This window comes from Xiphias gladius, chromosome 10 (assembly GCF_016859285.1).
Source record: "Xiphias gladius isolate SHS-SW01 ecotype Sanya breed wild chromosome 10, ASM1685928v1, whole genome shotgun sequence".
Classification (NCBI taxonomy): Eukaryota; Metazoa; Chordata; class Actinopteri; order Istiophoriformes; family Xiphiidae; genus Xiphias; species Xiphias gladius.
In genome coordinates, this window is record NC_053409.1 from 7,775,309 (window position 1) to 7,919,487 (window position 144,179).

General features: G+C 38.7%; 1 long non-coding RNA gene across 1 annotated transcript; it reads right to left on the reverse strand.

The window, feature by feature from the left end:
• Positions 1–24,189: 24,189 nt before the first annotated feature.
• Positions 24,190–85,025, reverse strand: LOC120795667. The gene is made up of 3 exons (XR_005708268.1): positions 84,802–85,025; positions 26,055–26,144; positions 24,190–25,703 (listed from the first exon to the last, which is right to left on the reverse strand). It is a non-coding gene; the product is annotated as an uncharacterized LOC120795667 (long non-coding RNA).
• Positions 85,026–144,179: the final 59,154 nt, after the last annotated feature.

The window sequence follows — 144,179 nt, forward strand, 5'->3', positions numbered from 1 at the left end:
CTGGCGACCATAGTCAAATGTATTCACATATTTAAAGACAATGTCAGACTCAAAATCTCTCAAATCTAACCAGCGATGACATGTATAGCCACATGTCAGCATTCAACCGCTGGCTGTCGAGTTGGTGTCCAGAAAATTATCTGGGCTGATTAGTAGAGATGGTGTATATCCTATGTTGGATGGAGCAGTTCCCATATCTAGAAATCGGACTGAGTTTATTTGTAGACCAAAACCATGACAACCCTGAGTTGAGAAAAGGAGGCAGAGCTGCAGTCCTTCAGGCTTCACTGTGCTTCCATTAGAACAGTTACCCACCCCAAAAACCCATAAAGGCTGTGTCTGCCCCTGGATCACTTAATATTAATTAAATATAAGTAAACAGAAGAGAGTTATACGTAAAAACCTTAAATTTAACACCACCGCCGCAATAGTACGACAAAATAGGAGCATTAAACGTGGACTCTTAAAAATGAGATATCTGTCATCGAAAGCTGTCATCTTGATTTATTTTTTTCTTACTGAAACCTGGCTGTGTCATGAAAAATATGTTGGCCTAAATGAATCAACTCCCCCAGGCATATTAATTCTCACATTCCTTTAGGCATCAGCCAAGGAGGTGGAGTTACAGCCGTTTTCGGCTCAAGCCTATTAATCAACCCTAAACCTCAATCATAAATCATTTGAAAGCCTTGTTCATAGTCTTTCACACCCACCCTGGAAAACACTACGGACATTTCTTTCTGTTGCAGTGTATCCTGCTCCTAGCCCGTACTCTGAACTTTTATCTGAAGTCTCAGTTTTTATTAGGTTTAGTCCTTAGTACAGATAAAGTAATTATAGTAAGTGATTTTAATATTCATGGGGACATTGATAATTATAGCCCTAGCAGTATATTTATCTCATTATTAGACTCAATCGGCTTCTCTCAGAGTGTAAATAAACCCAAACACTGTTTTAATCACACCCTCAACCTTGTTCTGGGATATGGCATCGAAATTGAACATTTAATAGTTTTTCCACGGAATCCTCCTTCATCGGACCATTATTTATTTACTTTTAAAATCCTATTACTGGACTATACACCATTAGGCACTTAATTTCATGCCATGTCTCAATATAACAGAAGAGTCTTGTGCTAACTTTAGTCCCTACCAAATTGATCATCTTGTTGATAGTGCTGCAGTCTCACTGTGAGTGAGACTCAACTCTATTGCCCCTCTAAAAAAGAAAATAATAAAACAAAGGAGGTTAGCTCCTTGGTATAACTTCCAAACATGTGAATTAAAGCAAATATTGCAAAAACGTGAACGGAATGGTGTCCCAGCAATCTGGAAGAATCTTGCTTAGTCTGGCAAGATACTCTTAAACGTATAGGAAGGCCCCTTGTAATGCCAGGGCATACTTTAACTCATCTTTAATAGTGGAAAATAAAAACAGCCCTAGGTTTCTTTTCAGCGCTGTAGCCAGGCTGACATAGATTCTTAGCTCTATTGATCCATGTATTCCTATAGATCCCAGTAGTAAGAATTACATTAGCTTTTTAATGATAAAATTCTAATAATTAGAGACAAAACTCATCACCTCCTACCCTCAAACACAGGAAGCTTAGAAACAGCTGTAAAACCTGTTATATAATTAGATTGTTTTTCTCCCTTTGACCCTCACCAACTAACTGCAACAATTTCTTCATCCAAACCATTAACCTGTCTCTTAGACCCCATCCCACCTAGGCTGCTTAAGAAAGCTTTACCCTTAGTTAGCACTTAGTAGATATGATCAATTTGTCTGTATTAACAGGCTATGTATCGTAGTCTTTTAAAGTTGCCGTAATTAAAGCTCTTCTTAAAAAGCCTATTCTTAATCCAGGTGTTTTAAGCAACTATAGACTTCTATATCAAACCTTCCCTTTCTCTCTAAGATCCTTGAGAAAGCAGTCGCCAAACAGTTGCATGACTTTCTAAATAATAGTTTTTTTGAGGATTTTCAGTCAGGATTAGGAGTATATCGTAGCACACAGACAGCACTGCTGAAAGTTACAAATGACCTTCTAATTGCATTTGAAAAAGGACTTGTCTCTGTACTTGTCTTTTTAGGTCTTAGTGCTGACCATCACATCCTATTACAGAAACTGGAACATTTAACACGCAGTAGAGGAACCGCACTAAGCTGCTTAAAGTCCTATTTATCGTATTGATATCAGTTTGTACATGTTAACGTTGAATCCTCTACCGACGTAAAAGTTTGTCACAGAGTTCCACAAGGTTCTCTGCTTGGAACAATCCTATTCACCTTATATATGCTTCCTTTCGGCAATATTATAAGGAAACACTCCATCAACTTTCATTGTTATGCAGACAATACCCAACTGTACTTCACTGAAGCCTGGTGAAAACAATCAGTTGGCTGAACCTCAAGCCTGGCTTAAGGACATAAACACCTGGATGAGCTGCGGTTTTCTGCTGTTGAATTTAGACAAAACTTAGGTTATTATACTCGGTCCACAACACCTCAGAAACACATTATCTAATGATATAGTTACTCTAGATGGCATTGCCCTGGCCTCCAGCACCGCCTTTAGGAATCTTGGAGTTAACCTTGATCAGGATATTGATCAGGATATGTCTTTATTAAAAAACAAAAAACAACTACCTTTCATCACTTTCACACTGCAAAAAAATCAAAACATCCTGTCTCAAAAAGATGCAGTAAAACTAGTCCATGCTTTTGTTACTTCCAAGCTGGATAATTGGAATTCCTTATTATCAGGCTGCCCCAACAAGTCTCTAAAAACTCTCCAGCTGATCAATTGATTGATAAAGCTTATGGTTAGGGCCGGCTTAGGCTTGCCTTGAACCATCTCCTAGTTATGCTGTTATAGGGCTAGTCTCTCGGGGACTTCCATGATGACGCGCCAGTTCTCTCTCCTCCTCTCCCTCTCCATCTGTACTCATTCATATCCCATCAATGTTGTTACTTACTTGGCTTTTTCTCTCTCTCATATATTTGTGCTTTCCTGTCTCTCTCCTCTCTCCTCCTATCAATTTCTGTAGGTATTTCTGACCCTGGTACTTTCTGCCCCCTTACTGCCCCCATGATCCTGTTTAACATGCACTGCTACAATTATTATTATTATTATTATTATACATCTCTATGTGGAACCTGCATTGTGCTATTTTCTCTTTACTCCTATGGTCTAGACCTGCTCTGTATGAAAAGTGACCTGAGATAACTTCTGTTATGATTTGGGGCAATATAAGTAAAAATGACTCGACTGGACCTTTCAACCTATATTAATATTTCTCTGCTGTAAAATGACTGTATTCTCATCATTAGGTCTGTCACCAGTATTTTACACAGTTAAAGGGTGTAGTTAATATGTAGCATTCAGAGCAAAGTTAGAATAATGAGTGAGTGAGGGCCCCCTGAGTGTGGCCAGAATTTGGTGATTATTCTGAATTTTACATGTAAACATATGTTGATTTTTTTTTAAACTGTTATCTGTCTCTGTATACCAGCATGATATATTTTTTTACAATTTATTTGAAATATACCTTTCAATGAGCAAAACAACGTCCAGTCACTCTTGTGATTACTTGTCACTTTATTTTAGTTTTGTAATATACACTGATCAGCCACAACCAGTTTTAATGCTTTTGCTGAATGGCTTGTATATAAATATATATAGTATAAACACTGGTAACGGGTTTTAATGTAGTGGCTTTTTAACAGTGTGTTAAAAAATCTAAAGAAAGAAAGAAAGAAAAATGCTTCTATAACTATGCTATAGAGACTGGTGGAAATATTACCCTGCAGGGTTGACCACGGTTGACCAAGAATTTATCCTTCAGGTAATCCAAGAAAGCAAAAGTACGAGGGATTACAGTCAGGGGATCTGGGAGCCCAAGTTTTTCATCCCCACCATCCTTTCCACTTGGAAATGACACTGTGATGTCCAGAAAGATAAGTAATACCATGAAGTGCTCAGTGACATTCCTGTGATGTCAGACCTTTTGGACATCTTGGCTGGTTGGTCACTAAAGACTTTTTTCTGTGGCAGAGACAAGTCAGAGAGTCTGAAGGTTGACAGAAATTGAATGATAGGTAAATGGATCGCTATACCTGTCTGTCTAGCTGTCTCTCTGGTCATCCTATAGGCCTTGATAGGCCTGGATTGACATGAATCAGAGAAGCTACAGTGGATGAAATGATGGAAGCAGATTGAGGGAAAGCTGCAGTGTCTGATGGATAGAGCCAATACAGACGGTTCTCCACGCAGATAGAATGATTGAAAAACAGAGGGGGCGGGAAGGGATGGGGATTGATGGAGGATGATCGATGAATAGGATGTTGACCAGAGCTCTGTTCAGCTGAGAAAAAATAGTCATGAAGCTGTTCTAAAATGAACCATTCCTTTGTCTGTATCTATCATCCATCAGTCGTATCCGTAACAACATAATTCAGCTACTCCTGAACTAAAAAGTTGTCAAATGTAGATTGGAATAGCTATTATACAGGTCATTCTTGAATTTATTTGACAGCATGGTGCAATGGCTGTCAAAATGAGAGCATCATAGCAAAAACTAGTTTATTCTTTTTTTTCACTTTTTTATTTGAAGTGTACCTAGGTGCAATTGACTTCACGTGCCAAGGAGGGGAAGCAACTAAAGCAGGATGAGAACCAGGCAATGACACTCAGTGAGCAAGTGTTCGTCAACACCAGGTAATCTCTTGTGCGTCCCCCACCTTTACAGAATTGAAATATGAACTCTCTGGATTTGGAGTATCCCCTTTAAAGAAATAAGTAAGTCAAGATTTTTGTCAGATCCAAACCAAAGAACACTTAAATTTTTCTGTATTAACGCTGACCACAAAAATCTGCATATCTATCCTGAGCATTCCCTCAGGAATCCAGGCTGGGAGCAGAGGGTGAGGGAGCATCACTTCACCGCCTGCCTGTGAGCTTTACAGCATATCTTAAAATCCATACAGCAAGTCATTACATGGACTTGCACTCTAATACCCAACCAATTTACTTCAACTTTACACTCAGCTCCAGCAGGGCCAGGCTTTTAACTGTCCCTGTCATTTCCAAAATGTGAGCAGGTGGTGGGTCATTTCATTTCATGGAAACAGTCTGCCTTGCCATGTTATGGAATTAGAAGCAGAGCAGTTTCTATATTTAAAATGAGAGAGAAAACTATTTCTTCAGTGTCTTATACCTGACCCATACACACTGTCACACACATCAGGCTCTGCATGTGTCATGATCATTTATGTCTCAGTGGGTGTGAGGTGGTGCTGTCACTCAGCCATTAACACCCACAATGTTAAGTCATGCTATCTAACTAGTCATTAAAAATCAGCAGTGTGTATTTGTGCAGTGTGTGTGTGTGTGTGTGTGTGTGTGTGTGTGTGTGTGTGTGTGTGTGTGTAGGAGTGGATGGAGAAAGAGAGAGAAGGGAATAGATTGACTAGACAATAATAACAATGGTATCTCGAGGTTGGGCATGGTGGATGGTCGTGTGGATTCTTGTTCTGACTTTTTTTCCTTTGCCTTCCCCAAGTATTTTAATTGCCTATACCTTATACCTTATACCTTGCCCATACCTTAACCATACTGTATTTGCCATGCTGTGTTATCCAATCTATATGTTTTGTCTTGTGATAAGGTTGGAAATACTACTCAGTTTGAATGTCCGAATTGTTCTAGGCCAGCTGGATGTGTCAGAATGCCATTAAGTGTTTCCTTCCGCCTTTTTTGATGCACATGTGCATTAAAAAATATATGTGGAATTGCCAAAAAAAAAAGAAAAAAGAAAATTGAACCAATAAAACCAAATTGTGACAAAGTCCAATGGAAACAGTGGATATATAGCGATGTACATGAATCGTGTGTCTTAAACGTCCGCTGAAGCCTCCGCTCCACCAAAGAGATGAAAAGTAGCGGCAGACGAAATCATCACATCTGTATGGAGCGATGATGAGACTGTAACCTTCCTAAAATGAACAGATGAAACAAACATAAATGTCATGACATTTTCTACATTGTTTCAGTGTTTGAGGTCTGACTGGTGCTTTTTTAATCACATCATCTCATTGTACCCACTTTTTCTGTAATGACTTAATTGCACCTGACTGGAGAATTAGCTCCACAAATTCTTCATCTCATTGCACCTAACGCCTTATATTTGCATGATGGTGGTGGATGGCAACCTGCATTTCCATCCACCACCATTCACAGGAATTCACATTTCCTTTTGCTGATTTTCTGGATATTCTGTTAAAATTTGCAATACATGTGGATCGAAACCCAGCTATTGTTTGCTAATGTGTAAGCCACAAAAACTCGGTCAGCCAAAGATTTTGTTGCTGTGAGTGAGAAATTATCTTCAAAGTTAAAAGGGGTTCTCCATCAATTTATTATTATATTGTCCTGAATTTGGGGGATTTTTAAAAAGAATGGTCAAAATTAAACGTGAGAGGCAGAGATATCAGGATTTTTTTTTGTTCATATGGATCAGGCGCCAAAAACACTGGATCCTGCATTTTCAGTGATGCAACCAGCAGTATCATTGTTGTCTGCCCACATCTATTAAGCTCCATGCCCCTATTTTGTAGGTTTTCTGTAAAAAAAAAAAAAAAAAATAGTATCCTCCAGGCCCAAACTGAGTTAATCCTGATGACATCACTGTGACATCACCAGGGTTATTTTATCAGACTGTAAAGCGCTCCCTCTGGAGCCACATTGAGATACTATACAACTTTTCACACAGGCTCTGTAGTAAACCGGTAAAGTGGTCTTTATGTCTCAGTTAGGAGTGTACCTATTTAACACTGATGCTGACATTCTTTCTTGCACAGAGAATATTAGTGAGCAAACATACACACAGTGGCCACTGTTTCAGGAACACCTGTACACCTGCTTGTTAATGCATGTAATCAGCCAGTCCTGTGGCAGCAATTCAATGCATAAAAGCAGGCAGACATCGAGATGAGGTTGTTGGTCAGACCAAACATTGGAGTGGGGAAGAAATGTGATCTCAGTGACTTTGACAATGACACGATTGTTGGTGCAAGACAGGCTGGTTTTAGTATTTCTGACACTGCGGATCTCCTGGGATTTTCATGCAGAATAGTCTCTAGAGTTTACTAAGAATGGTGTGAAAACTAAAACAGCCAGTGAGCAGCAGTTCTGTGGGCAAAAATACTTTGATAGTACTGTGGGCACAGGCTCATCAAAACTGGACAGCAGAAGATGGAATGACGTCGCCTGGTCTAAAGAATCTTTATTTCCACTGCAACACGCATATGTAGGGTCAAAATTTGGCATAAACGACATGGATCCATGGATCCAACCTGCCTTGTGTCAGCAGTCCAGGCTCGTGGTGGTGTAATGGTGTGGGGAATGTTTTCTTGGCACACATTAGGCCCTTTTAATACCAACTGAGCAGAGTTTAAATGCCACTGCGTACCAGAGTATAGTTGCTGACCATGTGCATCCCTTTATGGCCACAATTTACCATCTTCTAATGGCTACTTCCAGCAGGATAATGCCCCATGTCACCATGCAAAACTCATCTCAAACTGGTATCATGAACATGACAATGCCCTCAGTGATCTTCAGCTGCCTCCCCAGTCACCAGATCTGAATCCAGTAGAAAACCTCTGGGATGTTCTGGAACAGAAGATTTGAAGCTTGAACGTGAGGCTGACAAATCTGCAGCAACTGTGTGATGCTATCTTGTCAACATGGACCAGAATCTGATAGGAATGTTTCCAGAACCTTCTTGATGCCTTGTTCATGCTACAATGAATTAAGGATGTACTCGGGGCAAAGGGGAGGTCCTACCAAGTATTAGAAAGATGCACGTAATGTAGTGGCCACTAGTGTATTATTGATGAGTTGCAGGTAAGTGTGCCTGCAAGTTAGCACCTTTCTGAAAGAGCTAATCATTTTTGGTACACCACTGGAGGAAGGAAATGTGGTTATTTAAAAATAAGCCGTGACTGGATAACTAACTATCTTATTGCTGTGTCTGGTTAGACTAAAGAAATCTTTATGCAATTTTGAACATTTCAGTAACTACATTCCAAAGATGATTCAGCAATGACAGTGTCATACTTAGTCTGAAGATCTATACCACTGACCACTGCACTCCAGGGCTTTTTATTCATTCGTAGTGTCATAGTAGACGGAAAGGAGCGGAATGCACATGCGGGGGAGTAAAACGGGCTGAAATGCCCTTAGGAATGAGACTCGGTGAGGCAGAAGAATTCAGATGTTTCTGGTGGCTGGTTAGTCACTGCAGGGGAACAGCTGATCAAAGGAGGCAGAGATGGACCCGGCCAGTCGGCCGGGCAGGAGGAAGAGAAGGATACCAGTGTTCTGAGGTCCACTCCCAGCAGGAGGCCAGAGCAGTGTGTGTCTGCTAAAGGGAAGGCTACATATTCTCACTTGGTCAGCGCTGTGGGTGGTCTGTACTGATGGCCGGTCATGTGAAGGGTGTGATTACAGTCTTTTCTGGAAATGGTGATAAGCTGTCATGTATGTCTCTATAGCAAAATTTAGCCAGATTTTAAACCAGAAAATAAGAGAGCTAGCAAGGTAGACAAAAGAAGAAACGTGTAAGAAGAGTATTTCAGGGGAAAGGAGCAGGGAAAATGGATCAGAGGGTGTAATGACAAAAAATGGGAGAATTTAAGAGAAGAAAAAGAGAACAGAGGGTGCAAAATGGCATGAGAGAGATGAAAGTATATTATAGAATGGAGGTGAAAACACGAAAAAAGAATGAAACAAGGGGTGAAAGAAAAGTAGATAAAAGTGAGAATAGATGATAGATGAAAAAAGAGGGAGGAGAGGAGAGAAGAAGAGTGGGGTAAACAAACGCTATCCATCTCAGTTCCTGTCCAGCTGCTTAGGAGGGACCGCAGTATCTAACACGCACACACACATGCCCGGAGAAACGCACAGATGCATGCGAGTCCACACACACACACACACACACACACACACACACACACACACACACACACACACACACACACACACACACACACACACACACACACACACACACACACACACACACACACACCAGGCAGCCTATTCTGCCGATGGCTGACACAGATACTGCAATGCAGAGAGAGATGAAGGGAGGGAGCAAGGAAGGGAGGGAGCCGCCAAACAAGTGAGCAGGGGGAGAATAGCAACAAGAGGAACAGAAGAGGGGATAGGAGTGCCACGGCAAAAGAGGGAGGGAGGAGAAACAGAGACAGAGAAGACAAGAGGATGAAGAGGAGGGCGAGTGAGGAGGTGAAAAGAGGAGAGGAGAGGAAGAGTTGGGAAAACATTAGAATGAATGGATAGAGGGAGGGGCTGACATATGATGCGGCAGGCGATGAAGGTAGACTGAATGGGTTTGTGTGGTAGAGAGACAGAGGGATGCTGGCACAGCGTAAATGTGTGTTCTTTTAATTCAAAATTAATAGATTTTCCTTTGGCCTAAAAAAGCTGAATGATAGATACAACAATTTTACCATTTTAGAGGTACTGCATGTATAATTTCAACATAACATCAAGCCATTACCACAATAAGTAAACCAAATAAGACTGTAATCAAGGGAACTGTCAGCTTCTACTACCTCTAACATAGTTTACATACAAAAGGAATCCTGCTGAACTGCTTTACAGCACGACTGGAGATTGTTGTACAGCACAAACCAGAGAGAGGGTGCTGTTTTTCCAGCACAAATTGAGCTAAAGTTTTTGGTGATTGCAGGTGAAAAGAAATTTAAAGGAAAAATCTGGTTTATTACACCTAGGAGTTTATTTTCATCGGTTTGAGCATCAGTTTAACTGGTTATGTTAATGTAGCACTCACACAGTTAAAGGAATAGCTCAACATTTTGGGGAGCACAGTTTTAGGTCTCTTTCTTGCTAAGATTTAGACAAAAAGATCGATGGCACTCTCACGTATGCAGTCTATGCTACATGCAAAGCCAGAGCCAGCAAGGGATTAGTTTGGCTTCACATAAAGACCGGAAGCAGATACAGAAACGGCTGACATGACTCTGTCAAATATAAAGATATCCGCCTACCTACAGAAATAAAAAATAAATTTAATAATAATAAAATTATAAAAATGAGAAAATGAAAAGTTGTGGTTTGTCATTTTTAGACAAAGGGGAAATTCTGTAATCTTTTAATCACTGTGAGGTTGGCAGGCAACCAGACTCTAGGTTGTGCTAATTAGCGTCAATTGGTGAGCAGTTCTTTTGAACCTTTTGCTAGCGGTTTCCCCCTGCTTTTAGTCTTTCAGCTATGTTAAGCTAACAACCTGATCACTCTAGCGTAATTTTTAGCATGAGAGAGTTCCCAGCCTCTCATCTCACTCTTGGCTAAAATGTGAATAAGCTTTATTTAAGCATATTTTAAGTTTGGCAAATGTGGGGATTTCTTTAAAGCTTTTCTCATTGTCTGACAGTTTGTGTTTATTTCTCTGTTTTATCACTGTCACCACGTTTTGAGATGTCAGAAATTCACTTGGTGAGTTCAAATAATGGATTACAAGTACTGGTGAGTTACCTACAATTCTCAGTAGCACAGGGTAGCATAGCTAACTAAGACCCAACTAAGTCCCACGGTAGCTCCGATTTATCTAGCTACGCTGTGAAGTGTATGTAACTACTACTGTAGACTGGAGTCTCTTACAACCAGATTACTTTGTTTTGTAATACCATATACCACAAAATGATGCTTCATTTGCATTTGATTAATAAACTACTTAATAATAAATTAATGATAATAATAATGCATGTTTATTATATTACTAAACAGTAGATGCTGTAAAACAACAACCGGTACATATTCTGAGCAGCTTATAGTGTACTTTGCCTTTGTCATAAAACTGTAGTGTTATTGTAGCTAACTACTTCCACTGAAGACTAGGCTGTAGCGTCATTAGCTACATTTCCAAATTAGCTTCCTCAACATCGATTGACAAAACTTACAAAAATAATAAACTCACAAAAAACTTACAAAAATAATAAACTCACAAAAAACTTACAAAAATAAAAATAATTACTCACAAATATAAATCAAAGTTATCCTCTAAATACTACGTCCAGCTTGCTTATGCCCACTCAATAAAACATTCCTCATTAAGACCAAAAGAAACAAAGAGTTGTTGCAGCAGGCAGCAGAGGTTTATTAATATACAAATGTAGAATAAGTAGATATAGCCATTTCATTTGAGGCCTTAATCTTAAATGGCTTGCTGTTCTCTTAAAAAACAATGCATGATACTGATTTAAGAAGGCCATATTTAACTGAAATAGCTAAACTACTGATTTAATGGATAATTGTGTTTCATAGCAAACTACAAAAAACTGAAAGATATGTATGTGAAGATCCATCCATAGAACATAGCACCTTTAATTCAAAGGCATTAAAGCCACACAGATAGTCTAGTTAGTCACTGGCATCAACTAGCTCAGAGTCAGACAGGTCCAGAAAAACCGTAGCTCATGTCGGATTTTTATCCACAACTGCAACCTCCCCCTCTCTCTTTTCGTCTCCTTGTCTGTCTCTCATCATCTCAGTCTGCCGTCTCTCTTTCGCTTCCTGTCACTCTCTCTGTCTCCCTCATACACATGCAAATGCTCGCACATTTCTTTCCAGGATACGGGCTGATTCACAGCTGATGCGTGTCCATGTGTCCATTCTTTCCTCTCCTTTTCTTCCTTCTTTCTCTCTCTCTCTGTTCAATAGATAGAACTATCAGCCCTCTAGCTGCTGTGAGGGTAACAATAATCTGATGATGGACCAGAATAAACCACTTCACAGTGCTGTCATCACCACTTCGATTGTGTATGGTGTGTTGTTGTGTATGTGGGCATGGTCATCTAGATGTGTGGATTTGTGTGTGTGAAGCTTGTAGAGAAAGGGAGAAAACGTGTGGATGTGTGTGTGTGTTATTCTGTGAGTGCATGTAAGATTGATTTCTTGCCTCATAGGAAGTGTTTTTACATGAATCTATAACTTTGATTGATACCTTCCTTTATCTATTATTGACATTAGTGTGTGTGCTTCAATGTGTATATGTGTCTTCACAGTGCCATTGTTGCCCATGTGTGTATTTGTGCGTTTATGCGACAAACTAGTGTGTGTGTGTCTTAAAGAGATTTATGAGCTGCAATATTCTTAGGACAGCAGAAAAAGATAAAATTCTCCAAAACCGCATAAGAGATACAGTAATAACCAACTTAGAAAGCTACAATAAACATTTAAAGACTAGACAGATAGGATATTTTATCTGCTACAACACACAGACTTTGTCCATCTACTTTTATTGCGGTGTTGAGCCTCTATGCGGCTCCGCGGAAAGTTTAACATTCAGCTCATATCTACAAGCAGAGCACTTTTACTTTCTGACTGTAAATGTGGACCGCAGCAGCAGCAGCAGAATATAGGATGTGAAAAATGAAAGAAAATCTATAAAAAGGTTGTTCAATTGATGATCAGCGAAGTTTAGTAAAGATAACGACACAGAATAACCTCAATCAGCACGTTTACATGCAGACTAATATTCCACTATTATTCCATATCAGAATCCAAATATTGTCATATGTTGACTTGGGCACAGGTCATGTAAACAGCATATTCCATTTGGATATTTCAAATTTGGCCTTATTCTGGATTTAACATTTTAACATTAAGGCACGTGGGTTAGGCCGATATTTTTTGGGCTTTGGGACCATTCTTTGAACGTGTATACAGCACATTCGTAATATGCATCTCCGCTGGGGTTTTTACATCAGTTTGCGACACACTGCCTCTTGCTCTGTGCGTTGTACAAAAACAAACTAGACAACAGTTTGCAAGGCTGGGATAGAGATACATGCCCATAAGAAAAGCCGACATTTCGGGACGCTGGGAGAAACACACCTATTTTTAAACATTAAGAAAAACGTGAATATCAACAGGTTTTTGGATGTGCACAAATATTGCAACACCAACCGTTTCAATAAGGTTGTTGAAAGAATGAAAGAGGGAGGTATCGTTCACACAGTTTAACAAGTCCGTCACCGGTGGAAAACTCTGAAAAAATCCTATTTTGACAGACGTTCCACTTTTACATAATTTGAGATGATAAATGACATGTTAGGGGATCGACCCCTGTCAAACACAGTCGAGAATGGCGTTGAATGCAGCAGTAATATTATTCCAAAAACATCACACATTATACTAAAACACTGATAGGTAACATTTTGGATGATATACCTAACTTGGCTAATAGCTCATTTTTGGCAGTAGTGAATGTAAACGTGGTGAATGTTCTGTGAATCCAAGGGCTGACTATGACACAATGGCCAACCACCTCCAAAAAAGTTTTGTTTCTGTCTATGCATTTTTTTATCTGTTTATTGTTGTTTTGTGTCTCTTTATGGTAAGTTTGTCGTTTTTTTAGTAATTTTGCATCACTTTCTGGTCGTTTTGCATCTCTTTGTGGCCGCTTTTTTTCGCTTTGTGGTCATTTTGCATGTTTTGTGGTTGTTTTGCATCTCTTTGTAGTCTTTTCATGTCTTGCAGTGACATTTTGCAGGCGAAGCTGCTGGACTGCTGGGGCCCTGGGTCTGTGTCCAGAAGGCACGTTCAGTAATCCATCCATGAGGGTGACTAGCTGTGAATCATTTCTTAGCTTCTCCAAAAGCTCAAAAATTGTAGTTTTCTTTTGAGCCACTGTGTTCAGCTTATCAAAAAACCTTTACACGGTTTCAAAAACACCCATTCTCTGTGAATTTCTGACTTTCCCCGAAGTCTGCCTCTTGCCTCTGCCCCACTGAATAGATGTCTGATTAAGACCGGCTTTGATTAATACCTGTTCCTCCTCACTAGATATTATGCATGTAGTTAAATTTTCCACAATGACTTTCAGTCTCAGTAAATTTCATTAGACTCACAAATAAACTGTTTGCATCCTCTCATCCAAATATTTTGGACACTTTGCAAGAATTACACACAATTAAAACCATATTACATATTCATTCAGATAAACCCTCAGTAAATGAAGACATTCATGCATGCAAAACACTTTAGTAGAAATTGCTATACCAGGTCCGTATATTAGTCTATTAGTCCATCCATTAGTATCTTGCAATACTCCATTGTCATTGGACTTCAACGCTATTACACTGCATGTAAAGAAGCCATCTACACAGTACTCAATAGCCTGGCAGCAGACTATTATTTACATGCAGTATGTCAAAGTGGGATTTTTAGCTCCCTGGTCTAGCTGTGAGAGAATCTGCTAATGTCAGATACAGTGTTCATTGACCTTAAAGTGTTAGAGAGCAAGACAGATAGAGGGGTAGTAAGAGGGGTGGTATGGAGGTCTAGAGAAAAAGGTTTTTCTGCCCATGAGACCTGGTAGAGTTAAAATGTTGCCTTTTTTTCAGTCTAATAACATCTTGATCCTTTATACTTACATCAGAGATGGAGCAATATTAGCATTCAGGTGTGGTTATTTTTCCTCTCATGTTTTGGCTCTGTTTTGCTTTTCACCAACTCATGAGAGAAATATCTGTCTCTATAGCTACTAAATGCTTCACTTTGTCCGCCAGGTAGTTGCTAACAAACCTGCTAACAATCTGTCTTCCTCGGTGCTGGGCAGGAAAACAGCTTCCTCCTGAGGCTGGAAACAAGGTTGATGAGAGCAGTTAGATTTGACCGGAACAGTAAAGTTGTGGGCTGTAAAATCAACACAATGAGCTGAAAGACCCTAAAATGCTCTATAAAGTTGAGGGGAACTGGGGTTTTGGGTCATAATTCTCTGTGTGTTTGTCACTACAAGTGACCCCATACATATAACTTGTCATCATTTGACCCATTGTTTATGTAAGAACAGTGAGACCTGCAGCTTTAAGGTGAACATGCAACTGTCATTACTGATGCCGCTTCCCAATCTAGAGTGAAAATGAGATTACAACATTAAACTGATGGTTATTTGACTAAATTGTCAATTGCCAGTCAAAAACAGACCACAATTGTACTAATTCCTCCTGAGGGAATCCAATATGGCCACAAAAGTGTTATATTCTGATATATCACTATATAATGATTCTGAATGTAAAGTGTTAGAGAAATTGTTAGAGAGAAAGAAATGCTAATAAATAACATGTCCTGATGGAGAAAGGTTGACTTCTGATAATATCATACTATACCCAAAGCGTGTAAAGCAGCAAAATGATATCTCTTCTTTAGTAGGTCTGATGGAAATTCTTTATCAGTGTGAGACATCTCAAAGGATGCCACCTGCTGAGGAGCACAGCTGGCAAAATCTCACTCGAGTTATTTACAGACAACCCTAATGTCGAAGTAATTGACAAAGTAGTTGACATTAGGGTTTGACACCTTTTGGGATCAAAGCAGGCAGAGAAAAGCAATGGGTGGAGCCAATGTATAGCCAATACATAGTCACTGGTTATCTAGTTTGTTCTTTTATTTCAAGGAAAGCGATGGTTCATAACAATGTTAAGTAATGGCCCCAATTTTGAAGGTCTGAGCAGTTTCAGATCCTGAGTTGAGTTGTTTGTTTGAATGTGTTTCTTTCAGGTCAGAATAGGCAAAATAGGCCAATAAGCACTGTCTCTAAGGTTCTGAGCAGCCACCTATCTGCAACAGAATTACCCCATCAAGATTGCTTCTGTGGCTTTTATAGTCTTTCACTAAGCTTTTAACCAGGATGTAACACACTGTAGCAGTTAAGCTGATAACAGTGCTCTCAGTTACCAGTGAGGAGAGGTCCTTATAAACTCAGTTACAGAAGATGGATTTCAGTCCAGGTATTTCTTAAACTCGGAATAAAATGAATTTCAAAGTCTAAAATGAGAAAGCAGAATCTGCTTTTTTATTGCAAAATGTTTTATACACATGCTTGAATCCAGTGCTGGGAAGTAGCGATGTTACCTGTATCGACACCAAGAGTTTTCCGGTTCTGCACACCCACATAGTCGTTTTCACTTATTGCGGCTGATAAAACCTCTGCTGAGATTGAAGTTGGGTGGAGAAATTGTGGAATTACATGAAGTCACCAGTAACAATAATGGTGTAATTTGTCCTGCCCTAGCAGGTGCAACAAACTAACAAGAGAGTGAGAAAGCTGTCAGGCTCAGTCCTGTGCCCACCCACACAGCCCTGAGAGAAGTTCTAATCAGCCAAAATACTCAAATTCACCTATGTAGCATAGCATTGACTACATTACCCAGCTGTAGCCAAGCTGTAGCTAAGCTACTTTTTTACATTAAGTAGTGCAACCCAAACACTATAGGGCTATTTTTCTTTCTACAAGATTAAAAAAAAAAAAAAAAAAGGAAAGAAAAATTCTAAAAATGACAGTGTGTTGCTCAAATTCTGCCTCTGCTTCCATCTGCTGATTCAGGAAGAGACTCCAGCTGGAATTCTGCTTCTCCGTGCAGAACTACTTGTATATCGTCCATTTACATTTGCTCTCAACCTGACCTATCAACCTTGACGTGCGGGTTCACACAACACGTTGTTGAGATTTGGGAGGATCACAGGTTCACAAAGACCTTTGGGTTGGTCTTTGGAGAAGCATAATTCAAAATTCAATTTTAACCTGAAGGACACACCTGGCAATGGTGTGCTGGATGGTGGGGTGGGAGCTGGTCTGGTGCTGGTCACTGTCTCCGTTCGATTATGTCGACCCAGACAAAAGAGACAAACTGCCTTCATTTGAGGTGTCTTAACTACCTCCAATTAAAAGTAGCTTGTAGTTCACTTCAGTTTCTAATGAGCTTAACCAACACTGCTTGATTCAGTAAGCATTTTCCTTGATAAAGAAAAATAATGTCCCTCTGCTCTGTACCATCAAACAAACCTGCTCGCTTCATGCTTTTTCTCCTGAATCTCATGACAAGCAGGTCGTGGAGCAACATTTCAATCATTGTGGAGCTTTTTTGTCTTCATAAGACAAGAAAATATAGTGATGTGGTGTCTGATCAAGCTGCTATGCTACTTATCTGAAAAAAAAAATTGCATGCTGCTGGAAACAATTACAATTTTGAAAATAGCTACACTACACAAACACTTTTTGGAAATGTAGTTTAAATAGTAGCTTAGTTAGTTATACTGTATGTAATTACATGTAGCGGTGCTACTCTCCAACAATAAATAAATAACAGTGAACGCAATAGATAGTTAAAGAATGCCATGTGCTGAATCCACTCTTTCCACTATACCATTGTCAGTTCCCTGTTTTAAATATCCACTGTGGTTTTTTTGGCTATTAGTAAATGAGAACATTAGCAGATTAATTTCTTTATTTTCATCCTCAGTGGAAAGAATGACACCTTTCACACACAGGCTGACACTGTTTTAATAGATACAAGGTTGTGAACAGTTGCTCAAAAACTGCATTTAATTAAAATGATTTAAGCGTTGTTTCCAACTCTGACTCATGCACGTGCACGCGCGCGCACATATCCCCTTAAAACCTTAGCTGGGTCAAAGAGGCAGCAATTACAGATTTCACAGAACATCGCCTTAATTAGAATGGAGAATAGGGACACAAACAAGTTAACACGCACGGTGATGCCCTCACACATGCATAAATAGACATCAGTCACGCATACATATACTCAGAGTTGATTAACAGATGTTGGTTGGAAACACACTGGAGGGAAGAAAGAGTCAAAAATTGGATTAGGAGAGAGAGAGAGAGAGCAGAACAAATCAGGAGAGACAGAGGGAGACTGGGAGGGAGGTGTGAGCTAAAAAAAATGTTGTCTACAGGAGACACAGGAAGTCACAAAGCTAACCCACACACTAATGAGGGTCCATGTTAATTGAGGCTAGTAATTAAGCAGTCCTGCTCCTAAATAATCCAATTCAAGCCTCTGTGTCAATCTGTGATAATATTAGCTTCACAGTCACACACCCACATGCTTCACACACTGTAGAGCGATGCACAAGTACATACACCGATCAGCCACAACATTAAAACATTTAACTGGTTTTAATGATGCGGATGATCTGTGTAAACCGTGGCCTGTTTTGTAAGACTTCAATCCATTAGCTCACATACTACCTATGTGTCTGATCCATTAGTAATGTCATTTAAAACTTATTTTGCAGTTTCAACTACTTTCCGTGGATTCATAGCTCGATTAGTTCAGAAAATACATCAATCTGCCACAACATTAAAACCAGTTACCGGTTTTAATGTTGGGGCTGATTGGTGTATGTTCCCCTGCAGCGACATACATACACACACTAGTTAGTGTACACAGACTGTTTGTGCTCACAGACTGCACCTGGTCACTACCAAATTAAATGTGCTTACAAAGTATGGCATCTCATGGACTTAGCAAGTGTTCATTCATTCATTCATTCATTCATTCATCAATGCATTCACTCACTCTTTGTCAGCCTGCCCCCCACTGGTGCATAGAAGTAATAGCACTGATCACAGACAACAGTAAACTACGATCATTCTCTCTCCTCCTTTCTGCTCCCTAAAGGGTCTGTTTACTTTTTCTTTTGCATTCCCAGGTTTTAAGACACTCCTTTCTGAGATGCTTGCCTGTCCCCCCAGTACACTGGAGCTGAATAATAATAATAATAACAAAAACAGAAACAACAAAAACAAAAACAACATCAACAACAATAATAATAATAATAATAATAAACTTTATTTATATGGCAACTTTCAATCCACAGCTACAAAGTCCTTTAAAAGACAAAATGAAACTGAGGACAAACAATAGAAAACAATTAAAAACAGTTTCAAGATTATACAACATTGGGGAGGAAATATATAAGCAAAAGTGCAACGAATGAGCTAGAGTAAAATAAAATAGAACATTCTAAAAGTTATTAAAATAATCAGTAAAATAAGAATCAGGAGAATGACTTTGTATAATAGGTATTAAGAAGTGACATAAAAAGTTGAAAGTGAATTCAGACCCCAAGCCCTGCAAAAGCACATTTATAAAAATTAGTCTTTAGGAGGGATTTAAAAGAAGATAAGGAGCTTGCCAGTCTGATCTCCTCAGGGAGGTTGTTCCAAAGAGTGGGGGCCCTAACAAAAAAAGCCTGGTCACCCTTGTTCCTCAGCAGAGATTGTGGAATGGCTAGTATATCCTTGGGTTAAGACCTCATGTTGCGACCTAGCATGTATGGTTTCAGAAGATCTGAGATGTACTTAGGTGCAAGTTGAGAAAGGACCTTAAAAGTCATCAATAAATTAAAGTCAATTTGAAAATTACCGGAAGCCAATGTAGAGAGGCTAAAATGGGAATAATGTGCTCCCTCTTTTTGGTTATGGTGAGAAGTCTGGCTGCGGCATTTTGGACAAGCTGAAATTTATGTAGACTCTGTTGGCTCAGACATATATAGAGAGAGTTACAGTAGTCCAAACTAGAGGAAATGAAAGCATGTATGACACGCTTTCCGTTTCTACTGGACAAAAGTAAACTGACCTTGGAGAGTCTCCTGAAAAAAACAAGACTGCACAAACATGTTAACATGCTTGTTCAAGCTGAGGTGGTTATCAAAGGTCACACCAATACTTTTATATTTATGGGCCATATTTTGGAGAGTGCCCAGATGCATTAACTTTCTCAGAGCAGATGATATGCCCTAGGGGTAGTATGTATAGAGAGAAAAAAAGAGGTCTAAGGACCGTGAGGTACCCTGTGGGTCATATTCACAGAGGATGACCATGACTTGCCACTGGCTACATTAAGAAATCTATCTTGTAAATAAGAATAAAACCACTTTAAAACTGAAGCAGAAATGCCAACCCAGTATTGGAGACATTTGAATAAAATGGAATGATCAACAGTGTCAAACGCAACACTTAGATCTAATAGAACTAAAACTCAAAATTTTCCAGCATTAGCGGCAACCAGAAGACCATTCATCACTTAGAGGAGTGCTGTCTCTGTACTATGGTTTGCCCTTAATCCCGACTGAAATGTCTCAAAGAGTACATTCCTGTTTTAAAAAGTGGTCAATTGGTCAGAAACAATTTTTTCCTAAACCTTGGAGAGAAAGGGCAGTTTGGAAATTGGTCTAAAATATCCAGGGAGTTAGGGTGCAAAGAGGGTTTTTTTCAGAAGGGGTTGAACAATTGCATTCTTAAAATAAGCAGGGACAGAATCAGTCAATAGTGAGAAGTTAACTATGAGTAGAATATACGGTCTGACAGATTCATATACTTCTTTCAGAAATCTCACAGCCGGTATATCGAGAGAACACAATGAGGGTTTCATTTTATTAATCACCTCAGTGAGAGTGTCCATAGATATTTTGTCAAAGGACTCAAAGTGGGCAGGATTTTTAAAAGAAATCATTGCATCCTGTGCAGGAGGGTGAATGTTCATTTCGTAAAAGTCGAAAGGTTGGAATGGAATTTCATAAATCTTTTCAGAAACAGGATAATCCACAGACCTGAAACATTTTCAGGATTAAATTCTTCCAAAGAAATGTTTCCTATCAGAACAGTTGGCAGTGAGGTCTTTAAACATGATCTCTCCAAGATTCATGATAAAATCTTGATGTTTAGTGAGAGCCATAATGTAGTGAACAAAAAGGTTGGATGGCATGCATTAGATGTATGTATAGTAACAAAACAAATTTCAGCTGTGTAATGAGATATATAAGTTGCTATTCAAGAATCTAGCTTCTTCAAATCACATTGGTAACACAATTGGTCATTTTAATTGTGATTAATGGACCACTTACCTAAAAGGAACGACTGACATTAATAGAAACAATCAAACCTGCACCATGGACCTTCTACTGTGTTGAATGTTTGCAGGGCTTTCAATGTATAATTTCTCACTGCTTTATGACATTCACGAACCCTGTCCAAGCTGCTGCAAGGGAAAATGGTGTTTACTCCTCAATGGGGGGCTATGCTGGAGCTGCACAAGCCATAGAAAACTAAAGAAAGAACAACACAGTGTAAATAATATTAATTCTACTTTATCATCCAGTGAATATCAATTAAATAAGTTGCTGATGTTGTGCCTGTGCAAAGCACATAACGTTACCCAGAGGCAAACTTATACTAATACGGGTCACAGAATCTGACATGTAACAGAGTACGGTGTAACACCAGTGGTAGGCTGTAGCGGAAAGTCTTATATCATGTTGGACAGTAGATATTTAAACCAAGGACATGTCATTCCCCCTTCATCCAGAGTACCCTCCCACAAATATTGTATTTTGCAGTTGTTCTGTTGACTTTGGAACGTCAGCCAGCCATCATGTTTGCTGTGAACAACAGCAACACTGAGTTAACATAGGATAGGAGAAGCAAAAGACAGAGAATGTGAATAAAGGATTTGAGAAGTGTTTCGTTGGCCAGGGAACTTTTGCCATCTTGGAACCAGATCCAAAATGGGACTGGCTATCCGAACCCATCCTTACACATCATTCCCAAACATTTTAATATGTAAGTTAAAAAAAAGAAAAAAAGAGTTTCCTAAAAATATCTGTAGCACAAATAACATATATATTATACATTTACTTTATGAGAAAAAAATGTTTACAGCTTTGTGATTATACATGAGTAAAAAACAAATCCTATGTAGTAAGTAAGTAGGTAACACAGGTCTGGCACCAATTGGAGACACTCTCAAGCTGTACCTTCCTTTGTTATGAAGGATTCTGTTGCTGTTTATGACAAACCTGAGATACTGAAATGTTTTAACGAGCATTTTATATCTTCTGGCTCTTTATTTGACTCTGATTGTTGTGCGTCTCTGAAACCCTATACTGACATTCCAGTGTATACTGGTCAGTCTTTAAATTTTATACTTTTCTCAAGTTAATAGAGCCCTAAAAACTTTAGATCCTGGAAACCCCCTGGACTTGATCTAATTGATCCTTGCTTTTTGGAATTGACAGCTGATCTGTAAGCAGAGCATCGCGCACATCTTTTTAACCTGACAGTGGAAAATAAGAAAATTCCTAGGATATGGCAATCTGCTTTGGTTTTTTCCTTTATTAAAAGGGGTGATCTAGGTATTTTAAATATCTATAGGCCAATATTTAACTTATCAGTACTGGCTAAAATTCTTGAAGCTCTTGTGAGTGATAAAGTAAAGGAGTTTTTATGTACCAATGCCATTTTATCAACATATTAACTAGGCTTTAGAAAAAATATAGTACCATCACAGCTTCAATGAAGGTGTTAAATGACATTTGACAAAAAGCAACAATGTGCATCACTCCTTATGGATCTGTCTAAAACTTTCGATACAGTTGACCATGATGTTTTAAAACTTAGATTTTTTAACATAGGATTAGTAACTGCCTTAGTAATAGGACTCAGCACATCAGGTATGATGGTCTATGTTCTGATATTGTATCCGTCTACAAGGGTGTACCTCAGGGTTCTGTACTAGGTCCACTTTTATTCACTATTTATATAAATAATATAGGTCAAAATGTGTCAAGTACTAATTTTCATTTTTATTCTGAAGACACTGTTATATACTGCTGTGAGCCAACTCTTTACAGGCCATTGAATACTTGCAAAATGCATTTATTGTTGTCCAAAATACCCTACTTCCGTTGAAACTCGTTCTTAATGCAGATAAGACCAAACTTAAGTGGTCTTTACCAGCTCTAAGAATAGACCACAAAATATCCCTCTGGTAGTCTTATCTCTTATAAATATTTGGGTATTTTGATTGATGACTCCCTCAATTTTAAGCAACATGTTCAGTATATGTTGACAAAGCTGAGGCTAAAACTTGATATATGCATATATCTGCTCAGTATCTTCATATGGTTGACACAGCATCCCATGCTTCCCTAAGGCTCTCTAACAATTTTAAAGCTCTGACTCACCACTGTGAGTTATACTACCCTGCTCTGGCCACCTGTAGGCTCTGTCATTGGTACACCTTCAATTAAAAGGCAATTCTGGGTCAGCTCACATACTACCTATTTGGCTGTATCATGTACAAAAGTGCTGGACAAAATTCTCTGCGTTCCCAGAATGCTTTCTGTCTCAAATGCCTGTATGAAAATTGGCATGTATATGTATTCTGCAACCGCAGCATGGAATATGCTGCAGAAGGAATTTAAATTCTATGAAATAATTTTGTTAAATGCTTTTAAATCCAAAATGAAAGAATTAGGGGCAGATTCCTTAAGATGTCATTGGTTTTAAATAACCTAGTTACAAAACTGATTCCTTTAAATTTCTCTCGAGTCCCCTATGCCTGATTTTTAGTTCTTTTTAGTTTTGTCTCCCATTGTGTTTTCTGTCTGTAACTATGAAAGTTTTTTGTTTTGTATTTTTTTGGTATTTATTTATGCTGCTGCCTGTCTTGGCTGGATCTCCCTTGAAAAAGAGATTTTTAATCTCAATGGGACTTTTCCTGGTAAAATAATGGTGAAATAAAAATCAGGAATGCTATTTAGTTCGCCTCTATGTGAAATAAATAGAAGGAAGTTTGGTTTTATTCCAGAAGCCATTAGATTTACCAATAGCCATAGTACAAGAAATGGAGTAAGGCTTGATCAGTGCACTTGCACCTTTGACATGTTTTGGCCTAACATGCTTTTTTTCACATTACATGCCTTTGTGGTGCTCGATATTATTGTACAGATATGGATTGGCCAAGGCCATTAACCCTTGTGCATTTCAGCTCCTTCACATTATCATATTTGTATCTTTAGATTGTTTTTATGTGTGTATGAATTGTGTGTGTAGATTTTTGTTTGCAAGCTCACTTGCCTCAAATTGCTACTTGAGGAAAACATAAAGTATTTTCAGTTTAACTGAAATGAGCTGCATTGGGACTGCATACATTGCTGATGTTCCTGCGTGCTCATTAAAGCAAGTTTACAATATTCCGTGTGCAGAGTCTCTCTCTGAGCAATGAGAGGTTCTGGCTGAGAAGATTACCAGCCTAAAACAGCAGTAATACTGCTGAAAGTGTTCTTAAAATAAAGATTTCCTGTAAATACATTTGCTGCCCATCAAATGTTGCTTTTTTGATGTTCTCTGTCTCTTTCCATGGGACTACTACCATTCAATTTCTACCATTTGCCATTGCTACTAGAAACTCCAAAGGCTTTAGCTCTTTTTCTGTTTTGTTCTGCAATGTGATCCAGAATTTATTCCAATGGATACAAGCCAGCGACAGACCATGTAAAAATAGTGTAAAGAGACAGCAGAGAATTATAATGTTCTTGGTCATGCTAAAACAGTAATTATACTATACTATCACTGTTAATGAGACAATATGAATTAATTTTTAGGTTTTTAGGGAGTAAGGAAGGAAGGAAGGGATGTAATTTTAATGTTAGTAAATATCAATTTACATACTTTAAAACCTCTTCTCAATTCTGATTCTGGCAACATAAAATTAGCTGAACAAATCACTGAACAGAAATAAAAAAAACTATTTGGGCTTCACCCTCATCCATACAACAATGTTGCTATCTGCAGTTTCAAAATGCTGATACTAAGTTTACATGTGATACAGTCACCCAACACAACACAACTAAAAATCATTGATTTCTAGGGGAGAAGAGGTTAAACTCTATTTTTGTACGCCAACTAGTATTATGAATAAACTAGAAAGTTTGATTCATTTGATATCCAGACTTTTAAGAATTAGAAACCGAAAAAAACAACAAAACAGAATAGCTCCTGAAAACTGATCTGAAAGTTCTTGAAAGTCTTTGAGAGCTTCAGTGTGTTGCATTGTTTTCATCTAACACGTTTAGTCAATTAAAGGTCACAGCACTGTTTGATACATCGCAGCAAAAAAAAACACACTTTTGTATAACTGGTGTCTATGCGGCTTCATTTATGGGCCAAATCAGTATAGTGTACAATTTGCAAAACATTTCCATCTTTAATTTAATTGCTATTGTGATACTTCATGTTTCAGAACTGGTTATTTTGTGCTGTTGTTTGAGGCAGGATGGGATACAATGCAGCAAAATGCTAAACACCTACAGTAGAATTTAATTGGCTTCCGTTGTGACAAAAATAACTGCCTGAAACTGTCTCAGGCAGTACAGAAAATTTCCAGAGAAGATCCTGTGAAAGTCAGTAATGATTCATTTTGCGCTTCATCAAAGTTTTCAAAAACTTTCCCTTGACAATGTAATAATTTGATGTCACAAATAATTTTAAGCCAAAGTACTCAGTGCATATTCAGAACAGCAGCAGGCTACACAATGAGAGGGACTGCAAGGACACTCGTGTAGAGCAATGACAGCGCAATTATAATGCTGCATGATGCAGTGGTGCAATACTCAATAAATTGGTACTGAATAAAAAAATAAAATTAAAAAATTGGACTGGGACACTTAATAACCCGTACTGTAGTTAACTGCTAACAAGGTGCATCCCTCAGGCTTCAAGCATACCTACATGTTATTACTTCAGTTTTTACATTTTCCACCCTGTGAAACCACCACTGTACCTCGTCAGATCACTGTGTGTTGTATGAGTAAGTTGTCACTCATAGTGACTAACTCATAGATATTTAGAACCCAGCTCTGCAGTTCCTCTCAGTGCTACAGAGATTTTTTTAGCATCTTTTAGCTCATTGTTTTGGTTTTTCAGCCCGCAATTTTTAATGTTTGGTTCAGTCTCGTCGTTGTCATCTGTCATCAACCTTGTCTCCAGCTGCAGCCAGCTCTTTTAATCGAAAAAGCTTGGATAAGCTTAATGACGGACAGACAGTTAATGAATTTGTTAGCATCTAGCTGGCGAACATAGTGGAGCACATAGTGGAACACAAACAAAACTGCATAAGAATGCTAATGTTGCTCTGTGTTTGCTTGATGTGAAAATAGACAACTGTTACCTAACATGTTTGGTATTAAATAAACTTTAAAGGTGAAATTATGTCAATGTAGCATTTACAGCTTGTTATGTTGACCCAAAGTGGTCAAAAAGCATTTAATGCTGCTTTTATAATGTTTTCATCATGACTGATCAGATAGAGAGTGGAGGTGAAATGACAAACACAGCCAAATGGTTGGTTACCTTTGTTGGGGACCTTTGTTGCATATCATACCACTCCCCCCCGTTTCCTGCCTCAGCTTCAACTGTGCAGTAAGAGAGATACCAGGAGATCTATGGAGAAAGTGAAATTAGGATACAGAATTATGATGTAGAGTGAGACAGAGTTATAATGTATAAAAATGAGCTCTCACCATACACAAAACGCTGTGAGGCTAACCCACACACTAATGAGGGTCCATGTTAATTCAAGATGCTATATAATCGCTCTTGCTGCCAAGAAAAATCCAGTTGGGTCCTCTATTTCATTCTGTCATAATATTAGTTTTACAGATACACCGTCACTTAGAGCGAGTAATCCAAAATCAGTACCTTTAGTGGTCAAGCTGTTAAGGTTCAAGTTGATTTGAAATTCATTATTCATAATTGATAGATTATATAATGTGAAAAAAAACAACAAGTCTTCCTAGTAGCCACTAGACTGAACTGTACCTTCAATGCAAAGCAAAACTATTCAAAACCATTCATTTAAAAAAAAAAAAAAAAAAAAGGTACTTTAGGGACCCATATTTCAATTTTCATTTGCCATTTTCTCCTTTCTTACTTTCTTTTAATCTCTCCATCCATCAGCCACCCATCCAAACTTCTCTCATTACTCTCATGTTTCACCATACACCCCACCTCAACAGATTTAAATTACAGTTGACTGAAATGTTTCCCATCTCCTAATGCTTTTAAAAGCCATTAACAGTTGCGTGTATTCAAAGCACGCATGCATCTCTCACACTAGCAACTATGATGCACCCTACTGTCTGCTGTCTACTTTTATATGACTTCCAGAAGTTACATACTGTGTGCAGTACATACAATGTTCACATTGATTTGCAAATGGCATGCATACTATAAATATCTCACCAACAGGAACTGGCCAAAATACAGAAAAATACACATAAATTAAATCCTAACTCATACATGCTGTACACACAAATGACAGTAATTAACATAAAAACATGACATTAAAATGTACACACACACCCACACTGAAAGACACACTGATGCTAAGTTGGAAATGGTTGAATTGGCAGGTGGAGAGAATTAAAAGGTCTGTGCATATTTAAACATGCACACACAGATATGTGCACAGACACACACACAGTTCTAAAGTAAACATGCAGACGTTATGCTACGCTACACAAGGTTCCAGTGACAAAAGGAGACATGTAGATGCAACCGGAAGCCATGCTGTCAACACTGATATTTCATTGTCTATGTGTGCATGTGTGGTTATTTGTACAGGCATGGGCAAGAACATGTTCAAACAGTATAATGGCAACGTTTAACGTCCCAGTATAGGTGGATCCAGTGAACAGTCTCACACACACGCACGCACAAAGATAACAAACTCACACACACACACCAATAATTAATACTGTGCATTTTCATATTTTGAAACCTGTGCGTGTCTTCTGTCTGTATCGAAATTGTACTTGTCACTCTCAGTTTCCCTCTCTAACTGTAGCCAATCAATAATACAGCAGCCACTCACTGCTTGGCACACACACACACACACACGCACACAAACACACTTAGCAAGCTGTTATAGCTTTCTTCAAGGTGCCTCTCACTCAGTGGGCGGCATCTCTCTGACAGCTCAACCTTCTTGCAGAGTTTTTCATGGTCTTTTATTCTTTCCATCTCTTTTTCCGCCCCAGCTGACTAATACATCACTTTCATTATGTTTAAATAGTGTGCCTCTAACGACACAAATCTGTGTCCTGTTTAACTTGTATATTACGGTCATTACCTTGACGCTATCTGCCTGTAATGGCTGAACATTTGTACTTAGTTGACAGTGCAAACAGAGCTCTAAAAATTCTACAGCCAGAACAATCAGATTAAGACAGCAACACAATGTCAACAAAATATCATGTAATTTGACCTCTTTAAATTAGCTTAACGTTTGTATTTAACCTATAATGCTTTTCATCAAATCTCCAAATCTGTCACACTCACCTTCATCCATCCATCATTACCTATGTGCACCTAGAAGAAGTTTTTTCCACGTCTAAAGTGCTGCTAATATGCTGAGTGAAATAAAACACTATAAAATACTAGATAAAATGAGTTTGTTGATAGACATTTTTTTTGCAGTGTGAGACACAAACTCTTTCCCCAGCTGACACACAAGTGTGGTCATGTCAGAGAATTTGTCTTGGATGAGTGGGCAGGCTGAATGACTGACTGACTAACGGATTGAGGTCAAGTGTGGAGTTCTCTGAAAATTGTTCCCCCCGTGTTATTTGGAAAACAAAGCTGACTGACGGGCAGAGTGGAAATGAATGTGATTTGTAATTGTCCTCCTTTCTTTTTTTTGTGTGGCAATCTCACAACGGTTAATGTATTGGTTTTCCTCTAGAAAAGAAAAATGAAATACCAGCACTCAGATATATAGTCTTATTTATTTATTGTGGGGCAAAAATAAACACATTTCATCTATGAGTCATCAAACAACAATAGAAGATATGACGATTCATATAAACAGGTGAGGTTTAGACACCGATAAGCAAAGAGAAAACATGAATGCTAGATGGGATCCTTAAAATAGTAGAAAAATCATAGAAAAATGAGTGAACTAATGAATGAATGAAGACAAAATATAACTACAAAGATGTTGTGAGGAAGAAAAGCATATAGCAGGCAATTAATTTTTTTTTGACACTGTTAACTAGCTTGAATCAATATATTTCTTCCTTACACATTATTTATCTGTGAGGGCCGGTGTTTCGTTTGTCTGTTCAGATTGCGACGACCTTGCACCAGATACATTGTTAAGGATTTGGAACTGCTGCTATTCTCTACTATTTTCTCAAGAAAAATCATTCAACTCACACACACACACACACACACACACACACACACACACACACACACACACACAACCCCACAGGTAAATAAGCCTGTGGTATGCCTTCAGGCACAGATTTACAACTTTATTGGAATTTTCTATTAGAATTCAATCACTGGATATCACAGACACACACAGCTTCCACAAAGAGACACTGATCACTTTCTTAAAGCACCTGTGTGTACAATTTTTGACTCAGTGTAGCAGCTTGCAAATTATTCTGATGGTATTTATTTTTTTCATTGGCATGCTCACCCTGCAATAGCAGCTTTGAATACAAACTGTAACAAATTGACTTATTACAATTTTTTAAGTTATCCCATCTTCCTGCTCCACCTATCAATTCAAACAACTTTTTTTCTGCCTACCAACACTAAAGGTGTGGTCCACTGGACCATTTGTGTTTTTTCACCCCGAACAGCCAATGTACCAACTGCACAGCCGTGAGCTGCAAGCTAGCAAGTAACAGACGAACCAACCAAGTCTTTCATGGGAGTGTGCTGCGCGTGTTTGTTTTCAGAACTCACCAGAAACTTCAGTTCTCTCCGTTATTTCCATGTAATGCATGCAAATGTTTCACTCAAGTTGAAGCATTTTCAAACAGTGCAGAATGTCTTTGTATCAATTTGTATCACTCCAGGTGGGTTTGTGTCTTTCCATTGACTTTGTATCACGCTGCCTCTAAACTTTGCATTCCGTCTAAACATGTTTCGTCTTATCATCAATGCTGATGTTAAGTACATAACGTTTATCATCTTAGTATATTGTTTTAACATGCTAACACTGGCTAATTAGTACTAACCACAAAGTACACCTGAGGCTGATGGATGCCAGTGTCTAACAGTCGACTGGCATCAATCCTAGGAGCCACGCAGCAAGCATTGCTAAGAAGTAACTTCCCACCTGGCTGAAAAGCTGTTTCACTTGTCTTTTTGTTTGAAAGTTTCAAGTTTGTTGGGTGTGGTAAGAAGTTTGCTTTGTAGCACCATTAACCACACTCAACATTGAAGTCACAGTGTACTGACACAGCCTGAAGTACAGTTCTACATCACTGCAGTGAGGTGAGAAGTTAAACCACTGGGGGTCAGCAGAAAACAAGATTTTTCTGCTGGTTTAAAGCTGAGACTAATTCCTCACTGGGTTATGTCTCATTTCTACAGGAATTATATCAAACAGAGGAAGCAAAGATAGCACTGTGTCTTTAACGCAAGAGAAAAAAGAGGAGAAAAGCAAAAAAAGTAAAAGTGATAAGATGAGGTTAGAGGAAAAAGAAGGGCAAGCTTGGAGTTATGTAAGTGTGGAAAGAGGATGAATACAATGGAAGAGCTGAAATAGAGACTGTGGGAGAGGAAAATTAAGGACAGAGTAGATAAACACAAATTGAACTTCAAAAATATCTGTTTTTCTGTTCCCTATCAGTTGATTATTAAACTTATAGCTTATCAAAGCTTTTGTGGCTTTCACAGAATGCTCTTTTTGAGGAAACACCTACAAGTTAGTTGAAGTTGCTGACAAAAACAGAAATAATTTGCTAGTTACCATGACAGAACGGACAAGGAGTGCCACCTACTGAAAGAGCTCATGTTGGTCTTAAGTTGCAACCACTGCGACAACTTCGTTTCATTTCTTTTAATTACAATGTAATGTAGCAACTTGAATCCTCTCACTTCTACTTTCTGCAGCTATACCTGAAATGAAGAAAGGTCTGTGAAATCTAAGACAATTCCTGCACCATCTTTAGCAGCAAATGAATGAGTCATGCAGAGCTGACTGTCCATTTGTTGTATTGTATACAAATCAGTCTGTGCTACTCTAGTCCTGCACTTTCTTTGATTGTTGTTGACCGTGACATGCTTTGTTGGATACAAATGGTATCCTGCTTGCAAACATACAGAAATTGGCAATGGTTGTACAGTAGTAGCAGTATGTGCTGTTACATATAAATGAGTACCCATAAGTGTAATATAAAGTTCCTGCTCCTTTCTTGTATTATGTAAGTTCATGATTGAGCTTACTGAATAAAAAAAGAAAATGTTTTGGCAGGGATAAATGAGGAGATGGTATACATGAGGGCTGAAGAGGTGAAGAGGAGGAACACATAGCAAATGACACGGTATACAATTATGATAAAGAGAGTATACCCGTCACAAGGACAGCACTGTATTAGATCTCAAAGGAGGGGGATAGAAACAATGGGGAGAACGAGAATGACATGAGGTCAAGAAGAGGGGAGGACAGTTGTGTGTCAGCAGAAAGAATGTAGGTTAGGAGGAGTGTGAATGACGGGCATAGAGGTGAGAAGAGCGGATTAAATGACTGGGTTAGAGAGTTGAAGGAGGAGGAGAGGTGGCACTCATCTGCCTGCAGCTGAATGAGTGACACATAGAGGACAAGAGTAGAGAGGCAGAGGATAGAGACAGACTAGATGAATAGGTTTCACATATATGCCGTGGAAAATAAACACGTCTGAGAAGTGTCTGTTGCTAGTAAAAGGGAGATTGAAGAGGAGTTTAGTTAAGTAAATTAAACTATAATATTTGTGGACATTAATGATAGTAATTTGCAACCTATCAGACGGAGGCAAGTTTTTACTATGTTTTCAGAAACTGACACAAAGACAATAGTTACTCTCCTCCTTAGTCAAATCATTAGGATCACCTCTACACTCAAACCAGGTTTGAGATCACTGTTCTGAGGCTGTAAACTGGCTCAGAGGGGGTTGAACGATCTGTGATAGGATGAGGAGAGGCAATAATGCTTTAAAAGAGATTTTAGGAACTGCTCTATACCAGAGAGTTATCCAGTGAAGAGTGGCCAGACCTGGAGTGATGTGGTTGCTGGTGTGTGATAGGGTTCAAGTTGTAGATGCTGTGTCTTAGACAAGCTATATGTATGAAAATTTTGAGATCTAAGACTTTTGGGTGATGCCAGAATCAGGAGTTATAGTGATGTAGCTTTAACATGACAAGACTAAATAATCTACTACTTTTTCCTTTTCTCCCCTTTCTTTCCATTTTGTTTAAGCTGTAGTTTTATGCAGAGGATTATATCTCAAATGTGACAAATGCATGCAGACATTATCTTCAACACACACAAATTAAAGTAGGGCACATTATCAGTGCTATGAGTCTGTATTTACTGCACAGGCTCACAATGACGATGATAACATGCTGATGTTTAACAGGTAAAGCTAATGTGTACCACAGTTAGCATCTTAGTTTAGCGTTTTAGCATACTAACATTTGCTAATTAGCACTAAACACAAAGAACACCTGAGGCTGATGGGAATGTCATTAGTTTTGCAGGTATTTTGTCATAAACCAAAGTATGGGACGGAGTGAAATTTTGACCCAATGATGGTGCTAGATGAAAAGTCACAGGATTAAAAAAGTGATAACAATTCATCCTATGGGGAACACGAATGTCTGAACCAAATTTTATAAAAATCCATCTAAGAGAGACATTTTAACTGAAACCACAACTGGACCTATTGGTTTCAATGAACTGGACCTTTTGTTTGTCTGCGAACCTCATGGTGGCGCTAGAAGAAAGGGAAAGTGAACACCAAAGTCTGTAGTATTCATTATTTTACTGAAGCACGTATTTTTATAGTAACGAGTGATTTTAATAAAACAGACCTCAGAACTATTTTACATAAATTCCACCAGCATCTCCACATCCCCACCAGGGGAAGAAATACCCTGGAAATACCCTGGAAAATACAAACTTCCCAGCTCTACAGGACTGACTTGAGTTGAGTGCACAGCCTGGCACATGTTCACATGTTCACCAGATCAATCTTGAGGAATATACATCATCAATGACATACATCAGCAAATGTGTTGAAGATGTGGTGATCACAAAGGCAATTACATCATTCACCAACCACAAAGCCTGAATGAATGGAGAGGTGAGAACTCCATCCGGAGCCAAAAAAGCGGACTTTGGGTCAGGTGACAAGGAAGCATACAATGCCGCCAGAGAAAGACTGGAAGCTGGCATCAAGGAGGCAAAGCAGAGACATCAGCAGAGACTAGAGATCTCAAAACCAACAACACCAAGGATATGTGGCAAGCAATCCAGAACATCACAGGCTACAAAAGCAGGAGTGCCTCCACATTGCCAGATGAGCTTAATACATTTTATGCTCGCTTTGATCTCCTCAACAAAGAGTCATCTGTAAAGTCTACTTTGCCTCCAGAACACTTGCCACTGTCAGTATCCAAAGCAGATGTGAGAAGAATCCTGCTGAGATTGAATATGAGTAAAGCTGCTGGGCCTGATAACATCCCTGGCTCCATACTAAAAGCATGTGCCATTCAGCTAGCTGATGATATAACTGACATTTTTAACATATCACTATCGCAGGATAGTGTCCCAACCTGTTTCAGGACAGCCACTATCGTCCCTGCACTTTAAAAGTCTGCATTGTCTACTCTAAATGACTAACGCCCTGTGGCACTTACCCCCATTCTGATGAAGTGCTTTGAGAAGCCGGTTCTTCAGTACATCCAAAAAAACATCCCAAACCAGCCTGGACCCTCACCAGTTTGCATTCAGAACCAACAGATCCATGGAGGATGCCATCTCCACTGCCCTCCACTCAGTCATCACACACCTTGAAAATAACAGCACCTACAGAATACTGTTTGTTGATTTCAGCTCAGCTTTCAATAAAATCTCCCCCATGAAAGTGATATGCACACCCAGCTATCTGGGGTTGGATACAACACGCTGCAATTGGATATTTGACTTGCTCACAAACAGACCCAAGACGGTTCAGACTGGCAGTCATACCTCCTCCACTCTAGTGCTCAACACTTGAGTCCCCCAGGGTTTTGTGCTCACCCCCCTCCCGTTCATGTTCCACACCTAATTATTTGAATTCATATCGGGAGAAAACTGACAATCTTGCAGAGTGGTGCACAGACAAAACCTAGTGGTCACCATAAAAAAAACCAAGGAACTGATTTTTTGATTTTAGAAAAAAGGAGGCAAAGACCCCTGTCTACATCAGTGGAGCTGAGGTGAAGCAGGTGTGCAGGTAACCACCATCACAGAAAACCTATCATCTTCACAATGGTAAAGAAAGCTCAGAAACGACTGTACTTCTTAATGAAATTTAAGAAGGCTAAATTCCTGTGCCAAATTCTTGTTAACTTTTACCGATGAGCAATAGAAAGCAACCTAACTGGAACATCTGGCATTGGATGTGATCCAGGACAGAAGGTGATTAAAACCATCCACAACATCATTGGTACCCATCTACTGAGCATCAGTGATGTCGGTGAAGTGAGGTGCCTGCACAGAGAGCAAACGATATTAAAAGACAATACCCACTCCAGCCAAAGCCTGTTCACCCTGCTGCCGTCTGGCAAGTGATACAGAAGTTTCCACTACCATACCACCAGACTTCGGAGCAGTTTCTTCTGAATTCATCCTCCAAACCCCACCACGAAAATAGTTTTACATTTATGACTCAATAATTTATTAATTCATTCATAGAACTTTTGTCTTTTGCATGTAGCATAATGGAATTACATCTGTAATTTTGTTATACAATCTTGTGTTGCATATTGATTATTAAATTGAATCTTGAATCTTGGAACAATAAATGTTTACATTTTGTGTCAATCGATCCATTTTCATGTTGAGAAAAGTCAGGGAATCACTAAAATTAATGTATGTCTGTACAAAATATCATGGCACTCCATTCAGTAGTTGTTGAGATATTCCTGTCTGGAATAAATTGTTGGACCAAGCAACAGGCAAACACCGCCACCTAAATATAGCAACTATGCTGCTAGCATGAATAAAATCTAGCCAAGCTTGATTGTTCCTTCTCAAACTTGTAAGCAGCAGTTGCCAAAACAATCTCAGTTCATCTGTCAAGCTCAACTTTTAAGCCAACATGATGTTTCCATTATTAAGAGTTCCTAAAAGTCCTCTTAATAATGGAAAGATTGAAGACCCTGTGACACCTTTAGGAGCCATTTAAAGCTTTGAAACAAGCAAGTAAGTGCACCTTGAGTTTATATTGTTTTGTCAATTAAAATCGAAATTTAAAAATATATATTGCAGTTTGTACATAAATTATGATGATCACAAACACATTTTCCTAAGGACAAACAATTATGAGTCAAGTGTATATACACATTTTAAGAATAAAAACAACCTAGCCTTGATAAAACAACCTAACCTTAATAATCTGATAAATAAGATTTCAAAATATATTTTTGATCACCATACTTTTTGTACAAATCATCACATAAGTAAAAAGTACTAGTTTTGAGACTTATTGTAATTCCCTGCCTACTTTCCTAGAATCCCTCTCATTTCTTTACAGAATTATTGTATAATTTTTATTAGCTCAGTCCTAAACCTAACCCCTTACTGTAATTAACATTATATATTAAATAAACACCAGAAGAGGAATGGATGAAAGGACAGACAGACAGAAAAGCAGGTAGACTAATAGCTTACTGTTGCAAATGTCCATTTAAACCTGCCCATTTTTGCTCTTCCCTCACTATTCCTTCTGCGGCATACTTTCCACATGGTTTTACAGTATGACTGTATGATGGGATGATTGTCAGCTGTAACCTTCACTCACTACCCTTGGAAGGACAGATGGATGACTGCATGTCATATAAAAAATGATATAGAGAGATGTGTATGAGGGAAGGAGGGAGAATTTTCTGGATTGATAGGCAGACATTAACCACTCATCCTAGATTGATCCATCTAAATGTAATCCACACTAAACTAGAAGTATCATATCAACCACGTTCAGGCAGTTGTGAAATACACCTGACAGTCATCATTTCCCAGAGGGCCAGCTGTGAGGGGTTTAGCTCCTGTGCTGCTTTATGGATGTGAACAGCTGCACGGTGGGACTATTTTATAAGGAAAATACATAAAATATTCTGTTTATACAAATCACATTTTATATATTATGGGTGGCACAAACTTTTGGCAGCATAAAAGTGGTCAATGTTTATTCACATCTTTCTTTTGGAAGAACAAATCCGCATTGGGAAAGAGCAGTATTTGCCATTTTAAGAGGGCGAATTATTACTGCTATTTCTGTCAAATGCCAGTCATTTAACCTCTTTAGCACCTGAAAGTTAAAATTCTTTACATTTAAAACACGAGCAACTGTTTAAAACAGCTAACAAACATACATTAAGTCCAATAGGTAGTAGTTACATAGTAATTCCAATGCTTGAGATCTCTAAGAGAAGAGTAGAAACAAATCAGTCTAGTTTCTTTACAATGCCACAGTGCCTTTATAGTTAAATAAAGTATTACCATTTCAAAACATGTTGCAAAAGTGCAGTTATCAATGATACTGACCAATAATTTGTAATAGGTTCAACAGCTAGTTGCTAATGTTGTCTGTCTGAGCTCTGTGTCGGGCCTTAAAACCAAAACAATGAGCCCAAAATCGTTAAAACGCTCAATGGAGCTGAAGGGGACTGCATAGCCGAATGGTAATTCTCAGTGGGTTTGTCTCAACAAACAACACTTTTCACATTACGCTTCGTCATTTGATCCATTGTTAACGTAAAAATATTTATTAGTGCAGCTTTAAAGCCAAAATTTTCACAAAAATAGAGTTTCACAAGTAGCCACATTATTTATTGGATATATTTTCTGTTGACCCACACACCATGATGGTGCCCGACAGAGGCCAGGCATAAAGGCATAAAGTGTGTCATCCTGACAGACCCTACGTTTATCCTTAAAAAAACAAACTCTAGCACTTTAAATGCTAATGGTAATTGGCTGACGCCCAGGGCTTCAGTTCCAGTCCTGCATCCCAAATTATCATGGCAGAAGGCGCAAATAAATGTTTATATATAATGTATACCATTAATTTCACAGGCACTTGACACTGGCATAACACTTACTTTTGTAGTGATTTTTACCTCAGATTATAGCACTTCACAAACCTAAACTGGATGTAGTATTTTCTACACATTGTGCTGTTCATTACTTACATTTAGTTGACATCAGTCTATTGAAGAACTTACAAGTGCTTGTAATAGATCATTTAATTGGCAAGCAAACATCCATAGAAAAACATATCTGCATACACACAGGAGAATATAGAGATGCACTTGGGCAAAGCACTCTATTCCCACTCAAACAGATGGGTGCACATGCAAAACCCAGACATTGTGTCATCCATTCTGGTTAAGTATTGTTTAGCTGATTGTTGACGTTTAATTCTCTCATTCTATTAGGTCTACAGAGAGAAAGAAAAGACACTAATCCCCACCAAATAATACATTCATTTGTGTGCAGAATGGGAGGATTAAACACCAGCTCACAACTAAACAAGACTGGAGTGAAATGGATACCCCCATCTCTGTGGGTATGTGTGTGTTTGTGACTGCATTAGGCTGCTGTTATTGTTAATAACATTATTACACCTATAAGTATCACTATCATTATTATAATTATAACATCCTATCTGAGAGTGCTTGAATACAATAATATATACAGCTGTTCATGGTCTCTCTACCGACCCCCCCACTAATCTTCTCCTGCTGAGTTAGACCTACAGTAAATAACTGATTTCATTATTAAATACCCTCTCAGGAAACATACGTCCCTAAAAGCCTGAAATGGAACACTGCCAAAACTACTAAAACTATAAAATGAAATGATTATGCAAGAAAAGTCTAATTTTTTTTGATGAACATAATTTAAATGAAACTGGAGAATTCCTGTAATTCTACTTTAATTTATATTTTCAATTTTACTTCATTGAAATGTTAGATTTTTTCTTTGTACCAGTTTGACTTGACTGTGCTGCCAGAGATATACAGTATACTACAGGTAAGATGACTGACACTGATGAAGTGACTGCATCTGACACTATAACAAACCTGAATTAGAGTGAGGTGGCAATGAAATGGAAATGATGGATAGCTCACAGGATGGAGGAGCAATATGGAGGAGGGGATCTGAGTTGAGGAGAGACAGGATAGAGATGGAGATGCAGATCTCATCTGACAGATTACTCAAACAGCGTCCAATGTCTATGCATGGCAGGCCTGTCTAGCTTTGGATTTCTGAGCATGTTAAAGCGGTGTTCATGGGATGTAGTAAGGGCAAAACTTGTTATTTAAAGAGTTTGGAGGGCGGTGTCTTTTCTTACCAACTCAAATACCAAAAACCCAGGAGCAAAAGTTTGCGGAATGGATTAACAATGCGTTTGCCTGCTGTAATGTAACATGTATAAATTAGCATGCCCAGCTAGCTAACGTCGGCCTACTAGCTACAGTAACCCATTGTTAAGTTCAAGGCCAGCGGCATACCACATTATTTCGTGGGGCTACAGGTTATGTTAGAAAAAAAGAAAAAAAAAAAGCCCCATTCATGACTAACAAAACCACTATGTAAAATCTAATGTGATGTAATGTGAGCAGCTCTGTCCTTGATTTAAGACTGGGAAAAGTTTATACTCCAGCAACCCCGGCCCAACTCTATTATCCGAGATACTCTTCATCCTAAAAGCCTTTTCTTTTGTAATTTTTGAAGTAAACCGTACTTTTTGAAAATACAAGCAATTGAGCATAAACGTAATCTCTGTTGTGTTTGTCGAAGTAGGCACTTGAAAATAAGCTTAACAGGGTAATGTTAGAATTACTTACATTTTTTGTGATCATACTTTATTATACTTTATTACTTTATTTTCATGTCTAATTTTTTAAATTTCAAAAAAAAAATAAAAAAATATTTTCTTCTATGCTGATCACTTGCTGGTGCAGATACTTTTGCCTGGAACATGTAGCTTTAGTCTTTTAGCATGAAATCATGCACAGTATACAACCATTAAGTGCACTCAAGACTCTTAGAATGGCACTCATTTTAACACGAGTCAGCTAGAAATATTAAAATGTCCGCCAGAGAGAATGTTTTCAACCACCTCATGAAGCTCATGTTGGCTTAATTAGCTTGCTAAATTACTGCTAATGAAACCTGCTAGCTACTATCATTTCAGCTAATCTTCAAAATTAACAGGTTGTTGACTAGAAAATATGAAGCCTGCTTTTGACTTCCTCAGTCTGAAATTAAGGACCTACAGTTATCATTGTAAACTGTATGTACGGAAAGTTTGGGGGAAAGCTTGACGCTGACGGACATGACTGGGCCAGTATTGTTGGTTTAGTAAACTCAGTTGTAAGTTTGTTTTATGAAATATATATCTGCTTCTAATATGAAGGAATGAAATTGTTCCTAATTCTTAATCCCTTACGAATCATGGCATCTTTTTTTTAAACAAGTCATTTTAAATGTTGTTCAGGGAAAAAAGATGTGAAAATATGTCATAACCAAGACATGTTTATTTAGCATTTTAATAAAAAATGCTTCTTAAACCCACTCAGCCCTCAGGCCACTCTTGGTTGTCACTAAGCCTTTAATCATGTAACTATGTGATACTTCCCATTTATCTGATCTCCATCTGAACTAATAGCGCTGAGTCAAGGGTATGAAATGTGTGTGCAATGTGTGTTTGCAAAGTGTGTGTATATACAATGTGCACACATGCATTTACATGTATGTTTCAGGCTTATGATCATAAAATGTACACGAAAATAGTTATTCTCTATCTGTGGCACTTAACTTTTCACACAAATATACACACACAGAGCATTAAACCTAAATGAACTGGGTGTGTTTTGCACAGGATAAAGACTCAAACAACAGAACTGCCATTCAGACCATAAGAGGACCTTGTCTCTAATGCCAAGACACTCTGATCAATAATTCTTAATGGAATTATGGGAATTGTATTTTCCACTGTTTCCATTTTGTTTTTCAATTTTCATGTATTTCTGCACTCCTTTCAGCCAGATCCTGGACTTCATTGGAATTCTTGTGTCTGGTAGCCTTGTTTGAGAGGCCACTGTGACAAGAATAACACTGATTTCTGTGACAGCTGTGTTCTTTATTTGGATGAATTTAGATTGGAGTGTCTTAATAAATCTTGAGAGGTATGAAACACTTCATATTCTTAAGTACCAAAAAATAAATAAAAGGATGGCCCAAAGTGTACATTTAAAAATTAAGATGGTGTCTGTTCCAATGTTCCCACACTGTCAGGAAGCTTATTCCAAATGAAGGGAGCCACACACTGACATTGTTGACTCCTGCTTAGCTGCTGTTAATTATTGAAGCACTAGCAAGCATGGTGATATTTCTAATAGTGTTCTATGAATTATCCATGATAGACCACACACCAACACTGGAGGTCAGGAAAGATAAACTCAGCTGCAAAATAATTCTATCTTGAGGTGCAAAGTGTCCAAAAGAGGAAGCTGCCACCCCAAAGAGTATCAGCTTTTGGCCCTACTACAGGCTTTGTATGTTGTTTTGTCTTTCCATGTTTTTTTTTTAACCTTCAAAGGAATTACCCAACTAGAGAGAGAGAAGGGAAAGGCGCATACCTTTTTCCTCAGGGTGTTATGACAGTAGCGATAATATCAAGCATTACTCTGGCTAATGAGATAAATTCTCATGTCGACTGGTAAGAAATTTCGTGGAGTGGTGCTTGAAATAAACAAGTGTGAGGTGCTCTTATTCAGACACGGGAGAGGTTCACACATCAAAGTGACTTTATCTCAGGTGCACATTCCAAATGAAGTCAATGCAGTTAAATTTCCTTACAGTTAAATTTGACAGTAAACACATCTGTGGCACGCAGCAACAGTCCTCACCAGAATAAAAAATGTTTCATTTGTTGAAATGCATAAAACAACCTGTGTTTACATTATCCTGAAATGTCACCTCTTGTCTTTGTGTGAATAAGAGCTGTCTTCTCTTAAAAGCACAGACAAACTTGTCTCGCACTTTTAACCATGATAGCAATATCAAACTTTTTTTTGTTGAAGGTCCCCATGTAATATTAATATACCATCAGAGGACCAAAACAATATTAGTATAATGCACCAACATAAATAAGAGTCAATTAGTTGTCCAGAGTGTAACAAAACCCTCACACAATCAACTGTCTATTATAAATTTTAACTAAAAATGAACAAAAATTAAATTGGTGGCTTGACTTAGTGGGAGAAATTGCACTGTTTGCCTGTAACCAGAGCCTTGAACTCAGGCACAAGTGACTGCTAAATCAGAGGAACTCATCCGGGTGTTTTCATAAGTTAGCAGCTGTATATGAGCACACAGATTCAGTGCTGGGCTGCAGGAGAATGAATGCATATTTCTCTCTTAATTTCTCTTCTATTATGTTTTTTTTTATCAATTGGCCCTCTCTTTGAAAAATTTGAGAACAATATCTTGCTACTGGCATAAGCAACAATGTTCAAATGTCACTGATGTCATGGTAATCACATTTTGCTTCCTATGACTGGGGTGAATGCACACTCAGAAACTGGCGATGTGTGCAAACATCCACACACACAAGTTGCTCTGTGTAACTTCGCAGTATGTGGACACAGTCAGATAAGCAAAACATACTGTTACTTAACTAAATAAGCGACTTATGGCCTTGTCCAGATTGCTGCGCATTTCCGTGCAGATCCAGATGTTGGTCCAAACTTTGAAAAGTTTGGCCTTAATATTACATGACAGTCACATCACTCATTTTGGAAGGCACAGACAAACAACTTCTTTAGCCCTGCCAGCAGCATGGCTCTAGGGATGGCGTTTTGGTCAGTCGTGACTAAAATTCTAAGCACTGGATGGATGAAATTTAGTGCAGACAATCATGGTCCCCAGATAATGAATTCTACTGACTTCGGTGATCCACTGATTTTTCCTCTTGGGCCACCATGATGCTGACATTTGTGATTTTGAGTGAAATGTCTTGACAACTATTGGATTGATCGTCATGCCTCGACTAGGGCCCTTCAGAAGGGAGCTACAAGGGGTAAGGGTTGAAATCTTTACCTGGGAAGATGGGACACCGCTTGTTACTCGTTTTGCAAAGCATTCTGGGAATTTTAGGATTTAAGACTGGGCCTTTATTTGAGTATTTAAAAGTTTGGTGATTGTGGTCACTTTAACCCATTTTTTGGAGAGTAGTCAGCCAACTGTGACGCCATTGCCAAGGTAAAAGTAAACTTATTTTAAATTTCAATTAAATTTTACTTGCAAAATTATATGAGGTGCTTTTTTAAAAACATTGCTCAATTACAGTTTTATTTTCACACACATCATTTAAAGCTTTGTGTACTCCATGAACCAGTGTTGTACGTATTTATTTTTGGGAGGTATGGGACTATCCTTAATTTGCATTATTCTTAAATGTGATTTGGACACTCCTTACATTTTGTACATTTCTTTTGTTGTTAGTATGTAAAATGCTAGAGTGGTTTATATGTTCTTCAAAGTCATTTTTGCTTTATCTGCTGGAATTGCTGAAAATACTGGAACAGGGCAAAGGCTGGCGCTTCTATGATTAGAAAAAAAAAACAACAAAAAAACATAAAAATGGCTTGGAGGAAGTCACAACCAAAACAGAAGAGTGAAGAGAAGCCTGAGGGAAAAGTAAATTTGAGAATGAAATTAAGAGTCGACATGAGTGATAAAAAGAGAATGTGAATGAGAAAGAGGTGTATTGATAGATGGGTTGAAAAGTGGAGTGATTTCAGCATGAAAGAGTAATAAGAAGAAGAGGAGAGCAGAAAGTTATACACTGGGAAGAAAGAGACACACTATGTGAAAGTGACTAGAAAAAAAGAAGTGACAGCCAACAGTAACAAGATGAGCACAGTGAACCATCCTCCACAGCCAACTGAAACGCTTTACTAAAAGACAATAAAACAGAATGTGAGGAGAGGAATGAAAAAAGAACAGTGGAGAATAAAACAGGTCAGGAGAAAGAATGAGAGATGCCACAGTGGTAGTCCACTGGTAGAGGTGTGGAGGTGGGGAAAATGAGCAGAAAAGAGAAGGGCGGATTAGAGATGATATGGATGAGATGAAAGAAAGGAGTAAAAAGGGGAACTTTAGAATGGAGTTCCTGATGGTTTCCACCAGATGGATCTGGGGATCTGGCCAATCAGCTTGTCTCATTCCCGCTCGGTCTATCCCCACCTTCTCTTACACATCCCCACTGTGGTCTGCTGTGTATGGATTGATGTTCCATAGAAAACACAATGACCTCCTCAGGGTAGAAAGAGCTTCACTCAATTTGTCTTTGTCACCCATTGTTTTGGTGTGAATGTGTGTGTGTCTACGCAGGACAAAAAGCTTCGCGTGCTTTTCTTCCACTCTCTTGTACTTGTAATAATGTGTGTAACCTTTGCAGTTTTAAATGTCACATGCACATCATTTTGTACAACTAACAATACACTGATCAGCCACAGCTTTAAAATTTTTAATGTTGTTGCTTAATGGTGTACATGTATTACGTGTCAGGCATGGTAGGCAGATTTTGTTACCTTTGGACAGAACCAGGCAAGCTGTTGCTTCCTTTTTATTAGTTAAACTGACTAAAAGTAAACTTTTCAACACAGTATTTTGTCCTACTAAGTTTTCGGACATGGAGGGAGAGGAATGTGGTATATAAGCAGTGAGGTCACCATTTTTAGAAAGCTTCACGACTGCAGTGTTCACAGATTTTCGAAAGAACAGCTGATTGTGGGGAGCACTTTCAACGCTTGCAGGAATTGCGCTGATGATTCAAAACTGTTACTGTAAAACAAAAAACAAAACAAAAAACAAAAAGTTGGCTGGCAGGGTAACAAGACAGCAGGTGGCCATTTTAAAAAGGTGCATTGTGTCTTCAATAATTCCACAGTCTACATCATAGAAAATGAGTCATCCAAACCTAATTATTTCGATACGATGTTTGGAACTAAAAAGTCTCATTGTTTTGTTCAGAGATTTATTGACAGCATGTCTAATACCTTTGATCTCATTACTGAAGATGACTTTTTGACTCGTCAGCCTCTCAACAGATACATTATTTACAGGAACATAAACAATTTGTGTAGGAGAGAAAAGTCTCACCTGAAGGATACACACACGCATTGATGTTGTTGAGCATCGGCGACGCTCAATTTGAAGTGTTTGGTCAAGTGGATGTAACATTGCACTTCAATGGTTCATGAACCAAGAGCAAAATATATTGAAGGAATAATTTGGAAAGGTGTCATGTCATTAAAACACTGCTAAAGGCCAATATCCAAGCGACCGTTGCTAATATTCAAGCACCGATGCTTTTTAGTAAATCAGACATGCATAAAACTAAGAGCTTTGATTCACTTCAGTATCTATCGATAACCTTTGAAGTAGGAAATCAAGCAAAAGCTGCCAACAGCCAATATGTGTATGACATTTTACACTTCAGGGGATTCAAATGCAGGACAAAAAGCATTGCAGCGTATCAGCACTGCATGATGTTCTCATTCCTCTCATGATTTACTTTTAAGTAATCTGTCTACTTTGGCAGAGAATGCAAGCTACTTGATCTAACAACAGTTTGCTTTGCACACAAATATCTGCAGCGTTTATATGTGGATTGGAGATAGATTGTATTGAAAACATAACGAGGTGGAATAAACCTCTCAGCACTGCTTTAGGCTGGATGTCTAATACTGTATATATTGAGAATATAGAATATTTAGAATATTCATCTACTGTTAGATTTTCTCTTTAATTAAAAATTATGATGCAATTGCATCAATTGGTCATTATAGTTGCTACAATTAATGTTTGTATATAAACAGTTGATCAAATGACTGTATAATGTGAAGTTGCTAACGGTGACAAACACACAGAAATTAACAGCAATTCTGCAGTTTACACTTCAGGGGATTCAAATGCAGGACACAAAGCATTGCAGGGCATATGTACATACCTATATGTCCATATACACACACATATGTGTATACACACACACACACACACACACACACACACACACACACACACACACACACGTATATACAAACACACACACACACCCACACACACACCCTCACATATATACACATATACACACATACACATAAACACATATATATACATACATACATACATACATAAATACCATATGTATCTTAAATACACTATCATACAGATGTTAATCAGAGCCAAATAAAAACTATATTATTCTGTACTATACTCAATATACTATACTACTTGTACTATTTTGTTAAGAACCTGTACAATCCAATACAACATCTTATAATTTTTCACTGTATCAGAGGGGTGTTGATTCAGCTTTACCTGCAAGTATTGTTCATGGTGTCTCAGCCCTAATTGTTACCAGAGATGCCAAAGGCTGTAGCTCCAGGAAGGAGAGAAGAGCTTGGAGCTCGGAGCTTTATTTCAATTACCTTTCCCCTCTCAACAAACACTCGCTCTCACACACAATCAAGCTATAGATCACCTCAGGACATCCTGATTGTCTGTGTTTGCACATGTGCACACAGGTAATTGAAAATGGTTGCACCCAGCAGATGGCTCGCTCAGCCGGTGTTAAGTCACTGTAGGTGTGTGTGTGTTAAATGTGTCTGTAAAGAAAATGGTCATTTAGCTGACGCACAATGTAGCATTGTGTGTCTGCCATCAGATCTCTGTCTCACTCAAACACTCACCTCTTTTACCACACAGTTAGTAGAGTGTGTAATTGTTCCTTTAGGTCTCCATGAAGATGAATTGTCTCTGCTAACAGACTTCCGCCAGGCTTTATCCAGCCTTTGAGGACCATCTTAAGCCTGTTAAGCCTTCTGTCCAGGCCACTGATTCCACTTGTCATACATACAGTATGTGTCAGCTGAAGCTTGATTTGCAGCTGTCATTGTGATTGGCAGCCCAAATGGCACATGGCAACAGGAGGGGCAGTCTATTGGGCAACACACACACTCAAAATCACAAGGAACACACACACACACACACACACACACACATATATTGAAGACACCAGTGCCTCAACATAGAACAAATGTCCATAAGTGCTCAAATCTGGCTGCAAGGTAGATTGAAAGCCAGTGGATTTAAGTGTGAATGATTAAACAAAAAAAAACAGACAGCTGTCAGAAATAATGATAAAAGAAATTATGAAAATAACTGATATCATCTGGAAATACAGAAATTAGTAGCTTATGTTTATATATGGAACATAAAGTGAAAAATATGATGAAAGGACAAAACTGCTGAATTTTCTGAAATGGAGGATACAGGCCTCTGATAACCACTTTTATGTTGGTTACATGGCACAGAGCGCAGAGATGTGAGCTTCATGGATTTCGTGTGTGCAGTTGAAAGTGTGAGTGTATTTGGGAAAGGGGAGAGCTTTTACAGTAATTGTCTACTCAATGGAGACCCCCCCCCATTCCCTTGAAATTTGGCAATTTTCTGTTTTGTCATTTTTCCTGCAGCAAGCTAATGATGCATAAAGTTACTGCTGATACTACACAACCATCTGCATGTACATCAAAATTAATGCATTTTGCCAGCCCTTAGTTGATAAAAGTAAGTATAACAATATATTCATTCTAACCTATAAAGTATTTCTTTGGTTTTTTTCAGGGTTACCTCACCACTTAATGTGAAATTTTCAAATATTCACAACTGAGCTCTCATATCGTGAGTGATCGACTTAAGTGAAGGACGGAGGGTCCTTTTTCCTGCTTTGTCCAGACTCTTCTTTTTTTGGCTGTCACAGCAGAAAAACACTATAGAAGTATATGGTCGGGCGAAAGCGGATGGATAGAAGGTGGTGCCATGGGGGATGGATGATCGGCTCTTGTCATATAACCTCTTTGTGGCCCAGTGGCTAGCCATTGTGCGGACCGGTACTGGGTCAGGGCACCATCCGTGTAATCACTGGTTCAGTGGGTCAGTTTTGGCAACTGTTTTGTTAATCTATTAATGGTTTCAGTCATTTTTCAAGCAAATATGGCAAAAATTCATAGGTTGTAGCTTCTCAGATGTAAAGATCTGCTGCTCTTCTATATCATGTATGTCAACTGAATATCTTTGGGTTTGGGACTGTTGGGCAGACAAAAACATAATATCGGAAGACGTCACCTTGCACTCTCGGTACTTACAGTAGCAGAGTTAGTAAGTGTGATCATGAGTGTGAATGGAAGTGTGGTTGCCCGTCTATACAGTATGCGCTAGCACTGCAGTAGACTGACGACCTATCACAGCAGCGCTCGCAGACAAGGCTTACTGTACAAGCAGATTTTGCACATCGCCGCCTCCAACTACACCAGTGTTTTCTGCTTTGTTTTCATTGTTAAACGTCCACTGATGATAGACCTGCTCAAGTTGTGAGAGCAGTGTCACTTAACAAGCCTAGGCTACGAAGACACACGCTATGAGATATTAGACGCATGTTACACTGACACGAGGCGGCATAAACAAAAACATACGTCTCGGTGAGTATACAGTAATTGCTCATACTGCATCTGACAACACAGCACTTTTGTTTTTTAATATACAGCAGCCTTAGCTCTCTGTGGGTGCTTTGGATCGGGAATCACGTGGAATTCTTCACACTTTTCGAAAGAACCCTAATGTTTTTCCATCATTCATTCCTGTCATGTCAGTGACATGGCAGCTAATAAAGTCTGCGGGGCTGTTGGTAGAGAAATGAAAGGCCTGTGGCAAAGACGATGGCTCAGCTTTTCCTGTTGACTTCTATTTGTGTACGTTAGCGGTGGGAGAATGCAGTGAGGGGGCAGTGGAAATGTGTCTGACAGATTCTCTTATTAGCAGTGAATGAGTGTGTGTTTTTGAGTGAGCACGTGTGTGTGTGTGAGAGTGTGTGTGTGTGAGTGTGTGTGTGAGAGTTTGTGTGTGTGAGTGTGTGTGTGTGAGACTGTTATATATCAGAGGAAATTAGTTGTCCGACCATGATGGGCCAACCATCTATCTCCTACAGCAAAAAACGTAGGGCCATAAAAGATATAGATGGAGAGAAGATGGAGAAATAAAAGGATTGGTAAAATATACGCAGGAAGGAAGGAAGGAGGAAAATATAAAAACGACGGATCAATGACATGAGACAAACCACTGGAATGCAGAAAAATGGGAAGAGAGGAAATGAACAATAATAATAAATGAATGCCCCTTTTAATCCTGTTGAGCTCAGACATAAATCTGGACAGAGCTCTCTGTTCTGTGATCTTGTTCATTCATACTTAAGTTAGCAAATCATCCATTTGCCATGCTCCTTATAATTATGAAAATGTCCCAATTTTATATCCCCCGGGCAGTTAGAGTCCTGTTAACTCTTGATGTTCTTCTGCATAATAGAGTTAAACTGAATGCGTATTTTACAACTTTAAAAAAAAAAAAGAAGACTAATGTATTTGGTTTAGATACTCAGCAAAAACAATTAAAATAGAAACTTTGGTTCTCTCTGATGCCTCAACTGAATTTCTAAGAACATAAAACAAACACACATTTAGAGGCCCTGAATCCTTTTTTTTTTTTTAGTCAGCTTCAGACTCTAAGCAATCGGCCCCTACATGGGAGGACACTTTTCTTTACATGAGAAATTGAGAAAAACAAATAGTTTGAGTTTCAAATTCGTAAAAAATAATACAAAATGTTTTTTTAGTCCCAACCTTAACTTTGATTGTTGTTTATACCCCTTTAAAAAAAGACAGTGTTGTTGGTTATGATTTTTTTTAATTCATTTAATTTCAAAGATTTTAAATTAGTTTGCTTGTTTGCATCATGATATCTCTTGATGTCATGATGCAAACAAGCAAACTAATTCACCTGGTGATTTTCTGATGGACGCTTTTGTGTTTTGTTGACAAAAAACAAAAAAAAACAAAAGGAGGAAACTGAAATACCTATTCTTTTACAGAAAAAATGTTATCAGAGAATGCTAAGTGAAAAAAGTAATACTCTTTGGTGTAGGCTTGGTTCAGCTACATTAAATTAAAAAGCTGCTGCAGCTTATAATGAGGGAAGTTTGTGTACTGTGCAGTCTACGCTGCCGTATCAAAACACAAACATAATAAGCAGCTTATCCTGTGTGGTAGGCTTATTGACTTACTACTCAGTTCTTTACTTATGTTCTTTAGGACTACCAAACAGTCACAGATCCACATACAGTAGGTGTGATATAGGTGAAAACACATCTACTTTAGTAAAATCATTTTAACCTTTCGTGTGACTTCACTTCAAAATGCACAAAATACAACAGCAACAGAGAGGGTCTAGACTAGACCTAGATTCTCTGGTAAGTATGGAAATCAGTCTTTCTGAGCTGTGTCTCACACAGAGTCGTTGAAACAGGGCGAGGACTCAAAAGCACAACCTGCAGACAGCAGGTAAGGTCAAAGCAAAGTTTAGAGGGTCATTAATCAGAGCAGGGTTGAGTCCAAAAGGGGCAGAAGCAGCCAAAAGTTAAAAAAAGCAGGCAGGATAGCCAGACAAAAGGTTGGATCATTACAGCATGGATGGCATGATGCACCATCTGGCGGAAGAGCATCACTAAAGGGCAGGTACACAGTGTGTACCGGGGGATTATGAGGGAACTGGGAGCGGCTGCGCCAGTGGGTGTGGAGACCAGGGAAAGGTGGGAGCAAACAAGTGATGGACGGGAGAAGGAATGGCTAAAGAAGAACAGAATCAAACGTGAGTGAGAAGTGAGACCAAAACAAGTTTTGCGCTGTATCCAACCACAATTTGTTAGATGGAGTGATCTTAAAACAATAGACACTTTAATATTGCTTGTGTGATAGCAAGTTAATAACCTTCTGAAGGACCTTAACACGTGGAGTCTCACGTGGAGTTGTTTCAGCAACAAAAGCACTTTTGTTAAGTTTGGGCAAATATTGTTGTTTTGGTTCAGTGTTAATACAGTAAACTTGTCCTGTCTTGTGCTTCAAGTCACATTTGACTTTTTCAACATTAAGTTAACATTTTTGGCGCTTTTCCCTAACTCTAACCAAGTGCCACGAGCATTTAAACATAACCATAAAAAGGTTTAATTGTGCTTTCGTTGCTAGGAGTGGATACGTGGGTAAACAAATGAAATACGCTATCAGTGAAAATTCTGCAGATACGTTCAGTATCAACATGTTGTGATTTACCAGATGAACTCATCAAACTGGCTATAATCCACATTTTATATTAGCAGTGGATCAGGATGGGAAAGATGTGGCTCAACTTCAACTGTGTTGAAACTTTAGAGAATTATCACCCAACTCAGCAGTGTCCCTCGGTTTCTACAGAGCCTTTCAGTATCTTTCAGCTCGTTGCTTTACCGTTTTTACCCTCACTACTGTCACGGCGGCATTTGTGGCTTCAGCAGACGGCTGCTTTCGCGAGCGAAGCTCTGAAAACTGACTGTACGCTACCTGCCCAGCACAGAAATTAGCAACAATCCGACGAACACAGTGGAGCATTTAAAAAGCTAAAAAGCCAGACATTTCTCTTAGGGGCTTGTGTAGAAAAGCAGTGAATATTGGACATTCATTCACCTGGTGTCCAGAATCACGACTCCATAGGATACAAATGTTGCTCTGTAGCTGCTGGACATGTAAATAAGCAACTGTTTGCTAAGAAATCTCCCATATGAACTTAAAAGTTGCTGATATGTCAATCTTCACAGCCTGTTTTTGCTCCCCCCAAGTGGCCAAAAAAAAATCTCGTTTGCAGGTTTTCATTGTTTCCACATTATGTTGACTAAAAAATAAAAAACAAACAGAGCAGCATTATGTTCTTTTCAAACCTTATTTACTGACCTTATTTACTTATTTACTAACTCAAATTTTACTGAATATTCTATCAGAATTTGAGGGGGTCTGTCTTTTCGCACAACTCTTTTCATGTACATATGTTGTACAAATAAATTCTAATTATTTTATTCAGCCCACAATAATAATGACTTCAGCCAGACCTCTCCTCTGCAGCTCCACCAGAAAAAAAAGGCACAATATGTGTGCACCTTTGTAGTGTGTATACTTTGTCTTTAAAATATTTCATTGCTTTGTGTATGTTACGTGCAATTGAAAAAAACCAAACAAACAAGAAGAGCAAATATCACTATGCACTATGCACTCTGCTTTTTTTGCTACAGAGGAGGTACTAGATTTCTTCTCTCTCTGCCCTGAAAATACTATCGCAATCAGTTGTCCTTTGTTAATGTCTGTAAAGTCAACTCAGTGAAGACAGACTGGTGCTAAAACAAGGCCCCTTTAGCAGGTTGACATTGCTCCAAAACAGTGTTGGTAATTTATATTAGCATTCCCAACGCAACACGCTCCTCTACAATCTTTTGTCTGAGCGACACACAGCTTTGTATCCGAGTGCTCTTCATCTCTGCCTCATTTGGGGGTTTTTTTGTATCAGGGAAGAAATCTCTTCAGTACCCACTATCCTCATCCACGCTTCTAATGGAAGGGTTTTTCTTAACTCTCACTGCAGAATCAAAAAGAAAGCAACAGACGGTAGACATGTCAGCTAATAAGGAATAAAAAGAAGAAAAAAATGTCATGAGGAAAATTCACAGAGACTTGGAGTCTTGGATATGGCAGGACTGATAAATCCAAGTAATCTCAGCAGAGACAAACAGTCGCTCTCAGTGGAAGTGTCAGAGGACGAGATGAGAGGGGAAAGTGAGCCAAATGTATGTTGTGCCAGCTGTGTGTGTGTGTGTGTGTGTGTGTGTAGTCTTTGGCTGGCAAAGATGTCACTTTGGGTTTACAGCATTTTGCCAAAGACAAGTGGGGTTTTTATGATGCCATGTTTGTCTCTTTTTAAACACACACAGGCGGATCAAATGAAAGAACAAGTGAGCACGCAGAACACCACTTTCAGTGTTTCTGGCAGAGATGGACCGCGTGGGAGTGACACTGATCAAACACACAGAGCACACAGAGCACGAGGGGAGGGGGGAGGAGAGGGCACAGGGCCGATAGACATTGACAGGAGCACCTTAAGATTACTGTAGGCCCCGGGGCTACAGACGATTTGGAGCCCCCCGTGCGCTGATCCCACCTATGCTCAGGAAACCTCTGTGACTTCCCTGGCTCAATATTGTTCAAACTAGGGATATGCATGATTAGTCGACTAAACTATTGAATTCTGCTGCCCTAGTCAGCACCAGAAAAACTAGTCGGTTCAACTAGTACAACGCCAGTTAACTAACATCTGTTAGATGTTAAGCACCCTCCCGCCACCAGCTGGGGCTGTTTTGCGCCATTACTTCATCACAGAGCCCCTCCCTGCCCCGCTCTCACCTGCACTCTCTCACTCTCTCTCTCTTTCACACACACACACTGGACTGGGCCACCGTGAGAAATCCCGGGCCGGTGGACCATCGGGAGCGTCGAGAGCACCCGGAGCCCGGAGCCCGGGTACAGTAGAAGTACTGTTGCTTCAAAGAAATTTTAAAAAGTCAGAAGTGAAAGTCAAAAGTCAGAAGTAAAAGTACTTGTGTAAAAATGTAGACTCAGATAAAAAGTAAGATATAAGTACAAAGTAAGTCAGTTAAAATGTACTCTGAGTAAAAATTACTGCTTTACATTTTTAAAAGGGGGAAAGCGAGTAGTAAAAATGTCATATGGTAATAATAAGAATTCATGATAACTATTAAATATAACTATTAAATTAAAGAAGATCTTTAGGCTACCAGTCATATATGCATATACACCATTCCCAGGTGAGAACTGCACCGAAAGCAACCAATAAATTCCAGTCAGGCACTTTGCAGCCTGTGCATACAACTGATAATTACAGGTCTATGGACACCACGGCGGGAGCAGTATTAAGCTACATAAATCTAACAGCCTGCCACTTCTTCTAGAATTAAGAGCAGAATAAAGCAGCAGAAAAGGGAGAGATGTATAAACAACATAAACTCCAGAGCTGCTGCAGCCGACAAACGCAGACAAAATGCTACGTTGCCAGGTAACACAGTAGTTGTTGATGCTCTCCTCTGTACAGTGAGTTACAACAGTCAGTCATTTGCTGCACTCAATTGTCTGAATGTCTCTCTGTGAGTCTTGTGCACAACAAAGTCCTCCACAATCTGCTCTAAATCCGGCTTCGCTGCTAGTTCATTCTCAATGCAAAATGTGAACCAGTCCACTCAGCCTCTCTGGTCTCACTGCGCTCCTCCAAGTTTTCAGACACTGAGCTCAATGAGCTCTGCAGTCACAGCAGGGTTTATCACAAACAGCGGAAAGGTGGTGCACACCTCACTGACGTAGAAGTGAACCGAGAAATCGCAGCTGAAGGATCCACCGTCAGTATTTTAGCTTCTAGTGTTTAGCCAGACCCCACCTGCACCTGTTGGTCATGTAACATGGCAGGTGTGTTTGATTTATGACACTTGCCGTGGTCGCCGGGTGGTACATTAAATCAGCAGTTTCTTCTCCGTTGAAGCTGCTGATTGGGCTCTTTTCATTTGTTGTGTTCTCACACAGTAAATCATATCTTCATCATGTGACTTTTTTTTAAACTAAATATTTCGAGTAAAATACACGAGGAAAAAAATTACTTCATATTCAAATAATACATTTTAAAAATACTCCAAAAAGTACAAGTACACAGAAAAAGACGTTGTAACAATGCTGACAGTAAGTGTAACTCGTAACTGTTCAGTTCTGTTTCTACAACGTTTCTAGTAGTTTACAGTTTGCTGGTGTGAAAGAGTGCATTTTCCACCACGAGTAAAGGTACGTGCATAATTAGTACCTGACCTCCACTATAGGGGGGTCCAGCCTGTCGTAGTTTGGCTTCCAACCAATCAGGGGCCTGACGAGTCAAAAAAATTCTTACAGACACCATTTGTTTTTCTTTCGCAAAAAATATTTATTGCAGTCTAAAGCCCGACTGACACAGGGCCAATCCAGTTATATCAATATTTAATATCAGCTGGTTTTAATTTTCTTTATACAACTTATAAACTTTTTTTTTTATAAGGTTTGTTACTACTGTCTGTACTCTGTGGTGGACAAACTATAGAATGGTGACACTGTTACACAACATATCTTTGGTATTTCTGTACTTCAGTTTCTTTTTATTTATTGACACATCATCCAGCCCCAGCAAATGTACTGTATTTAAATGACAAGATAAATGACAAGAAATTAAAGTACTGAAAAACCAGAGATATGTTGTGTAACAGTGTCACCATTCTAAAGTTTTTCTACAATGAGCTAATATCGGCCAATATATCAGCGAGGACGATTTTTCAGTCAGCCTTTATTGTTCAGATTGATGATGCATCTTTTGCATTTCTCTCTGAACTGCTGCTCGATATGTTATGTAATTATTTACGTTATGTAATGTTAGTGTAACATTAAAGCAGGAAGCAACACATGAAGAAGGCGGCAAAAAGACAAAAAAAGTCCTAACCTCCTTCTTTAAGGCTCCATTAGTGGGGGCAGTTTTTGTGGCCTTTTTGTGATGGTGAAGGTTGTTGTACTAACCCATGGTGTCACTTTTACGTGCAAAATAATGTGGGTACTTTTGACTGCCATCGTCATCTTTGTTCTTGTACTGTGAAAGGTTGTGCCGTCTGCAGTCTGGAACTGGATTCAGTGTTTTTCCAACATACAGTATACACCAATACTGATATATCTGCAATAAGCTAATGTTCAGCTGATATATTGGCGATGCCAGTTCATCAGTCTAGCTCTATTTCGCTCACGGTCCTGAAAGTCTCCTCATTTACAATCCGGTGTCACCAAAAGCTTCCGAACCTGATTGCAAAAACACAGTTCACAGTTTCTGACAACAGACCGCATCTTTTACAATCAAGAGGCTGGCAGGGACTGATAAACAATAAAGTAAATGTATGAAATATCGTGTACAGCAGGGATATTTAATGAAAGAAACACCCCTACACAGACACACAATCATATCCTTATAATCTATTGTATGTTCTCTCTCTCGCTCAAGGCAAGTGAAGCAGTACATCAGAGAGCCTCATCATCACAAGCTGACAGCCTTCTTTTACTTTATAGTTATTCCTCTGTTGACATAATTCTCACATTATACTCAAGATGTGTCAACAGTAAGAGAGAAAGACCAAATGTAGCTAGCTGGCCCTACACTTTAGGTTTTAAAGAATTTATTTCAACCCCATGGCCCAATGCTTGTTGCCTGTAATAACTACCTTTGATACAGCTCTACTGACTGACTGTTCACACTGCAACGCGATCAGTAAGTCAGCAGAAGTTTATTGTTCAGCTACAGAGCTCAGTGACCGGGAATACTCGGCTGATGTGTCATCAGTCAAGAAGCTTGTCAGCTGAGACATCTGCCACAGCTCCATCTTTAGGAGTGATTTGAGAGCCACTCTGGTTTTACTGCTTCCTTTTCCACAACTGTGGTTTCATTTTTGGACATGTAAAAGCAGACAGTCTATTCCAAGTTCAAAATGAGCAAAATTTGCAGCTAAACCTTAATTTAATTATGTATCGTGTCATTAATAAATGGTTCCAACCGCTAAAACTCATTATGTTGATCCTGCATGGTTAATTATTTTTTGCTTAAGGCACGGCAAATTTCTTTGTTACCCTTAAGTCCAAAAAAGCCTTTAATTTTTTTACACTTTCAGATTTAACAGCAAAATAAATAAAAATCAAACTGTCAAGAAACTTGGCATTATGCAACTTGGCCTGCTGTGTATAATTGCAATGCATGGGGAGCCAGTGATATACTGTATAATACACCTCATGCAAGACATTCTAAACATTTCTTCTGAACAGACCACAATGACATACTTTATAAAAGGGGGCATCAGTTCAGTGGTGGGAAGTAACTAAATATATTTACTCAAATACTGTGCTTAAGTACAAATTTGAGTTATCTGTTCTACTACCATATTTCAGAGGAAAATAAGCTGTAGTTACTAGTTACTTTACAAATTAAGATTTTACATTCAAAACTTAAAAAAGTTAAAAAAAAATATGATGCTATGCAAAAAAATAAATTACACAGCAGTATATGAAATTTGAACTTAAATACTTAATCAATCAATTAGATGCTTAGTCACTTAAACAATTAATCAGTGATTTGTTTCATAACTGAGTAATAGTTTGTCTTTTTTTTCAGGCAAAAATGTCAAATATGAAATGGTTTCAGCTCCTCAAATGTGATGCTTTGCATTGTTTCCTTGTCTTAAACTAGGCTTTGTGGAAGAGGACTAATTGATTAAACAAATGTAAATGCTTCTGTATCTCAGATAACAAACGTGCTATGGTTTTGGTGTGTAAACCTTACCAAACAAGGCCGAGTCGCTAACGTCACGTTACACTGAATCTGATATAGTAGCACCCAGAACTAGCTCTTACTCAGTGGGTAAACACTACACAGTGAATTTACCATTCCTTAAGAGGGCTTTTTCTAATATAACCTTTACACAAACAAACGTGTTAGCAAATGATATCTTACTTGGCTTTCGAAATAATGCGAAGTTAGCGTGAGTACTGTAAGTAGTCAGCTAGTCAGGCAGACATGCTAAAGTTTTCAGCTACTGAAAGTCTAACAACAAACCACAAGTCTATTTCCAACCATCCTCAAAAAGCAAAGATAATTCTAATTTCAAGTTGAACTATTCCTTAAACTATTTTTGGTGCAACCCAATATACCTGTACCTGCAGGTACAGGTATATTGTTTTAAAGGTTCAAAAAAAGATTGCTATTTACTTGGTTTCCTAAAAATAAATATTTGAAAAGACCAGTCTTACCAACTCCCCACTGATTGTACATATAATATCACACTGTACCATTTAAACTCTTGAATAAAGATGCTTAAAAATCATGACTTAATCGTTAGTCATATCATTATGAAATGTCTAAACTGTTTTATCTCAGCAAGATAATGGTGATCGATGTGTGTTTATGTTCAACCTGCCTGAAAATGTGTCCAGTTTGTGTGTGTGTGTTCTTGTGTGTATTTAACAGTCAATATTATATTTAATTAACTGTAGCAATCAATAGTGAGGTGTACAGTAGCTGGACTCACACATAAACACACACAAACACAGAACAATGATACATGTCCTCACATCAGGTGGTATATCATGGTTGCGACTCACACACATAAAAATGGACCCACGCACACTCAGACACAACTACATGCTGATCATTTCATTAGTATACCAGTGTTGTACATTTACAGTGGCATGTAGAAGTTTGGGCACCCCTGCTCAAACTTTGTTACTGTGTACAGTTAAATGAGTAGAAGATGAACTGATCTCCAAAAGGCATAAAGTTGAAGATGAAAAATGATTTTCAACATTTTAAGCAAGATTAGTGTATAATTTGGTTTTATACAATTTTAAACTGAAAAAGGAAAGGAGCACCATACAAAAGTTTGGGAACAGCACAAAATTTGAGCTCTCATAACTTTTACCAAGGTCTCTGACCTTAAGTAGCTTGTTAGGGGTATGGGGCTTGTTCACAGTCATTGTTAGGAAAGGTTAAAGAGATGCAAATTTCAAAGCTTTATAAATACTCTGACTCCTCAAACCATGTCTCAACAATCAACAGCCGTGGGTTCCTCTAAGCAGCTGCCTAGTGCTTTTATTAAGATAATTGATGGCCACAAAACAGGAGAAGACTATAAGAAGATAGCAAAGTGTTTAAAGGTAACTGTTTCCTCAGTTCGCAATATAATTAAGAAATGGCAGTTAACAGGAACAGAGGAGATCAAGTTGAGGCCTGGAAGACCAAGAAAACTTTCCAAGAGAACTGCTTGTAGGATTGCTAGAAAGGCAAATAAAGATTCCCACTTGACTGCAAAAGACCATTAGGAAGATTTAGCAGACTCTGGAGTGGTGGTGCACTGTTCTACTGAGCAGCGACACCTTCACAAACATGACCTTCATAGAAGAGTCATCAGAAGAAAACCTTTCCTGTGTCCTCACCACAAAATTCAGTGTCAGAAGTTTGCTAAGGAACATCTGATACATTTTGGAAACAACTCATGTGGATCGGTGAAGTTAAAATAGAACTGTTTAGCCTAATGAGCAAAGGTATGTTTGGAGAAAAAAGGGTGAAGAATTTCATGAAAAAAACACCTGTTAAGCATGGGCATAGGTCAATCATGCTTTGGGCTTGTGTTGCAGCCAGTGGCACAGGGAACATATCACTGGTAGAGAAAAGAATGGATACAATGAAATACCAGCAAGTCCTGGGAGCAAACATCACACCATCTGTGAAAAAGCTGAAGATGAAAGAGGATGGCTTTTACAACAAGATGATCCTAGACACACTTTAAAATCCACAATTGGAGGATGATGGGATGCTGACTGTAAAATGTGACTGTAGCACACTAATATACAAAGGTAGACCTCAACATCAGATAGAGAAGACAGAAAGGAGAAAGAAGGCAATGGTTCCGATACATGTATGTGACAAATTGTAGTACTTTTTCTTATGAAACAACTACTAACTTTGTATCTAATTGGATATCAGGACAAGAGACAAATACACACAAACACGCACTCCATTATTTTACAGCAGCAGTCTGTTAATGCCACTGCTTCTCAAAATAAAGATTAATTTTGGTCACAGTAAATAATGAGACCACTCTCTGTAATGGAACTTCTATGTTAATAATAATCCCTTGCATGAAGATTTAATTGGGGCCCTACATTTTACAATTTAAAATTAAGCCATCCTACTTCTACCTGTTAACAGGGAGTTTTTCCTTGCTGCTGTCGCCAGGTGCTTACTCATGGGGGAATGTTGGGTCTCTGTAAATATAACTATAAAGAGTACGGACTAGACCTTCTCTACATGAAAAATACCCTGAGATAACCTCTGTTATGATTTGGTGTTGTATAAATAAAATAGAATGGGAATTAAATTTAGCGTCTGCATTTCGAACATTAAGACCTGTTGACTCAGCACCTCCAACTGTAACATACTCATTTTAGCTCTTCTGAAATCAAGAGGGTTTATCCTGTCTATTGAAGTACACAGATTTATTTTTAAAGAGGCTATGTTTTAATGGCTGCCTGTATTGATGTGAAAATATTCAAGAGTGAAGATAAGTTAACAATTATTTTTTATGAGGCTTATAGCATTGTAGCTAATGGAATACAATTCTTTTTGAATATACATTATTAACCTTGGAAGAGTGATTCAATAAAATTATCTTAACTCGTGGCCAACTTGCTAAATTTTTTTCAGAGCTTCTAGTCGCATCACATACACTTTATTGCCTAAAATTTAAGAAACATCTTAGAAAATGTGTCATAAACACTAAAATACTGATCAGTGTTTCCTTAATAGATCAGAAGAGTTTAAGTACATCGAATTGAAAATTTGTACTTCAACAAGACCAAGAGTCTACAGCTACACAAGCTGCTCTGTAGTGTTTTAAGGTAAATGCTAATGTTAGCATGCTAACATGTCTATCGTGGCAATTATGTTGATGTTTAGCAGGCATAATGTTTACCATGTTCACCATCTAAGTTTGGCATGTTAGCATGCTGTCATTTGCTAACTGGCACTATCCACGAAGTATAACTGAAGCTGATAGGAATGTCATCAACGTTATATACAAATCCTCCTGAGAGGCGCGTAAAGGTCTACACCAAATTTCATGGCAATTCCTTCACCAGTTGTCGAGACATTTCACTCAAAACCAATAAAAAGAACCTCATGGTGGCTCTAGAGGAAAAGTAAGGGGATCACCGAAGTCCATCTTATAGTTGTTGATTTATTTTAGCCTTGACCAAACAAGCCGAAAGAAAAATCAACACTGCTGTCCCTAAAGCTATACCGCAAACAAAAATACTAAAATACAAAGAGTTCATACAATACAAAAAATAAAGAGTGAGTTAGGGCAAAGCCTCTTTGTTCATACTACTACTAAATGTAGTAGTATGTACATATACTACTAAATGTCTTACTTTCAGAACAATAAAGAAGTGACAATGAAACAGATAAAGAAAAGAAGGACAATAGAGGAGAGAGATGAGAGCAGCAAGAATGAAAAGATGAAATTAATTAGTACACTGACACCGAGGCAACTGGAAGCCCTCATGGCTAATTGATGCTCGTTTATTTACCAAAGAGCTGAAGGGAGGAGATGACTATAATTACTATGACTCCCTCTCCTCCCTGCTTTGTCTCTTCCTCTCTTGACTCATACGGTATCTTTTTTATACTATTAATCTCTTGTAGTTCTGTGTATTGTTTTCCACCCCCATCTGTAGCTGTCTCTTCAGTCTTCCCTTGCAATTTTCCAGTTTCTCTCATCTTCAGATCTTTAGGAGGGTTGATTAGCAGCAGAAAGCGCCGCTCAGCGTGAGTTCGGCTCAATCTGTGGTAATCATTCATTACGCAACCGTTCAAAAAGAGACTTCTCTCTTTGACATGCAGTTTTGCTTCATGAGTTTGGATGAAACTTACATTTCACTTTTGATGTAATTCAGGAATTAATTCACTCTTCAACTGTGTTTTAATGATGACTTTTGAAATGACTTGCCTTACTTTTTTTCAAGCTGGTAACAACATGCCTGGGTGATTAGATCATATTAAAACAGAGGATCCAAGTGTAAATACAATACACACATCATATTGCGTCATTTAAACAACAGTATACCTTTACTCATCTACTGTAAAAACTGATTCCCTCTCAAGAGGTTACATGTATTATAGTGAATCAAAGTTGTTGGTTCCAGGTGGCTTTGATTCACTAAAAACTTGTGATTCTATCAACAATCACTGGCATACTGGCCTGTAGCAGTAAGTTACTGACATGACATTATTCCTAATTATCCTTCGAATGCATTTTGCTCCTGGTTTATGAGTCACTGGCGTATTACAGCCCATTGACCAAAACAGTTTCAACTGAAGACACTGAGCACCATTGATGCTCCTCAATGTTGAGATCCCCGCCTATGATGTTCAGCTCCATGCAAAGTAGTCTGTAAACCAGCATTGACAAAAAAACAACGAAAGCTGAGATTCACTACATCCTTGGCGCCTTGTATCATGTGACTGTATTTATTAAAGACTCCCTCCAATAAAAATCAAGTTTTTAACCTCGTTAACATTCTCAAAAAACTGATTCATACAGCCTGGGTTTCATACATCACATACCTAAGGAAGGGGCTTTCCATATCGTTTAGCCATAGCATACCTCTGATACCCCGAGAAGCCCGGTGTAGCTACTGTAATTACCAGTATTTTGCAAGCTAAATGAGCTAAGGTATCTATGTCAGAGCTGGCGATCGGGACCAAGGTTTATCTAACATTAGCAACACATTATTAGCTATTTAATGATAGTATAGTCACGATGAAGGCTCATGTTATCACCGTTACATTTCTAATATGGTAGAGAGCGACACCGAAAATAGATTACCATTCTGATTTATCTACTTTTATTTGACCCTGTGCAATTCGCTTTTCTGCATCTACAGAGTCGGTTTCCGGTTCGAAAATGTATTCCTGAATTACTCTTATATTACCACTCACCATTATGTACTATACAGTAACTAGCAAAACAGAAAACAAGCAGAGGTTTGTGTGTTTTATGAGCACACGAGAGTTTCAGAGGAGAAGCCAGGTGTAGCTACTGTAATTACTGGTATTTTGCAAGCTAATTTAGCTACGGTATCTAAGTCAGAGCTGGCAGTTGGGACCAAGGTTTATCTGACATTAGCAACACATTACTAGCTGTTGAGCTAGTTGAGCTGAAGGCTCATTTGAATTATTACCGTTATGTTTCTAATGTTGTATAGAGCGACAAATAAAATACATTACCATTGGGATTTCTCAACTTGTTGGCGACCCAGTGCAATTTACTCTTCTTCCTCTTCAGAATCGTTTTCCAGTTCAAACATGAATACCTGAATGACTCCTATATTACCACTTGCAATTATGCACTGCACATTAGCTATCAAAATAGAAAACAAGCAGAGATGTGTATGGGATGTGCAGATTCCGAGCTGCAGGCGAGTGATTGAGGGGTGGGTGGAGAGAGGCGGGAACTATTTACATATTCATAGTTCCACAAATACTAAATGAGGCAAAGGTGTAGAGTTATATCCAGGCCATTTTAAGGCTGTGAGGAGATTTTCATGGGAAAAAAAAACATCTACATTTGTAATCTTGAGGAACAGAGATGAGTTTTTATGGGTTTAATCAATGCCAGCAGAGGAACTTTAAGTGTCTCAAAACAGGAAATCGGTCCTAACTCGCAAACAATTCTCAGATTGATATATATTTGGTTCTACTTTTAGGACTTAGTGTAAAAGCATTTTATCAGTTTTTTCTTAACCTAGGAAATGACTCCTACTGTATCTCTCCTGACATTTTGGGAACTCCAGTTATCCAAACCTGTCAGGTGTTACAAAGATATGACATTCAGTGGACATGAATATGTTTATTGATTGCAGGGCAGTTTTCATACAGAGCAGGTCTAGACCATACGTTTTATAATGTTATTTACAAAGACCCAACATTCCCCCATGAGCAAGCAATTGGTGACAGTGGCAAAGAAAAATTCCCTTTTTAACTTGTAGAAACCTTGAGAAGAACCAGGCTCTGTGTAGGTAGGGGTAGAGAGAGAGAGGTAGGTAGAGAGAGAGAGAGAGAGAATAGCACAATGCGGGTTCCACATAAAGATGTGTAATAATAATAACAATAATGATAATAATGATGGGATAATAGGGTGCTATCAGCTTTTTAAGATATGATGGTGACCATTGTAGGTGAGGAGGAGGATCTTAAATTCTAATCTGGATTTTACAGGGAACCAAAGTGCCGCAACATTTTGGATAATCTGGAGAGTCTTTGAAGACTTGTCGGAGCAGCCTGATATTAACGAACTGCAGTAAGCCTTCCTAGAAGTACCAAATGCATGGACTAGTTTTTCTGCATCTTTTTGAGACAGGATGTGATGTGTCAGGTAGATGAAAAATATTATTTTGACTGACATTTTGCAGGATGCAATGGAGAACAAATATTCTCTCTGCAAAACTAAGGTTCTTGCAACCTTATGGTAACTAGGAAACCACAGCTTTGAAACAGTGATGATTTGGGTGTTTCAGCCAGCAGTTTTTGTAACAACCAAATCAAAAATGATAGTTCTTACAGTCCCTCAGATAACGCAAATGACTGATCCATTTTCCTCCCAATCAGCACGAAAATAAATTAAGAAACAAGTTACATTCCTGTAGTTCATTAGTTCATTTATCATTCAGTTATTCATTTAAAAGTACTGATGACACACCTACATGATATGAAAAGATAGGATATACGTCATAACAGTGACCATATCAGTGGGTGACTTATCAGAAATAGGATCAATCATAAGTTAACAAATGAAGTAGATGAAAGGTGAAATGGATACTAGAAGAGAAAATGTAGACATTGTTTTAAAAAAAGATGTGCCCTATCACCTCACAAAGTGTTGAGACACTATCACTGTATTGCATTATTGCGCATTACATTACATGCAAGATGTGGAGGCTGGAAAGCAATGTGCTCAGATATGACTGACCATGTCTCGCAGCTGAATGAAATGATTTACTATTTTAAATTGCATATACGCTTGGGCTATGTTTAAGCCACACAAGTGGTTTAACGGAGTAACTATGCAAATGCTTATAGGTTAATATCATTTTGAAATTTAAAAGACATTAACCTCAATAGCTCAGTCACACAGTAAAAGCAAAATTTTCTTCAATACACAATGTCTATAAATAAAAATGCTATTTTCATCATTTTGAATTTCACCATTAATACTCGAAACCACAGAGCTTCAATACACCACCATATTTTCTACTTTGTGATGGAGAATGTCATAAAAAAGTAATGTCACACTCGCTCCTAGGAGCAATCTTTATCCTTGCTGAAAGTTAATGAGGCTTCATAAATAACAATCAAGTTCTACTCTATGGTATGAGTGTGTTTATTCCCATGAGGAATTGTGATGTTCCATAAAAACGGGCCTTGGTCTTGCAATGACATAAAAAAAGATTGTATAACAGGTTTTAGATTGTTAATTTTATTAATTAATTGAAAAAAAAAAAAAAAAAAAAAAAGCAGGTCCTGCACGGTACAGTTACATGTCTGGTAGTTAATATTGCAAGTTGTGCACACAATTCAAATTTCCTGAAAAATTTCCTGAACGTGATGGTGAGCTTGCTCAAAAAAAATGTTCCAACTTCTTGTTTGGACCACTGTAGGAAGCATTCACCTAGATCACACTTATTTACTCCGACGTTTAGACTTAAGTGTACATGTTTGTGAATAGTGCCGTGAACTCAAGTCCTTTCTAATTTAGAAGTGTTCACTGCTGGTTGGGCACATTAAGGATGATGGACTGTTTTCTTTAACTTACTAATGTACAATAGTACAGCAAAGTTATGGGCTAATAGTTATTTCAGTTAGTTATATCTGCACGTGCAGATAAAAGTCATGCAGCCATTTTGAAGGCAGTCACAAAGCAACGGTTTTTGAAAACCATTTGAAAAACACTGAAATTACATTTTGTTGCAGGGTTGCCAATTTTGGTCAGTAAGTTAGGAGTTATTTCGGAGGGATGTAGTAAACTGATGTGGACACTATCGAGAACCTACTTCTGCTATAGAATGCTGCAGCTATATAGGTCATGGAGCTTTTTTTTCCTATTTCTTCCCTTGAATGTAGTTCTAATAAAAGCTATCGACACTGAAGTCTGTGAATCATCAAGAGGACATTGGACACACAATAAAAAGTTGAAATGCCATCTTTCACATTCATCTCATTGGAAATCAAAAGAAGAGAGAAAACATTGTCTTCCTTGTATCATATCTTTCACTGTGTCCACAAACCTCATTTACATAAAATTCCCCAATGTAGATGTTATCCAGCTACGGTAGTATGTGAGGAAAAACTAAATGCACTCAACTAATTAGTTTGCCACAGTCTTGCCATTCCAACCCCCCCCCGTCTATCCCCAATACTACAGTGAAAATAATCTTAAAAAGGGACAGTGCGATTGTTTGTAATCAAGTACTCAGGTGTGGTAGTTAGTTAGGGATGATCTTACTTCTCTCAACTAAATTTTTATTATTTTGCTGGTGATATTAGTGCTTAGTTTCCTGTGGGTACTCCAGCTTCTTACCACAGTCCAAAGGTTAACTGGCAACTCTAAATTACCCGCAGGCGTAAATGTGAGTTTGAATAGTTGTTTGTCTCTATATATCGGCCCTGTGATAGCCTGGTGTCCTGTCAAGGGTGTACCCCGCCTCTCACCCAAGCTGGGAATGGCCCCAGCCCACCAGGGTCCCTCTAAGGATAAGTGGTGTAGCTAATGGATGGATGGATGGATGAGTGTCTACGCTTATACTGTTTTTTAATTCCCTGTCCTGACAGAAAGCACTTTAATTTCTTTAATTTATTTTGGAATGAAGAGGTTCTTCTGCAATCAGATATTTGGCATGTGAAGAAACTATCTTTATCCCTAAAAAGTCAGGAAATTAAAGGCACTTTGAAAGTCAAAGTCATTTTTCATTCTTAACTTTTATTTAGACAGGAAGTACACTGTAAAAATGATAACCAGTAACTGTTCAAATTAATCCAACTCTGAAACAAAACTTTTCCATTTCCAACTAACAAAAACTTGTCTTTCAAACAGTATTCTCTTTATTGCTGCCCTAACATGTATTTCAAAAAGTATAACAAGGTTTTTTTGAGTTGCAATTACTGCAGACTTATTTTCCTTGATGGAAACCCTCTAGATGACAGGGGTTTTTGCATCTGAGCCTGGTTTGAGCTATCTGAGCAGGGAGATGGTCAGGCATTTTTGTGTATGAAAACTCGACTGTGTGGCCAAAGTTGGATGCGAAGCAAGCTGAAGGTTCTTCGATTATTTGTCAACCGCTTAAGTTTGCCTAAGCAGGTAACTTTTTTTTTCACTGGACAAGGAATTTTAACAGTAAAGTGCACTGTCCTATGAATGAAAGATAACGTCAATTTGTTCATCTGTTCTAAGCTACAGATGAACCCCCAAAATTAATTATGCCACAAACAGGAATTTATATTCAAGCACTGAGGGTATTTGAAAAGGTAGAAAAGGATCCACATGTGCGCTGGAAAAAAGATAAGACAATAATTCTATCGAAGGTCAACAGCCAAACCAAAACAGCTGGCCACAATTGGCTGGTGTTCTTTTACAGAAAATGCTTATTAATAAAACTCGGGGGATGATAGCAACTGTGTCATTGTTTCTGAAAAGAGACACTGCTTTTGAGCCATAATTTTGACATTTGTTTTAAGCCTTCCATGAGCTGAATGGCAAGAGTCAGTATCATGGTAATAAAGTTAAAGTTCGAATCAGTAGAAATGTATTTCATCCTTTAGTATTTCCTTAGCGCTCAATCGTGCATCTGTTACTTTTCCTTAGGACACTGACCCTGAATAAAGAGTGCTCAGAGGTGTGTCTGTTGTCATCCTCACTGTCTCTAAAGATAATGATGCTGCCATATCATCAAATGTGTGAGACGTGGCTGTTGGGTTGGAAGGGGCCATCGTGCTGCATGAGCTACCAGACCTCTTTACTGCATTTGCATATGTCTTTGGCCTTCTATATGCCATGAAAATTGATTATCCAAAGCAGAGCAGGTATACCTTTGAAGCAGTCCAGACTCTGTTTTTCGAGCTTGGCTCGTGATGCTCGCAGCACACAATGTCTCTGAAAACAAAGCACTTGCTGTGAATGCTTATGGGGAAGCCACACATGACTTTAACCTATGTTTTGTCTGCCCTAGGGCACTGTGGTTAGGGCACATTTAAAACTTCACAGCCAGTCATTTTAAGCATGCAAGTCCCCTTTGTCTCTGGTTTGGATATTCACAAAGTCTGTGGAAGTGTCAGTTGCCAGTTCACAGGACGTGCACATCCAGTGTTTCAACTGTTCAAGGTTATTGTTAGTTTGTAAGTAAAACTTCAGGTTATGTACATGCTCGCACATGAAGTCATTTTAAACATGTAAGTCCCTTTGGCAGTGAAACAGAAATTTGTGGAATTGTGAGATGCCAGTTCACAAGAGGCATTGGATTTTAATTTATTTGTTTTGTTTTATACTTGAATTCTTTCCAAGTAGGATTTACCACACCGACGTCAGGTGTGTGAATCCTATTTTGACCAAATGGATAAAAGCAGAAGCAGAAACAATCCATGCATGTGAAAAATGCATGTTATGGTACATAACCCAAATTAAGGACATTTTCTTGACACATTTAATAAACATTAAAAGCTGCATTAATTAGAAAAAGGATGTTCATTACACTGAAGAACAATTCACAATTAGCTTTATTCATATCTTTGCATGTAATAATAGATGCTGGTATAACAGTGTATCACTGCCATGGTGGGAAAAAAAAAAAAAATCAGCTCAGTATGTTATAATGAGAAACTTTTCTTGTTATAACCAGAGTGCGAATTTACAATGACAATGGGTGGTCAACTTTTTCTCCAGGGCATAAAGGGTACCCAGTACGGCGTAGGCGCACGCTTCAGTGAACTGAAGTCTTCCTTATAGTATCTTGTTTGCTAATGTAGTGTCTGCAGTCTGTAGATTATGATGAATCAAATCCATTACACCAGCTCATGTACCATGTACCACACAACAACTTTTGTAGTCAGGGGTCACCATCAAAGTACTCTAGAGAAAAAACTGCCAGCAAGTCAGACCCACATACACTCTCATACACAACAACAGCAGCAGCAGACCATAATTTCCGCTCAAACAGAGACCCACACAATGTTGTACCAGAACCAAAGACACTATCAACACATGTGATTACCGAAGAGGTAGGCAGATGTGTTGATAGTGTCTTTGGTTCTGGTACTCTAGCCTAGGCTAGAGTGACACCTATCTTTCTCATTAATTCAGATGTGGAAAACATATGGATTCTACAGAAAATATTCTGTAGAATAAGGAGTGATATGATTATGAATATGATGGCATACATCTTTAACTGTAGTCTCCTTTCTCACACAACTCACTTCTTTGATACTTGGTCCTGCCTGCTCCTCTTCCTGCCTGCTGACTGTCATTGTGAACTCCCTCTGCCTCCTTCATACAATTGCACAGAAATGTAAAACTCCCCATCACCCATACTGTCCTGCTCAGTATTAAGCCTGCATTACAACCACAGAAAATACAGGTTGTATTATCATCTCTAAATCCTAATTCTTACAAGTTTCAACTTCCTCTTTTTTTTAGCACCTATTAAGTGCTGGATATCTCCTCTCCTCTTGCTCATGTTGACTATGAAAATGAATATACTTTTATATTAGTAATGAAATGCCATTGGAAATGAAAGGGTGAGCTATCAGCTAGCTAGCGCAAGTTCACTAATGTTAGGTAAGGCAAATGTTAGCTTTACAGTTAGCTAACATTAGTTAGCAAAACTGTAACTTAAGGCAAAAGTTAGAAATTAGTTAATGTAATTGTTCAACTGTAGACACTGACACAATCTAATTCAGAAACTCTGAAGGTAAGAAATTAAGGTGTATTAAACAAGCTAGATAGCTGGCTACTTACGTTAATCTACAGTGTCTCCATTGGCTTGCATGATGCATGAGAGCATAGACTCAATGCGAAAAATGGGAGTGAGGGAGGCAGACGAGACGTTCAACTGATGCCAAGGTTAAGAAATGCTATGGTCCACTTTAGCGGCATCTGAAGTCTTATTACAAGATTCTTCCAGGCATGAATATAGGAAATATTGCTATTTCCAGTTAAGGTTCAGAATGTAAAGAACCCCAATACCACCAAAATGTTGTAAAATAGATCAGACAAGTCAAAAATATAACTGAAAAAAAAAACCAAAAAAAAAAAACCAAGAAATAATATTGTTAACTAAATAATCTAAAATCTAAATTAAGTGTAAAATGAAATATAAAGCTATATACTTTTCCTTTAACCCTCAATCAGTTGAGTAAAATAAGTTACTTTTGTCCATCATTGTGTTCCTCGCTGAAGACAAGAAACATGCACTTGAATGGGAAGATAATGTTATGAAGATAGAAGCTAGTGAACTTCATAGCATTAGCTAACAAGTATTTTTGTTTGTTAGCTTTGCAGCTACAATGCTTTTGCTGCTGTTACAAGAGTTTATAAAGTGATGCTACAGCAGCATGCACTACAGTATATTTATGATTCGCATGTCGTCCGCTTTGTCTTCCAAAGAGACATTAGAAAGAATCAGGCCTTTATGTACGTAAATTTGCAGTCTTGTTCTGAAATCTTTAAGATGGATGTTTCTATCAATTGCAGTGATTATACCATCTACCAACTCTGTCTTCATGAACCACTGAACCATAAATCTCTTATCCAAGTTGTGGCTGCATCTGAGAGTCACTCCATTTCCCTCTGAGAAGAGCTCCATGGCTGCTGGGCCTAATGTGGGGCACACCAGCATGTAATATGTTAAATTCGGTTGAGCTGTTACAGGCATACATCCCTGTGTTATTGAATATCAGTGACAAGCCTCTGTAGGTTAAGAGATTTCAGTGAATGTTGAGGTGAAAAAACCCTCAAGAAGCCTTCTTGAAAACAAGTAAAGTGCATTATGGTCAAACTGGAACAAAGCTATGTTCAGCAGTAATTGTGAAATTTCATTCAGAAAAGTGGTGGACCGGCCAACCAACAATGCCATCCCTAGAGCTCACCTGCAAGTGTGGCTAAAACAAAGAGTCTACGGCCCTGGTAACCGCTTTTTGAGCCTGTACTTTGGATCATTGTCTTGAGTTAAATGCTAATGTCAGTTTGCAAACATGCTCACATTGACAATGCTAGTATAATATTTATAATGTCTGCATATTAACATTTGCTAGTTAGCACTAAACACAAAGTACAGCCGCAGATAAGATGCTGTTAGCTTTGCAGGTATTTGGTCACAAGCAGAAGTACCCCATTTCCAACATCTGCTTTTGAGAAAAAGACTTTTTGAGGATAGGTGACACTTAAAATCTAGTCCTATTGGAATGTTTCTCTGTATCATTAATCCAAGGAGAAGAAAGTACTTATCATTAAGGCCTTTTTTCTCATATAAGTAAAACATGACATACAGTAAGTGCAAATTTGTGTAACTTGTCTATCAGTCACATACCCCTTCTCCTAGCAGGCTCTTGGTAGCATTGCAAATAATTTTCTCTGACAGTTAGCCTTTTCAGACTCTTTTTGACCTCATCCGTGAATGCCACAATTCTCGGCTGTTTTTCCTGGGTCATTTCTGCAGTAAAGAAGTTGGGAGATGCTATAAACTCATTTTCAGTTGTCATGAATATATTTCCTCCGTGGCACCAAGACACCTTACACGAGCCTCCAGAGAACTCTGCAGGTGAGACTGAACCAACAAACACTTACTCTACGAGACGCACTATAGATGGACTTGAAATAACTTGCTAGCCTAGCAACAGTAAGCTTATGAACAACCCATAATTAAACACTCTCTGTAGAAGACAGTGATACACTAGTACTCTCCATTGAAAAATCATTTCTGATGTTGTGAAAACACCACTTTTTAGTCCTTGAATATTAGACAACCCCCACTATTTCAAACCTCATTTCTAGAAAAAAATTTATTCTTATATTCTGGCAAATAAGGTATTAGATAAATACCCTATAATCATGCTAGATGGAAGTTAAGTTTTTACAATTCATCTAGTGGGGAAAATATGTGTGTGTACCAAATGTCATTAATCCACAGAATAGCTGTCAACAATTTTACAGAGAACTAGGGCTGGCCCGTAGGATAGGCAACATAGGCGCCTGCCTAGAGCGCAGAATGCTTGGGGGGGGCAAGAGAGGAATATTCCACTAACAATTATATTACTCATGTTTACAGTAACAAAAAGTAGGGGATTTGTAGGTACAACAGCATATCAGTGTTTGGCTATCTGAAATAGTAATTACATCATGTAACAGGATTTAATTTACGTTAAATCCACATCAGGGCACCACCCTTAAAGGGAAAGGGAAGGGAAAGGATAGCCAATTCACTTATCAATTTGGAACTCTGATTAATAATTAACTCAACCCAGCTAGCAGTGTACTATTGTCATCTGAGCCGAGCCGGAGCCGATAGCTTAGTAAGACTTGTTGTTGTTTAATGGATAACCAAACTCAGGCCATGTTGAGCATGATATATGTGGCCCACATCTAAAAATAAAAGACTTGGGCCAATAGCAATATGGCCTATGCACGTAACACTCCAGCGTTTGGCACAGCTGTTCTACCCATTACGTGGCATGTCTGTAAAGTCCAACCTTTCCCTTCATGCACGGAGACTAAACAAAAATGGTATAAACCTCAAAAAATGGTATGTATAATTTAAATAACTGATAGAATGCTTTACTGCTATAAACTTGTTGTTAATAGCATCTGTGAATGATGCCAGGAACTGTGGATGCCATGGTGGAAGTGAAGCCAAAACCAGGTGTAACTCCAGCAATTAGGTATGGAATGCCATAGGCACACTGTGTTCCAAAAACAGTTACTAACACCCTGTTATTATTCCATATCTGCACTGTACAAAGGCTACAGTTGTGAGTTTCCAAACCCATCAATCTTTGACAAGAGTTGATGGCTTCAAACTAGGCTCTACACTAATCTTCACTATAGCTATCTCACCTGACTTACCACGTGTGGACTCAAGCTTTGGTGAAGTACAGCCAGCATCCTCTCATATTAGCATCCACCTCCAACATCTGATGGCGTCATCACCCCATTCCCAAAAGTGCCACTAGAGGGCTCCCAAAGCCAACGGACCATATATATGTCAAAATATCCAAGAACAGGTGTTTCTGAAATCACTGTTCGTGACTTTGTCACTGCCCCACAAGAGTGAAGAAGCAACAAGATGCTAAAGTGCAGCACCTAAGGAAGGAAAGGGTGACTGCTTCAACATTAAGGGAGATAAGCCATATTAGAGGGCCAATTGTAGCAGAAAACATGGCAGAAAGGGTCACCCAAGGGACATGTCAACTGTTCTCATAAATTAGAGGATTAGATGTGGAAATAGCTGCACTGAAGGACTATGCAAGACTGAAAAACTTGAACTTCAGGAAATTTGGACTGGTAATTCATCCTAATGAACACACAAATTGAAAGAAAGTCATCCTTATCATTGGCAGGTACAGGGGCAGTTTTTCATCACAGGTATGAAATGGTGTGATTATGTTGGTTGTGCCCATGATGATATGATGAACACCCTAAAGCAGAGGTGTGATTTGATTTTCTTGTTATTATCAGTTCATCAGCCCTGTAAAGGTGAAGTGTGATATATAAGTGGAAAACACTTCACTTTAAAGGAGAAAGGAGTTTGGTGTTTGCAACGCAGTTCATTTCCAATTCATTTCATGAAGTTCAACCGTTCGGAGACAACATCAGCTATAGAAACGTAGACACTTCAATGGCCGCTGTTCTATGTTACTGCTATGCGTCTGCTTCTACGCCATTTTCGAGCAGTCAAGACTGGTAAAGTAAATGAGGAGCTGCAGATTTACTGGATAAAAAGCACTTTACTTTTCTCAGCCGATTTCAGTAAGATTTTTTTATATTTCAAGGGTTTATGTTCTACGTGGAGAAAAAGAAGCTTTGTCTCAAATTACTTCGAATCTATATACAGTTAGTCTATAATCGCTGCTTGACGCTCAAGAGAGGAGTGTGCCATCAACGTTAGGCTTACATTAACCGAATTACTTGGGCTACTTGGTGGAAAAAAATTCATTGTCACAAGGAACTGAAAAAATACCAACAAAAAAAAAAACACTAACCTGGTATCTGTAAACATAAGATATTCAGTCTCAGTCACCATCTCAGAGGCTGTATTCCATTCAAATCTCTCCCTCCCTCTCGGGAAGATCTCTCTTGTACAAATTTTTTTCTTTGGCTTTAGTCAGTTGTACCTCCAGCTTGTTCAGTCTCAATCACCTCCTGAACAGTCAATCTTTTTCAAGAATTAGTCATACTCACTTTCCCCAGTGCCTGCCAGCCAGTGGTGGAAGAAGTAATCACATATTTTACTTGAGTGACAGTTACAATACTACTGAGTAAAACTACTATTCCAAGTAAAAGTCCTGCATTAAAAATCTTATTTGAATAAAAGTACAGAAGTAATAAGAAAATGAAATGTACTTAAATTAGAAAAAGTAAACACACATTACGCAAATATGCCCATTTCAAAAAAATATAAATAATATTGATGGATTATAATTAGTGATGAATTAATGTGTACATTGCTTTAATCTTGCAGGTGGTAAAGGTGGAGCTAATTTTAATTACTTTAACCTTTGATAATAAATCATAATTTAATAATTGATTTATAATCTGTATTAATTTAAAATCTGCAAAGTAACTAGTCGAATGTAGTAGACTAAACAGTGCAATATTTCCCTAAAATAGAAATACTTAAGTAAACTTTATTCTATTCTATTTACCCAATATTTGTAAGTTTTCTACATTTTACACACGGTGAGGAAAAAATGTCCTGTGTGCAGAAACCACGTATGTAGCCACTGAGTCTGTGGTGAAAAGATGGTTGCATCTGGTTCCCAGATAGAGTTGGAAGGAGAAAGGCCAGGGCAAGGTAGGAGGTAATTGTTTGCACTTCACTACTATAATCTCATCTATTTATTATTTACTCCCACCTAAACTTTTGATGCGCTACTCTTCTTATTACTTGTAAAGACTAGTGGGAGGCATCATTTGACACAGTATCGAGTTCTTTCTTCATCCGCTTCACAGCCCCTGTAGTTAAGCCACATCCCCGGGCATAACTAAAGCATACTCCATCTCTTCTCAGCTACAGACACTGTTAAAAACGTTGTCATGTTTAGCACATGGCTAGTTGGCTTTAGGACAACCACATTAAACAGTTTCTGCGGAAATGTTCAAGTTGTAATTATGAGTTAGTTAAGATTTCTCATGTGCATTACAAAACTGCTTCGATGCTCCACGTCTGTTGCAGAAACGGTGCCTTTCTCAGATGGAAAGAACAGCCCAATATACCGGACAAAGAACCCCTCTCTGAAGTTATTCTAATTTTGAAAACTGAACTAATTAAATTCCAGCTACCTCGGACCTAGAAAAAAAAAAGTTCTTGTAGTGAAGCAACAGTTAAATTCTGATGGGCTTCCTGTTCAAAAGTTCCAATACTCAAATTTGGCTTATTCCACTTATCACAGAGATTCACATACTTACATTCTTTTACAAAGCAATCACACAAATTTTGGCCTGTTACACACTCAATACTCTCAGTCTTTTCTAAGGTAAGATTCCAGCCAAAAATCTCAATGTTATACTGCAACCCAGAGTAATTAATGAACGATTATATATATTTCAGGGTAGACCAAAATAACTGAATGAAGTGAAACGCGGGGGAAGACTTCTTTAATGCATTACCCATAGCTTGCATTGTAAGTGTTCACTGCATTTATTCCTCCATTAGTGGATCATGGCTCTATATTGTACCCTGATAATGCTGCCACCTTAATAGTTCTGTAGTTAATGAGTGTGCATTCATGAGCAGTTTACAGTTTTACATAAAAAACAGATTTGTGAAGAAAATGAGAATATAATCATTCTATATCCAGTGAGTTGTATTTATACAGCAAATAAATGCAATGAAACAAATAAATTCAAATTTCATCATAGGTTCATCATATTTTATAATAATTAAAAGTTTTTACAAGTACTGTTTTTACTGTTTCTTGAGAATAAACACATGGCCATTTTGCTGCCCTAGTGGTTGATTTTTTTTTCACCATGTTGCACACACTACCTATCCCATTTGTTGATGTCAGAGTACTTCTTTGGAGTTAGTATCAGAGAGTGACTGGGCTGTACTGCTCATCTTAAAGCTGTTAACTTGCTTGCTATTAGCCTTCACAAGGCACTGGAATTAAAACTACAGTTGGTTCCCGGATGCGGGACTGTGGTTGCATACCTCTCCTAAATAGTGAGGATGGGTTAAAGGCAGAAGGAAAATTTAGGGTATGCAGTATGTAAAAAAGGTACTTAAAGATATTGTTGAGTGTTGATTCAGTTTCTTGTTTAATGTCAGACTGTTCTGTCCCTCTTGGGAAATTACCTTGTCAGAGTACGACATAAAAAGGGATAAAAGAAAAGCTTAACATACATGAGGTAAGAGAACAACACAAAACAAAGGAAGGCATGCAATTATACAAGAATGTAAATATAAAAAGGAACCCCTTGCCTGGTATGGAATGTAACAGCATGTATGTACAGGTTACTGTCATTAATGTAGTTATGTACAGGGACATGAAAGAAGTTCTGGACACTGTGAAAAAAAGTGAAATGTACATAGATGTGCCAAAAACATGCATGCAGGTTTGTGCAAAAAGTTAAATGTTAACGACACATTAAACTATTATACTGTGGCTGATGAGGGTAACTGCATGGAGATGGCTAAGGTGATACGGGTTGGCCTTTATAAGCACACAGTATCCTACGATGAATTGAAAGCACAAATACTCACACTGCCTCCATGCAGACCCAGGCACTATAAACCAGTAAACACGCAGCTTGATTCTGTCCCAAGGAAGCAAAAAAATGTTCATGTGCTTGCAACATGAATACAATTTCTATGCATTAAAAAAAAAAAAATGGGTTCACTGGAAGTTTATGAATTCAATTATGGCATCACGTGCCTGGGATTTGTGAACTCCTGCATAGGAAGTGTGTGTGTGTGTGTGGGGGGGGGGCTCCTAACAGGAACTCGTTATTTTCCATTTACGTCAACTGTGGTGACTTTCTTCAGTTTATGTGGTTTTCAGGTGCACATTTCTATCTGTGGGCAGTGTGCTAATTTGTTTGTAGAAAACAGGGAAACTCAAGGTATTGAATGTACATGTAAACATCTACATCACCTAAAAGGTATTCCTCTTCCTCAAGCCGATTTATGATGTCCCATTTGCCAGAGCTGATCAGGAGTGCGGTTGTGCTGTCTGCAGAGGATGATCATTTCAGCAAGCTTCGAAGGTTTTGAGGGATGCTTGGACACATGGTAGAAAGATGTAGTCAACGCAGAGGAGGGGCAATGTGAGATGTTGAGGACACCATCTTCTTGAAGTATGTGTAGCACATAATAGATGCAAGTAACAGCTTTCAAATGTCACATCACAATGCCAATTATATATCTAGCTAACGCCACACTGGTATTTAGCGTTATGCCGCGATTCCTTGAGTTGGCAATAACCCATCACATTAGACTACAGGAGTGAATGTTTAAGCAGGCCAGGACATTTTGTTCCGTGAACTGCTAACGTAGCACACGCTGTCCATGTATTTCTTGCTAACGTTACGTCACACGTTCGGGGGGGGGGACAGGTGGACCCATTGCTGCTAATCTCTGCAAACATATCAACTAAATAGCTAACTTTTGCGAGTCAACGCCACGTTTATTGATCAGCAACGTAAGGCGGACAACACCAATCTAGCCATTTCTTCAAGCCATCACGGGAAGGGATGTTCTCTTCAAAGCAAGTTAAACCAATGTATATTAACATGATTAGCTAAAAACAAGCAGGCCGCCACTTACCTCTTAACATTACATTCAGGAGCTCAACTTGATTTCCCACCTCCTGTAGACTCATTGCTTTGGTCTCCAGAGTTATTCCAGTTAAAATTAGTCTATTTATCTGGAGTTTGTCTGAATTGATTGATTAATGATCTTATTTGAGTGTCTGGTCCGCAGGCAATCTCCCCCTTGGCAGACTGCATGGAAAAAAAAAAAAAAAAAAAAAAAAAAAACAGCTAGAGTTGCTTAACTCCCCTGGCTCATGCAAACCTCTGTGCAAATCTGCTTTATGCTCTCACACATTGGAAATTATTCGTACAGTTCCTTTTTATTTGTTCACAAAATGTCATGCACGGCTACGGATATCCTTACGGATTCAAAAATTAAATCTATTTGTTCAGATGTTTTTTTACACATTCAAACATTTGAATTCATTTGAGCAGAATGTTTACACATTCACACATTTGAATGTATTCATACAAAATGTTTTCTCACATTCAGATATAGTTATGCAAAGCTAGAATACTTATTTTGCTATTTTGTTTCCGAAGTTACCAGCAAAAATTACTTTGATGCATCATATTATGATTACTGAATAATAAAATGCATCTGTATTCATTCCAGATTAGATTCTAAAATGCCCAAATATTGCAAAATTGTGATTAATGTTCCTCATATCAAGTTATATTGCCCAGTCTTTGATTACACACATCAAACAATGTGAAAACAATGCTGATGGTTACTGCTGACGAACAGTATATAACTGACTGGCTCCTTGTATTTCTTTTACAGGCGCGTTTCCTTGTCCAAATGACATAACTTTAACTGCTGCTGTCACCATTTACAAGACAGTTCTCTCTCTTATTTGTGGTGGTTTCAGAAATCATGCTGCAACAGACCCATGTTGCCCCAGTAATAGACTATCACAACAAATGGATGAAGGTAGGCCTCTTTGAGGTGCTCATTACATTGGAGTCCATTTGATAGATGGAATATATTGCATTTATTATGTGTAATTTGAAGTCTTCACTGTGTTCCGGTGGTGGCCCATGGTGCAGGATCTTGCAGCGGCTGCGCTAGAGGGGATGACTAAAAAGTCACTGAAGATGATTTAAATAAAATGTGCTGACTTCATATATCTGCAGGAAGTGAACCAGATGTGGGCGGGCCTTGGCTACTACTCTCGTGGAAAAAGGCTGCATGAAGGAGCTCAAGGGGTCTGTGTTGCTCTTTTTAAATCTGCTCTGTCTGCATCAACCATTTTCTGTGGCACACAGTGTATCTGCATCTTCACGTAATAATTCCTCAGTCTGTTTTTTATGTTATTACATGTCTTTAGAGTTAATCGTATTACTGGTCAGTTTTAGGTGGTATCAGAGCTTAAGCGACAGATGCCTCGTGAAGTTGAGAGCCTGCTGAAACAGCTGTCTTGAGTGGGATGCCACACTGCTGCACTTATAGGCTCTATTGCACCGGGCCAGGTTGGTCATCACTCACACACACACCCCCCTCCCCCACCCAGAGACACACACATCTGCAGCACAGCTGTACGTGTTAGTATGGGACAGAGCAAACTAACGCCACATTTGATAACTGCAATGGCGCATTTATCACTGATGACTGAAACCCATGTCCGCCAGATGGTTCTCGAAACATTATCTAGGCACTTTGAGAGAGGTAAAAAGTATATGGATGTGGTATCCATAAATATAAACAGAAAACATACATAAAAACATCTATGGTTTCACAAAGGCATATTATTTTATAAATTAATAATTCCTTAATTATCTAATTCCTTCCACTAGCACATTATTAGATCTGACAGTATCTCTTGGCAGCACACATTTGGGAAATATTGCGTGAAGATGACCTCAATTTCTTTCCTTTAAACACAGCACCGCAATATGAAACATCAGCCACCTCGTCCACCTAACTACATTTGTAGCCAGTATGCTAGCCTAATGAGCCATTAAGAGCACATTGACTTGCTGAACACACATCATAAAATGATCTCCAACCACGTCGATATCTCCAGCACAGAACAGCCAGAATGAAATGCTGAACTTAGCAGAAATAACTGAAAAGATATGCTTATATCTGTCACAAATGCAGACAGGATGTCCTCACTTCTTTACTGCCTGCAGCAATTACCAGAGCTGACAATCTCTCACTTACCATGTGGGACTAAGATAATTCCACAGTAGGCAGCTCCCCCTGTTGACCACACAGGGGGCAGTACATGAAGGTTCTGGAGGAATTCTACACAGGCGCTACAGCGAAGGGTCAAACTTAAAATTCAATAACTCCCAAACTGTGGGTCCAGTCAACATGAGATAAACTCCTACTCAACTTAGGATACTCTACCACCTCGCCCCTGGAACCACTCACGTATATTTTTGAATGTGGTGTGATTTTTATTCATTACCTGCCAATTCCCAGTTACGAACAGTTACTCTTTAATGCTTTTATCAGGTTATTAGCATCAGCAGCACACTTTAATTTTTGTAAGAGTGGGCAAGCTCAACTGACAAAATTTGGACTTGCACTTGAATTTAAATTTGTATTAACATATTTTATGCATGCATGGAAATACATTAAATCACTCTTTGCGTTCTGATTTCTTTTCAGACATCCACCTTTATACAACCCTCATAAATTCCTTGTTGCTTGCCTACTCCTACATTTTCTACATGTCTCAAGCCAGTTTTGGGAAGAACTTCAGAGCTTGCACAACACCCTTGCAATTATCTCCAGTCAAGCACCATATATTATATAAAATCTGAGACCATTTTCTCCTTCCAGGTTGTTGGGTCCATGGGCGGAGTTCATGTATAGGTATGAGGTCTGAGGTATTCTGGGAAGTTGAGATCGGTTTAAAAGTCGCACTATGAACAAATTCATCTGTGGAGACCCAGGAGGCCATTATTAAACATTATCAACTAAACTAGCCTTTTAATTACAATGATAAAGTAAAGTATCGCTCAGCCCACGTCCCGGACGCAACATTGACTGACTGATGGCAAATGCTAGATTGGATTGGCCAGAGGGACGTTTCAATTATTATTAGCTATAATTATTTCAAAATGAACTGGTCCAAGCCTTCAGGTGTGCAAGGATGAAAACGGAGAAAGACGAGGAGGAAAAGAAAGCCCAATATAGAGGTATGTCATTTTATGTTAACATTAAAATGCCATCATACTATTTGCATGTGTTTGAGTGGGTTCAAAACTGCTAACTACTGACCTGAACTACTTTGGAATGAATCCCACAACTCGTATCACGTCAAAGACCTGCCCAACATCTACAGATCCTGCCTGTTATACTCAATCTGCAGCATATATTCAATGCCAGCCTTTCAGCTCTAATAGGGACCACCAGCAAATATCAAAAGAAACTGGTGGCTGAAAACACACAAGTGTCCTTTCCAATTTGACCATAATCCATTCTAACAAGTAAGAAATGGATAAAAAAATGGGCTGCATTTTCAAAAACACAAAACAATTTATGTATTTGGAATGACAGATCGGAATATTATTAAAAGTGCACCTTGTTGTCTTTTGAAAACTTTTGGAAGCCTTTGTGTCAGTGAGCAAGCTCATTTGTGTTGTCATAGTTTGGTGTCAGCTTCTTTGAAGGGCTTTTTTCTAGACTCTTGACAATTCAACAAGACCTGCTATCATTAATATAGGAAGAATTTAATGATAGCAAAGACAGAGACCAAAGTCTGCACAAGTAGAAGTCTTAATAGACCAAAAATGCTATTTATGTTTGAATTGCTCAAGGGTGATAAGAAAAAAACGTTCTCTCTTTTTTGTTAGGGGAAAAGCCTATAGTTGTCACTGTCTCTGCAAAGATTTCAGACACACTCTCTTTAGTTCTCAAAGGTTATTCTCAGAAATCAATAACTGAAGCAGAAGTAAAAGTGGCAGGTTTATGAAATTTGAATACCACAGAGAACAAATTACACCCGCGATTCACTTAACTCCACGTCATGATGTTTAATGCAAGCAAGAAAAAAAACAAAAAAAAACTGTTTAAGGGCATGATTCCTTTAAATGTTGACAAATATTTCTGGAGGTGTCATATTTGCTTTAATTTTATCCTGACAATTATTTTGTAAGGTGATACCAGGATCAAAGTCCTCAGTTTTGAGACTGCGTTCGGCTGTGGCAGCAGCATGACAGCTTATACATTTTTGTTTTGTTTTCTTGTTGTTCTAAGGTTTGAACTTTTGTCTTGCAGGGTCTTGAATGTGACTTTGACTAGGCTGCTGCTGTTCACGAAGCCTGCAGAAGAATTTCGAAAAAAAAAGCATCAACCTTTCTCTGCTACTGCCATGATGACATATCATTACTCTTTGAACTTACATGTAATTACATAGTACTTGAGAAACTGTGACAACTGAACTTGGCATAAGACATACTATACAACATTGAGGAGCTCTCCATTCATGTAGTCCTGTACATCCATGTTGAACCCCACTAGCAGTAATTGTGTCTCCACAGTTTGAATTCTCCTTAATAAGGAGCCCTTGCCATGAACAGTGACACCTGAGAGTATACACGCACACTCACACATGCCCATGTACAGCACTGCCGTGATTTGACAATGACAGCCAATTAAAGAGAGACAGTGGTGCTGTAGGAGAGAGGAGACAAGATGGAGAGGGAGAAAAAAGAGAAGAAGAAAAAAGAAAATGAGTCATACAAGGGGTTTTAGAAAATTCCCAGCACAAGTGCGTGTGTTGTGTAAACTTTTGTTTGGGCCAACATTCTGTAAGTTCTAATTAACCTTTGTGTCAGTGTCTCTATACCTTCCTCTGCAAAAATGAGCAAAGCACATTAAATGGTAAAATGGGACAAAGAAAGGGGTACATAAACCTTAAATGGCACTTCAGGAGCAACACAGTGCATTAGAAAAAAGACGAAAAGAAGGAGAGAAAAACATTGATACATACAAACTGGAAAATACTGTATAAATTTATCATCAAACGTGTGCCTACTTAGGCAAGTAAAAGTACTTGTTCAAGATTCAGGAAAGATTGTGGTCGTAACTTAAGGAAATTAATGTTGACTGATGGTAGGAGACAGCATGTGACAAGCAGTTTCCAGTGTCCACTTTTAGAAAGGTATGAAACCAATATTTTCATAATCAATTAAATCAATTATTTTATTATATTTTAAGCTATAAATAGTTTGGTCTATAAAATATTAGAAAACAATGAAAAAAGGCCCAACACATGTTCCTAGAGCGTGAGGCAAGAGAAATGTTTAATACAGCTGAAAACTATCTTGTTGAACTGAGGGCACATCCTAGCAATTTCACAAGATTATGTGTTTTTCTTGCTACACTAAATGGAATATTTTTGTAGATTTGTTGTGCATCAGATTTTACACATTTCCATGTGAGTTAGTCTGATTTATCTGGTGTCTTAGAAAAAAATTGAATCTAAAATTCAAATTAAATATTTTGCAATATACAGTACATTTGAAATGAAGTCTGGCAGTCTGTCAACAGGCAAATTATTACACGTTATTAAATCGCCAATTAACCTGAAAAATGTTTATATAGTACGTCAATTCTCTCTATTTGTGTGTTTTTGTCCCCCATTTCCTCGAAAAACCTTTTTGGGTTTTTGGGGAGATGAAAGGACATCAGGCTTAATTAAGATACCTCTACACTCCTTTTGGTGGTATTAAGGAAAGACATGAAAATTTCAGAGTTAGGAATACACAAACTTACACGAGTCCTCATGGACAACCACAATGGAATTTGAGTGTCCCAGAAGTTCAGCAGAACAATATCTTTGCTCTACTCTCCTACCCTCTGTGTGTGTGTGTGTCTGTCTGTCTATAAGCTTTGTGTGAGTTATGAGGACAATGAGAGAGAGGGATGGGATAGCCAGAAGGAGGCAAGAGGGAGCTACATGGAGTGAAAGATAAAATAAGGAGGGACTGAGGGAAGAAGGGAGGGAATTGTAGGATGGGATTTAAGAAGGTAATTAGGATGGGAAGTAGAGGGCCATCATGGAGCAACTTTACAATAGTTGTCTGCTTTTATAGTACAAAGGGAATGTAGGGAGACTAAGGAAAAACATCAGGGGATTGGTGTTGGTCACCACAAAAGAAAGACTAAATGGACAAAGGAGAGGGAGGGAAGGAAAAATATGTAATGCAAGAATGAGCCTGTGAGAGAAGGAGATAAGAGAGCAGAGAGAAGGGTGGAGAAAAGGAGGAGGGGCCTTATGGGAGCACTTGTTTAACAGCCCCAGATACAATACACTGAAGGCAAGGGAATAGGCCAATTTTTAGGTTACAGAAGCAGTTTATTCAGGCTGCAGAGCAGGTACTAAACAATTCAAACTGGCTACAATGCAGTGCCAACTTTTTTTGTCTAGATCTAAAGCACCCAGCTAGCAGGAACTGTGTAACCCACGTGTTTGCAGTGCAGTGTTCAGCCTCAGTCTCTAACCACATCCACAACAGTGATGCTGACAGACAGAGAATTTCACCTTGGTGATAAGTTACTATCTAATGCCAAAATCTGCTTTCTTCAAATTTATAAGGAAGCAATAATATGCACTTGACAAAGGAAAGCGCCATTTTTGGTCTATTCAGCAACATCATCTGCAAATGATTATATTTTTAAGTGGGTTGAAATAAAATATGGTAGTGAATATGACCCATGTTTAGAAAACACATCGCATATGCATTTTCAGTCTTCAAAACGTTACTTAAGACCAAAACTCCTCTAAGAGAGCACAAAAAGGCCATCTAATGGGTGCTGCATTCCACACTTCCAGCAACTAGCTGGACCTCCCTAACCGTCAGGATACAATCCTCGGCCTAATCCATCGGGGCTTTTGATCAGCAACATCCCAATGCACAACTCACATTCCAGGTCAGCTGTTGTGAGGAATGTGTTTACACTATATGAGCCTGAAACCATTTGGAGGGGAAGAAGGTGCAACCGAATGGCACCACCACAGAGTAGCGGGACAGAAGTTATGCTGGGATCTCAAACAGAGAAAACATGCAGGCAAGCCATGGATGACCAGTGCTGGACTCCACAGGCCCTCTTTCACTGGACCCTACAAGTGCAGATACTTCATACAGTATATCCCTCTTTTCCTTGCATTGATCAGCTTCACACTCACCTCCTCCTCTTTAATGCATGTTAGCATGTCTACCGTGCATAGAGTTGCCGGGATGTCTTCGCTTCCATTGTCTTTTTTCTATTTGCATCGTAGCAACAGGATTCACCACGCATTCATCGTACATTCTGACATGACTACAAAATTTTATATTATAATAAAATCCTTATCCTCCTCTCACGGGAGATGGCACAGATGGAAAAGAAGAGACTTCACAGCAGGATCTGGAGCAATAAGATAAATTGTATAATGAGTGAAATAAAATTATAATAAAATAAAATATATATATTATTATACATAAAATTATGTGACTGATCTGTCAAAGCACCTATTTGCCAACAGTGCCACCCAATGGGATTCTAGCTAGCGAATACAAATCAGTACCAGAATCATTACCCTGGACAGCAGTCATCACTAATCCTGCATGATCAAAGGGTTGCATACTCGTTATGTCTAATGTGCAACTGATTTGAATAACTAAATCCAAGAACCAAAAAAAAAAATTTTTTTTAAAAATCATACTCTCAAAAATGTAACTTTAATGACCTAAAACTAGTTTGACACCGAAGTTAAACCTAGTAACCACAAATGAAGGAGAAGAATATGTGGACAGAAAAGGCTGAGCTGTGGCCCAATGCTTTGCTTTCAAATCAAAGGGTGTGTCCCCTGTGTATGAGGTGGCAAAAAGCCCAGGGGATATAAACTGCACAGCTGCCTCTGAGTTATCTGTAGCAGCCTGCGTGGCCATCATTCCTGCTGGAAAACTCAGTGTCATCAGCCATGGATGCCACTGATCCCTGCTTTGCAGCAGCCAGTGTGTTAAAAATAGGATTTGATAAGGGATGTTTTGTGGCATCATTTCAGGTTTTCATCACCTTTTTATGTCTGTTACTTCTGCTGGAACTCGACCTCATAAAATTTTGTGAAATACTGACAGAAAGGGTGACAAAAGCAGAAATTGTATTATGTGAAATAGTATGTGCAATTAATTGCCTTACTTGCAACAATGAAACTGTGTGAAAATCTTTAAACTTTAAAAAAAAAAAAAAAAAAATGGCTACCACAAAGGTGACTGGTCCTGTTTAGTTTGGAAAGGAGTCAAATTTAAATCCCTGAATAAAATAATCTATATGGATAATACGAAAACTGTCATGGCAAAGGCATGGAGGACCGAAACGCAAACACACATGCAGACAGGTAGATGCAGTGAAGATACTTTAAAAATAAGTAAAATACGCTTACAGTCAGTTAGGTGAATGAGATGGCACACAGGAAGCCAGGAACACGGTTAACAGGAAAACTAAACATGAGGAAAACAAATGAACTAAACCAGAAACAGATAATCCAACGCCGGTAGTAAGTCCAATAGGAAACTAAACAGCAGGGGAAGAACATGAGGAATCATACACAGACAAACTGACAGGGAGTGAAGGGACACAGAGACTTGAAAAGGAACAGGTGAAACACGTCGGGGCGGGGCAGACAATCAAAGAAACGGGAAAAAACAAAGACAGGAGGTAAAATGACCAACACACACAAAGGAGTAATTTCAAAGTAAAACAGGAAATAATCAGAGACCAAAGAGTCACTCAAAGGGCAGATCGTGACAAAAAACAACACACTTTCAGACTTAAGTACTGAAACAGCCTAACTGGTAAACATCCTGATTTGTTCATAGTGTCACCGGTCAGCCACAACATTAAAACCAGGTACCGGTTTTAATTTTCTGGCTGAATAAATATATATATATATATATAAACACTGTAATGAACACTAACAACATTGGCATGGAAATGTCATATTATATTAACTGCAGCAGCCCTGCATCACTGATTTGAGAAAAAAGTGGCCTGTAACAACTAAAAGGTTTGCTCCAGAAAAGTCTTGATGTAGTAAATAACACCTAAATACTGTAAATATCTCTTGCATTCATGCATGCACACACACACACACACACACACAAATTCATGCAAGCTATAAACAGACAAAATCTAGCCATCTCTCAAGGGCCCTAACTTTGTGAGGGGAAGGCTCGAAAGAATAAGTGTAAAACAGTAAAAGAAGAAAAAAGGGAAAGGAAGAAAACAATGACCTGACAGCCATTAAATATTAAACAGGGGGACAGACAGAGCTTTGCAGAAAGATGAAGAGGATAGCTGTAAACTGTAGACTCTAACTTGGCTGATGGCTAAGGCTTACTAAAGTGTGTATGTGTGAGAAACCCTGCAGTAACTTTCCAATTTCAATATCATCGATCAATGTTTAAAGGATTTTTGATGTACAACAAACCCAGAAAGGCTTCTTTGGGCATTATGTGTTCCACTGTGTGTGTGTGTGTGTGTGTGTGTGTGTGTGTGTGTGTGTGTGTGTGTGTGTGTGTGTGTGTGTGTGTGAGAGAGAGCGCGTACACTAAGTGCCTCTTTATTGCTTTTTCATAAAGCAGGGCATGGATAAAGTGAAGCAGAGAGCAGGAGAGATAAGGGGACAACAGAGGAATGAAAGAGCTTTTGTTTTTGGACCTCTTAAAGGCAAATAAAGAGACAGCTATTCAACAGTTAAAATTACACTACGTGACCACATTCAGTTCAATTCCTTTGTAGAGAGGTTCTCAAACATTTTCCTGTCACCAAACCAAAAATACAGGCAACACAAATGAGACCCCTCGCTTAATAAAACATTGTTCCCTTTTGGCCCTTATGAGCTTTATATTGGATTTATTATTTATTTTCGAAACTGTCGAGATAATGGCAGTGAGGGTGGAACTGATGATTAAAATGGTGATGTGTGCTCAAGTGGGATAATTTCCAGTGAATTTAATCTGATTAAAATAAACTACTCATTTTGCAGCATTCCCCATCAAGGACCCTAAAACCCCTGATGTAGTGGAGTCTGAACAGCTGGTTTAATAAAGATACATATGGAGAGTGATGATGATGCACTAATGACTTGTGAAGACTGTGTGGAGCGCCCTTGATTGAGCGTTCTTCTTTATCTGATACAAATCCTCTCTTCTGGCCCAGAGATGATCTTTACTTTCTTCAGACTCAAGCAGGTCAAACACATGAAAGCAACATAGCCTATGGCCTTATGCAGACACTTCACGTGCCCCTCCAGTAACTTAACTGACAGTGGCCACACTGTTGGCCGGCAAAGTGAAGTTAGCAGTTGCTCATCTGTTGTGCGGGTCACTGCTAAAGCCTGCTTTACCCTGCCTTTGTGGTGCTCAAAGCGAGGAAGCTCCCTCTATTGATGCCAACTCCAAAATTAGACATGAAAATATTATTTTCAGTGTAACCATGTCCTGACAGATTGCACCATATGTTTTGCCCTATTTACAAGGCAGCACATGAAAAGCTGCAGCCAGCTGGCATCCATTATCAGAGAGCTGACATCGGTAGAGAGAGACGGGAAAGGCAGGGGAAGAGAAGGCGGCGGCATGCCCTGAAGTGCAGAAGTGACATACAACATATCATGGTTACACAGTGTAACGTACACCTTGGCCAAGTGAGCCGCGAACACAGTGCTTCATCATCTTCATTTACTTCTGATCACTGATATACAGTATGTCAATACACGTCAGGCAACCACTTAATTAAATAAAGACATCTTTTGAGGTTGACCTCCGAAAGTCTATCCACAGGAATACCAGCATCTTCAAATGCTTCAAATGAACAGTGTTTGTGTCTCATTAACCTTAAGTGACCTCTTGCATGTTGTGCAAATTATGATATCATCTCTCCAAAATAGTGACAGAAATTATCTGCACTAATGTGCTAATTTGAGCTAACTTTAGATATTGCTGTTTGATGGACATTTTGAGTAAGTTTCCTGACTTAAAGAGGAACTCCAAATATTTTACACATCTAAGTCTGTTTACATGTGTTGGGGAGAACTTCTGCATATGTCAAACACAGTTGTATCCAAACTTTAGTGGCTCCAGGGGGAGCTGTGCGAAATCTGATAAATTGCCTCACGTGATGTCCCTTGAGTCAGCATCAGTTGGGGCTGAAGACTAAAAGTCTGAATATGAAAACTGCTTGAGGCTACGTTAGCATTAGTTGTGTTGTGGGTAATGTAGCCCCCATATTTTTACAAGGAAGAAGAATGTGTGGAATAAAAAAGACAATATCTCTGGCTCTGCTGCACCGACTCAGTTAGAGTACTCTTAACTTTTTTCTACTTCTTCTGATGTCACAATGTTTCAGCATTTACCATTATTCTCAAACCCTTGTGGCAACAGTTGAGCAAAGGTTACTGAGTTTAAAAAGGAAAGTGAAAGGAATGGGAGATTTGGTTAGGTGACAGGCAACGTTTAATCATGAGCAAAATAATTTGTGCTCATGATTAAGGTGATTGTACATTTTTCATAGCATCTGAACATATTACTCAGCCGTAGCTGTTAGTTATTAATATCATTAATCATAATACATGCACTGAGGAAAATTTCGTTTATGATAGATGTAAAGTCAAGTTTTTCTCATTTTCTTGTATGGTTCCCCTACAGGCAAAGTCTCAATCCTATGTTCAAATTGGTTTTATGGTATAATTCTAGGTATTTATTTATATAAACAGTGAGGGGAAAGCAGGAAGAGGGAGAACAAAACAACACAAAGACAGCTGGAAGCGTCTTTCCTTCAAAACTGGAAGAACTTTACTAGCTTCTAATCTGCAAATATTAATATGGAAAACAACAGTGATCTGATAATGATGGCTCTTGAATAAAAAAGGAAAAATCAGTTTCCTCAACTGTCATTGACACAAAAGGCTATGAAGGAGAAAATGAAAACATAAGATTTTGTCCAATTTAATAAATGCATCTTAAAAACAGTGAATTCTATAGAAATGAACAGTCTCACTCAACATTTTATACTTCTCTTTCTTTTCCTGTTTGTCTTCACTTTTTAGTGTATCCATTTATTTCTTACTCCATCTGTCTCACTCTAAAATGACAAATAGATTAGCTGTATGAGGTGGAAGCTGCATACCGAAAGAGACAGACAATAATAGAATAGATGTTGGTAAAAATGAAAGTTTATAGTCTCTGATTTGATGGTGAAGTAAATAACTTTATTGCCCTCACTGCTTGTGTTCAGTCAGAAGCAACCATTTAGCAGTCAGTAAAGTTCTAGGAGATGAACACACAAAGTAAATAAACCGATCAGCCAAAACATTAAAACCAGTTATTGGTTTTAATTTTTAAGAAAACAACCTCAATCAAATGCTTAATGTTGGTTTTTCCATTAATTTGTCACCCATAACAACCACAACATTAAAACAATGTCATATATATATATATATATATATATATATATATATATATATATGTAATGTTGTTTGACAGCATGTCAAACAATGTCACAATTTGGCATAATAGATTAATTCACATAATGGATTCAAAATAGAGACAGTCTGTCACAATATGTCAGAGCATTACCAAGGTGAAAACACAGAATACAAAACAAATAAAAATAATTGCAGTCACATGTAAAACCATCTTTGACTGAAGTTCAGAGAGTGGAGACTAAGACTTCCCAAAATACTCCATCATAAAGAAAAAAGTGGGTGCATGTGGAGTATTCAGCTTTATACAAACTAACAAAATACAGAACAGAGGAGGAATAAGATTTTTCACTGCTGTGACAGCCGACAGTGGAGGTCAGGTCATGGGGTGGGGTTGGGGAAGAAAAATTCTGTTTAGGATCAGTTGTGCTTCTTGATTGATAGGATTGACAGAAAACATAAAACAAGACTAAGACTGTATAGCAATTTAGCTTTGAGCAATGAAAATGGCAACATAATGATGCTAAGCAGATATTATGCTCACCATGTTCACCATGTTAGGTTAGTGTGTTAACATGCTAATGTGTGCTAATTAGCATTAAACACAAAATACAGCGGAGGCTGATGGGAATGTCATTAGTTTTGCAGGTATTTAGTCAACCAAATTTAATGGCAATCAATCAAATAGTCATAGCGATATTTCAGATTCAACCAAAGTGGTGGAGCGACCGATGAACAGACTGACAATGCCATTCCTAGAGCTATGCCGCAAGCATGGCTAAAAACTGCAACTGCTACTAAAACGGAGATATGGAAGTTTCAGTTCTAAACCTGCATTTCAGTCCAACCAGAGACACTTAGGGACAAGACATTTAGATGTAGAGAAGGTGATATGTGCCATCTACCGGCAAGGAATGAAACTGCTTCTGCAATATTAAGATTTTGAGCATCATCATGTTTTCAAGTTTTCCTTAGTATCTAAGTAATCCAGTCATAGTTGTCTGTAGATCCATGGGTGCACTACAAACATTAACTGCTAATTTGATGTACATTTATCGGTGCCAGTTTGCTTAAATGTTAACAAATGCAGGCTAAAAACACAGGGCTCAAGTTGTAGCCCACAACTAACTCACTGACTCCATGGCATTATTATACTTCCTGTCTACAACCTGATTGTTCCCCAGATATAAGTAAGACAAAAAAAATATTGTGAAAAAAACCATTAATATTAGCTTTTTCTCATTCATTTTATTTTTTTTATTTTTTTTGAAAGTGGGTGTTGTGGTGACATGGTTTGTCATGATTTTTTCCTGATGAGGGGCCTACTGTGTCTGACTTTGAGAATCCACGCTTTAGGTGTTGCATGTTGGCATGTCTAGAACTGGTGTGATCTGAGCAAAAGAACTTCCCATTCAGGAGGTATCTAAAGCCAGCTGAATGTAAATGAGTTTGTTAGTGATTTACGACCACAGCTATGAGGTGCCTTGAATTTTATCAAAATTTAAGCATTGCATCAGAATACATATCTGTAATGTCATTAATGCATAGCTTGAATCACTTGGGATAAATGTTAGCATAACATCAGTCTTGGAGTTTTGAAAAATTACCAGAAAGGTCAAGATGCATAAACCGAAATGACCTGGTTTGTCTTTTGAATTTCATCTGTTCACCATATTTACCAGAGTATTATCAATATTTTTGGCTCAACATCAGCTTTTACTAATTGTAAAAATGCAAATAGTGCAACTTTCCTGCAGGATACCATCTATATTAAATAACTGCAAACCCTGAAATCAGTTTCACAGCTCAACAGCTGCAAGATGACAGATAAAATGTTCTCTCTCCCGTTCTGTGTGTGTGGCGGTTTGTATTGCTATCTTTGTTAGAACCAAAATAAGTTTTAAATCATCATTGTGAGGACATTTCTTCACTGTGAGGACCTTCGGCCGGTCCTCACTACTTCAAAGGACTGTTTGGAGGATAAGACTTAGGGCTCTATTTCTGTGAAACCAGCGATGTTGCTCATTGCAGCCAAATTTCTACCTGTATTGTCATTAAAAATGCAAAGCTCCAGGTGTTAATTTGGCTAGAGTTGTTAAAAACAAGTTAGAGTGCACTGCCGTTGCCCCAGTTACCCAATATTTTGGATGGAGACAGAGGGAGAGGATTAACAGGAACGGTCCTGTTAAGTTTTAATTCATTTCAATATGTCAGTCAAAATAATTGATAAAAACAGCAAGTTTGGCATGCACATGAGCACATAGGTTTCTGTGAATCACTTATTAAGCTTTATTCTGTCCAGCTGGAATTAACGCTATAATTGGTACACAACTTTTTTATCTGCATGACCACATGTCAGCTGGTTGAAAAACGTAAAATATAAGTGGAAAGATGAGCAAAACATGAATAAATTCCAAACACAGTCCTTATTGCCCTGCTGAAGAATTTCGTGATCCTCTTCAATCGGCTCTTCCTCACGTTGACAGGTGCACCTTCATCAGGTGACCCATCAGTGGCCAACGTCTCCTAAGATTGACTACTACTGGCTGCATCTTGGCTGAAAGCTGGTTCCTCTTCAGCTGAGCCAGTAGTGTCTATTACTCTAGCAGCTGCTGCTCCATTAGACAGGTTTTTACGCTGAACCTGCGCCACTGGCACAAGGGATGACTGGAAGACCTTCAACTTTGGGCTCCGCCTTAGCCTCGTTGTCAGGTGTTCTTAATAGTTCCTCCTCCAAGTCATCCATCTGGCAGACCAGCCTTTCATTGATGAACCAGTCAATCAGTCAGTAAATAAATCTGCCTATTCATCCAATCATGAATGCATCCAAATCGACTGATGCCAAAACAGTCACTTACTACAAGCTGTTTTCTATCTCATCCACCAGGTGGTCCATGGAGACAAACGGCTGTCTGAGAGGGCTTTGTCAGGAGCGATCCTCTGCTCAGGGTCCACATGTAAGAGATATTTCAGGAGACTCACAAATGCCCCGCAATCCTCCATGTCAGTGGACTCCTGTGTCTCTGGGCAGAGCTGGATTTAAAACAAAGTAGATGACAGTTCAGTTTATCGGTTTCCTGTCTCTCAGTGACAGATTTCATTCTTTACTCATGAATTGGACCACTTACTGTTACCAGCTCATCCAGGGAACTATCAGACCTCCTCCATTGTTTAGGCATAATGCCAGTTCCCTGATGGTTTTCCAGTGGGGTCTTCAGGAACAGAACATATACTGTTTAAACAGTGAATGAAATAATGTGAAGAGCTCAGGGATACCTTCAGCCACCATTTTGGGTTGACCCAGTGCTGGTTCACCTTAAAGACGGTGAACCAGCACAGAGGAAGTGGTACTGGCCAAGTACAACAACAATGCTCCTCATATGGATAGAGAATAATAAGAATCACATCAGCCAGAATCCTACATCAGGTCTTTGGTTGGGTTTGGGTTTTGCCTGGGGCAGTATGTCAGAAATGTGCAGCTAAATCTAGATATATTTGAAAATTGATCCGATCTGTCTGAAAAAAAAGAAAGGGTCCATACAGAGAAGCCTTTTAATTGTATTCTTCAGTGTTTCATTTATTTTAGAAGTGACTTTTTACCTGTATCATACATTGTCCTATATACTTTCTTATATTTAATTTGATTCTAATTTAATGTTACTCTTAGTGCTTTGACTAAAATGTGTATAGTTTTAGTCACATTTCGATCCTGTGATTAGAGTTTTAATCTAGAGTTTTGTTGTGCTTTTTGCTACTCAACATTTTTAAGCTTATAACCTACATCTTTAATGTAAAATCTCTGTACTGTTTTAGCCAAGGTTACAGGTGTTTAATTGTAACTTTTGTGTTCTTGGAATAAATAACGGACACAAATACAAACAAATAGAAATAACACATACAAGCCCCTTTTAATCCCATGTGCATGTGCAGCTCGGCACAACTTTTTGTTGAGCTAGACAGTTCTTTCATTTGGAAAGGGTTTTGGTAAAGTTCTTCTGGTGACTATAACATTAAAACATCAGTGTCAGTGCCAGAAGATTTATTATTGTATTTGACTGAATCATCTGGGAATGTTTAGCTATGACCTAAGTGGCACTACTGTTATTGACATCTTGTTTGATTACAGGGAGGTACATGAAGAGGTATATTTTAAAACAAGATGTCCATTTATTGTAAAAAGATGACTCTTATTCCTAAGCCCTCTACAGACACTGAATATGGAGCACTGCTGGTTTCATCTATTTGTTAAAGTGATGGCTTCTTGTCACTCAGACATAGGAGCCTTTTACATTGCTGCTCCTTATGGCTTTATTCAGACATGGCATAACTTTAACAGGAAGAACCGCAAATTCAACTGCATGCGTTGTAATATCCAATCTCTGATGTTCTGGTCACACAGTGAGGGGAATAACAGTTTTTATAGACTGTCAACTGATAGGAATGTCTTCCACGTCTTAAAACTTCCCTTTTACAGTGTTTCATGGTATATTCAACTGATTTTATTTTCTTTGTACATAAGAGATGGCGATTGAGATGTTACATATATTACAGGGATCTTAGAAGGCGAAACAAGACATACTTATTCAGATACAAGACTGACATTTTTATTAACGTAAAGGGATGCATGTCTGAAAAGGGTTTTAGTTGACCATTTCAGTGGTTTGACCATTTACTACACATTTCATATACTTTACAGTGTATGGGTTCAAATTTCAATAAGTTATGACCAGACCAGACATCCTTTTGCAGAACCAGCTGGCACTGACTGCTCACAGCTCGACATTAGTTTCAGTTCATTTATGTTAACACGTAAATGCAGACAGAAACCAAACCAGAACGCTTAGTCTAACAGGTTCATATTAGATAAGACCTGCCGTCTGGACATTCAGCAACAAAACCAATAGGTGAAAAGACCACCATGTGGCTTTTACCTGGCCACAGTAACCTCCAGGTTAAGTGGAGGTGAAAACAGTTTTGTTTAACAGAGGGTTTCCAACTGTCCCACAGGCAGGCTGTGAGTATGTGTGTGAGAGAGATAGTGTGTGTGTTAGCGTGTAGTTCGACAGGGAGCTTGATGCGGGTCTAAAGGTCAGCGTTAACGTCTAGCTTTCAGTCTGAATGATGCTGCTGGCATTTACACTCAGACAAACACACACACACAGCAAGCTGAGATTCAACAATTCTTCAGTAGACAAGATAAATAGTGAACGGCCAGGACTGGAAGGAGAAGGATTATATATAATGGGTTCAAAGTAACATAATGACTGGAAAAAATAACTCCAAGGATATTGGGTTTATGTTAGAGTTTACTCTGCATGAAGGAAAAGAAACACGTAGAGAAAAAGAAATGTAAATAAAGACAGAATAAAAGGAATCAAAGCTGGAGTGATATTAATATTTCCTGACAGGCTCATCAGTCATTTTCTTTGAAGATAGCAGATAAAAATCTACATTCCAAAAAATAAGCAATACCAAAGTCACTCTTCAGTGTTTCAGAATGCCTGAAAACAAAAGCATTTCAGAAAACAAAAATATACAGTGATATTCCACCATTAGTGTAATGAACCAAAAATCACAATGATATTTAGCAAAACAAAACACAAGTAAATATAAGGCCAGTGCTGAAAGGAGTACAAATCTTATACTTAAAAACACTCCTACATTTTAAAAGTGCTCAAATAAAACTCCTTGATTCCAAATTCGAGTTGAATGAAAGTACACAAGTATTACTGTTAGAGTGTTTAATTACGGAGCCCCTGACATCGCGAAATGTGTTATTTTTGCATCAAGATAAAATCAATATTTTTTTCCCGACTTTGGGGGCTCCATATGTTATTATTATGTAATCAATGTAAGCAACATATTAATGTAGCTGGATGAGTTGGAGCAGATATGAACTATTTTAGGCAGACCTGAAGGTGTGCGGAGTCTTAACGGGGGCGGAACAGTTAACCAGACGCACATTTGCCAAAACAACCAGCTTCAACAACTTCCCTTAAGTCTTGTCCATTGTAAAACCCAAAATACTGAACAAAAACACTTCCGATACAGCATAAATCTTGACATTGCATTTCTTTTCGAAGTTAGTTTTTGAGTGTGGAAAGTTTAATTTGCTGTTGCACTCAGGGTAAGTAGCTGTGGATAAAAGCATCATTGAAATGGTGTAAATGTAATATTTATCTATACCATACCATGTCATTAAATAACTACTTTTACAAAATGCAGCAGCTGGCATAGATTACTGATTTGTTGAGCTTTAAAAGGTATAAATGAAAGCTTGTGAAATCTGCGGTTTTCTGCATCATATTCAAGTCATCTTATTACATGTTAAGCGTGTTGGTCATGCTCCTTTATTCTTAAATAAGGTTGGTGATACCATTAACAGTGTGAAGCTTTTTTTTTACTATTTGATATTAGAGTGAATGATATCAACTTAATGAATCCCCATTGTTCATGCTATTAGTGGAGGATAATGGGGTCACTGCGATGTAAATGGGATTTCTCCCTCTCAAGTTCCCCTCTTCATTTATACTGTATGTAATTCATTGACATGGACTGAGCTTACCAGCCAAAGTTATGTCAAATCCCCATGTCAAATAATTATGTATATATATACAAAAAATAATTGTGTTACACGGAAGTTTTGTGAGCTCACATTCTCATTCAAATCTGCCCATCGTTAATTATATGCCAATTTAATTTAGATAATTAACATCTCTGTTTAGGAACAATCCTGCTGTTATACTACATTAAAAAGGTTGAAATTGTAGCACATTTCCCAGGTGCCTGAATGGACAAGGAATATTATAGCGACAACTACACCTGAATTTCAATTTGCCCTTGTTGAAAATTCGGGCACCAACCTCAATTGAAGGAAAATAGACAAACCAAATTAAGCAGTCTTATAATCAGAAGTAGTAAACTCTCGATACATGGATCTCTGTCTCTGCTTTGAAGGAATGAACAAGACCATGACCTGGCGATAAATTAGGATAGTTATTTATAGCTAAATGTCCCCTTGCAACTGAATAAATGAGGCATTTATGATGAACAAATAATAAAGAGGTTAGAATCAAACAGATGAATAAAATGTATCTTTTGAACGACGAAATGCTCACTTAGTTTGCTTGTAAGCAGGGATTCGAAACATGAACTGTATGTATCAGTGTAGTACACAGAATGTGAAGAAAAGCATATAATTTAAACAATGACCATGGCGGAGCACATCAAGGATTTTTTCATGATGATATACAGGACTGATTTACTATCATGATTTTCAATACTGCCAATAGATGAACAGGAGTTTTAAAAAAAACAACTAATTTGCTTAACAATGTAATAAAATACAGTTTTACCACTTTCTTACCACTTCTCAGACTTCCTTGGACTCCACTGTGTAAGTACAGAATATACTGTATATATACCTTGACTGACATAAGAGTGCACATTTTTATGTATGAAATGCATCTTTTTGAAGCATGCTTTTTTGAAGTATGCAAGCCCACTGAAAGCTCAATTTCCAGTTAGCTTTGAATGTTTATGTAGGTTTAAAAATGTTTGAATAGTGTCTCAGTGTGAGCTTGCGCATTAGTTTAGTGTGCAAGCCATTGTGTGACAGGGAAAACCTATACAATTCACAGGCAATTAAATGATGTAACCGCTGGCAATACCAGTGATGATCAAAGTTAGCGCAGATATCTCTCAAACAATCATATTTTAAACATGTTACTCTCTCAGTCTGATGATATTCAGAGGTGAATCTATTGTCTCATACAGGCACAAGAATATTATGGGGGTTTTTTTGTCCCATGAATTTATTTTAAAAACTTTCAACCACTCAGCACATTTTAACCATTCATCCTGGCTTCCAACACTTTCGCTCCCTGCCTGTGAGTAAGAATATAATCAAAGTCTTTGGTTGAAGCCAAAGCAGCTAAGATGCGCAAAGTCCTTGACGCACATAAAATTAATTGAGCTAAAATTTGTCATGATCTTTAATATACTGTGAATCTTCCAGGGTCCCAGGCCCCATAAATTTCTTTCAAAAGCTGATGTGGAAACAGAAGCACATGAAGGGGTCAGTGGGGAAAACAAGTCGGTTTCTCTCCCTCTCTCCTCCCTCGATTTTTTTTCATCTGCCAGCAGTGAGAATGTGTAATCTCTGGGTGTGATTATTAATAAAGGCCTTCCCAGACTGAGCGACATGGAAAACCTTGCACACACAGAGCAACTTAATGCTTTTATGTTGTTGGAAGGCTGATGTGTTCTCACATTATCTGACTACAAAGGCTCGACCCTGTCAAAGACTACCATTAGCGAAGAAACAGCGGTGTGAAAAGCTTATTAAGAGAACTGGAATGACAGAGACAGAGAGCATGTCAGCCATGCTAGGATGCAGTTGCCTTTTGTATTTTTATTCAACTGCAAAGGCTACGGGTTTAGACACAAAAAGAAACAAAAGAGCAAACAGATTAGAGACGGACAGAGGAAAAAAGAGGGGAGGAGTCTGCTCCTGTCTGTTTCACAGCACGTGTCTGCTCCCACATTATTATCCAGTGCAAAGACTGCTGGCAAGCAATCTTCAGTGGCGAAGGATGATGGGCAACACGAGTTGGCTTTCTGTCTAATTACTTTTGGATCGGTCTTCTATTATCCCGGCTGAATGGAACTGGTACGTTTAAAAAAAAAAAAAAAATCTTAATCGTCCAAAAAGTTTGCTCAGTGTACAAACTTTGTTCAGCGAGAAAGTGTCGTTAATAAGGCAATTATGTGATAAAGACCTATAGAAAGCATAACAGCATGATTACACCTCATTACGACTACACACCATGATGACATGAGAAAAATGCAGCAAATAAATGGTTTTGTGTCTATGTGGGTGACGCTTGCCTTGGTGTGAAACACTGTTATCCACTGGATCATTTGGCCTGTAGTTTGATGGTTAGGTAGTTTTTAATCCTCCTCATCCCCTGAGGTCCCTCCATCATTCCTTATTCAGGGCAACGTGTTGAGCCTCCCCCCACGTTAGGTTCATCTTGGCTAGCTTGTCGGTCACAGTTCTCACCAGGTCGTTGGTGCTCTTCCAGATTTTCTTTTGCCCGGAGGAATCCACCCGAGCACAAATTTTGGGTCGCCTCCATTTAAAGCACATTCTCCAGCCATTCTGCTTTATTCCAGTAGTGATGTTTTTGCTTTTAGTTTTGCTGTATTATTCCAAGGTTGTGACCTTGTTAGGCCAGAAGATGCCACATAGCCTCCTTGGGCACCCATTGTGAAATGCCTCAGTAGTTTGATGGTGTTAGCACTGAAGTTCTGCCGCAAGTAGTTGTGGACAGCCATTTAGGCCACTGGGATTATGATCTTTTATTAGAGCTATAGATAATGTTGTTTCACATCAGTGAGGTTTCGGTCCATTCAGTAAGATCCATCAGCTACCAGACAACAAAATCATACCTGCGCATACAACTGCTGTACTGTCATCAGCGGAGGAACAGTGGTTCTGATATCATCTTAAAAATATGGAAACATCTCATATAATTTTGAATGTGCTTATTTGTAGCATTTTGTCACTAAAGTACTAATTTTCATGTTCTGTTTCCTCCTGCTTGTGAAGTTTGACATCACAATGTCCTCTGACTCAAGCTATAGTACTGTATGTCTACTTTTTTGAGTAACGCATCATTTTTCTTTTTATTTGTAGTGTTGAAGTTTGAATAGTAAAAATACAACATGGCATTCCTTTCACTAAATAATTATAGGGATAGAAGGAACAACAGATTGAGTTACAGTCAATGCAGGCAAATCTAGGTGTTACGGTCAATGGGTGAACACAAACGCAGGACAGGGACTCAGAGTTTGAGGAAATAAGAGAAGGCTTATTGCTTGGTGTCAGGGAATGAAGGTGGATATGGGATGAGGATTCTAGCAGGGGATTCCGGAGGGCAGAGCTAAGCTGGTGGATGGCAAGGCAGGGCTGAATGGGGGTGAAGGCAGGGCAGTGAGCGGAGCCGGATGACTGGCTGGCAGGCAAGGAGATGAACAGGGATGCCCACAACACAGACGTACAGTCCACACACACATACACAGACAGAGACGGACAGGGGAGAAGAGGGGACACGTGGGAAAGGGAAAACACAGAAACGCAAGGAATAAACTGGGGCCATGGCTGACTGTGACACTGGGATACCAAACGCCTTGGAGAAAGCAAGTAATTTCTATTTCATTAATGACAAAGACACTGAGCCACAAAGCCAAGCACTGGAACAGCTTCAGAGGAAGGAGGTTACTGAGCCTGAGTGGCCCAGCTGCAGCACAGACTTGAAACCTTTTTCAAAATCCATGAAAGCACTTGAAGATAGCTGTAAGATAGATGCTCCCCATCTTACTTGATTCAGACTGAGAAAAAAAAAATCCCCAAATGTAGATGTACCAGCCTGGTACTAACAAAGTTCTATGTTTAACTGTTATTAAATGTGCAAAACAGTCGAATAACCTGTTTCCTTTTGATCATTACAGGATATTTTGTGAAAACGTTAACACAAAAATCCCAGCTTTCATCAACTTTTAAGTCAGCCTACACATGGTGTATGTGTGTCTATGTAATGTGTGCAGACAGTCATGTGTGACAGTGAAATGACACCATGTCCTCACAAAAGGACCCAGTTACTGAAACTGTTATCATGGCAATCTCTCTTCCTCCCTTTTTCACGTTTGTCCATAATCTGTCAAAGGGAAAGATTATGGAACTAAAATTCACAAGATCAGCTGTCACCAAAAGTCTGGACTGGCTGACTGAGTGGCTTTATGGTAGCAGTAACCAAATGAGGAGGTCGGTGGACACTGAAAGCTCCCACCTCCCACCTCCCACCTCCCACAGTTACAGTTACATTTCCCTGAATTTTACAATAGTAAAATATAAAATATAAGATAATACCTCATTTCTCCAGATTTCTTTTTCTCTTTCTCTTGTCTGTGAATATAATCCTTGGAAAATAAGTAAGTTGAAAATGGTTTCCGAAAAATTACCTGCAGTGCGTAGTTAATCTTTAAATGAAATGTGTACCCCCTGTAGTGGTCATTTTTGTGCGTTTCCAGTAAGTCATTCTTTTCTATCTTCCCTCTTTCTGACATTTTCTCCTTTACTTTCTCTCACTCTCTCTTGTACTGTGGGTTTTGACTCATGACCGTGGTTGCACAAACCATGTGTCTTGGGGCTAAATAATAGGAAGCTGCTGTATTTGATCTGTTGGCCGAAGGGAGGTTACAGACACACGCGCGCGCGCACATTAAAGTATCGGCCTGCATCAGCTCACACAGGTACAGTGCATAGCAGACAGCATGGACACATACAGACGTAATTTCGCACAAACCCATACACATGGTCACAAAGGAAAGCACCTTATACAGCAAGTGAACTAAGACACACACATCCATCCACACACACGCACTCTCACACAAAGGTTTTCAGAGTTTCATGCTGAATCTCAATGCCATTCAGGGCGACTGATGAGAGGAGGGCACTCCAATAAAATTCCAGATAGATGCTGGCAAAGAGAGGAAGAAAAGAGATGGGCACCACTCTTGTCTGTACAATATCAAACTAGTGCATAAGCCTAGGGCATTCCAAAACGCACAGAGATAAGCAAAAAACTCCCATTGCATTTTGTTATTTTTTCTTCATTTGATGGAAAGAAAATTGACAATTGTTTAAAAAAAATGGCACAAGTCAAGCCTTAATGCTCTTTTTTTCTTTCCTTTCTTTATATCACTACCTGAAGCTTACCTACTTTTCATTTTGATTTATACACATCGCCAAACACATGAAGTTATTACAGTAGATGGTTTGACATCTGTCAGTTCGAAGAATATCTGATGTGTTTACTGATTACTAGAGATCAGCATTCCACTCAAAGTGAGATCTGTGAAAAATAACTCAATAGTAGTAATTTGTCTTAAATAAACAGAAGGAGAACTAGGCAGTCAGCATGTTGCCACCACGGCTATCAGCCGACAAAGAAATTAGTTCCAACTATACGAAAACTCAAACTTCATCATCAGCGGTGCAAAAACACCACAGCAATGCGCTCTTTGCAGCAATGAGAGTAACGAATGAGCTTGTGAACTGTCAATAAAAACAACACCTCAAATAAGACAACAAAAAACCTTTTTTTCTTTGTAACTGTCGTTACCCTTAGGCGTTGCAGATTTATTCTCCCCTCTCCATGAAAAACTTTTCTTCATATTTCGCTCCGGATGTATGTTCGCTTGAGATGTTTCAATGGCACAAGTGTTTCAGTCCTTCAGTTTCATCCAGAATGTCAAGGGGAAGAGGAAAATTATGTTGTAAAATCCCTCATGCTCCCAAAAGGAAAGGCAGGCTGCTGCAAAGGATGTGACAAGGATGTGTCGAGAGATTCAAGTCAAAGCTGCATGTAGAGAATGATACTGACATTGCCCAAGGGGACCAGCCGGGAAAAGAAACTGAGTTTCTGTGAAACAAAAAAATGGTAATTAGGGGAAAAGGACAGCCAAGAAAGTGACTTTGGAGGCAAATTTACGGATTTGTTAATCCTGGCAAAGGAAGTGAAGGTGACTTAGTTTTGCATCTTTACCGCTGTAATGTGTGAAATCATACTGTGATGCACTCCCATGCACATCACATTTAAAGCTGCGATAATCTTTGTATATATAAATCAGATTTCTTCTCCAAATGCTAATATTGCTCTGTGTGTGTTGGATGTGTAAATAGCAAACTAAATTGCTAACCCCAACAACTCAGGAAGGTGATGATATATCATTGTTGTGCTTTTACCTTGCCTCACTGCCCGAAAGTGGCCAAATATATCTATTAACACAGCTTTAAACCTGTACGACAAGCTGTAAACCCAGGTTGGCATATTATCATTTTATAACGTTGACTCGTAAAAGTGGCTTGTTTACACATTGAGTTAAGACAGAGCAACATTAGCTTTCATTTGAAGTTATGTTTGTGTCCACCTGGCAAATTTAAGAGCAATGTTCACTCTCTTTCTATCTCTGTTTTGCTCTCCATCAACTCTGCTATGCTTACCAGCTTGTCACTACCCTTCTCTGTGTGCCATTTAGTGCTACAAAGGAGCATACAGCGATTTTCCTGAGTTTTTTTTTTTACTGAAAGCAGCTGCTCGCTGCAGATGGAGACAAAGATGATGACAGTGACGGTGAATCAAAACAGTGAAGTTGCCGGCCATAAAACCAAAGCAATGAAATTTGAGACATTAAAATGCTCTGTAGAGCTGAGGGAAACTGCAGAGATGGGTGATAATTCTATGTGAGTTCATCACTATGAGCGACCCCTTTCCTATTGGACATAGTTATGATCCAATCCAATTGCCAATATGAAAATATTCTGGACTCTTGGATAAATTCTGGGTTTTTATTAATTTTCGGATTTCCACCTCTTAGAGGACTGTCTAATAAAAGTGATTTGGGCTCAATTAGTGTATTAAAACAATGACCTTCTTTATGCTATTCAGTGTAAACTAGATAAAAAAACCCTTGTAAAATGCATTGTATTTAGACAATAATCTACCATCTGGAAACTGAGAAAAAGTTTGGCCCACGTCAATAATAAACTGCTATGATAATGTTTGTCATGTAAATATCCACACAAACTCTGCCCTCCAAATGACTCAGCCAATGACAATATCCTTGCCAGTTGTTTTCCAACCAGCTATATTCTGTCCCGTCTCTCCCTGGTGCTTCTGTGTCTACGAATGTACAGTCAATGCACATCATGTCGTTTCTTTCTTATCATCATCACGTTTTACTGGTAAGTGTTTCTCTAGTACTTACCAGCTGATGCAACAATGTGTCAATTAGAAGACTATCTGATGTATTTACCGCTTATTAGCGATAAGAATTTCACGGCAAGGACACACAGCGCTTCAAGTCTGTACCTTCCTCATAGTCGCGCTCTAAAATACCACAGCACTGAAAGGGGAGCTACACCAATTTTACACATCAAAGTCTGTTTACAGGTCTTGGGGAGGACTGCTCTATATTTTTCAAAAACAAAAAAGTTGTAGGAAGGCTTTTGTTGCTCCAGCGGGAGATACACAATATCTGATAATTGCCGCAAGTGATGTCACTTGAGTCAGTGTTGAGGCAGCGGCTGAAGACGACAGGTTTGAAAATGAAAATAATCTGGGGATGTGGAGTTAGAAAGAAGCAAATTTACCAGACCTCTGTAGCCCGCTTCTCATCTTTGCTTGAGGCTAGAGGCTACATCAGCCGCTACTAGCATAACACACCCAAATCCCCAGTCAAACTGTTGGCAGTGGAGCTGCACTGGTGGTAATATAGGTGCCAGGTTTTGACGATTTAAGATGACTGCAGTTCTGCTGCACTGATTTTGATCCAACAATGAAATAGGAGTGCAATGCTAAATCAGCGAATTTAGTGGATTTATCAATGTGCTTCCTCATGTTGCTTTCTGTCACAAATAAGATGTTGGCCTCTTCTTTTGTCTTTAGCTTAGCTAAGGTCTGTAAATCAGTTCAGCTAAACGAAACCAATATTGAGTCAATTGGGTTGAAAGCTGTAAAATGCTGTGATGAGTCTGGTGGAGTCCAATCCATCTTTTCAGTGATGGCAAGTGGTGGTACTAATTAATTTATGTTCAAATGCTACACATAACATTATTTTAACAATTCATTTATCCGTAATTTCCTAGCCATCTTTCATATGTGTATGTAGACATGTAGAATCAATTCTCGGTCCTGTTTGCAGGCATCTGTCTCCCCTTTTTTTTCTGGCCCTCACCAAAGTCACTTTACTCACTGGTGAGATTGGCAGCTATGACGCAAGAGGAAGCAGTTGATGCCCGATTGTAGTTTAATAAGGTACAGTATGAATAGCATGCTAAAAAAATAAAAAGCCAGTGATTAATAATGTGGAGCAGTTTTCTCGTTGGTGACTATCACTCACATGTAGATTTGAATCTTTTTTTCATTTAACAGGTGAAGATAAATACATAAGTTGCGTGACAGATTTGAAGGAGAATACATTTAGAAATGAGAAAAAAGGGGTTACAGTACGTAGGTAGAAAATGAGTTGATGGCGCTGAGGTGAAGAATCACACACATACACATTCATAAATTTAGGGTCAATCTGCAGTCCAACACTTTTTCTCCCTCGCCCTTACATTGTCAGTCTCGCTCATTCAATCACACAATCAGTTTCCCTTCTATGCTATTAAACACACAGACAGTAACACACACACACACACACTCATGGAGCAGCTACAACATCAGGCTGCCAGTGCTCGGTGACTTTCAATTAACTCTTAACTGGACTTTTAATGAACTCTGTCTGCTTTCATAAAGAGATGGAGCCAATGAGTTGATGGCGCTGAGGTGTTCGTCAAGCCAAACCAGAGGGGGAGCAGTAGGGCTTGGGTGACTCCTTAACAAGCTCATCAAAGCTTGGAATTGTCTTGTTAACTGAAGGGCTGATCGGTGAAGTCGAGGTTTAAACGATCTTGGTTCAAAATAAGTTACAGCCAACTGACATATGAGATGATTTCACCGGTTTCAAAATATAAAGTACTTTTTATGCCTATTACATAATTTTTTATAACGTCCACGTGTTACAGTTTCCATGCTCTGCTCTTATCTTAAATCACTATCCGGGCAGTGTGAACACAGGTGAGAATAAGGGAAATATCACTGCTCCCTCAGTGGCAGAAAAAACGCCATGCGTATCAACTCTCAGTGTTTTAATGGGCTTAGTTAGGATGAGTGGCCTTCTGTTGCAGATGTCTACCCTTAACAGCATCTGAGGCTAATTTGGGTCAAATCTCTGCATATGTTGAGCGCCACACTGAGATCACCATACTATTAAGTACACTAGAGCGGATTTTCACTTCTAACCTTTGTTACACCATAATACGTTACTGTACATATTCAATATTTTTCTAATTAGCTCCATTTCTGGGAGTTGGTGAACAATCTAAATCTTACTGTGATGTTTCTTTCAGTGCACTTTATGGTAAACTCAATAGTTAATTTATTTGTTCCAAGGAATCTCTCACCTGTCTCTCTGCAAGAAAAGGAAACATGTTTTCTAAAATGTCTACTTTTCCCTAAACCTAAGTTAGATTTTTTGGGGGTTTGTTTTTGGTTACCTGGGGCAGCACGACAAACTGTAAACAAAGCACTGACACATTACTGGCCTGTAAGTACTTCTAGCAAACATGTTAGGAAACAGTGGCCAATTTTCAAAATTATAGTAGTAATGGAGCAACATTAGGATCCACTTGGTGTCGTGTTTCAAGCAACCTGACAAACAGAAGTCCAATATTCACCCTTGTTTTGGCACTGTTCTCCTCGACACCAACTCTTTCTGGCTCTTTAGCTCTTGAGCAGGTAGCATACAGTGTATTTATCCAGACGTTTTCGCCGAAGACACCCACATGCTCTGTCTGGAAACAGCAGTGGTGAGATTGAAACAAAACAGTAGAGATACAGACCGCAAAACTAAAACAATTAGCTAAAACAAAGCTAAATGCTACATAGAACTGAGGGGCGACGAGTCGGGTGATAATTCTCTGTGGGTTTATCACTACGAGTGATGCCTTTCACATTACATGTAGTCATTTCATCCATTGTTATTATAAAGAATATCGATAAGAGCAGCTTTAAAAATAAATCGTTAATGTAGCTGTCTGAGATGCTAAAAAAAAAGTACTCCACAATGAAAAAACAATCCACACAGTTACTTTTGCTGCATTTAAACTCAATGCATATATCTGGTTGGGAATATACAGTATAATGATAAGAATTATAATATTCTTTGAAAAAAAAAACGTTCAGTGCAAGCCTCTCCACTGCAGTAGACGTGTCAGAATACTTCTAAGGAAATGAAGAAGAATTGTAATGATGTGAAAAGATGTTTATGTTTATAAAACGTGTGTTGTTAAAAAGCGCTCAGGAACAAGTTATAAGATGTATAATACTGTGTCATAGCTGATAGAAAGACGTACACCAACGGCAACATTTATTTACATAACGTTACATTCAAAATCCTTACCTGATGCTTAAAATGATTGAGAGCAGACACTTTACCAGCAAAATGACAACACACTACAGGGTGTGTTACTTCATGCACCATAGGGCAGGACAATGTTATGATTACACCTTTCTCCTTGTGCTCATCTTTCTACCCCCTCACTGTCACTTCTTCCATCTCTCACCTTTCTATTCCATCATTAAATTCCCCATGTTTTTCTCTTTATTTCTGCCTTTGGTTATCCGTTTCTGTTTCCGTGCAGAAAAATCAATAACTATGATCAGACCACAGCACAAATCCTAGAAGAGGAGCATTATAAACACACACACAGACACAGACACGCACACACACACACACACACACACACACACACACACACACACACACACACACACACACACCAGGATGTAGTTTAAGTATCCATTCAGGCTGTAGGAAACAATGTGTAGCCATAAATCAATAGCAGTTGTTGAAGCAATGAGGCAGAGACGGGGACAATAGGAAGCTGGGAACAGAATAAGTTCAATTCAATTCAATTCAATTTTATTCATATAGCGCCAAATCATAACAGAGGTTATCCCAGGGCACTTTTCATATAGAGCAGGTCTAGACCGTACTCTTTATAGCTATATTTACAGAAACCCAACATTCCCCCATGAGGAAGCACTTGGCGACAGCGGCAAGGAAAAACTCCCTTGACTGGCTGGGTTAAGAGAGAAAGAGAGGGACACAGATGGGGGGGGGTATGTTCTCTTTCCTCCCTCCTGTGCTGGCAGGAGGGAGGAAAGAGAACATAGCACAGTACAGGTATAACATAAAGATGTATAACAATTATGAGACTAATAATAGAACTAATAATTAAAATAATAGTGTGAATAATAATACTAATAAAACTAAATATAATAATAGTAATGATAATCATAATAATTGAAGCAGTGGGTGTTGAGCAGGATCATGGGGACAGTAGGTGGTTTTTGTAGTCACAGATCCAGAGTCTGCAGCACCAGGGGCAGAAATACCTGCAGAAAGCGACAGGAGGGGAGAGGACAGAGACGATAAAGCACAAAACTACGGGAGAGAGAAGAGGTCAAGTTAGTAACAAGCACTGATGGGATATGAATGCGTACAGATGGAGAGGAAGAGGAGGAAAGAAGAGCTTGGTGCATCATGGGAAGTCCCCCGTCAGTCTAGGCCTGTAGAAGCGTAACTAGGGGTCGGTTCAAGCCAAGCCTGATCCAGTCCTAACCATAAGCTTTATCAAAAAGGTAGGTTTTAAGCCTACTCTTAAACGTGGAGAGGGTGTCTGCCTCCCGCACCCAAACTGGAAGATGGTTCCACAGTAGAGGAGCCTGATAACTGAAGGCTCGGCCTCCTATTCTACTTTTGGAGACTCCAGGAACCATAAGCAAGCCTGCGTTCTGGGAGCGCAGTGTCCTAGTGGGGTATCAGGGTACTATGAGCGCTTTCAGATATGATGCTGCCTGAGCATTAAGGGCTTTGCAGGTGAGGAGGAGGATTTTAAATCCTATTCTTGATTTTACAGGGAGCCAATGCAGAGAAGCTCACACGGGAGAAATATGATCTCTTTTCCCAGTTTCTGTCAGTACTCACGCTGCAGCATTCTGGAGTTGCAATAATCCAGCAGAAGAAAGAAAAGCATGGACTAGTTTTTCTGCATCTTTTAGAGACAGGATGTGTCTGATTTTTACAATGTTACGCAGGTGAAAAGATGTAGTCCTTGAAGTTTGTTTTATGTGGGAGTTAAAGGACACATTATGATCAGTGAGAAATCAGAGAATAGGTGGACATCACACACACACACACACACACACACACACACACACACACACACACACACACACACACACACACACACACACACACACACACACAAACAGTGCACCATTCTGTGGTATAATGTTTTCAAGGTTATGATTCATGGGAAACATTTTGATCCATTGTACTTGTTTTTGCCCTCTAGGGGGGGAGCAAGAATTAGGGTGAAATATGTAAGGAATCATAGATGATAGTTAAATTTTTTGGATCTTACCGCCGCAGGCAAAATGGCAGGGCAGTGGTCTAAGAAGCTAGCTACAAAATATACTCAAAAATCCTTAAATTTGAGTTCTCCAATTACATCTTTGAGCTAAAACCCTCTCTGTCTGCAAGCCAGGTCTCTCCTCCATGCTCCAGAGCTCATCTCCTTTCAGCTTCGCATGCACAAAGCCAGATTATTTTGAACCTATGTCTGACATTATGTTGAGTAGGGTACCAGTGTGAGCGTTTGTGTGCATGTGTGTAGCTGTGTGATATTGTCCTGTTCTGTCACACTGAGCAGTGGGTCGGTGATACATGGATATCCTTAGGCTTGTTCTCTGCACCCACGCATAGACCTGTGTGTGTGTTTATACTTGTGTGCGTGTGCGTGTGTGTGTGTGTGTGTGTGTGTGTGTGTGTGTGTGTGTTTCTAAGTTTTATTATTTGCAAGGCTAATTCGGGGTGAGACTTTGGGTTAGATTAATGTTAGGGTAAGGAAATAAATGCAAATAAATGGGATTTCCTTTCAGAAGTGCAGCGAAGAGTGCGAGCTTGCTGCCAGAAAATATCTGTAGCCGTACATGAGTGTGATGTGTGTGTGTGTGTTTCAGCATGTAGCGCCCCTCTCCTCTCTTTCACATTACCTCATCAATATTGACAGCCAACATGTGGCTTGACTTATAGGGCCATCTCTCCCCCTCACACACACCTACGCACGAACAGATGACACACAGGTGACCTACAGTATGGGCCCTCCTTTCCAGGCCGGTTAGCCCCTCAGGGAGGCTCTGTGCCAGGTATAAATATTCAGACAGGTCCCAGGCTCTGACAGGCGCTGCATAGTGATGGCTTGTGTTGGAACACAAAATCATAGCTACATCTCTGTCCCCGGGAGGCTTGTTCTTTTTGATTCACCATCAGCCACAAAGCTATTGGGGGGGGGGGGGCATGAAGGTAATGGGGCAGTCATTGACGTCGCAGACTGACATGTCACATTATTTCATCGGCAACCACAATGACATTTTTCCCACTGGCTTTGGAGAATGTTTGAATTTCACAAGAGCACAGAGCACAGCCTTAGACACTCTGAGGTGGGCCGTGTGCCTAATGTTGCGGCATCAATTAAATTTTATTAAATATTTACACGAGCTTTGGTGTTTTCCATGTCCTTAAAATTGTCAATCTTCTTTTCACAGCATACTGTAACACTGTTGTCTGTCTGTTTCCCTCATGCTGCAGAAATATGGCAGCATTCTGCCTTTTGGATCTGTCAGTGCTAACTTACGTACAAACTCAAAAAGAACAAAAAGAAAGACCAAGCAGCCTGTCATGACATTGTGCCACCGGTCACTGGTATCTCTTCACCCCCTCTCAGAATTCATCGTGTTACAGCCAGAGCTTTGTAATACTGTGCATGTTCTAATGTCTTGTCTTGTTTGTTGTCTAGAAAGCATGAAAATCTGAACACAGTGTGGTGCCAATTTATCGAGTTGATGTTGAGATATTTCACTGGACAATTAAAAACTTTGACCTACTGATGGGGCCAAAATAAAAGCTCTCTGGATCACCAAAGTCAGTTCGAAACATCATCTGGGGACCTTAAATGCCTGTGCAAACTATCACAGCTATCCATCCAGTAGTCGTTGAGATATTTCATTGTGGACCGAAGTGATGGACCGACTGACCAACCAAGTGACATTGCTATGACTAGAGCCATGCTGCTCGTGTGGCTCAAAACAGAGGAATAACAAAGCTTTCTTTGTTCAAATTTCTAGTTAAATCCTCTATTGTAACCGGTAAACATGTCTATCTGTTGAAGAGAGGTTCCCTCTTACAATTAATGTGGTAATTTTGAGTGAAACCCATACAAACATTAAATCCTGACAGAAAATGACTGATGATTAAAATGATATCTACATGGAAGGCATTTAATCCCAAAAGTGTCTGCACTGGAGACCAGACGTAAGATTTTACCTTGGTAATAAATACATTTCAGACAGCTACACACAGGTCATAAGATGGTTCTAATTTAGATTTATAAATTGAGCTCCTATTTGTTTCATATCTCTGTGTGTGGTATTGGTCTCTGCAATATTTTGCTCTGAAATAATAGTCTATCCTTTAAAATAACTATACATTTGACATTTGATTTCACTTTGCCTTTGGTATAAATTCTATCAATCAATGTCATATTCCCTCACCACTATGCGTAATCAAGTCTTATTATGTCCAAAGTAATCAGATACAGAACCCAGAGAAACTGATCAGTCAGAAATTCGTTAATAAAAGTAATTGGGGAGTTATTGTACTACATTATTGTACTTAAAACACTTTTCCTGAAAAACATCCAGATTAAAAAAAATGGTATCCTGGGGGGCCAGGCACTGCAGTTGACTGATTTCAGCATTTTGCTGAAAGTACGCTTGCAGTGCATATGTGAATATGAATAGTTTCCCCCACATATCTCAGTAGAATCTAACTCAGCCAACTGGGAATCGCAGCCAAAGTGCATATCCCAGTTGCCTGAAATACAGAATATTTTTCTTGGAAAACCTTCATGAGCCTTTACAGTCAAGGGAAATGTAGAACTGTACTGTATCTAATTTCACAAGGTTGGTGGCGAGTTATTTCCATATCGTGAGGGCTGTATGGGCTCTGCTGTGTTGATGTCACATCATAGGGTCTAAAGTCTAAGTGTTGATGCGATTTGATTATTGCAGTGAAGCATTTCGTTCAGCAGGGAACCAATCAGTTCTACTTAAGATGGTAATTTTCTCTCTTTTAGTGATAGCAATCATTTGCCGCTCCCTTCTCTCTGCCGGCAGCAATTTGTATTCTCGTCATCTCTACTCTGTGGCTGCGACAATTATCCCCGTCTCCAATCAGACAGGGGAGATACAATGGGAGAAAATCTCATAAGACTGATTTACGAAACCCTCTGTTGACTGTCAACACTATGGAGAATATAAACACACATGCACACTGCTAATTCCCTCAGCTGTTAGGGATCGTTTTTAGAACCCAAATCTCTCATTTATGATTTACAATCCATCTGAATGTTAACTCAGACTGCCAGAAACTTAATAAAAGACACTTAATTATTTTGCAAAAAGCTAAACAGGGACATGTTAAAATACAAAATTTTTTTGGAGAATCCAGTCTATGGAGGGCATCCAGACACTGGGTTCTGAAGAAAAAGAAAAACAATACTGAAGCCATGGTGTGTTGTTGTGTGTAGCTCTGTGCAAAGCTTAACTGTGGGCATTTTATTTAGGGCACACTGTTCCCATCAGGGTGCAGGAGCTCATGAGAGAATAACAAAGAGTAACTTGCCTGAATGTGACAGAATGTGATGCATATTGGATTTTTTTTGTATAAAAAGGAAAACAACCGCTGCACTTTGTCATAGTCAGGCAGTGTGACAACATATAAATTCCCATCCTGGTTGGAAAAAAATGCCCTAACTTTAGAGCATATACAATTGAGTCCAAAGGGCTGAGACCAATTTCCCATTCACATGAATTTTCGGCTTTTCAGTAGTATATAGACTTTTCTACAAACTCCCTTGCCAACTACTTAAAGCAGTTACAGTCCATTTTTTTGGCCACTTTGAGGCAGTGGAACTGGCTGTAAACACAGCTGGATGTATTGTTGTAGTTGTCTATTTACATGTCCAGCAGACACCAGAGCAACAAGAGCATTCATTTGGAGTTGTGTTTCTGATGACCTGAGGGCTGTCCAATATTCAATCACCTTTCACCTCATTTTTGCTCTTTACCTACGCCTTAGGGAAATACCTATCTGCCATTTAGTGCTGCACAGCTAATTTACAGCGGGTTTTTAGAGCTTTTTTGTTGAAAACTGCTGTCTGCTGTGGCTAGAAAAAACGTTGATAAAAGCAGAGTCCTGTTTATAGTAATTCTCTCTGGGTTTGTCACACAGATGGTCGGACAGCCTCAGAAACACCGACGGGGGGGCTCCGAATCACTCCATCTTCAAAAGTTGCAGTTCAGAACAAGTACAAACACTTTTAATTAATTTCCGACATGTTTGGACAACACGTTATAAAAAGACTGATTCTGATTAAGTAAACCCCAGCCCTAGGATTGCCCACATAACATTCAGCTATAGGTAACAGGTGCAGTATAAATATAAAGTAGATATACTGTCTCTACCTTTTACAATAGAAAGATGTCTATATAAAACTTTTAACTGCTAAAAATTAAAATGGGCTCAGAGATAAAAAGTGCTTGACCAATAGCTGTTTCTTTATATGAACATGGATATGTATTGCCTGTAGAACCTATTATGTGCATTCTTTCTCCTTTTGGGCAGTTAAACCGTTTTACTTATTTTGATAAAGCAAACATGCAAACAAATGAAGCCAACAGTGTAATAATCCTTATAATACAAAACTAAATTATGTTTCTCCAGTTAGAGTTGGCTGCAATTAACCTTTTCTGGTCTTTTTCTGTTGTCGTGATTGAAAAAATTTAAAAAACAAAAACAAAACTAAAAGCAAAACATGTTGGCAAAATGGTTCTTTTTGGTCTTCGTTTAGCTGCAAAGGTACTTGGTTTTACTACCTGATGTCTCACAACCAAAATGTGGGGATTCCATTCCAAAAATGTACATTCCCTCTAAAGTCCTGCATTCACATATTTTTCTAGCAGTGTCAAGACATCATCATTAGCTCATATTCATAAGCCAGTGGAAAATCGCCTCAGACCTTAAGATTAAATGCTTTGGTCATTAGTCTGAGGCCTAAAGTATATAAATATTGGAAAGATGGAAAGAGATGAACTGTTTGAGAAGTATCATTGTAATATCTGACTTTATCGGGCCATCAGCTTTGTCTAAACTGTTCAGAGTTTCAGCAGGTTGGGAGGTTATATAGGGGAAGTGGGATACCTTTAGTGTCAAGTGTGGTTTTGTGAATATGGAACCACTAGAAAAAAGACCTTTAATTTGTCTGAAAGTGATCTAAGCTGTCAGTTGGCACTCAAACTTTCAATGGCAGTTCATCATTTTATATCCAAACTAAACAGTACGGAGCCAAAATAAGAAAATAAAATGTGTCCAAATACTAGCAGACACCACTCTGTGCTCCAGCCAAAGGACTTGACCTAAATTATTAAAATCCTTGCAATAAAAATTTAAGTTGCAAAGAAGAGATCCAAAACCACTTCCTTCATGCAGTGCTTTGGATGACTGTGGGATGGGATTTCCCGCTAAGTCTTTGGATTCTTTCCTTTGCAGTTTAATCTTGTCCCATTTCCCTTCAGAAAACAGTCCCTTAGAGAACTACAGCGATAATAAAACACAAATATTCATTCATTCATTTACACAAGCACAAAACTTTTGATATATACTGGCAGACTTAATAGCTTGTGTGTAACGTCCTTATAGTACTTTGCTTGAATGGAGAATTTATGGTTATATCCAAATTTATAGTTACGTGAAAGATGGTTATTTATGTATCTCTTATTTCTTGTAGCCACTGAAGGCATCTATTGGAAATATGTTACATTATATTGGCTTAGCAGAGATACTTGAAAATAAGTTTTGTTTATAATTGAAGGTAGACAGCGAGAGATATAAACCTGTCAAAATCCGTTGATATGACTCATGGTTCATATAAAAAGTAAACAATCCACAAAAACTAAGGCTCCACAGCCATCAAATTATCTAGAAGTGACATCCTGATAATGATTCATTTCATTAGTGCGCTGTCTGTGGTGCTGAACCACAGTATCTACTTAGTTTTAAAGTTGGTATATTGATTCTGTGTATAAACATTCTTAGGTGAGTCTCAGTTTTTCTTCAATATATGGATTTTTACCGTTTTATGCATCTGTTGTAGGAGGGAGATAACCTACTCATGACTGTGCTACACAATTCAAATGCGATGATTTAAAAAGCTTAAAAACTTATCTCATCTGACTGAGATGGGCAAATTTCAGCTTGCTTTTTAGAGTTCCTGAGGTAACAAAACAAAAACATTTAAAATCAGAAAAACCGTAACACATACAATTAGTAAAATTGAGTAAAATTCAATTTGTTTCACACCTTTCATTTTTGCTGATAAAAAATGCAGGTTGTACCTTGACTCTTAAAGTTACACTCCACAATTATTGACTTTTTCAGTCTTTATCCATCAATATTAGTTCCATCTTTAATTGCAGTGTTGCTGTGACTGGATGTGAACCACCTACATGCAGACAAGCTATAGAGATGCAGACAAACAGTGGACAGCCAAGCAAAGGTGAGGATCCTGCAGTTTAGGTTGGAATTCAGAGACAATTTAACTCAAATTGAGGTTGCCTACTGTAACTGATTATTAGTAGTGTAACATTACCTTTACTATACATTAACAGCCTTTATATTTCAAATTAGACATTCCTTTTATATGGCATCTTAATTGTCAGTGTCTTTCTAATGTAAATGATTACGGACTATAATTTATTCTTGTGAAATGAAAAATCAAACCATGGATGCCTGAGAGTTTTTTAGCTCTGCAGGGCTCAGTGGGAAGAACAAAGCACTACAAGGTTCAGGTTTAGCGTTTTACTTGCATTTGGGACCAACTATGGACTTTTTTGTTTTAGCTGAATTTAGTTTATTTAAGCTGAATTTAGAACTGACATTCTGAAAAGGACAATGAATAATGTCTCTGGTGACAAACCAGATCAATTAAAGTTAAATGTTACCTCCACCAATGACCAGATGACAAATTAGTATAAAATTTGCAGAGAAAATTCAGTCTGGTTGGCGGAAAAAGCCTATTGATTTTGAAAGCTCAGTGGCCTTTCCTGTAGCCCCACAATCAAGCTAAATCTTCAGTGTTCTAATAACCATATGTTGTCACCCTTTAGTCATAAACACAATATTTGCAAAAATGTATTTTTCCGCTCTGATTATGTTTACCATTTTAAAAGTGGGAGTAGTGTTATTTTAGAGGCTTGGATTTGCTGCATTTACTTCCAGCATGAAATATAGATGAGATTTAACCTAATGCTGTCTACACTACATCAATCAGCCCCAACATTAAAACCAGTTTCCGGTTTTAATGCTTTGGCTGAATGGTGTATATACACAGTATATATCGTATATATATAGAGTGCAGAGAGTATTCAGACCCCTTCACTTTTGTCACTTTTTGGCATGTTTCAGCCTTATTCAAAAATGATTTAAATTAATCTTTTCCTTCATCTATCTACACTCAGTACCGCATAATGACCAAGCAAAAACTGAATTTTAGAAAATGTGGCAAATTTATTAAAAAGGAAAAATTTAAATATCACATTGACATAAGTATTCAGACCCTTTGCTATGACAGTTGAAATTTAGCTAAGGTGCCTCCCATTTCTCTTGATCATCTTTGAGATGTTGATGTTGTCCTTGATTGGACTCTACCTGTGGGACATTCAATTGATTGGGCATGATTTGGAAAGGCACACACCTGTCTATATCAGGTGACAAAACTGGCAATGCATATCACAGCTAAAAAAAAAGAACTGCCTGCAGAGCTCAGAGACAGGATTGTGTTGAAGCACAGATCTGGGGAAGACTACAAAAAAAAAAAAAAATTGCTGTATTGAAGGTTCCCAGGAACAGAGTGGCCCTTCATAATTTTTCAATGGAAGAAGTGTGGAACAAGCAGGACTCTTCCTAGAGCTGGCTGCCCAGCCAAACTGAGCAATCAGGGGAGAAGGGCCTTGGTAACAGAGGTGACCAAGATCCAAAGGAGAGCAGGTGAACAGAGGTGACCAAGATAAAAACAATAATAATGATAATACAATTTTGTTGGTATAGCACCTTTCACAGAAATAAAATTCACAAAGTGCTACACAAAAAAAGGAAAACATAAGACCATAAAAACATACAATAATTAAAACATAAGCCACAAGATAAAAGTTAAAGAAATTACCTTAAAAACATAGATTAAAAACACGGACAACTGAGGACCCCATAAGAAACATACCAAAGAACAAGTACTAGGGTGAGACCAAGGCCAGTTTGAACAGATGGGTCTTCAATTGCTTTTTAAAAGCTCCTACAGAGACTGCAAGCTGTATGACTAATGGAAAAGACTTCCATAATATTGGAGCCACTATTTCAAGGGCACGATCACCTTTTGTTTTCAGTCTAGCTGGACAGCCAGTAGGCTTAAGAGACCCTCTGGCGATATAAGGATTGAGAAGGTCACAGATTTACTCAGACCATGAAGGGCTCTATACGTGAGAAGAATTACCTGGATGAATCCTAAACCTGATGGGAAGCCAATGTAAAGAAGTTAAAAGGGAATTTAGGTAGTCCAGCCGGAAGGACACAAAAGCATGAATAATTATCTCCAGCTCATGTTGTAACACAACAGACCTGACCTTCACGATATTTCTTAGCTTCAAAATACATGAATAGGTCGATGATTTAATAGGGTAGTCAAAATGCATAGCCTGATCAAAGATAACACTGAGATTTCTTAAATTTGACTGTATAGCTGAGGAAAGGGACAGAATACTTTGGGCAACCTTAGGAGCAATACTATCTGGAGCAATGATCAGAACCCCTGTCTTATCTATGTTTAGCTGTAAGAAGTTATTAGACATCCAGTCCTTAATGGCAATCAAACAGTTTAAGTTTTTCAGTGTTATCAGGCTCAAAGCGGAAATAGAGCTGAACGTTGTAAGCACAACAGTGATAGGATATACCTCTTGCTAATATGACCTAAGGGAAGCATATATAAAGCAAAACGCATAGGACCCAAGAGGGAACCCTGAGGTACACCACAGGACAGAGCAGCAGAATCAGACCTGTAGGGACCAAGCAACACAGAAAAACTCCTATCCGAGAGAGAGAGGAAAACCAGTCCAGGGAACTCCCAGAGACACTCATCAACTGCTTAAGCCTTTCAGTCATGATTCTCTGATCCACAGTGTCGAAAGCAGCAGCACCAAAATGCAACACTCACCAACATCCGAAGATATCTTTATATCATTCAAGACAGAGAAGAGCAGTTTTGGTGGAATGCCTCTAATGGAAACCAGACTGGAATTTATATAAAATGTTGTGTGCAGTCAACACAGCAGTGAGTTTTTTTAGCAGCAACTTTTTCAAAAATTTTCAAAATCAAAGTCAGCTTGGATATGGGCCTGTAGTTATTTGCTTTTTTAAGAAGAGGCTGAACAACTGCATATTTAAAATAAGCTAGGGCACAGCCAGATAGCAGGGAGCTGTTTTTAATAGAGACCAGGCATGGACCAATAGACTCAAGAGCATTTTTAAGCACAGACGTAGGCAAAATATCAACAGGACTGGAGGAGGATTTCATATTGCCCACCAGCTCAGTGAAGTCTTGCAGGGAAATGGGAGAGACAGTGTTCAAAATTGATAGCCGAATTGTATAAGTGAAGAGGGGAGTAGAAGAGGGGGTAATGCTTGCCCTGACATTTCTGATCCTATCCACAAAGATTGAAAGAAAATTACTGCAGTCCTTCTTTGACAAAACAGGCACACCAGGAGGTGCAGGAGTGACAATTATATTAATAGTGTCAGGAAACTGATGCACTAGTGTAAATAAGATTGGCAAAAAAATAAGCCGTCACATCTTTAATCACATTGTTTAGCTAAGTTAAAACGTCTTTGTAGTAAAACCAGTGAACATGAAGCTCAGTGGATTTCCACACTTGCACTGTCCGCTGACATTTATGGCAGAAACAACGAATAGTCCTTTAACCAGGGGAATGAATTAATGGAGGGGGTAAATCACATTTTAATAGGAGCCCCTTTATCCACAAAAGAGGAGCAATGTGAGTTAAAGGATTGAACTAAACAATCTATGTGTGCATGAGAAAAAAACACCACTTTTGGGTCAAAAGCTGCAGAGAACTTTTCAGCAGTAAGGTGATTTAAGATGTGAGAGCACTTAAGACGTTTACTGGGCAGAGAAATGGAGTCAGTATTAAACCATGTGTAAAGACAAAGTCTAGAGTATGCCCTTTAAAGTGTGTGGGACCAGACATGTGTTGAAAAAAATTAAAATACTCTATACCTCTATTGCAAAGTTGCAAGAGACTTCATCAACTTGAATATTTAAATCACCCACCATAATAACTCTGTTCAACGTTATGATGGAGGATAAAAAAATCACTGAATGCCGATATTAAAAGAACTGTTAAAACCAGAAGCACGTATATTAAAATGCACCAACAGGGATTAGAATGACCAACTTTAGCTATCTGCAATTCAAAAGTGGAGAAAAATCCAGTGTTCACCATCCGAGTCTGAAAACATTTCCTGAAGACCAGTCCTCCGAGAGTCCTCCACCATGGCCTGAGGACCTCGGAGTGCAAATAAAAGTACAATCAGGTGGGCACAGTTCATTTAGAGGGCTGTAATCCATAGTCCTCTGCCAAATCTCAGCTAGAAACAGAAAATCCAGTTTTTGAAGTGAATAAATAATTCATTGTAAAGGATTTATGTACAATGGAGCAAGCTTTGAAACAGCGCCATCCTGAGGGACACAGACCCATTGATAACAACAGCCCATTCCAAGGGGTGTAGGTATTGCAGGTGTAGTCTACCACACACAGCGGAACATGGATGGGAAGCCCTGTGACTGATAATTGTCTGTATAGGGGAAAAGTCCGGTGAGAGGGTTAATGAGAGCTGAAGATGGTGTGGGGAACATCAGCACTCTGATGAATAGTCGTCGGTGGATGTTTTGGGAGGGGGTGGGATGTAAATAGTCAACCATGTAGGGTGGACAGGTGATTGACTAAATGATATTCCATCATTTGGTGTTTTGATGATAGTGGTGGAGAGCAATGTCTAACTCATTGGTCCAAAATCTCCCATAGGTTATGCTATACAAAGGCAACTGGACTTGCTTGAAGTTCTTGAGGATGTTTCACCACACATCCGAAGGGGGTCGTTAACACCCCACAAGAGGTTAAATGCCTGGGACTCCCAGCCAGTCTTTCAGAACTGAAGAAGCCTAGATGAGAGGTGAAACTTTTTCAAGAACCTCAAGCAAGTCCAGTTGCCTTCATATAGCACTTAGCCCACAGAAGGTTTTCAACAAAATTGCTATGTGTTTAATATTACATCATACATGCAGGTAAGGAACTGTTACAGGCACTGTAAAACATTGTAATGTGAGTCAAATTACTCACTATTTTAATTTGCATATACTTTTTTTAAGCCACACGAATGGCTTGCCCATATTTATTGAAATGTGAATGATTCATTGGTAAATATCACCATGAGATTCAGCTATTTAATTTTGGGACTTATTGTTTATTTTACAGAGTGGTAGAGGAAAAAGTCCCAGCACTATAGAATGTTAATGTGTAAATACATAATTAATAAATGACTTAACTTTAAAAGTTGATGTAAACAGGCAGCAAAAGAAAAAATAATCATACTGGCAAAGAAATCAGAAAGGCCTGCAGCATAAATGGAGCCTTAATTAGAGTTTTCCTTAAATGTAGTTTTGAAATGCCTGGAAGAAGCCATGGTGGTGAAGTTGTGTGTGACCGTGTGTGTGTATGGGTTCTTCAAATGCTCTACTGATTCACAAAAACTTTTATGGGGGAAAACATCACTATGCCCAGCAGCCTACGGTAACAGGGGGAGTCTGGGCTTTGAGATAACTCCATCTCTGGCTGCTGGGAGATTTACACACACACACACACACACACACACACACACACACACACACACACACACACACACACACACACACACACACACACACACACACACACACAGAGACACTTAATGCAAACATCCACATCCACTAGTAGTCAAGCACATTTACAAAGGAACACACACAGATTCCAAGTGCATTCATGAATCCTAGAAAGGATAGAGTCCTTAGAGGATTCAGTATTTATGTTGAAAATCAATCCAAAAGATAACATACAGCTCTAGAAAAAAATCAGAGAACACCACAAAATTATGAGTTTCTCTGGTTCTACTATTTATAAGTACAGATGGGTGAGAAATTAAGGGAAAAATCTGAAAAATTAGGATGACAGTTCCCCAATCCATTGGGCACGAAGGGTCGCTGAATGGTTTGATGAGTGTGAAGATTATGTGAATGATATGCTATAGCCTTTGCAGTCACCAGATCTCAAGCCAGAGATTTGGACTGATGTGTTGGACAGCGCTCTCCACCACCAATGTCAATATTTCCAAATCATTTTCCAAATCAATATTTCTAAATTGATTTTCAATCACAAGTTGTATCTTGGCATGCTCTCCACCAGTCTTTCACATTGCTGTTGGATGCCTTTACTCGACTCCTGGTAACAAAATTCAAGCAGCTCGGCTTTGTTTGTTGGCTTGTGACCACCCATCTTCCTCTTGATTACATTCCACTGGTTTTCAATGGGTTTCAGGTCTGGAGGTTGGGCTGGCCATGACAGGGTCTTGATCTGGTGGTCCTCCATCCACACCTTGACTGACCTGGCCATGTGGCACGGAGCATTTTCTTGCTGGAAAAAACAATTCTCAGAGTTGGAGAGCATTGTCATGGCAGACGAAAGCCAGTTTTCTTCCAGAATAACCTTGTGAGTGGTTTGATTCATGCCTCCTTCACAAAGACAAATCTGCCTGATTCCAGCCTCTCTGAAGCACCCCAAGATCATCACCAATACTCCACCAAATTTCACAGTAGGTGTGAGGCAATGTGGCTTGTAGGCCTCTTCAGGTTCGGTCTAACCATTAGATAACCAGATGTTGGGCAAAGCTGAAAACTGGATTAATATGAAAAGATTACCTTAACGCAGTCCACTACGGTCCAATCCTTCTAGTCTTTTGCAAATCTCAGCCTGGCTCTTCTTTGCTTCACATTGATGAAGGGCTTTTTTGTAGCTTTGCATGACTTCAGCCCTGCCCCTAGGAGTCTGTTTTGAACCATCGTTTCTTTGCACTTCACCTCAGATGCCGTTTGGCACTTTTTTTGTACGTCATACTACAGCGGTTGAGTGACATCTGAATAGTTTATCAGTCATCCCAGTCAGTGGAGAGTTGTTTTTCACCCTCTGGCAGACTGCATCTTTGTTGTCCCCAATGTCTGCTGCTTGACAGTGTTCTTATGAACCATCGTCTTTGAATTTTTAAGGATGGAGGCAACCTGACACTCACTGTATCCATCTGCCAGTAAAGCCAGAACTGAACCCTTCTTTAGCTCATTTAAAACTTTTCTTTTCAACTCTCTTGGCATTGTCTATAGTTATTTTTCGATTCCAATTACATTTGAGGTACTACTAGCACTGTTTTTGCCATCCAGCTGGTCCTATTGGAAGAGGATAGTGATGACCACAATGGTTTTTATACTTTTCCTTGTAAAATAAGATTTGGTTCAGGTGATCACCTAATCAGTACCTCATTAAGTAGAATGAGGTTTGTCTGTGTTGGAATTCAACGAACACTGGAATGAAATGGCTGTCATACATGTGGAAGTGCTGTTTTAAGAAATATTTGGAGTGGTCTCTTACTTTTTCCTGAACTGTATTATAGCAGTAACACACGTTTACATGTTAAGAAGCTACGCCAAGCAAGAATTTAAGTGTGATATGCCGGAGGTGATTAAGCCTAACAGATTTACATTTAATGTGGTAATAAACTGCCTAAGAAAATATTTGTAGATACTTTTAAAATGATAATAATTAATCACAAAATGATGCAGGAATTTTTTCCCACATACAAAAGCTCTCATTTTTTCTTTGAGTTAAATTGGTTAGCAAATAAACATTCCCTTATTCTAGGTATTAATCATATATTATAGAAATGATACATAATTACCATCATTATCCTCATCCTTTTTTTTTTTTAGTAGTCTGGTAAAGTGGTGTGTGTGTATACAGTGTATGTGCTTAAACCACCCAGTCACTGATCAACTACAGCCAGGTTGTTTCTTGCTTCCTTACTGGCTGGGGAACATATGCTATTAATAACAGCAAGCTGTTCATGATACACATGGATCCAAATTCTTGCAGAAGCGTAAATAAAATGTATCATATATATAGTATAGATAATTTATCGTTTGCATATTTTGCCCTTCCAGTACTGTTACACAGCCAATTAACTGTCATTATTACTTTGAATGTATTTAAAGGGGCTAAAGTTTGAAATGCACTTACTAGTTTAAATTGATTGTAGTATGAATACAGAACACCTTTATGTGGATGGTCAAACTTTGGGTGAATCTTACATCCCATTTACACTTAGTCTCTTTATGCATCTTGGCCAATTGGAATTGAAAAAGATACACATAGCTTTTTTTTATCTGATGTCAAAAAAACTAAGTGTAAAAACATCCAAGAAGCATTCAAAATGGATTGAAATCTGACTCATTCTAGCCAGATGCTGAAAAGGTCTAAAGGCATCCGTCTTTCCGTCTCTCAGAAAGAAATATTGCTTCTCCCATAGTGTAACTACATCAGTGAGCAATCTGCAGAGACAGCCACTGTTGAGCTAAGTTAAGACTATTTAACAGCTGTCAGTCTGCCTAGAGAAGGCCTTCCTCAAAAAATGAGTGAGAAGGAGAGAAGTGAGGAAGGCCAACAAGGAACCTCTGACAACTCATAAGGGACTTCAGAGGCTGAAAATGGCAAGACTGTGCAAATACCAACAGTTGGCCAGGTGCTCCACCAGTCACAGCTTTACGGAAGAGAGGCAAAAAGAAAGTGATTCACATGACATCTCTCGGTTTGCCAGAAGGCACTCGGTAGCCTTTGAAGTCAGTGGGAGTCAGTGTTCTACAGTTCAGTTCTACGATCTGATGAGTCCAAAATTGAGTTTTTTGGCCATCTAACTGACAATCTAACTGGTTAGAAAATAAATGCCGAGTCTCAAATAATGGCCGGAAGCATGGCCACCACAAACAAATAAAAGCTTGTCGGTAATAAAGGCTGGATAAAAAAATTTAGCTGGTTGGAATTAATTGTAACCAACAAAAACAGCTCACATGGTAAATGCAGTGAAGTATACATTTCCATATAATTAATTCCATTATTAATTGCACTCATTTAGTCTTTCGCATATTAAGATTCAGATTAAATGCCTATCTATAAAATGAAGGTTACAGATTTAGAGCTGTGGAAATAATCATTATACTGAATTTATCAAAACAACAAGCAAACATGGAGGAAGTTTTGAGTCTGTATTAACTGGGGAACAGGGAAAATTAGAAATTAAGGCCCAGCAAGACAATGAGCCCAAGCTGCAGGTCATCTTTTTGTAATCTCTTCTGATTTGATCTTCACCGTTTTCCTTGACCTCATGATGTTTTCCTTGCCATGGGACCCTTCTGGTGAGTGCGTTTATGAAGTGTTTATGCGTGTAAGACACAGCAGACATCCAAGCTTAACAAGGATCAGTGGCAAGATACAGAATCCATACACAATCTCTCCTCTCCAGCAAGCTCTCAGAGCAGCCCATGAATAACAATGCAGTTACAGTTTCCTCTTTGAGTATCCATAGCAACCGGAGTTTGATTGTCTTGGTTAATGATAGTTAAGGATATGAGCAGACACAACATGACACAGTCACACTGATAAGAAACACAACAGGAATGTTCTTTTGTTAGGTTCATAACTTTGCAGATATCAAATATCAGTTTCTTGAATTACTTATTGCAACCTTGTCCCTGACGAACACTATACACTGCTAGGTTAGGTTAGATAGGTTTGCCTATCCACAGCATTGCAACATCATTGCTATCACTGCTAAATGTACTGAAATAGCTACAAAGTAACACCATAAATGTCAGTGTGCCAGCATTAAAAGCATTTTTTCCAAAAAAGGACTGTCACCTAGGTCCTAAAATGGCCTTGTGTAATTAGGTACAGAACATTATCATTAATAAAATATAGCTTTGTGGTGTAGACTGGTGGTTCTCAACCTTTTTGTAGTCTCAGGGACCCTGTCTGATAAGATTTAGTTATTCCATAACTGTCTATACAGTGGATTGACAGATTATCAGTGAGGAGTGTGAAACCGATGAATAGAATAATCATTCTTATATATTCTCTCATTGCGCTAACGTCTCGTCAATGAAATACGAGTGAAAGTAAATTCTTCCCCATTTTTCTGGGGACCCCTCAAAGATCCCTGGGGGTCCCTGGAGAACCACTGGTGTAGACTGACGCACAAACTAACCTGTTGCTTTGTCTTTTCGCTCTCTCTTCCCTTTTCCCTCTTCCTCCCTGCCTCGACAACATGAATGTACTGTTTTTACTTCATTTGCATTTACTTCAGTTAATGCAATATCTTATCATGTTGCTTCACTATACTCATACTTATATACACTAGAAGGCTGTCTTTCATTCGATTGCATAATTTGGTCTCGATCAAATTAATCTCCGAGAATGTTCATTCCACAGTTGTGTTGCCAAATGGCAATGCGAGACGTGAGAGAGCAAATAATCCACGCTCAGCAAAGTCCTCGTCACCGGCAGCAGTCTTGTAATTTTTCACTTCAATCCAGAACCTTCATGTTTTGCAGTCTTCTGTGTTCTCCCAGTGATGCGTGTCCAGCACCCTCCATGGTTGATCAAGCTTGCCGAGGTCTCCTGTGTACTGTCGGAGAAATTACAGATATACTACATTGGGTTTTTTTCAGATCATGGAGATGTGGACTCAAGGCCCCAAGAGACTGGAGTTGCTGCATGTTGGAAGGCAAACATTTCATTTGCTCAGCAAATTCAAGCAGGTATTCTTTGAAATGTCATTTGATGTTCTCTGCTGCTGGTTGCAGGGAGATGTGCATTCTCAAGCTCCATCTGGAACTGAATTCCAAAACACAACTGCGGAGAGAGGCAGCTGGTTGGTTTCAATGGTCCCATCAAAGTCTATGATCTCTGACCACCTGAAGTTGTCCACGACCATGGTGCTGATTTTTTTTTACTCTTCATAGCAGGCTCAGATAGAACGTGAGGAGTTCAAGGAAGAGCCTGCATGGATGTGTGTATTCCACCCTAAACATCTTGTTCACTTGGTTTGCCTCTTGGACAATGGGCTGAAAGAATTATTAGTAAAGTTTGTTCAGTGGATCTGTGTACTTCTGAAACAAAACCTCTGCACTGTAGTTGTGGTCCTTGTCTTTTGCCAACTGTACAGTTTGAGCTCTCTGTACTGGTTGAGCACCTGATTCAGGCACATGCTGACAGCTAGCCACCGTGTGTCTGAAACCTGTGGAGCTTCAACAACGTTTATTGTTTCACAGAGTTGCTTGTGGCCTTGCTGGTGGAGAGAAATGTGTGAAAACCACACATAAATTTGCAAAATCTGGTATTCCACATTTCTAGGCATCACATGCATTGCATATGAGGAGCACAGCTGAATGGAGTGACACACAAAAAATCAACCTGTGGCAACACTCCGAAAGTAGTGAAATTCTGCAGGAAAACCACAGACGTGGCAACCCTGGTTAGCTTTGGCTCCATCGGGTTAAGAGGTTTGGAAAAACATGATATAAGACACTTGGCTCAAAAAATAACCAGAAATAGATGACTTCCCGAAGGATTATTACAAGGAGTATATTGATACACTGGCTGCAGTATTGACTGCAGCTTCATCACTGGGGAAATTACCAGATCCATGAAAGACGCTCTGATATCATTAGGGAAGATATTTGAAAGGTTGAAAAAGATTTATACTCAATATTTTGATGTGTTGTTGTGGAACAAATGTCTGATTATCTGGAAGTGATCTGCTCAAAGGCTAAAGTTGCTTTTGTAACTGATTGACAGTTTTCCTAAGGATCAATAAATGGGCAGACTGTGGGGGTATTAGGAGGGTGCATAGTCATAAATTGTTTCATTTAATTACTGGTCATAGATCTTGCAAGTGCTGGATCCACATTCCAAGAATTTTGAGGCTACAAAAAAAATTGACACGGGTCAAATTTTATGTATATGTATCTAATAAAGTTGCTGTGTAATTCCACTTCAAATAAATACCTTGACTGAAATGTACCTATACATAAATACATATTTAGGTTCTTTTTTTTTTTTTTTTGTAGAGTAATTTTTAATAAAAAACTGCTGTAAGTGCTAGTTTCTGTGATAAATGCATTCATTCAGATGTGTCTCCGTTTATATGCTTTTAGTGTGAAGCAGCAGCAGTAGGAGATGTTGGGTTTACATTACCAGTAACTTGAGCTCTGATCATTTTTTGTGAGCCCTCTGCGTAAGTAGGCATATTTGAATCTGGGGTGGGTATGGCAGAATTGGAAAGTCAATAAGAACATTTACTCAAGTATAGTACTGAAACATAGTTTTGAGGTACCTTTACTTTACCTGAGTATGTGCATTTCCTGCTACTTCTACTCCACCAAATCTTAAAGGGAAATACTACTACTACTACTACTACTACTAGTCTTTAACTTTAATACAAGATCTGAGTACCTCTTCCACCACTCCCACTAAGAATTAAAACTACTATATAGAGAGGTAATTACAGTAAATACATTTTATGGTTATTGCTGAAAAATTTCATCCATCAATCCATTACAGATGCCCGAACCACTTCCAAATGCTGAAATGGAATGCTGAATGGAATGCTGTAGAATGCCAAACATAAATAATATCAAAAACGAGGTTTGATTTAATGAAATTCTTATACATACAGTAACTCTTCAACATAAAGTAATGTAGTTCTGCTTAACTTCAGCCTGATATCTAACTAGCCAAAATAATTGAGAGCACTCCAAACAACCCTGACAACCAGTAAGCCATACAAAACGCTATTGTTTAACGCCATATGTATTAGATTTCTTTTTGCTAAATTCTGTCATTCTACAAGAGATTAGATTATCAGTCTCAACAAAAAGAAGTTCAGCGAATGCTACCTTTGGTGAAACATAGCGGATTCATCAATGAGGCAATCTGTGCATTTTACGGCTATATTCTGGCTGTTTTAAAAATATTTAATGATAGAAACAATAACAAAATCAACCCAAAACAACAAAATCTATAACATAAGAAACTATGAAAATCGGATAAAGCTGAAAATGAATGACTTTTAAGTCTTTGTGTACAATAAAAGATGTCGAGTATTGATTATTCCAACAACAAACTTCTTAACAAAATCTTAAGAGTGTCCGCAGTGGTGTGAATGGACAGTACTAGTGGGGGTCATATACTTATCAGTTTTAGCCACATTTGAGAGAATTCTAAAAACTCATTACCTACAGTTATTTCATTAGGTAATAAGGTGATACAGAAGATTTACAGACAGACAAAAGCCCACAAAAAAGATAAAAAAAAAGAAAGAAAAATAACAGAGACAGAAAGAAAGTAGTGAGTTCAGCTTAGAAACTTCTAACGAAAATCAGTTGAGTGGTCCTGGTAAGAGCTGGACTGATTACACTCAGTAGCCTAAATTGCTGTATGTGTGTATGTGTGTGTAGGAAAGAGAGACACAGTGTGTGTGTGTGTGTGTGTGTGTGTGTGTGTGTGTGTGTGTGTGTGTGTGTGTGTGTGTGTGTGTGTGTAGTAAGAGAACAATAGTATCTGATTAACCCATCTTTACCTCCTCACCGGTCTCCAGCCTCAGGACTCCTTGCAATCACATCCAGTCTCCTTCCACAACCTCTGTTAATTTGGAATTACTAATCGCCTTTCTTATTGAGCAGTCATGAGAAACCCATTATGTATGGACGCTGAAGCATTGTGATGATACATTTGTTAGCCATGGTGATTACATGTATGTAATCTGTTGTTGTTATTTAAAAACAAACACATCTGCATAGAAGTACTTCAGAGAAAACAGGTGATTAATTGTTGGATATGGAGAAATTATAATGCTGTATGGTGCATATAAAGTCTGTTACGCTATTTAAAGTCTTTCTAGCAAAATACTAACAGATAATTAAGTCCAAACATAGATAATGTTTTAGAGAGGTCTCCCTTTAATTTGACTTGTTTTGTGGCCACCCATCTACATCTTTGGATACTACAGTAATAAATACAAGTAGCGGCTAACAGCAATGTGGCACCAAGGAGCAGCTTGGTAATGAGGAAAAGGACTGGAGAAAATGTTTGGCTATAAACATTCCTTTTTAGCTTCTGGTTGGCTAGACAGAAACAGATGAAAAAGATGAAGTTTGTTCAGAAATCTGTCACTTTCCCATTTTGTGTCAACTTTCATTTTTGTTGAATATGGAGATAGCAGCTTGCTGTTTGCATTTTTGTTTATGGTGTAGCTGAATGAGCTCCATCTTCACTAGATCATAAACATTTAGCATATATCTGCAGACTCATAAAGCTCAAGTGGTTTCACGTATTGACCACTAATCAGTCGCTTCCTTTCACCTGCCGAGGAGGCTCCATGGTGAGGATCTAATGCCCACATAATTCATGGGAGAATAGCAGGTGGTTGTGTGGTTAAAGAAGATTTCCAGCAATTTAACACATCAAGATCAGTTTACTCATCATAGGAGGTTCTACTCAGCCTGTGAAACTGCTGATTAATGTCTTCTATGGCTCTAGAGGAGCCTTGTCTAGTTTGCCAAGGGTTGTCTTCACTTGGGCTTGGAGACTTCAACTTTTCAACAGAAAGCCTACATTATGAACTGTGGACGTGACTTTTGGACGACATGGGCATTATTTGAAGTTCAGAATGCAGAATCAGAAATCACAATAGCCTGGCCGCTGCTGCGTTGATTTTGGCTATTCTTTCTTTAATCTATCTCTTGCAAGCCCTCCAACTTTTCTGAAGGTCAATACTAAGTCATTTGATTGCTCCGTTAACTTAAGTTTGACAAGGTAACGGCGAACACAAAATAACTCTCAGTGACAAGCACACAGCAAAATGTTAACATGAATAACAGACTACAGCCATGCTAGTGGCTCTGTAGCTGTAGCCAGACCTGTAGGTAAATTTTTCTTATGATGTTGCTACATAGATATATCTACTACTTTTCATGGCAAACCATCCAATACTTGTTGGTATATTTCTAATCTAGACCAAAGTGCTGGAACAAACCAACCAGCAGAAAAAAATTGTCATTCCTAGAGCCATGCCATGAGAGTGGCTAAAAATTAAGTGTAAAGATCAGGTGCTGTGGCACCACTATTCCTAATAATATAGATGATTTTATTTTAAAAAAAATTAAAGAAAAATAATCATTTCTCAGAGATATACTGACAACCAAAACTGAGACCACCAGGGGGGTCTAATGTAGAATTAGGTTTGAGAGTTCTCTCTTCCCTTGCATGATTTCTCTTGTTTGGTACCTTGTTTGCCTGGCTGCCTGTGGCTGGTGTACTTAGCATTACTAATAGCACTGCTACCAAATGGATTACATTTCCATTAATATGTTAAATACTTAGTAAACACTTAGTGTTGTTGATACGGTCTCCCCCAGGTTTCATGACAAACAGAAAAAGGGGGAGATGGTGGTGTAGAGAAATACAGAAAGAGGGGACCAGCTTCACAGACAAGAGATACAGGGAAAAAGGAAAATACTGAATTATGTTAATAGACATGAAAGCCTATCTGATGTTCAACTCCATCCTCCTCACGTCAAACACCAAAGCACTTCCTGCAGTTAAATATCGTGTTTATTCTGTTAATTATTTGTAGATACAACGTGCCACAGCTCTAATAAAATCAATTGTGTCTGCCTGTGTTGTAGATTAAAAGGTGAAGTTCCATTTTTGGTGACTACTCTTTGTGTAAAACTGTGTCCAGAACCTAAAAGACCATTTCAGTGTATGTGTTTCTACCTTTTCAGTCATTTTTTTGGTTATTTTCATTTAATTAAGGCACGAAATCACAACAGAATTAGAACATTTAGAGCATTAGAATTAGAACATCTCACCCATCTCCCCTGAGTACAGTATAAACTGCTTTAAAATTGGTACATTTTTAAAAATAATGCACAATGGTCACTCTGAAAAGAGTTTCTTTTACTTAGTTCCTGAACAGCGGACTTTTGTTGGAACCAAAGGCACTATTTTGTGTTTGTCATTTTTTTGTTTTGCCTGTTTAGTATTTTTCTTCCATGCTCCCAAAGTGTTAATAACACATTAGAGCATTGTTGTGTTAATGCTAGATACTAAAAAGATATCCTTGGGTTTATTGTCACTCAGATACTTTTATACCTGCAGTTTCTTCCATTCATTATTGCCACATGTACATGTGACCCTGAGTGCCACTTGACCCCAAATCAATAGCACACACTCCTCCAGCGACACATTGTCAGTGGACTGTTAAGCTGCCTGGCTAACACAGAAGAATTCAGTCTCTGTTGATGGTGACATTGATTGACTGTGACCATACAGGCAGTAACGGTTCTGATGATGATGAAGCTCATGATGATAACAATGGTTAATGCAGTCAAGTAATTAACTCAAGTTCACAGTTTGAACCCATCTTGCTTCAGTTGTATCCAACCAACATCCCAATGCTAGACAGCTGTATTTAATCACCAAACACAGTATGCAGCCTCTCCCACCTCACGCTTCATAGATATTATTCATGGAAGACATTTTGTTAATAATTACACCTGTGCCTTTACATCTATGACAAAGTATATAAAGTATCCAAAAGCCTACTGTGTTTTTAAGATAGGAGGACTTGTTTAACTACATGGACCCAAATATGATTTCAGAGCAAATTCTCTGGCTGTCACATGTGAACTTGTTTTTTTTTTTCAATTTCAACTTGTACTGGGCGATAATCAGCCAACTCATGTGGAATAGATTATTGTTTACTGTAAATGTAGAATATTTACAGCATTAATGTTTAATGTCTGTTTTCCCTCAAGGAAACAATGAGCTCAGCACAGTAGGGCATGGGGAGCAATAATACTAACTTAAATTATGTACACATGCTGACACACTTCAGTCACGAAGTGTGATTTTTGACACTGAAAAACAAAATTCGTCTTCACTGTGACTTTTTGTAAGGGAAAGTAAAGTCCATTACTTTTTTATGAGTCTACAGGTCTTTTGTAAATGTGTTTCTCTCATCTCATCTCTATCTGCATTCACAGACATGGAATCCCATGAAACACCCGTTCATATTCATAATTATAGCTAGAATTATAGAAAGAATCCCTGACACATCCTAAATTCAATAAATTCTTTGAATAGTCAGTCTTAAAAAGGTGAATAAATTTTGTTCTCTACATAATGTAGGTACGTAAATTGAAGTATATATGAAAAGCAAACAGCTAAGCTTCTAAAAACACTGCAGCTTTGAGCCAGGCAAACACACAGAAAATCAGAAACACACACAGGGGCCTTTGGGTTGCTGCCACTAAGCCTGCATTTAATGTCAGGCATAACTTTTCCCCAGTCAGGGTAAGCTCATCTTTGTCCACCGTTTCAACTTGACTGCCAACATACTGTAAAGGTCAAACAATTACTGGCCCACCTTTATGTTTCACATTGCTCTTTTCTGCTAGCCGTGCGTGTGTACAGTCTGGTTGAATGTCAGCGTGTAGGTCACAGATTGCTGGTAAAACAGCATTTTAGAGTGGCCCTTTTCCACTGTGTACCATACCCCTTTCTGTCTCAAACACCTTGGCCATGTCATAGCACAGTTCACCTCCTTAGTTCAGATGTCTAAAATTAAGGGTAACATTAATTTTTCTGTTATCTTTAAGGTCTTTCTGTTTGAGTAGATGGCACAGAGGGAAGACTGGCAGGGAATACAAAGCAATGGGTAGGATGACATGTGAAACAAAAATAATAATGACCTCAGGATATAATTTGTGCTTAGGATCTGACTGATTTGAGTTTTTTGGAGGGGATACCTTTAACCCTGCCTATCTTCTCCCTCAGTGTTAAATAACAAAAGTTCAGTTTCCAAATCATGTGTTTTGCTGAATTCCTTGAAAAGCTTGTCAGTGAACACCTTATCAATTCTTTAGACACAAATGGTATCTTATCTCAGCAACAATCCAGCTTCAGAAAACAAGACAGCACTGTAGCTCTTAAAGTGATAAATGACATTGTTGAGGCACTGGACAGTGTAAAATATTGTGAAGGTCTTTTTGTTGATTTGTCCAGGATTTTCTCCCAGTTAATCATGTCACCTTTATTAAAAACTCATAGTAGAGGGTGCCTACTACCCTCTACTATGAGCAAGAACTCAATGTGTCCAGTTCGCAGGGTCTCTACTAGGACCATTACTACTCTCCATATATACATAATAAATCTTTGTGATAACGTATGAAACTGTACTGTAGAATTTTTATGCAGATGATACAGTTATCTATTGCTCTTTCTCATCAATAGTACAAACCCTTAAATTCTTGCACCCTTGTCTATGTTTTTTGTCCAGCCCAATTTAACCCAACTTTAATCGGATTTAGATGCAGACAAATCCAAAATCATGCTGTTATCAGACGACAGAGTCACTAGCTAAACTGATAATGGCAACTTTTTTTTTACGTTTGTTAGATTATGATCATCTGCTACTATTTGTTTTTGTAGCTATGTTTTTTATGTTGTCTTCTCAGCCAGGTCTCTCTCAAAAAAAAAATTTTAATCTCAACAAATCTTTACCTGGTATATTTTACCTCAGAGAAGACACTCTTCTCATTTTGTTTTTATTCGACTGTAATATCATTAATCCCTGTTCCCCTCTAAAATGATGTTCTCAGATTGGAAAAGCCTCTGCAATAGCATCTATTGTTTTAAATTCAGTTCAGGCTTGCAATAGACAGCCAGTCTAATAATAACTACAGTGATACATACTGTACCATTCCCATCACAACAGAGGGGAATGATGCTGACTGGTCCGTAACTCGTTTTTAATAAAAGACCAATTTGGACCCCATATATTGGCTTGCCTGAACTAATGGGAACGCACTGGTCTTTAATCCTGTTCCTCAGGACTGAAAGCCCTGCTGGTTTTCTAGCAATAAAGCCGGGACTGATTTACACCTGGCATGCCATGTGAATATAATTACCCATGATTTTGCCCAGTACATGCTGAATAGCTTTTAAGCCACAACTTATAATTGCAATTTGATACACCCTGTAGAGTGTATTTGTGTCTGTATGTGTGTGCAAAAGAGAGAGAAGAAACTACATCGACATTCAAAAGCATCAGCCGGTCAGTTCAATTTAAAATTGGTGCACTGTTGTTAGTCTCTCTTTCCTGCTACTCAAAAAAATGGCTAAAGCACATGAGTAGTAACCTTTAAAAAGTGTACATATATGTTTATGGGACTGGCTAGGCTTTGTTGTTGGTCAGCATGGAGTTTATCAGGCATGCTAAATTAAGCAGGGCATCTAAAGCATCAGTAACTCTGCACACATATACTTACACACGGTGGCCCTGTGCTTCAGTGTGTAATTGACTGACTGTGTGGTTGGCTGACTTTCTGAGGTGAGACTGACCATTTGGCTGAGTGACTGGCTTAACAGCTGACTGGTCCACTAATTGAGTAGTTCAGTGTGAGAGTGACTGGCTGGCTAAATGATTTCGACACAACTGGATGGTGGTGAGACTGATAGACTGGCTGCTGGAGTAATAAAACCAATAAATGTTTTGCAAGACAAAAAATTTGAGAATGTTAGGTTATTTGCTTATCAGTCTATTTACATGTCCATAAAACATGCCAGTTGCTTGAGTATCTAATTATAGGTTCAGACCCCAACCTCCTAAATTCCTAGTATTTTGATTTGTTGCCATCCCTGTAGCTAACACATTTCTATCATTATTGATTGAAGTTAAACCTATTGTCTACCCTGATGTAGGCAGCATTTACTGTAGTGCTGCTTTGCAAGGCAAAGACTGACTCATGAAAGTTCGGGCTATTCAAAACATCATTGATGCCAGATGATAGTTCTACATATAGTTATAACTACATCTATGGTTTTTTTTTTGTCCAGTTTTACGTTTTAGCCAACTGTTATACGCTGGAATCCAATTTTATACATATATTACCTTTGCACAATTTCAATATAATGTGTTTCAGTACCATACTGTTAATACCATTTGCAATCAGAAACAAAACTACATATAGGCTGTAACCAGGGAGGCACTGATCCAATCCACTAAATCAGTACTGAAGCAAATACTGACCTTATTAAGTGGATCAAGTATCCATAAATGATCTAACTGTGTCAGTGTCATTATAAAGTTTAGTGTTTCCACCATTGTTTAGATAAATTATTATTGGGGGAGCACCTTATATTACCTTTCATAAAAATGATCCAAATAAGTTCCACACACTGAGGTTTAAAGATTCTAAATTTTAGGAGAAGAGAGCACTGGAATGATATCCGTACTAGATATTGGCATTTGAGTGGAAGGACACATTTCTACAAAAGCCGAACTAATGAGTTGGTTGTAAAAGACTTGTCTGAGGTGAATTTTGCCTTGGCTGGAAAATAGACATGGTCAGGCAGCTGCAGCAGGAGGAAGTAACAAGAAACTCCAGTCATGACAGATAATTTCCAGCAGCCTTCGCAGTCAGAAAGTCACATAAACCTTTACATCCCAACAAAATAAAACGTTATTAGACCAATCTATTCAGCTTTTACCCAGTCTCCAGTAATTGTTTTTAAATGATATTCTGTATGATAAGGTGGGTGGTATTAAAATATATCTTGGATGGTTGTGATAGGTTTTATTATTCAACTTCCATATTACTAAATTATTTCAAGATTTAATATAAAGCATGCCATCATATCAGTTTGCCTACAGCTCATCAACCACTACACGCTGGTCAGTATGCTGATCATAAATCAGCTGTTAGTGAGTGGTGGTGTTTTATTGGGCTTGTCCAACACAAACTGATTCACATCTTGAGATAAGCAAATTAAAAACACTGATCAATAGTAAAAATATCCACACAATTATATACATACATCAATTAGGAAAAGGCAGAAATACAAGACATCCTTCATTTCCTTCATTGATCTGTGAGGTATTCAGATTTTCAGAGTGTAGTATCTGCAAAAAAGTTATTTTAAGGTAAATGAATGCGAAAAGTGAAAGAAAAAGTTGCAGACAAGCTGTAAAATAGAGTCTTGAATACAGTATAATAGGTATCCAAACTGCCCCATTTGTAAGATATTGCAAGCTATTCTTTGACTTCCCAAGAGACAATGAAATGTCCTTAAATTCTCCATCTGGAATTCCATAGAGGGAGCACTGCACTGTAAACCATTGTATAATGTTTGCTCAGCTTAGAAAAGTAAGTTCCACTGCTTCCTTAAAAATGTGAGTCAGCTGAACTTAGATTAGTTAGTTCAACATTACTGAATGAGTTATGAAAATGTAAAACTGAGTTAAGTTAACTGAATTTGAGAAAAGTTCAATAAATTTAAGACATGAAGTTGAATTGACTGTTTAGTCAAACAGACAGTCATTACAGAGAGACTTTCTTTCTTTTTACATCTTCTCACAATGGTCAGTTCTTCATGTCAAATGAAAAACTGACAGGTACAGCTGTAGCTGCTAAAGCCACTTTGTACCAGTTTCAGTACAAAGACAGGCAAAACTGGCTGTGCACAGTAACTTTGTTGAATGCAAAGTGTGCAGGCGTAGGGACTAAATTCAGTATAACCGTCATCATGGTTAACAGTGTTTTCATTATTATGAAAAGAAACAACCATGAACTAAGTTCGCATGGAATACAGACACACAGCAGGTTTACCTCATGTCTGTTTTCTTCAAACTACAAAAAAAGGAGAGTTTCTGAAGAGTTTTAACTCTCAAGAATGCATGCTGGGAAGTCTGTTAATATGCTACTTGTGTTTCTTAAAAACTTCATTTATTGAGTTGAGTGAACTCTCAGGAGTTCATTCATTAAACTCATTATTTAAAATGAAAAGACCTCAAGTTAGAATAACTCATGTTTATAAGCTTAGATTATTATTAGTCTGAAAATTAAAACCAGACATTCTAAGTTGAATTAACTTGAAATGAACAAAGCTTACATATTTACATTAATTTAACAAGAAAAGATGAGTTGATTCCACTAAATTCCTGTATGATTATGATGATGATGATTTTTTTTATAGTGTGATGTTAACATTTATAAAATTTGAATTTCTATCAGTGGTCAGTGAAAAAATTAGTTCATTATATTTGTAAAATGTATTAATTAACTACAGATATCTCAAACGTACTCATATTCATTCAGACACAATAACTTGGTAGTTAGTAGATAATGGATTGAAGAAATGGATCATTTGGAAACTTAAATGAATGGTTTTACGTTATATAGTCAGACTGTTTATAAGCTTAGATTATTATTAGTCTGAAAATTAAAACCAGACATTCTAAGTTGAATTAACTTGAAATGAACAAAACTTACATATTTACATTAATTTAACAAGAAAAGATGAGTTGATTCCACTAAATTCCTGTATGATTATGATGATGATGATTTTTTTATAGTGTGATGTTAACATGTATAAAATTTGAATTTCTATCAGTGGTCAGTGAAAAAATCAGTTCATTATATTTGTAAAATTTATTAATTAACTACAGATATCTCAAACGTACTCATATTCATTCAGACACAAGAAATTGGTAGTTAGTAGATAATGGATTGAAGAAATGGATCATTTGGAAACTTAAATGAATGATTTACGTTATATAGTCAGACTGGACTGATTGAATCACGCCTGGCTTAACAGAAAAGTGCTATGATTTCTCATTCAGAGGGTTGTGGTCTAACTGAGCCATCTGGCTGCCATTTTATGTGAAATGCAGCCAGTGATTTGCTGTCCTTTTATTTTAAATGGGGGGCTCTGCATGGTTTGAAATTTCACTCTGAACAAAAGGCACTGATGGTGAGGGAGCTGATACCGGGCATGGACTGATTTCCAGCAGGCCATGAAGTTCATATAGCCAATATATTTTTTGCACAAGAAATACATTTTGTGAGTGTGTTTGTGGGTGGGTGTGTGTGTGTGTGGGGGGGGGGGCTCAGCATTATTGGTGGTTTAGTTTGTGTACATGTGAGTGTTTGTGTGTTTTTGCTAGTTGCAGCACAAATTATTCCTGTCAATAAAATCCATCATTCCTGAACATTGGCTGTATTCTTTTACCCTCCATACAGCAAATTCCGGTGGTTAAATATAGACATTTCTGACTTCCCTTGTTAGCTTAAATCTGTCCAAGTATCATGAAACATAATTTACATATTACTTAACATGTGAGCTCTACCACAGGTCATGGTACTTTATAAATTTTAGCAAGGCATTTACATGCGTCTATTATTCCATTTTTGTGTCCATAATTCACAGAGACCAAATTGGCTCTAATAATGCAAATTCAGCCTCTTTCATCACGTAAGGAACCAACAATATTGCTAGATGCAGAAAATCCACTGAAGAAGAATCCTGGAAACTGTGGTTGATAACATAACAAAAATTTGGCTTTGAGACATTATTTGCTGATGGGATATGGACAATTTACACATCAACAATCACTTATCACTAAAAAAAAGATTTATGTACCCACAAGACCAGGATGCTATGGAAATTACCCTATTCAATAACTTACACAACGAATTTGCCTTTTCGCAGATGATATGTTAAAGTTCTTTCAAAACTCTCAGATTCCCAAGAAATCATTAAATGTTTTTAAAAAAAAAAAAAATGTTATTCCTACCCTCCATGGATGAGGATTAGGAATAAAACAGCCGTTACCGTCTATCATTAAATGCATGCATTATGTTTATCTATTAGTCTTTCAAACAGCTGAATCCATTTATAAATTCTGATTCTCTTGTCATGTTTGCTGTATGTCAGCTATTTATCACTCTATTCTCCCTAATTTGGAATGGCCAACCTGATTTTACTATGGACCAGTTGCTTCTTGAAGGACGGTGTCTCCAGATGGGAACATGAACATGGCCAGTTATGTTAGTTTAAACACACAAACAAGCCAGAGGTACCACTTTTGGGAATTTCCAGTAATGGGTCAAAGTTTTTGCATATGACCCATTTGTGCACCACCACTACACAGTAGTTAAAGGGGAATTTCACCAATTTTGCACATCAAATTCTGTTTATTGGTCTTGTGGAGTACCAATGCTTATGTGAGAAAAGTTGTATCCCAGCTTGGGTTGGGGCTGAAAACTGCAAGTTTGAAAATGAAAACAAAATGCGGGCAATGCATTTGCCAAGTTTTAACAAGCAAAAAGAATATGTGGAATAAAAAGGTGGTAACAAATCAATTTTGATAAAATTAACATTTTAACATTGCTTACAAGGTATGGATATATTGCATTGTTTACCACTTTACCACAAAAATATAAACATATAATGAAACACATACAAACTAACAAACAGAAATTAATGAATTAGTCATTTAATTTAAAGCAAGAAAATAATAAAATAAAATAAAGAAAAAGTTTTTTTTAAAAGGAGAACCAGTTTCCTGTTTCAATTTCAGAGAGTGTTTCTTGGTTTTTGTTAGACTGAGCTTTGCATAATTTGTTCCTCTGGGACTACTGTCCTCTCAGCACCTTTTATGAGTCATCACATATCAAAATAAAAACAAAAACTCTGTAAACATCAACAAAGCAGTTGTTTTTGTTCATAAACATGGTCATGATCACGAACATCGTGTGTCACAGGTTTTCTGACAGGTAATACTTACATGATAGATCGTTTGTTAGGCCTATAAAATAATCACTTTGGAGTCCTATTACATCGCTCATAATGAATTCATGAAGCTATCGTTAATTCACCTTTACACAACTCATATTTTCATGTTTTCTTTTGTATTCCATTTTCCCGTCAAATGGAAAGACTGAGAACCTACTGACACTTTTTACCTGAAACAAAACCCGCTTTCATCTGTCAAAAATATGTATTACTTGTATGTGATATGGCAAAATATTTGATCTCACAGAGCAGTGACAGAGCAGAAGCAGCTAACCAGCTTTGAAAAAGGGATATGACAGGTATATTTTTATATCGAAAACAAATAAATTAGAGAGAGAGTTTTACAAAGCAATTGCATAAGTGTATTCACTGACAAGTTCAGAATCAGAAATTGCTTCTTAGGAGTCCAGTAGAAATCAGAACTCACATACACTATTATTATGATCTGACATTTATGTGTGTTTAGTTTTACTGGGGATCCACATTTATGTCTACAAGCATTTGTTCAGCAATTTAAGCTCAAGACCGTAAGTATTTGGACAGTTAGAATTTTTTTTTGTTCTTCAAACTCCACCATGTTTGAAACACTCTCCACTTTCCATCATTGTGATAAATGGATTTGAGTCCATCTATCATTTTTAGTTAGAACTCTGTTCCAGAACTCCACTATTTTCTTTTTGTATGTTTTTGGGAACTGCAGCCTGGCCTCTCTGTTTTTGAGGTTTACCAGGGGTTGGCATCTTGTGGTTAATCCTCTGAAGTTACGGGTAATCAGGGACCCCTGCGAAAGGGCAGGTGACAGCCAGGAAAGACTGGTGGACAGCTGGGAAATGCCAGTTGACAGTGGGAAAGACCGCAACAGGAGTGGGAAGCTAGTCACACTACCCACTAGTGACCTGAAAGCCCCAGAAAGCACCCTTCTTGACTGCAAAGCAGCATAAGAGAAAACAACCCGCAGGCCTCTGAGTGGCGGGGTGGAAGATGGGCCTACTAGAACAGAACAAGAGGTAACGACAGGAATGGATAACGACAATGAGGAAATCCTGCAGAAGCGTACTTGTGGTTGGGAGCAGGTGACGTCACACAGGGGACTACACATTCATCAGGGGAAGATGAAGTGTACAAGGCAGACAGACAAGTGACCTTGCACAGACAGGTCAGATGATAGGGTCCCGAAGCTGGGATTGCAACCACAGTGCTGCAGGACTCAATGGCGCTCTGAAGTGGAAGAAGGAAGCCCCGTGATGGAGATGGCACCCAGCAAAGTGAGGACACCAGCCCGCCAGGAGTACACCCCACAAAGCAACCAGGAAGGCACAACAAGGTCAAGTGGCCAAAAGCACAGGAGCGGGCAGAGTGGCAGAAACCCAACTCTCAATTGAGCCATCTTTTGGAATGGTCATTGCAAGGAAGAATCGAGACCATGTTCAACATCTTTGGCTGGATCATCTACAAAGAGAATCAGTAGGAAGGAGCCCATAGCCCCAAGGAAAGGAAGGAGAGAGAAGAACATTGAGAAGCTAGTCAGAACCAGGCGTCAGCTCTGTAGGAACTGGAGGAAAGCTGCACCCGATGAGAAAGAGGGCCTAAAGGAGCTGTGGGACGAGCTGAAGCAAAGGCTTGCCAAGCCATCTGACAGGGAAATGGGGAAGCTAGCCAAGCAACAACTTGTGGAAGGCCTGGCAAAGATCGATCAAAGCCATCTGCCTGGGAAGTGTGGTGGTGCTACAGACACACAATAAACCAACAACTGATGTGGCCGCTAAGGTCTGTGAAATTCCCACATCAGAGGTCAGCAGGATGGACAGCCCAGCAAACAGCTACATCTGAAAGTGGATGAGCTTGCCCCACTTTTTTTTTTCAGATGAAGGTCTCTTCGGCTGGAACATGCTGGAGCTCCCTATGAAATCCATCAGGCTAGGGTATGAGCAAGAGAAGGCACGCCTTGTACGGGAGCCGAAGGAGTCCGCTGACCGGCTCATAACAAGTGCCAAAGTCCCCATCAGCAAAGAACACAAGTGGAAGGTGCAAGCTGAGGTAAACCATGCAATCACCAGTCTGAAACACCGAGAGGTGATGGGGTCAGTCCAGACCAGTCTCACTGGCCTGGGCTAGGGATCACCTCAACAGTTCTGGTCAAAAGCCTCCATAAAACACCGAAAGTCCATAGTGGTGGACAAAGTCACCAGGCTAGAGCAGGAGCGCTTCCACATAAAGACAGTGTCACAGGGCCGTCAAGGAGCCTGGACCCTTTGGGACGCCACTGTGAACAGGTACATTAGTCCAGCAGACATTTGGAGGACGCCACAATCCAGACTCTTCCTACTTGACAACCTCCCATGCCCCCGTAATCTCACCTTGTGGTTTGGAAGCGAAGTAGGCTGCCTGCTTTGTAACAACATCAAGACAAGCCTCCAGCAAGCAAGGTGGCGCTGACCCAGAGATGCTTCAGGAGGCGATGATCAGTTCCTGGCTAAGCTGGCCAAGGTCCTGGAGGGTGCAGGGTAGCAGCAAACAGCACCCCAGAAACAGCAAAGCCTACCCTAACAGTGTCCATCAAGCCAGGCAGCATGTTCCGAGCACCTGCACAAGAAAGGAACATCATACTCAGACTTGGCAAAGAGTGGTAGATGTTGGCGAACCTCAGAGCAAAGCTGGTCTTCCCAAGAGAGATCACTACAACCACTAGCCAGCCAGACATCATCATGTGGTCTGCAGTGGAGAAAGGGGTCCTCATGATCGAGCTTACCATCCCCTGTGAAGAGGGCATGACAGGAGCCCATGAAAGGAAACAACTCAAGTACTCAGAGCTGGCAGCGGAATGACAAGAAGCTGGCTGGAAAGCTAGGATTTACCCCGTTGAGGTCGGATGCCGGGACTTTGTCAGCAAAGCAGTAGTCCAACTCCCTGGTGCTGGCATGAAAGCGGCAAACCTGCAAAAAGCTGTGAAGCAACTGGGAGACGAAGCAGAGAAAGCCAGCTACTGTGGCTCCAGAAGAAGAGCAATGGTTGGGGGCCAACCCCCCTGTACAGCCAGAGGGTGGTGGGGAAATGTCCCCAATACGCAAACGGCCCCACGCCGGGAGATGTACTGGTATAGGCTGCTAAACATCAGTGAACTGTGGCTTCCAGCTGACGACCCTGCAGCTGACCTAATGGCAACGGCGGAGGTGCAACATGCCAAAATGCCAAAGCAGGAAACAACACATCCCCTGTATAACGATTGGTCATGAAGTGTTCTCTTGATTGTTGACAAGAAAATATGTACACCTACACCCTGGAGAGCATTTTTGACTCGCTGTGCGGTCATAAAGGGGTTTTGCTCCTCAATCTTTCAGGTCATAGTGCGCACCTGATTTTTTTTAAGCACCTGTTGACTTTGGCAAACAAACTACCTTTGATTTGAAAACAACTATCAACGACTACCAACCACAAAGTTGGCAAAAAGCATTAATTTTGTTGGTAATTTTGCCATCTAAGGTGAAGAATCCAAAATACTTCCAAACACAACTTCTCAGATGCTTCGGAATCATGATTATCCAATTAGCACAGGCTTGGTCGCTAATGTCCTTCTCCATTTTTTTTAATTTACTGATAAATCAGTAAATAGGGTAGTAATACATTAAGCTGGTAGTAAATTTTAAGAATTCCTTCTGCTAGACTACAAGGCAAACTACAGTCTATAAGCATCTGATACTCTAATACACTGTAAATCTTTAATTTGAACAGGTCATTATAATTTAAATATACATTTTTTCCCACGGCCACAACCCTATTTTTTAGACGGGATTAAGAAGTTACAGTAGTTATGTTGATAGCTAGTGTAACCAGCTAGCTTGCTACATTCATGAAAAATAGTGAAAGAAAATGGTAAAAGGTGTGGATGAGCTTGACACAGCTGTACAAGTTGTTGTAAATTGACTTACAGAAATAATAACTCTTTCATCAGTACTGCCAGTACTGCTTAGGGGATCTTTTAGAAGTCCTTCCGCTTGCTGCAGCCATGTCTCTTTGGGTTGACATCTACATTCGGACTGATTTGATTAAAGAGTGTTACCAGCATACCTTTTAACAGCATGGTTAAGTTATTCTGGTCACTCAATATATCTTAACAGCAGGGTACTTGATTTGTGCTCTGCCAAATCTAATCTACTTATGTGAACGTGCATATAAATGAAAGAAGAAAACAAAAGTGTGTATTCTGCAGGGAACCTTCTTCAGTTGTTATGCTATTTCATAAATCTTCCCCTAAGAGGTTTTTTTATTTCAATAGTTTTTGAATAAAATTCTGGAAGTAGTTCTCCCTTCCTAGTTATCTGACATGGGACAATTTTTCTAAGTTATTTTAGTTTTATTTTTAAGTACTGTGAGGAAAATGGTACCCCATGGAGTACTTACTAATGAAACAAGCTCTCTCTCCTCTTGTTCTTGCAGCACACTTAAGATGAAATAATCTCCAAGTGTTATGAATAAAACATTCAGTGTAGTGTTACGTGCAATACTGTACATCTGTGCATGTTTGTGCAGATGCAAATGACATGCAATACAGCTGGAAGTCATTTAGTCGTTGAAAGCATTGTCACGACAGATAGGAGGAGGGAAGGGACTAATTTGCATGACAGAAAATCACATGTGAGGGAAACAGGGTGAAACAAAGCAGAGTTAGTGTGTTTCCTCCAGTCATCATTGTAAAATTAGATCAGAAGAATTGTTTCAGTGAGTTTGCCTTATTTCCTCTTTTCTTCTTGCATTCTGTCATCCTCCTCTGTGCTTTATTTGCCTGTCTGTGTTTTACCTTGCATGACAAATAGCAACTCCGAAAACAGAATGGAGGATGGATATTTATTCACGTCATTAGGGTGGTATTAATACAGTTTTAACAAGCAAGACAAAGAGAGGAAGGGAACAAGTGCTCATACAGTTGAGAAAATAAAGCATTTCAATCAAAAATTGCAAAAATAAGAATGTAAAAACTTCATTTCAATTTCATGGTAAAAGTTGTGTTAGCGATGTTCATTTTTAAGATGGTGTGGGGAGTCAATAGTGGAAGGGTTTCAATTTCTCAAGTAGGTGCCAAAAAATGTGTGCCAGTCTGGTCCAAAAACAAAGACTGAAGAGCACCTGGAAGGTCTGCTACTTTTAAATCCAAAAAAAAAATTTTACTACCTAAAATGTGTTTGCTGTTTTCTGTTGCTCCTAAACCAATTCCTGCTGGTTTAAATGTTACTTTGAATCACTAGCTCATTGTGTTTAGAGACAATGCTCTGAAAAATATTTAGTTTCTGCACAAAAGCCAATGCAAATTTGTTTTTTTTCTCCAACGATATTTTTCTACCATGCCTGATTAGGGCTTCACTGGCTCTGACTGTAAGGTCAATGTTCTGATAGAAAATTCTATAACCTATCCGCCCACACTGCCAAAGGCTTGCGCAAATGAGGACTGGGATCACTAATGAATGTAATCAAAGATTGAGAAAATCAAAAGTACAGTGTGTACTGCAATGATGGAATGTCACATTTCCCTGACAAACAACCACAACGCCCACATGAATTCAAGCCCCCTCTCTCTCACAGACCTGTGCCATGCAGTGTATCACCCTTCAGTTTAGCCAACTGTGCTGTCTATACAGTGTCACCTACAGCTCT